Genomic DNA, 137,500 nt, shown 5'->3' on the forward strand with positions numbered 1-137,500 from the left:
CAAACAGCTACATTTTTGTTTCATCTGACCACAGATGAAACAACAACTTTCCTCCAGAAGGCCTTGTCTTTGTCCATCTGATCAGCCGCAAACTCCAGTCGAGCCTTAAGGTGCCACTTCTGGAGCAAGGGCTTCTTTCTTGAATAGCAGCCTCTTAGCCCATGGTGATGAAACACGCTTGACTATGGACACTGACGTCTGTGTTCCAGCAGCTTCTAATTCATTGCAGACCTGCTTTTTAATGGTTCACGGTTTACTCTTGACCATCCTGACCAATTTTCTCTCAGCAGTAGGTGATAGCTTGCACTTTCTTCCTGATCGTGGCAGTGACACAACTATGCCATGCAGTTTATACTTACATACTATTGCTGCACAGTTGCTTATTTGATTGACACGACTTTCTACACTAGTATTTGAACCTATCACAGCAAGTGTGTGTGTGTGTGTATGTGTATGTATGTGTGTGTGTGTATATATATAATGTATGTTTTATTACATTTTAAAATGCACACAACTTTGGAAGCAAACATAACAATGTAGTTCCCCCTTGTGGTTATAATCTGCTATTTCAGTCGATGAAATAGTTTGTCTCCTCTCTCCTCCTCTCTCCTCCACTTAAAAAGTAGTTTTATGATATTTAGGCTGACAATATCACTTCCTTCCTTCCTATCCTATGTCTATAATATGAAGAGACAAGTGCGGACTGTTTCAGTAATGTGGATAACCACCGCCACTACTACCACCTTAGAGACAAGTGGCAGGAATAATTCATGATAAGCAGCAACCAGTAACCAGTTTTCACTTGAAAAGTTTGGACGGACAGACAGACAGACCGACCAACAACTACAGACTGACAAGAGTAGCGTAGCTGCGTGGTCACAGGTACAATAATGAAACATGACAGTCTGTCTGTCTGTACCAAATACAATGAAGGGACAGGGAACTGATGATCATTGTATTCTACATACCAACATACCACTAGAGGGAGCAAAGTTCCATCTCAGAGAGTGAAAAGGTAAGCTCTGGCCCTAACGCTATGGAACACTATTCACATTCAGGGTGAAATTAATAAAAGGGTTAAAAGTTAAAGAATAAACACACACACACGCACACACACACACACACACACACACACACACACACACACACACACACACACACACACACACACACACACACACACACACACACACACACACACACACACACACACACACACACACACACACACACACACACACACACACACACACACACACACCTTTATTTCACCTATAGTCACACTTCTCCTATATGACCTGGTAAATCCAGTTCCACTGCTACTCAAATAACACACAGCTCACCACCTGCCTAAACAAACTGTCTACAACTCAACTGCAAAAAACCTGAAGTTCTCGATCATCTGTCCAGATTCCCTCACACGCTCCATACAACATTTTTCCTTCAACATACTGTAGATGACTCCATTGTTTCCCCGCGTCCACAACAAATTACAATTATGTGCAAAACTCAGTTGTCTTCTCACCAGTACCCGCTCCAGAGACCATATCAGCCCAATCCACTATAACCTACACTGGCTCCCAGCGAAACACAGAATAGATTTCAAAATCTACACACCGACAAGGTCCTCAACAGCCTAGCTCCCACTACCTCTAGCCTACATCATGTCTCATCACCTTCCCTCAAGTCCAGTTACGCCAAACTACTGGTTGTGTCCAGGACCAAGCGCCAAACCTGGGGTGAGCGGGTCTTCTCAGTGAAGTGATGCGACCCGGCCCGGAGGCAGCCCGGGGCCCTCCTCTGGAGCCAGGCCCGGAGGAAGGGCTCGTCAGCGAGCGCCTGGTGGCCGGGCTAACCACGGAGCCCGGCCGGGCACAGCCCGAAGAAGGAACGTGGGCAGATCTTCGCCGCCACGTGGGCCCACCACCCGCGATCGGAACCAGTGGGGTCGGGTGCACTGTCAGATGGGTGGCAGTGACAGCAGAGGTTCCAGACGGACCAATCAGGGGCAGCAGAGGCTGACTTTTGGGACGTGGAACGTAACTACGCTGGTGGGGAAGGAGCCTGAGCTGGTGCGGGAGGCAGAGCGCTACCGGTTAGACCTGGTGGGGCTTGCCTCCACACATAGCAAGGACTCTGGAACCAAACTCCTGGACAAGGGGTGGACCTGGTTTTATTCTGGAGTTGCTCAGGGTGTGAGGTCTCAGGCGGGTGTGGGGATACTCACAAGCCCCCGGTTGAGTGCCATCACGTTGGGGTTCACCCCGGTGGACAAGAGAGTCGCCTCCCTCCGCCTAAGGGTTGATGGGGGGAAAACTCTGACTGTTGTCTGTGCGTACGCGCCAAACAAGAGTTCAGAGTATTCGGCCTTTTTGGATACCCTGCATGGGGTCCTGCATGGGGCTCCGGTGGGGGATTCCATAGTCTTGCTGGGGGACTTCAACGCACACGTGGGCAATGACGGGGATACTTGGACTGGCGTGATTGGGAGGAACGGTCTCCCTGATCTGAACCTGAGTGGTGGCTTGTTATTGGATTTCTGTGCTAGTCATGGACTGACAATAACAAACACCATGTTCAAACATAAGGATGCTCATAAGTGTACTTGGTACCAGAGTACCCTAGGCCAAAGATCAATGATCGATTTTGTAATCGTATCAGCTGATCTGAGGCCGCATGTTCTGGACACTCGGGTGAAGAGAGGGGCGGAACTGTCAACTGATCACCATCTGGTGGTGAGTTGGTTCAGATGGCGGGGGAAGCCTCTGGACAGACCCGGCAAACCCAAGCGTGTAGTGCGGGTGAACTGGGAACGTTTGGAGGAGACCTCTGTTCGGAAGGAATTTAACTCCCACCTCCGGCGGGACTTCTCTGGCATCCCTGTGGAGGTTGGGGGCATTGAACAGGAATGGGCAATGTTCAAAGCCTCTATTGCTAAAGCTGCGGCTGTGAGCTGTGGTCAGAAGGTCTTAGGTGCCTCAAGGGGCGGTAACCCTCGAACACCCTGGTGGACAGCGGTGGTCAGGGAAGCCGTCCGACTGAAGAAGGAGGCCTATCGGGGTATGATATCCCAGGGGACTCCAGAGGCAGTTGCAAGGTACCGACAGGCCCGAAGGGCGGCAGCCACAGCTGTGACGGAGGCTAAGCAGCGGGTGTGGGAGGAGTTCGGGGAATCCATGGAGAAGGACTTTCGGGCGGCACCAAAGTTGTTCTGGACGACCATACGGCACCTCAGGAGGGGAAAGCGGGGAACCATCCAAGCTGAATACAGCAAGGATGGGGCTCTGCTGACTTCAAGTGAGGAAGTCGTAGGGAGGTGGAAGGAACACTTTGAGGAACTCCTAAACCCAATGACATCAGACCCACCCTCCCTGACAGGAGCAGAGCCTGAGGATGATGGGGGATCGGCGTCAATCTCCCGGAAGGAAGTCACTGAGGTAGTTAAACAACTCCACAGTGGCAAAGCTCCGGGGGTTGATGAGATTCGTCCAGAAATGCTGAAGGCTCTGGGTGTTGAGGGGCTGTCTTGGTTGATACGTCTTTGCAACATCGCGTGGAAGTCTGGGACAGTACCGAGGGAGTGGCAGACTGGGGTGGTGGTCCCACTTTTCAAAAAGGGGGACCAGAGGTTGTGTGCCAATTACAGAGGTATCACATTACTCAGCCTCCCTGGGAAAGTTTATGCCAAGGTACTGGAAAGGAGGGTCCGGCCGATAGTCGAACCTCAGATTCAAGAGGAGCAATGTGGTTTCCGTCCTGGTCGTGGAACAACTGACCAACTCTTTACTCTGGCCGGGATCCTGGAGAGGGCCTGGGAGTATGCATATCCGGTCTACATGTGTTTTGTGGATTTGGAGAAGGCATATGACCGGGTCCCCCGGGAGTTTCTGTACGAGGTGCTGCGGGAATATGGGGTGAGGGGGACCTTGTTGAGGGCCATCCAATCTCTGTACGCCCAAAGCGAGAGCTGGGTCCGTGTGCTCGGCAGTAAGTCGGATTATTTTCCAGTGGGGGTTGGTCTCAGACAGGGCTGCGCCTTGTCACCTATCCTGTTTGTGATTTTCATGGACAGGATCTCGAGGCGAAGTCGTGGCGGAGAGGGTATACGGTTCGGTGAGCTAAGGGTTGCGTCACTGCTTTTTGCGGATGATGTGGTCCTGATGGCACCATCGGTCCGGGACCTTCAGCTCTCACTGGATCGGTTCGCAGTCGAGTGTGCGTCGGCTGGGATGAAAATCAGCATCTCCAAATCTGAGGCCATGGTTCTCAGCAGGAAACCGGTGGATTGTGCAGTCCGGGTAGGGAATGAGGCTTTGCCCCAGGTGAAGGAGTTTAAGTATCTCGGGGTCTTGTTCACGAGTGAGGGGAGGACGGAGCAGGAGATCAGCCGGAGAATCGGAGCAGCAGGAGCGGTATTGCAGTCGCTGTACCGCACTGTGGTGACGAAAAGAGAGCTGAGCCAGAAGGCAAAGCTCTCGGTCTTCCGAGCAATCTTCGTTCCTACTCTCACCTATGGTCATGAAGTGTGGGTCATGACCGAAAGAATAAGGTCGCGGGTACAAGCGGCCGAAATGAGTTTTCTCAGACGGGTGGCTGGCATCTCCCTTAGAGATAGGGTGAGAAGTTCGGTCACCCGGGAGAGACTCGGAGTAGAGTCGCTGCTCCTTCGCTTGGAAAGGAGCCAGCTTAGGTGGTTCGGGCATCTAGTACGGATGCCTCCCGAGCGTCTCCCTAGGGAGGTCCTCGCTGCACGTCCCACTGGGAGGAGACCCCGGGGCAGACCAAGGACCAGATGGGCGGATTACATCTCCACACTGGCCTGGGAACGCCTCGGGATCCCCCAGGAGGAAGTTGCTAATGTTGCTCAGGAGAGGAAGGTCTGGAGCTCTCTGCTGGAACTGTTGCCCCCGCGACCCGACTCCGGATAAGCGGTTGAAGATGGATGGATTAATCCTCTACGGTGGCCCCTTTTTCCTTCTTTGAATTATTTGTATTTTCTATTTTAAAAACACTCTACAAGTTTGATTTATTATTATCACAGCAACCAATCAGCTGATTCTCTGGAATGCCACCCTCTAGAATCTAGTTTTGTCTCATTTACCTGTGAAATTAAATGAAAAGTGAAAACATATTTAATCAAATGCAATAGCACTGCTCAGGCTGGGTACATACAAACACAAACAGTACAGACTACTCAGTAGACACACATCCTTGCACACAAAGAACCACACATGTAAGTGTGGTTCTTGTGTAGGCCTATGCCTACACACCTTACAACAATACAACACAAGAGACATCACACATCACTGAATATCACTGAATATCACTGAATGGCACACACACACACACACACACACTTTCCTCTCCATTTCCTCTCCTCTTCGTACTGTCCTCCTGACCTCTGTGGTTGTCCTCATTTTGTCTCATCCTCTCTTTCATGAAGTCATGTGACCTCCTGTTAGACTGATAGTAAGAACTGGTTAAATGGCTGTGTGTGTGTGTGTGTGTGTGTGTGTGTGTGTGTGTGTGTGTGTGTGTGTGTGTGTGTGTGTGTGTGTGTGTGTGTGTGTGTGTGTGTGTGTGTGTGTGTGTTTGCGTGAGAGGAGACTATACAGCCAATGATTGTAGAGGCTCTATGTAACACCTTTTCAAGCTGAATTCTGTCCTGAGTGGTTGTGTTACTGTACCAGACGAGAATGGAAAAAGTGAGCACATTCTCGATCATAGGATCATATAGCTCTCTGGGTGAGTCGGCTGACCCCAAACCTTTTCAGCTGTTGAAGGAAGTAGAGTCACTGGTGGGCTTTACCCACTATGAGGCTGGCGTCAACGTCCCATGATCAAGATTTGTGGAACCAATCAGTGGTACCAAAGAGCCGGAAGAGAGACATCTCTAAATGGAAAATACATTTTCAGGTCAGGATAAAACCCTATAAAAGATAATTTATCAGCTTAAACTTTATAATGTTCCAATTCCAATTTTGTCTGTTCATTTTTTTTGTTTCATCACTTCCAATTTTACTTGCATATTCCCGTATTCTGTATGGGTTCAAATTGGTATCCTGGTGAGAGATGGAGAGACAGGGAGACTGTTACTGAACAAACACTAATATAGAGCTATTTATAACAACAAAATAGGTTTCTTGTTAGACAGAAGAGTTCAAGATCCATTGACAAAGACATGCATGAACACCCATTGCCTGTAGAGTTGTACAGCCTGCTTGGAACAATGGTGTTAAACGCAAAACTAAAATCAAATCAGAGAACTCCGGCATGCATGTACTTGTATTCAAGGTGCTGGAGAATAGAAAGGATACACAATGCATCCTCCAGACCTCTGTTAGCCCTGTAGGCCAATTGACGGAGGTTGAGTGTAATAGAGCATCGCAGTTCCCGCCCCTTCCGGGTTCCACCGCAAAATACTCAATGCCCATTGACTTTTCCAAAAATATTTATATCTATTAATTTAAGCCTCGAATCAAGCCATCATGACATGACATGAATCATGACCATAAAACGTTTGATTCTGTGATTATTTTTTTTGGAAAACGGCAAAACAAAAGGGTATTTATTAAATATAGTATATCATATAATTAAATATAAAATAAAATAAAATCACAGAAAAAAACGTTTTATGGTCATGATTCATGTCATGTCATGATGGCTTGATTCGAGGCTTAAATTAATAGATATAAATATTTTTGCAAATGTCAATGGGAAAAATGCATTGAGTTTTTCCTTCCGGCACCAGGAAAAACCAGGAAGTGGGCGGGAACTGCGATGCTCTATAGTGGATGGATGTTTACAAAGCAGTCGCTCAAATACTTTACTCATTATGACAGGCCGTTATCAGAGCAACACAGCTGTTGTCAATACACAGTATTGTTAAGCTGTGTTAAACTGCAACCACTTGGGGTCCACATAGCTTCACCACAGAACTATCCCATAGTTTATTTTGCAATCAGTCAAGGTCAACCAAGGATACAGACCCTGATTTGGATAAAGTGCAAGGGAAGGGTTGGGAAAATGTGATTATGTTTGGATGTTTTTAGCCCCACTGGGCTCTATGGATGGCAATGTCTTTGTATTAAAAAAAACTTAAATAGGTGTTTTCAGTTTGTTTTTCTCCTCTAATAATTAGAGAAGCAGATCAAACTGTTTTTAAACAATTTCATAAATATCTAAAGTGTTCCCCTTCACAATGTAATTGAAAAGGGTTCCTACTTGTCCAACTTTATTTATTTTGCTGCATTATGTACAGTAAATAACTTTGAGCTGCATCTCTGCATCTTTTTAGCAGTTATATTTGAAGTATAAAAATAGAGGCTGACGTGTATGACCACTACGTAGTGTCCTGCTCTTCACAATCAATACCGTGACAGACACACTACTGTATTGAAATGGACTTTTCCCCGATGTTCCCCAATGAATCCAAAATGGTTCAATGTCATGTAATGCTTTCGCTGTCAAGGAAGTTGGAATTTACAGTGAATTGAACATGACACTACTGGTAACTCTGAAGGAAGTGGACACATTTACTAAAACAATCATAACTATAGTGATTTAATATTTACTCAGTGTGCGTGCGTGCGTGCGTGCGTACGTGCGTGTGTGCGTGTGTGTGTGTGTGTGTGTGGCCTGAGCAACAGGGAAATGGGAACTTCTGTATAATTACACAGCATTTCTGAAGAACAGGATCTATGTACAGTAAAAAAAAAAATCTTTTCAGATAACACAGACAGTTTTGGTTGCACTATGGCGTTACAGTCTAAAGGGCAGCCAGATTTAGCTTTCGCTTGTGTTTTTAGTATCTAGGTTGGCAACCACAACCATATTAATAGCCGGTCCCTTATAAGTCAAATGTTATGACTGTAAATTGAGTTCTAGGTAACGGCAAACAAGCCACTAGCTAAAAAGAGCTTGGCGACATGGACAAAAAATAATATCACAATATAATTGGCCAAATACCTTGATATCATAATTTTAAAATGTGATTTTTGATGACTAATCATCAGCAATGCTTATATAATATAACTAAATGGGCAAATGCAAATAATGGAGGCTGCTGAATGGGGCTTTGACTGAGATCTGATCATAAATGCACGTCAGACCACATCTGGCCTCAATCTGATTACCCCCACACTGCATTAACATGCATTTTTGTCCATATTCAGATAAGATATCCAGATACTGTACAAATCATATTTTAATGGTGTAACTGTGTCCACCAGTTGTGTGAAGCATCAGACGATTATATATATGATCTCACAATTACTACAACTACTATCACAACTCCCAAAACTACTGGCCCCATCATGAGAAATGTTACATAAATAACATTTATTGACATTGTTACACAGCCCTATGGGGAGTCAGTAAAAAAAACAGAAGAGCTCCGAGAATAATGAAATAATGACTCATGGCGGTTATTAGTCGTTCATGGAATTGCAGTGCATTTCCAGGAAGCTGCTGAGTTTGCATATCCTGAATACATGCAGCGGTCTCAAAAGCTATTTCTAAGTACTGTGTACATACTGTACCAAGTACCCTATACAACACTCCAGAGCTCACACAATGCATGTGATAAGACGACCAAGAAAGGGAGGGGTGGATGGGTGGTGCCACACGAGGGTAGACAAGGTCAGGATTCAGTAGCAGATCACCAGATGCCAGATAGTCAAATGACTCAGTGGCAGTGGTGGAAAAAGTACTCAAATGTTGTACTTGCAAGTATCAATACTTCAAAGTTACAAGCAAAAAAAACGTTGACGTCACCAGGAGGAGCTGGGCATCAAACCAGGAAACTTCTGATTCCCAAACGGCCGCTCTACCTCCTGAGCCACTGCTGCCCCATATAGCACCCTGATCAATCCCTTCCTCCTCCTCTTCTGAGAAGTGCATTTGCAATAATAGATAATACTCTTATCCAGTCATCTTATTTCTTATCGTAAGAGATAAGCAGACTTTGAGGCGATGCCAAAATCAAATAGCAAACCTCAGGTCTGGCCGGTAGTTTAACATATCATTGCTGTTGGGTAGAAACCATATTTAAAAGAAAATATGTGGGGTTTTTTGTGTACATTAATGCCCTACTTTGTCATGCATAAGAGTGACATGCAAAAGTAGAAATACATTTCCGATCTACAAGCTCACAACGCATCGTGAGCTTGTAGATCTGCCATGAAAGTGAAAGTGAAAGTGGTTAATTCTGTGGGTTTTATAAATGTTCAACCAATGAATGAAAGGTGAATGAAAAGTACTAACAAGAGCTTGTGACTAAATTACTGCATTGGATTCAGTGGAATACATGTTCTGACAGTCGCAATGTGAAAAGGTTGGCAAAACATTCTGTGCAGGATCTTTCACAATGCAAGCCCGGGCAAAAATAAAGACTGGCCAAAACATGGTTTTGTAGTAGAATAGGAAACAGAGAGGAACACTTCAAAGCTAAACTTAAGAAAAACAACGAATCAGGAACTCAAGATACTGTAACAGGCTAAAATCTTCCAGGAAGGCCCTGGCAGCTCTCCACTGATATTGTCCCTGGCTAGCCTCAAAGCCAAACTGAACTCTCTGTTCACCTGTAGCATGCAACTTCCCCACAGTGTCAACAAATAAACATATTTAAAACCCTTTCAGCCCTTGCTGAAAGGGTTTTAAAAATGTCATATGTACACAGCGGAACTATGCAACACAACACTACTGAACAGTCACTTCCATCCAGCTGTTGATGTCAATTGACTGAGCTGTGTGGTGTGTGTGTGTGTGTGTGTGTGTGTGTGTGTGTGTGTGTGTGCATGCGTGTGTGTGTGTGCAAGGTGCTTGATTGTGCTTGATTGTGCATGTGCGTGCGTGCGTGCGTGCGTGCGTGCGTGCGTGTGTGTAGCCACTGCTGCCCCGTGACACACACGATATAACAGACGTACGAACGCCCACTCAATGACACATGAGGAAGAAAGCGAGAGCATTCTTCCTCATGCGTCATGTGTCTCTTTCGCTCTCACACACCTGTACATTAGGTCATAAAGTACTTCCCTATGTGGGGAAGTGAAACAGAGCTGTGCTGTTCCAGCTGTAATAGAACACTGCAACACAAATGGAGGAAATGGGACGGGTACGGAATTTATATTGCTTCAAGGTTACTTTATTTTGTCTCCCTTGGGAGGAATTTGTCTTAGAGACACAGGCCAGCAGCATACATACACGATATAATACCATACAATACAGTACAAAAAGGCACACGGTGACACGTACAACCGTATAGTCATTTAGGCCTATACATCACCCTCCAGCATAATATATCACCCCAACCGACACACCTAGTGCTACAACCTTAGCACCACCTCAAAACCTTCTACCTCCATTGAGGAGTGTGATTGACAGAGGGACAAAGGAGTACTTGAACCTATTATAGCTCCACGCAGGGACCCTGTACCTCCTATACCTGATGGCGGCAGCAACTCATACTCAGGGTATAATACATGGGAGGGGTCAGACACAATTTTCTTAGCCTGCCCAGTGGACTGCTCAAAAATTACCTGGGGGGCGATGGGGGGTGTGGACATGCCCATAATCTTCCCTGCCATTTTGACCAATCTAAGGATCACAGATGTATGCTTATTGCAATGGGAGCCCTCTGCATGGCCTATACCCTAGAACCTCTCACCAGGAAGTCAAGGAGGCTTTCCCCCAATTTCAACACCATGTGAATTACATGGTAATAAGCCACTAGTTACAATATTACCATTTACCAATCCACAGGATATGACTCACTTACTGTAGCCTATATTGCGTCCAAGAGGATGGACACCTAAACCTAGTTTTAGTTGGTTGACAATGGATCAATCACTGTGGTTACCAAGTGGGAACACTCCCATAAAAATGCTTGATTGAATCAGTCACACCTTTTCTGTATATTCATCATTGGTCATACATCATATTAGTCAATTATTGATGTAAGAGTCATGCATGAGGGTGATTCATCACTTATTTATTTAAATAAAGATGCCATGCCATGCATGCTATTCTTCTTGCCGTCACCATGAAAGTGTGGTGGTGCAATATCAAAAACATCACTCAGGGTGTCTGGGTGGCACAGGGGTAAACGTTTGTATTTGTGTGTAGGAAGCCGGGGGGGGGGGGGGGGGGGGGGATGGGGGGGGGGTGGATGATCTCTCCGCTAGCGACTCCTATATGTTGGTAAGGGCTCCTGTTCAGCAGGGTGCGGAACAACATGTGCATCCTCTGCATGCGTTTTGTCCTCCCAGTGAAGCTCCTCATTGTCAGGCAACGTCATGTGTAGCAGAGGCGACAAATGGTTGTCTACATCCTCCCACATGACTAACTGTAGGGGTTAGCAGTGACAGGGACTACATGTGAGGCCAAAAACTGGGAATTGGCATTACGGAACAAATTACGTTTGTGTTTATAGGCTGTTTTGCAGTACAACACTCTGCAGAGTAGCCTATACCGCGTGTCCTGCTTTAGTTGACTGTATTGTATCATACTGTGATGTTTGGTTTTGATTCCCAAGTGCTGGTTTGATGTGGTCGTTAAGTGATTATTAGGCCTCATTGCAACAAGTGTCACAGTCAGTCCACTCTTTGGACAAACGTGCAAACGCATGCCTCAAAAGTGAGTGTTGTAATATGTCCCATGGCTTGTTTATAATCTTATAAGTATACTTACTATATCTATAGGCTTACACAGCTTAAGAGTGAGTATGTGTTTCTGCAGGATACGGCATGCCCAAGTACTGTATAAATCAAACTATCATCTGTTTGCTAGATAATCATGTTTTCCTTTTTAGGGGCACACCTAAGGATTCTAAAGCACAACTGTGAGTTCCCCACAGATAGATCGCTCAATATGGAAAAGTTTAAACAACACTAAAGGCATTTATGCCTACTTTAATGATGGCTGCTTTTGTTGATATATGACATGGAGGCAGAAAACAATCAATGAAAATGTGAGAAAATGGATGGTACAACACAGTATTGGACTGGAATAAAATATCTGAATATAAAACAGCCTGCCACATACCGATCCTCCATAATTTATACTTTGTTAAAAGATGGTGTTGCATGCTATTTTCGGGACGTGATTGTCACACAACGAATGATGAAATGCAATATTTCTGCAACATAGCTAGATGTAGGCCTACAGTTGCCTTTAATTACAGTGCAATGATGTATATGAAACACACCTAAAATTAACATTATTGCCGTAAGCTATATTTACCTGTCAAAATGTCTACTGTGAAGGCCTCTGTCTACACTACAGTATAAGCTTGCTCTAATGCTACGTTAAACGTTTACACCAGCAACGACTAAAGCTACAAAATGACCAGGTGTGGCCAGCTACATTGCCGCAGAGTCACTGTTGAAGTGTTGCTCAAGCCACACTAAATGAAAAGGGTAGGATAGATATGGACCAGGAATTGTGGGGAAAGAGAAGCAGAGTAAGAATGGTGAAACAAAAACATATGGTTGATTGACGTTTCACTGCGTCATCAGAACGCTGAAAAAAGTTGAAGCCAGCTCAACTTTTTTTGTACCGTGTCACGCCCGTCACGCAGCGACGAGTGTCGGGTGTCAGTTTGAAGCTTCATGTCGCTGGCTTGAAACAGACTTTTGCCTCGTCATTGCTTGGGTGAATCCCCTTTTTTTCGTTTCCTATATAAAAAAAATAAATATATATATATATTTCAAAATATTTAAAAAAGGTTTAAAATGAATACACAACTTGTCATCAATTAAAAACAATTCCAAACATTTTTCAAAAGTATTAATAAAATAAAAACATCTAATACATTTCCATAAATAAAATGAAAACACATTTAAGAAGTATAGTGAAAATAGCAGATCTACAAGCTCACAAGGCGGCGCGAAGCAAACCGGGCAAATGTCTAATTTCTCTTTTGGGTCTTGAGCTAAAAAGTTTGGGAACCACTGGCATACAGTAAGTGTGTGTCTGCGTGGTGTGTGCGTGCGTGCGTGCATGTGTAGGAAATTGCATGGATTGCCAAAGGTACGTATATCTATGCCAGGGAAGGAAATGAGCCAGGTCATAGGTCCTACTAACACAACATGGAGGGACATTGGGCACCACATATTTTAGAGGGGAAACATTTTCACATTGACCAGTCCAGAACACAAATCCGTAGAGATAGTTCATATGGAACACACAGTAAATGCTAGCCACTGTCGCAAAATTGCTTGCTCAGGGTGGAACTGTCGGGTCTCTACATGTAAAGTGTCTTGAGACAACTTGTTGTGATTTGACACTTTAATAAAATTGAATTGAATTGAAAATTCTCATTGTTATATTAACAACACACACAAATACAAACATACAAATATAGCTACTGTATAGAAGAGTGGCAGCAGTAAAATGCAATATATAATATTAAAAAAAGTTTTATTTAAAAAAGAAAGTTCATACATCAAGTTTAGATTATAATTATCATTATTATTACTCTTTGACCTATATGTACTGTATGTACTGATTAGATATAATGATGGTTTACTGATCGTGCGTGATAATCTCTCTCTTTTTATTGACTTTACCATGCTTGCTGCTGTAATGAAATGAAATGTCACAATCTAATCCCATTACAGACAGACAGACAGACAGACAGACACACACAAGGTTGGGTCATGTGGTTTCATGCGGTTTCAAAAACCTTTGTATTTCCATTTTCATTATCCCTCAGCGTTGTTCCCCAGATAACCTTTTCAACATCAAAGTTTTAAGACTTTCACTACCTCACTTTTCACAGATAAAACACCCCAAAACTTTGTTAACTGTATGCCAAGGAATGCAGGCAGAGATGGGAAGCAAGAAGGATTCTTTGAAACACTTGGCAATGAGCCAACTGTTTAGAATGGACTGAATTTCACTTTCGCTTTACCCACCCGCCATCCTGGCTGCTTTGCATAACATAATTTTTCTTCATGTGGAATTGCATGTTTCAACTTGCACGCAGGCAGATGTAACCCAGACTGAATAACATGACAGACTATTACATGCAGACAGCTGGAATGTAAACAAACAAGCAGGCACATAAAAAACTAAAGAAAAACACAATGGAAACTGCATTCATACAGTATGCACGGTGACACACGTTTTAGTCTACACACGTAACTATTTGGGCATTCTGGTACCGCACGTGGATTGAACATTCTGGGGCACAAAACAAGGACAGCACTGTTTTTGTGTGCACGTGACTGCACAGCTGAAATCTGTTACGTACCGTATGCACATGGGGATGGGTGTAGAGACACAACATGCTAAACCAAGTGTAAGCAATAGTCAGCCCCTGCCTTCTGTTTAATACATTCAGCTGAATATCACATGATGTAAGGTAAGGTAGCAGCAGTAAAAGCAACAGCAGTAAAAACAAAAATGTATGGAACAACAATATACAATATAGACGTATGGTACATGATGTACTGAAGAGATCCAGTTCAGCACATTTCTATGGTGTGACACATGACCTCTGTTTAAAAGAAAACCATAAATAATAATAACAGACTATATAACTTGTCAAAAGCATTTACAGGCATCCACAACCACACGTCTGCAAGAACACACTGCACATGCACTCAAGCGTGCACACATATCTGCTATGCCAATCAGCAGTTCTGGAATCCAGATATTGCAAACACTGCTATAGCAGATGCTCAGGATTTGCACAATATTTGTGTGCGTGTATATCTGCGTGTGTAGCGGCATGAGTAGGAGTGCATGTGGTTATCTGGTATTTGTCTTCAGTTAGTCTTTTGTAAGTGAACACTTACAAAATGTTTTCATTGGACTGTTATCTTAAATGTGTCAGGAGGACAATATGTTTGTCCTGTTGAGTTAACACTAAGTATGCACGTAATGTTGAGTTCACTTCACTGTAATTAGGTTTGCACGTAAGACATTCCTCTTATCCTCCCCATTTCCTTAGAACGAGAACTACGCTCTCTTCCCAAAAAAATCATGACAAACTAGGAAATAAGCCCTGAGTTTAGAGCGCAAACTTCCCTACCTGTTAAACTAGGAATTAACACATGGTCACAGAGTCACCTATTATCAGATGAAAACAACAGTTTAATTGTTTATGGTTTGAGTTATTTTCTTTCACTTTCACTATTACAGCAAACTTCCATCCCATTCTAGACATTTGGAAGAGTGCCTCCAAGAGACTTCTTCAATCTATGTGTTTACATTGCAAAGATTGGTCTGAAATCAAAGCCCCTACAGCAGACACTTGAATACTAGTCGTTTACGTCATTTTAAAAACAAACATGGTTGGGTCATCATGTGGTTTCATGGAATCGAGTTGTCAAGAAGAAATACAGTATGTGAGAGAAAGAGAGGAAGAAGAACAAACAAAACTAAAACCATAAGTATGTTCATAATTCAACCGGTCGCATAGCAACCTGCTATTTTAGAATTTTGACACATTTAGAAAATTTGCCCAAAACAGGGAAGCCAGGGTTAATGTGGTTAACTTACTGTACAATTTTAATTGAATTGTTAACTTGTGATATTATCAATGTAAGGCAGTCTACATTTCCCAAAAAGATATGCATGTATTTAATTCAGTCTGACCAGAAGCTGGGATAAAACATGCCCAATGGCAATAAAAATGAATGACCAGAGGGGGGATATCAAAAGCAGATGCATGGCTTTGAGATTTCTCTCCCACCCCTAGCAAATGTAACAAAGGCAAGAGCCAAAGTTCCACCAACGGACATTGAGCAATGTGTGTATGAGCAAAGTTGTGCGTATACCCAGCAATCATAGGGGTCACCAAGAACCAGAGCTGAAAAACTGATAACCTTTTATATTACAGTGACTTAGTTACAAGATATTTAGCAGGAAAGTAGATGATAATCAAATATAGTTACTAGGAAAGCACCCATGAGAAAAGGAGAGTAAGAGAAGTACATAATTTCCTAGTAAGTGCAATGGAATCCTACCTAGAAACTAGATGACAGAAATACAGTTCTTAGATAAGAACTTAGATACTTAGATACTTATCTAAATAAATTGATGGTGTGAAGAATACTAAGTAAAAATGTTCACTGATTATGACATGCCCAGAATAGGGATGCTAGTGTTCATGTGGTTAACAGCGCCCACTCCTCCTCATATTTAACCTGTGCAGTGACAGAAAAAGACCCCTAAAATTGCCACTACCAAACATACAGACCTAGAGGTAGTGGTGGAAAAAGTCCTCACATTTTTCACTTGAGTAAAAGTATCAATACCACCATGTAGAAATACTCTGCTACAAGTAAAAGTTCGGTTTTCAAAATGTACTTGAGTAAAAGTACAAAAGTATTGGTATCAAAATGTACTTTAAAGTACCAAAAGTAGCTTGTAGATCGGCTATTTTCAAATGGCCGAAAATTATATTTAGGGCTGAAGTACGTGGTTAATGTTTGTTTTGTAATAATAATCAAAATCTACAAAGTAACTAGAAACTAAAGTTGTAAAATACCTTAATTGTAGTGGAGTAAAAGTACAATATTTGCCTCTGAGATGTAGTGGAGTAGAAGTATAAAGTATTGAAAAGTGGAAATACTCCAGTAAAGTAAAAATGCTCAGAATTGTACTTAAGTACAGTACTTGAGTAAATGTACTTTCCACCAATGCCAAGAGGGCATTATCAAGGCAGCTGAATGGCTGAGTGCCTGTATTGTGATTGTAAGAGGATTCTCTCTCTTATCTCATCCCTGATATTATGAGACAAGATTCTTTATTGGCCTTGACTAAATTAGTTTTGCGACAGTGTGCACAGTGCCTCAAAAAATATAATATACGTACTGTACCAACAGTACATATCCATCCATACCAAGGTTATTATTTGTATTACATTTTTATTCTTATTTCATTTCCAATTTCTGTTTTAAATTTAGCTTAGTTTCCAGTTAAATTTGTGAGTGGGTTTTCTAGTTTCAGTTTAGTTTAGTTATTACTTAAAAACGTTTAGTTTTAGTTTAGTTTTTATTAGTTTCATTATTAGTTTCTTGTTTTGTTTATTTTTCAAGGACAAGACTTCCGAATAGATATTACAACACAAACACAAAACTGAGGGCTATGACTCAGTCATATACACATCCCAGTCTCATACATACTGCACATACGTGAGCAAGAATCTTACCTGTTATTATTGCCTATGGCACGGTTCATAAAACATCAACTGATGCACAAACTTGGACACATCATCATCATCAGTGTTGTTACCTGGAGTCACCTGGGTGTTTCGGGTCTTGCAACAGACACCCTCCTCCAGTCGACCCGACCGAGACTGATCAGATCCCTGACTGTGTCCAAGTGGCATGCTACAAGCCCCCACTGTCTCTTGAGGGTAGTTAGAGACAGTGCTAATAAGGGGTTAGGGTTAACCTGGTGCTAGCCAGACCGACAACGCAGATCCACGCACACATGGCACTTTGTGAGTGAATCCACGCCATCAGTCCGGCCGATGCCAGGCCAGGTTAGTTGAGATGTTGGCGACACTAGGACAATTGATAGATTATAGATTATAATTCAAATAAAGAAATCTCTTAAATATATTCTATTCAGTAGAAATTGCGTCTTTAAGTATAACAAAACTTCACTCTATAAAGTTTTATACACTTATTGTAAGCATTACAAGTTCAGAGAAATACTGATCTTTCAAATGCACTTTCACATATGAAGTCATCATTTATTCCTTGATGTGAGTGTGAGTGTGAGTGTGAGTGTGTGTGTGAGTGTGTGTGTGTGTGTGTGTGTGTGTGTGTGTGTGTGTGTGTGTGTGTGAGAGAGATAGTCTTCCTCTTTCTGTATTATAAAGCAACAAATATTCCACGTTTACTATAACCAGTACCCAGACAGAGAAATCCAGGCCCACTTCCACTTTCATTTTCACTCGTACCATATGACAGCTGGATCTCATTCAGACAGCTAAACAAAAAAAGGGGCTTAAGGGTCACCGGTAAATGCATGGCTGTAAACCTCATCAATACACTGAGAAAGTGAAAACATAGAATGGTACTCAACTACATCATGCACTCATTACATTTAAGTGCAATGATAATAAATAGTAGTTTGGGAGTAACTCAGGACCAGGATCCATTTTTACACTGTCAGAGTGAAATTAACAATCAGGATTTTATTGCGTAGTTTTATTGTGTAATATCGCAATCTCCATCTGTTTTATTGTCCCTTCATGGAAAAGGCGTGAGCACTCTGCAAGTCTGCAAGGACACAGCAGCAGGGTTCACGTTTTTACAAGGCTAAAGAGAAAACGAAAGCAACACTTAAATAATAAAAGTGCTGTCCTATACTTAGCTGAACTATCCATAAATCATTCATCTGTCAATCTATTCGCATCTTTGCAACCAAAGACTAAGACAAACAAGAATGGTATTACTATATTTACACGTAGCATTATGACCCTGACATGCATTCCTGTTCAATACATGAAGCATAGTGTACTGTAGTCTAGGTAGCCTGCAGTCAAGTGAGCAGCTGGCAATCATTTCCTGTAAAGTGTGCAGTTGAATCTTGATAAATGAGGCCCAGTATGCACAAACAGACATATTCTTGTCCCAAAAGTGGGATCAGTTAGTTAATTGCTTAAATGCACACACATGTGTGTGTGCAAGTGTTTGTGTGTGTTATGAGCAAAATCATAAGGCCTACGTAATCCTGAAACTTCAATCGCTCATCCCCCCATCCATCAGGCTCACAGAGGCGCAATAAAAGCTAATGCAAGTTAAATAAGCTGCATACCAGCTCAATGAGTAGCGAAAGCGAAAATTATAAACATTAATTTCAGCTAAATATAAATATTGTAATCATAATTAATAATCATGATCACAATATTAAGCCAATAAACTGCCATCATAATTTTAGCCATGACCGTGCAGCACACACACACGCACACCGAAACCTGGCTAAAGTCTGCACTGGTGCACCATCATTCCCAGTTCCCAAGAAATGAAACTCAAGCATCCTCCTCGTGTATCCACACGCAAATGGAAGCTCACATGCCTTTGTGTTCACATGCAAACACTTGCACTGCCAAAATGCATGCATGCACAGTTGCACACCAAAGCCCATATACTGTACATGCACAAATAAACACTGTATAATGTCTTGCAATGCACATAAGTGCATTATTGCACTGATGCACACAGAGGCAGAATAAATATTTACTGATATTAGTCTGTTTGTGTGCATCTCTCTGTGTGTTTGTTTCTAGATTAAGCTCGCTCTCTTTGCTAAGTTTCATTTTCAGCCAAAATAAACCTCTTGCCCGAGTCATTCACAACTGCAGGACCGTAGGTTTCATTATGATCTGACCAGTTACCCCATTTGCAGGGCAACAATTTACATGTTGTGATATTAATAGTGATCTGATTATGTCAAACAGCTAATGTGATGAGATGTCAACTGATATGTGTGTGTGTGTGTGCCAATGCTTCAGCCAGTGGGCAGAGATATCAACATACTACATCCAGTAGACATGGAGGCTGAGCATGAAACTTTAACAAGACCCACCAAGTCTTTCCTTAGCTTTCGTATACTTAATTTATAATCCATCACATGACAGTGTATAAATTAGGCATTTGTGTGTGTGTCTGTCTGCCTGTCTGTCTATGGCTGTATCTGTTAAGGGCTGTCCACACCAAGTACTGTAACTATATATATAATATATATTGTTATAAATTGTTTTTATTAATCTATATCACAAATGCAATCAAACCATCATGCCACCATAATGTATTTCTGGTTCTCTTCTTTAACCACATAGACCCTCTATACTTAGTTGGCATTGTACTTGGTGCACTCTTTTTTCCCTCTACACCAAGTCTCTTATCTGAAAAGAGCCGATCTACAAGCCCACACAACAATTGCATTGTAATGTGTTGTGAGCTTGTAGATCTGTTATTTTCTGCGAATGTTCCCCCCGGATAGATAGGATGGGGCTCAAGTAATAAAAGAAACAGCATTTTCCTTGACTTTTAGTCTTCCTGCCTATCTGTTTGTTGTTTCTGTCTGTCCTCAGTCTATCTATAGTAGCCTATACAGTATGACAGCCTGTCTGCCTTTCAGCCTAAGGGCTGTATAAACTGATAGATGGTGACTTTACTGGCTAGATAGACCAGCAATATACCTAAAAAAGAACAAAAGATAACTTTGATAGTTAACTTTGGAAACATGATAGCAATGATTTAACTTCAACCCTTACGATCAGTCCAAATATGGACATGCAAGTGCAGTTGTTTTCTGTTGAATTAATACCGAAATGGAAGCTGGCCCATGATTAAGACTATGTGTTACACAGAACAAAATAACAGCGAATGAGTAATTGTAGTTCTACAGAAATGGCCATGAATCATAAAAGATATATAATAATTCAACCACTAGGAGGCAGCGTTGGTGAATTATTATTATTATTATTATTATTATTATTATTTCTATTGGAAAGTGTATTCAGCCCCTATGTCAATGTGACACATAATTCAATTTAGATATTTATTTTGTGGTTCATGGGCTCAAGCAACACAAAACTTCAGATAGCAACCTAATATTCTTCCATTGTAATGACTTGGTGTGTAAGGCAACTGCAAGTGAGTCAATCTTCTTAGAGGATTGTCAGCAGAATATGATTCACATGATCTGATCTCAATGACTGTAGGCTAGTTGCAAAAGTGGACGTTCATTTAATAAGCAAGATTCAAATCATCACGTTGGTAATTTAAGATTTATGATGACGTGTTGATAATATAATATAGGCTACAGAGATTATTTTATTCGCAATAGCCTGCAACGAAGCCTGCAAAATAATTATAATTAAAACTTTAAGTCTTTCTCGAAATGTTTCCCACTGCCTTGTGGTTTGCTTCCCTTCCTCTAATGTTTTTTTTACCAGCCTCAGCCTGTCTACTATAATATTCACTTCAATACACTGCATGGATTCTATAACGGAGTTTCACTTTCGGTTTGGCTGCTGCTGTTTAAAGTAAACGCTAGCGTTGCAATGAAACGAACTACGATCGAAGGCGGAGTCAAATGAGGATTTCTTGGAAATGCAATGCAGGCGACTGACTGACTGAGGCTATATAACATCACACGTTACATGGACTGGGTAGAATAAGACTGGAGACTGACAGCGGTCTACAACATATAAAAGGCCTGTATACATTAATTGAAGCTGTCAAATTCAAAGTCGTTGAATCGCACTGTGGATTATCATTGATCGCTGTTTGGAGTACAGGGACCCATCTAAAAAAAACAACTTTGGATTGGATTGCTGGCAAACGGATTGTTGGAAACACTGAGACGATGAGCTGGAACTCAGTGCTTTCAAAAAACGGTAAGAATTGTTTCCCAGCGCCAGAAGCAACACTGTATCAGTGTGACGTTGTGGGCTACAACATCACTTATTACATGCCTTTTACGTTGGTGCAAAAACGGCCTGGCTGTCAGGTTTAAATTGCGAGTTGGAAGTTTTGCATCGATGGTAAATAATGAGTGAAAGTGATCTTCCCCATGTCTTGAAACACTGTTGCAAACCCTTTAAAGAGTTTTGCAACATTGTTTCCAGCCATGGGGAAGAGTGAGGACACACACACTTCAGTTGTCAGTCAGTGTACGCTTACCTGAGCCTCTCTGTCGCTCCTCCTTTCCAATAATCACTGTGTGATCACAAGAAATGAGGCCCAACCAGGTGGCGTTTTGAAGTACAGCCTATACAACACGCACTGATTGAGGAGGGCAGCCCAGTGAGCCCACACCAAGCAAGCACTACAACTGTGTAGGCTAACTGAAAAATCATGTTGGTTAAAATTGTTGACAAAATGGTTAAATAGCCTACATTTAGCAATTTTGACCAACATTATATTTAAACTGATGTCCAATCACTTGCCTATCTATCCTATCCATCTATCTACAGTATCTCTCTATCTGCACAGTGTCACTTGTTGAAGTGTGACTGTTGAATATTATTCAATTGTCAAGGTTCTAGGGAAAACTCATTGTGATATAGTGTAGTTTAATATTGGTTTGTCATGAATATTGTTATTGTAGCTATGTAGGACTTAACGGTTTATTGAATCATATACAGGATGTTTCTCTGCCACAGTGGGTGGCCTGTGGTAATCATGTTTTTGGACTAAGAAGAGCACAGACATCATATTACTCTATTCATATTACTAATATTACATATTACTAATATCTGCTTTATGTCGACATAAAGAAGAATCAAATGTTCTATCCTCTAAAATCAGGAGTATAGATGATGACGTTTTAGTTCAAACTATAGAATACACAGTTGTATCTGTAAGCTTGTAAAGTTGATTTAGAATATATACTGTACCTTTTGTGGATATTAAAAGTGTATTGAACACACTAATAATGTTTGCTATCTGGCATGTGTTATCTATAGATCTAGTAGCTCTACCTGTGTTGTAGTCCAACCACAAAAGGTTTTCCAGTCATAACTGAATGCCGCTATTTGGAGTTTCTCTATACAGTCAGAGCTCAAACAGTGTGATAGACCCTACTAAATCTACACAGCAAAATCCCCATCTACGCTTAACAGCTTCCCTCTAATGTCCTTTTTTTATACTGACGAGTGTTGTGTTTTGTGTCTTTCCAGGATGTCAGTGAGGTGTGTGGCGATGGGAGAGGGTTTGGGACCACTCTCCCCTGTAGGATGGTAGCACACAGTAACGTGGAAGGACATAACAAGAATTGCACATCATTAACCTCCTCCTCATCCTCCTCACCCTCATCATCCTCATCCTCCTCATCCCCACCACCACCCAGACACCAGCTGAGCCACCTTCCTCTCCATCGACGCCCAGAGACAGAGCAGCTCCAGCGACGGGACGACCCGGACAGATGCCCGGTGGTTCTGCCTCGCCCCGACCCAGTCCCAGACCCGGCCCCGGTCCCCGCCCCCCTGGCCGCGGTTCCCACCCACTTCCCGCCGTTCCGCTGCCAGGAGGACTACAGGATCATAATGGACACAGCCTCCAAGCTAGAGCGCAGCGGCTTCTACTGGGGACCCCTGGGGGTGCAGGAGGCCCACCGCCTGCTGCAGGACGCCCCACTGGGCAGCTTCCTGATCCGCGACAGCCGGCAGAAGGACGTGTTCTTCACGCTGTCCTACCGGGCAGAGAGCGCCTCCATCAGCGTGCGCATCGTCTACAAGCGCCAGAGCTTCAGCCTGGCCGGCAGCGAGCGCTCCTTCCCCAGCCTCTTCGGCCTCCTGGAACACTACGTGGCATCGCCGAAGAAGAGTCTGACCGTTCCGTACCGCAGACGCGCTCCCACGCTGCAGGAGATGTGCAGGAGCCGCATCGTGGAGGCGTGCGGAGGGGAGCAGGGGCTGTCGGAGCTACCCCCCCTCAACCGCGTCGTCCAGGACTTTCTGTCGGAGTTCCCGTACAAGTTGTGAGCTTACATTGGGTTGCCGTATCGCCGAGGCGTGGCGCGGTCAGTCAATGGATGGAGACTGTATCGCTATGGTCATGTTCAGAAAGGATAGTCCTCGTTAGGTTGAGACACTGCACAAAGAGAAACATTTCCCCTGCAAGCCATTCTCGGGGACAATTAAAGGCTCACTCTCACATTTTGCACACTGCTGTGCTCTGCATTTTAACACAGATGATTTTCTTCAGACACTTGCCTTCCCTCTGCACATGGACAGGCTATAGCTTTTTCAAATACAAGCCTAAATATTTGAACGGCGCTGCATTAAGAGACTACTACCAAATTGGAGGAGTTGAGACAAGAGAACAACTGATGACCTCTACATTATCAACTTTAAGACCACCCATCCGTTTATGGTTGCCATTAGATGCCCATGATCATCAGCACATGTGTCTGCTGTGGAAATGGATAACTGTGACCTCTACATGTACATGGACTTCGGTCAGAGCACAACAGGCTAATGATACAGACCACATGTTCTGGACAGTTGACTGTTGTGTGCAGTGGAGCGTAAGGGTGAAAGTACCATGGCTTCTCCTCTGGTCATGCAGTTGTGAGCTAATGGATCTGACACAGTGGTACTATTGGGTTTTTAATGTTACGTATTGTATAAGTCCTATGTTCACTTTGTTTTGTAGCACACTTGAACACTCTAAAGTGAATGTTTACATCGCACATGAATGTTTGCCACCACCGACGGCTCATATGTCACCGCACGTCCATCCACACGTATTGAATCTGAATGTCTTGAAACCACACATATTTGTTGATTGCTTTTGCCTGCCTGGAACACCGGATGAGCAAGGTTTGCTCATTGACGACTGCCCTGTGAGTTCTGTGGTGCCAGGCAAAACCAATCCATCCCAGATCAATCGCTGTGGAGGATGTGAGCTGGTGTTCGATTCACTAGGTGGGGAATTTAGTACTGTATATCTCTGTCATGTGATTGCCCTCTGTCATGTGATTGCCCTCTCTGTCAAGCACGCACAAACCTCAATATTAATCAGAAGGGAAAATATTGTGAATATTGTGAATATTATTATTTCTTTCATTACTGTATTATCTGACATAATATATTTTTTTATAGAAAATAAATATTATTTGTGAACATTTCAAAATAGAATTTTCACTCTTGTGGTTATCATTTCACGTCCATCCCAGAGTACTCTGTGTGTGTGTGTGTGTGTGTGTGTGTGTGGGGGGGGGGATACACTACAGTGCAACATTCTTGTATTTGCCATTGCTTGCTTGTGTCAGTCAACTGACAACAGCCAGACAGTTTTGGGGCCAGTGAGGGAGCAACAGACAGACAGAAAGGATGACACGGTCTTTACCACAGTGAGTTTCACAGTGATTCATCTAAGTATGGTAAAGGTGGGTGGGATTACGTTGATAGTAAATTGCCCCCGTCACACACACACACACACACACACACACACACACACACACACACACACACACACACACACACACACACACACACACACACACACACACACACACACACACACACACACACACACACACACACACACACACACACACACACACTTACCAGAAGCGGAGGAAGAGGTGTCAGATAAAGGGACTGTGTGAGGGAGAACCCAAAGCAGAAGGGAGTATAGTATGTAAGGGTTAAGGTCATAATATGAATTAGCATTTAGATGCTGAATGATTTAATGTTACGAATGAATGCATGTGGCATGTCTGACTATTATGACTAGGAATGATGCTTACAGGTGTGTCCATGGCGCCAGCCTTATCTGCAAGAGAACGTTTGTATGACTAATTCTGTGTGTGTGTCTGTAAAACCTACATGAAAATTAGCAGGCTTGTCATTGTCTAGTTATTATATACTGTAAAAGCTTTTTATCTAACCCTCACCTCAGCTGTAATCCTTAATATTTTAACTCTCACTTCAAGTTTAACATTTACTGTAATCCAAAGAAATTTAACCCTAACCTTAAAGCCTAATTCACCTCATTGTATGACCGTTAATTGACATTCGACTGAACACATGTTCAACTTTCAGTGGAATAACCTTTCAGTTGAAAAATAATCACTACATTGCAAATTTTCCTTTTAAATTAGGCTTGGCACAACTGAACCTTACACCGTTTGTCTTCTGAATAATCAGACAAATTAAGGCTATACAGCCCTAAAGGTTGAATAAAGTTCATTTGCATCTGCAGTTAGTGTGGTTTGGTTTCTCCTTTTTGGCAAATTGTTTCCGCTGCCAGCCTCATGAGACGTAATCAGTGTGTTCCCTTGGTAGCAGTTTTCTTCTACCTTCAAATGAACACCTAACCCTACTCGAACCACCATGCACTATGTCTAACCCTAACTAGAACTAATACACACACACACACACACACACCCACGCACAGTGTGAGTCATGCTGTGTAGATTGTTGCATCCTTTACTGTCTGACATTCTTTATCCATTACATTCATGAGTGACGCATCACGTCGTCACACTTGTTACTTCTAGAGAGCAACACGCGATACGACTAAACACATTTAGGCTTAGATGATAATTTACCACAGAAGAGCATTATACATGAGGTAACAAAAAACTATTTGAAGTTCCCTTTAGTGCCAAATATAGTCAGTCTCTACTTCTACTTCTTGTTAGTTTTAGCTCAGAAGAACTCAAAATGAGATCATAGTTTATTCTCACACTGAGTGTGTGTCTGTGTGTGCACTGATGAGTCATATGTTAGTTTCATTCATAGTATTTCATTTCAGGATATTCCTCAGCATTTTGAGAAATGAAACAGGGGAACTGGTCCATGTGTGACTTTGTGCGTTTGTCAAATGATTTCTGTGCAATCATTTGTTTGGAATTTCTTATTCTCATACACACCATTCCAGTTTAACAAATTCAAAAAAGGCTAGTTTAACAATCCCTAGAGTCAAAAAGAAATCAGTAGGCAATAGAGCTTTTGCCTATCAATCCCCTCAGAAATTCTCTTCCTACTGTAATCAGGGAAGCTACATAGCTTTAAATCCAAGCTCAATACTCACTTATTCTCCTCTTAGCCAACCCTATCTCTGTTCCCCGGAGTGTTTTACTGTTTACTGACCCTTCGATATCCCTTGTTTTGTTTTAAATATTAATATACTACTTAAAGGTAGGGTAAGTGATATTTTTGGGTTAAAACTAAAAGTATTTTGTTAAAAGGTTAAAGCACTATATTCTGATAGTAATCATTGCCATAGAGTGTTTGTTCAGTAACAGGAGTCTCCCCGTCTCTCCAGCTCTTTAATAAACAGAAAATACATTTTCTGGTAGGTGTCAAAATCTCAGCCAATCAGGAGAAAGTACCCATTTTTAAGCTTCATTTTTATAGTGTTCCAGTTCCAATTTTGTCTGCTCATTTCTTAGTGTCATCACTTTGGATTGGATAAAATTGGAAATGAAACGAAAATGCATTTTCTGTTTTATAAAGAGCTGGAGAGACAAGGAAACTCCTTTTACTGAACAAACACTCTATAGCAATGAGTACTATCAGAATATAGAGCTATTTAACACTTATTTTAACCAAAGAAAATCACTTACCCTACCTTTAATTGTGGATAATTTATTACTTTAACAGGGCAAAAAAACATTACAGGTCATCATCTTACACAATTTGTACCACTTCAGTTGGCATGCTTTTTACACTAAGATTTGTTTATTTATTTTCTTTATTTTAGGGGGTCTTTTCCCATGACCCACCACCCCTATACCCGCATATCTGTCTAAATACCTCCAAAAGGTTAGTGACACCCACAGTCACAAAACTAGAGGGAGCGTTAACAACAATCTGGTACCACCCACCCATATAACAAACATGGGCAAATTCTCCTTCTACAGCACTGCCACCCAGGTTTGGAATAGTCTAACCCCATCCCTCAAAAAATGCAGTTCGCTGGGCATTTAAAACAGCCTTAAAAACTCACCTTACTGGAGGCCAAAAGAGGAGGTATTACCATTTTCCCGTTAGACAGACGACCCCACCCCCCTTTTTTGTACATATGTTATTTATTTTTTTCCTGCATTTTTGTTTTGTTTGCACATATAGTGTTATTTTTTCTGTATTTTTGTGTTGATATTTGAACCGTTTGGTTGCTACAATATATGTCTATGAATTGACTACCAAGGACCCCAATGGAAACAAGACCGCAAGGACGTTTTTGGACGGACCTTTTAGACAAAGTATTATAAATGTAATTGTGCTGTTTTACATTTTTTGCCTAATAAAATATTCAATCAATCAATCAATGCATTAGCCCCTCACATCTCTGGACCCTTTGCTTTTCATCACCTGCATCTTAGTTTTTCTATATGGAAAACAAAAAAAGGAGGGTAAGGCCGGCAGTTAAACCGGCACTGTACAGTGGAAAAGCAGCAAAGTGGCTGGTGGGGTGTTTGTTACCGTGCACCATTGCAAACCTGATCAGCACAGCTCCTTGTAGAAAAATACATCTTCAAATCTGTCCTACTGCGTATCTGTGCAGGCAGACAAGACATGGGTCCTCTAACATTGTTATAACTGTGGTTTGATCAAGAGGAAAGCCACATGAAAGGGTTTCGATGTCTTTGCATACCGGGAACACAGACTCACGCATACGCACTTCCCTGAAGAGAAGCAACACATTCAGGCCACAAGGTGACAGAAGCCTCACACACACACCACAGGAAGCGATGACAGTATGTCATGAGCACGGTAACACACATCAGATTAGATGGGCTTAGGGTTAAAACACCAACACTTTCATGCACACGCAGACACACAATTACAGGTATCCATGCAAAGTCAATGGAAGCATTATGCTGGCGATAAGAAAATAATTTGTTCAGCTTTAGTAAAATGAACATAACACGTTATAACAGCTCTCTTCTTAGAATCAAGAAAAAATAAAACATTTTCCTATCCATCTTCAGTGTTGTGGTGGGACAGAATCAAAGAGAAGGGGAAAGGAGAGGGGGAGAGTCAACGAGAGAAAGACAGTAGTGATTGAACAAAACTGATAAAACGGCTACCTGCAAAAACAAACACACCAAATCAACAGCCTCACCACTTTTAAGTAGAATAATTTATTGCATCTCTTTTAATTATTTATCTGTTTCTGTCCATTAATATAACAATAATTACAAGGTTTAAAAGCAGAAAGCATTTACAGAGCATACAAACATATTACATACAGAAACACTACAATCAGAGACTTACTCATAATCCTAATTATTAGTACTGTAGTTGTCAATTGGCCCATCTTGCTGCTGCTATGTACAGACACAAGGTGAAAGTACAGTGGAAGAAAAAGAGAAGCATGGCAGAGGAGGAGTATTGCTTTGAATTCACTCTTTTTTTAAACTTGCTCGATGACTGTACATAGTTAAAAAATAAAAGAGTGATAATCAAGCATAAGACTTAATGTACAGTTGTTTAATAGGAGAAGAGGTTTGGAGAGATGGCGATAAAAAACAGGGGGCTAGAGAGAGGCCCAAAAGAGGAATGAGAGAGTACCAGACAAGAGGAAAGTGATAAAGTGGGACAGGGAGTCTGCAGATGCACCAATTAACGTGTTAGCGCACGCGCTTCGTTAACGTTTCAATTTTCAACTGACGTGAGCCAAGAAAGAATTAAGCAGTTATGCATAAAATACATTGATCCTGTTCCCACTGATCAATCGACACTGCTGATCAGAGAGATAAGCTGTCAAACAGTTACATTCATCTCTCCCCTCATTCTTTAGCTCTTTAGATTATTGCAGTAGTAAAGCTTTATTCAACTGATTAGTAGGAGGAAGAGGAGGACGAGGAACGGGGAGGGCCTGTTAAGACACTGACCACAGCAGCTAAGTTTCTCCACTGAAACAGAAAACCTCAGGGGGTCCTCAGGTTGATCCAAGAGGGGTCCCGTCATGGGAAAACTGCTTGGCTGATAATTCTGCTGTCATAAGTTTGCCGTGATTAGTATTTTCAAGTTCAGACAACACTCTTAAAAACAGGGGATGGGACATTTCCAACAGGTCTCTCTGCCTAAAATAAACTCATTATTTCCTTCAGAGTCTACTGTACAGTGTCTTTATGAAAACCAAGTAGATGGAAAATTGTATACCAACGCATAATCATAATTTTTTCAAACTGACTTTAGGTCAACACCTAAGGGACAACTTGCAGATACATTCAATCCAGTGTTGTTGTGATGCATAGCAGACCATGATGGTTTCTGATTTCAGTGTGAAAGGGCTGTTATCAGGAGTTCAGCTTTCCACCACTTTGTCCAATGATGTTGTGTTGTTCCTTGGGCCCATTGTCGAACAGTGCCGACATGTGGTTGTATGTTCTATGCACAGGGCAGACGATTGGCCAAACCCTGAAACAAACTCTCAAAAGGCATCCTGTAGCTTGTGTGGTAAGCATCTTATACCCTAAGCAGTGCACTAATGCCTCATGTCCACCACTAAGTGCCAGGCCACCTCTGCAGCATTCTAAATATGCACATGGGAACCCAGCAGTATGACTTGGGAAGCATCCCAAAACATGGTCAATGTGAAACGGCCACAAACAAGAACTGTGACATCCATGTTCACACCTCAGTCGGCCAACATGGTGCTGTTTGAGAACTGCAGAAGGATTATAACTGATTTATACTTTGTTGTGCATTGTGGCGTGCCCCGAAAATAGCAGATCTACAAGCTCACAATGCGTTGCACTGTGGCACACTGCAAGCTTGTAGATCTACTATTTGTGATGCACGATAAATGACGCAAGTATAAATCAGGCCTTGGTGATCAACGCAGCAGTGAAGGAAACTTAGATTAGTAGATTCATTGATGGATCCCGGCTGGTAGCTTAGCGTGTAAGTGTGAAATGACTGCATTTTTATGGTGTAGGCCATACAACATAAGGGCTAAATTAATCACAATAAGACAAGACTGCTGTGGTGGCAGTTTAATGGCAGTAAAAACCACCAACACGTGTGTGTGCATGCACACACGCAAACACACACGCGTGCACACACACACGTGTATGTACAGACATGACAGCAGATTTTGGTTGGCAGTCACTGCAACTGGGTTTGATGGTAAATGTAGCTGACTCAGATGGTTGTGTGTCTATATGTGTGTGTGTGTGTGTGTGTGTGTGTGTGCACACGTATAATGTCATACGGTACTGACAATCACTATTAAACATCGATTTGAGTGCTGTTTGCAGATGAAGTCCTTAATGTAAATTGTTCTAAGAATGGCCTGCAGCAAGGTGCATATGTGTGTGTATGTATGTATGAGAGAGAGACATGAATTGAAAAACCATCTGTTGAAACAGGATGAATAAAAATGTCATTGCTGGTCGAGCGAACACATGTACACTTGCATATGCATACTCTTATGTTAACCTGCACACGCACACACAGTCACACACTTAAATGTAACACACTCACACAACAGAAACTCGACTGTGCTTTGAGCTTCTCATGAGCCTATGCATATGGGTGTGTCTTTTCAGTCACTCTTGTGAGCAAAAAGTCTTCCTTCACCTGCACAAACCTCAACGCAAATGAGACAGTTCTCACAAAAAACGACCTGCAGCTCAACACATGAAAATATACTGCAGTATGCCAACTAGCACGGTCCTCTGTATGTGCACACGCACGCACTTTGTGTAGGTTGCTTAATCCAATTCAGGTGACTCTGGTGAGTGTATCTCATTTGATCCCTCGCCATCATCAGCAGTGGGTGTGTCTGTATCTAGCACCTCCCCTGGGGGCGTGTCATCACCTTCAGACTCCTCTCCCTCCTGCCGCTCTGTGGAAACGACTGCGCCTCCCTCCGCCTCGTCTGTGGGTGTAGCCGAATCCGGTGCCGCGGTTCCCTCCCCGACGGTCGCTTCCGTCTCCTCCAACTGCAACTCCTCTTCCTCCCCTCGGACCGCTTCATCCTCGCCACCCTTTCTTCCCTCGCTGCCAACCTCCTCCTCGTCGTCGTCCTCCTCAGCGATGGAGGCGTGTGGTCCCTGGAGGGAGTGCGAGGCGGCGCTGAGGGCGTGGAGGTGCGGGGAGTCGGCAGGGGGCAGCAGGGTCAGGGACTCCACGCTCAGGGAGTCCGTGTCGTCGTGGGTGAGCAGGGAGATGTTGGGCTGGGATGCCGGGGTGAGGCTGGGGGCCAGGGTTTGGGCTGGGGCTGGGGGGGCAGAGGAGACCACCATTACACCACCATCATCACCTCCTCCTCCCTCCCCTTCTCCACCTGAGGAAGAGGGAGGGGTGTGCTCCAGAAACGTGGTATCATCTGTAGGAGAGGAGTGAGTAAGTAAGTGAAGGACACAGAGAGAAGCACAGAGAGGACAGATGTATGAGATGATTAGCAACAAATAAGAGTTGAGTTTCTCCATTTCCTCCTCAGTATTTTGGATATACTTAACCAGCATGGAATTATAGCAAATAAGCCACAACATGTTAGTTTCTATTTAGATACAGTATGTTGATATTTACATTTAAATAAAGTGTCAAACATGCTGTGCAACTGAATATAAATCAACCCTTACTACAGTAGGTTATGTTGAGTTAGTTGGGCTTACAAGAGGTTACTACATTAGCTTGGAGGCACACAGGCTGTAAAGCATATAGTTCAACCATCTGTTGCATTGCTGAACTTCAAAAGCAGGTTTAATTATTCACGAGTGGACTAATCCTTGGTTTAACCTATGGAACTTGCAAATGCCACTGGCAAAACTAGAGGTGCTGAGTGGACATAGACTGTGTGCATGCGTAGTAGTAGCAGCAGTAGTAGTAGTAGTTGTTGTAGTAGCAGCCTAGTTGTAGTAGTACTATTTGCAGTTTTTGCAGAATCAGTAGTAAGTGGTAGTAGCAGCAGCAATATTAATAAGTGTATGTTTATTCATAAGTGCATGTACACTAAAGACGGAACTACAGTAGGAGAAATAACAAAAAACAAGTCTACATGAAAATATTTTGTTACAGTATACTTACACAGTTAAGAGAGAGAGAGGTGGGCAGTTTGAAAAACACATGAAATACTTTTTACGATGGGATTGGAAACTTGGCAAGTAATTTGATATCAGACAGAAACAAGAACATTTATATTGTGGCTGTACTTTAATTTTTCAGGAGGCTCAGGGTTTGGTTTGAAAATCCGGTCGGAATTATTCCATTTTGTGGAAGATTTCGCAGGCAACAGTCATCAAGCAGTGATCGTGTTGTCTTCTCACTTGTTGAAAACAAAAATAAAAACAAAATATTGGGTCCATTCTGAAATCGCTATGAGCAAGGAGAGTTTCACCTGCGGATCAAGGAGCTGCGGGATTATCCTGATCTTTTCTATGTTTATTTAATTTACCCCAATGGCCCATTTTGATGCTTTGCTACACTGTACATTTTTTTAAATAAAAATATGGACCAATGTGCAAGGTCCTTAACATATTCACAATGACAAGTTTAACGGGAACTTTAAGCAGTTGCCAATGTAATTATCTTCATGTCAGAAAGGCTGTACATATAATTGACACAAAGAATGTGGGTCTATTGTGTTGACTGGTTCAAAAGTAGGGGTGTGGGAGAAAATCGATTCGAATACGAATCGCGATTCTTATGTTGGACGATTCAGAATCGATTCTCATTTTCAAAACATCTATAAAAAAAAAAAATATATATATATATATATATATATATATATATATTTTTTTTTTTTGTATTTTTGTATAATTACATTTTTGAGGGGTGGCAAGGTGGCAAGGTCGAAGAAGTGGCAAGGTCGATTTAGAATCGTAAAAAATCATGTTTTAACCGAGAATCACTTTGAATCGAAAAACAAATCGTTTTTTAAAAGTCGGAAAATATCGGAATCGTGACCCCAAGAATCGGAATCGAATAGTGAGATAGCAGACGATTCACAGCCCTATTCAACAGGTATGCAGCCCATACACTTGGTCTTAAGCAGTTTTTCCTTTTCTCTTTTTCTCTTCTTTGCAAATCTGCTCATTCTCCAACTATTAAATATTAAATGAAATTAAATGAAATTTTCATCGGACAATGGATATACAGGGAGGATAGATTGGCCTTTTTTTTTACGTTGGATTACTTTGTGGATGCGTAAGCGTGGTGAGTAGCCTATCCTACAGTATAGTAGGCTACTCGAACAGAACTGAAGGCTTCCATTTTTTCAAATCATTCTATTATATTCTAGTGATCATTAGTTGAAGCATGATATGGCCGTGTGCACATTGCGCTGCCGCTTGCAGGCACGCAGTGTTTATTGTTTTAATTAACATTAAATATGAAAGATATGATAGCGTACACCAAAATCATCAATACATCTAAATACAGATAACCTTGTGTCCATGCCCTAAGCACCCTTCACTGCAGTAGTTATCTTTATAATTTCTCAAATGATTTAAGCATGTACATGTTCACGTGTTTGTTCTTGAAAAATAAATCAAGCCATATGCTATTTTTAGCACCATAGTGGCCGTCTGTCGGTGTCGGCTCTCAGGTGCATTTAGCAATTTTTCACACCTTCCAACCAACTGATCTCCCAACTTCATTCGACTGCCAGTCTGTAGTATTCTGTAGTAGTCTGTTTTGGTGGAGAGCTAACTTTAAGACACACGTTGTGTAACCATGTTGAACCTCATACTCTGACCTCTCTGAAAGACGTACTGTACTGTATAACCTAGGAGATGGCGGTTATCTGCGGTTAACTGTAGCACAACACATCATGAACCATGGACACACCACCTGTATCATTGAGTTGTAGGTAGAACAACTGAGGTCAGCACTTGAACAACCCATCCGTCACAAGAGCCTACAAGGTGAACAGCTTCCAAGTAATGTTTAACAATCATTTACTGTATATTTCTAGAAATGTTTTCCACTACCTCGTAATTCCGTAGTTTCTTCTTTATCAGGTTTTGGAGCAAAGCATTTCATTTCTTTTAAAAGCCAAACCCTTCAAAACTTAAGTGAAACTTTATAGAAAGCAAAGCCATTCATCTGGTGCATATGCTGGATAAAATCAACAAGATAAGTTAACTTTAATGCAACTCTGGACCAAGTAGCACAGTTCAACATACCACTTTCAGGTCCGGCGTTAGTGGTCCACTACACTTTGGTAGACAGTGTGCATTTCACATCAGAACCAAGCAATTCTAGAACAAATTAATCCATCCAGTACGATATAATAATAATATAATAATCCAATCCAAACTGCATATGGATGCTTTGAAATTTAGAACGAGTGTGTAGCACAGAATTGTACATGGATCAGTTATATAATGTTTTATTATATTATTTATAGGAGTCCATTTTTAAATGGATAGTTATTAATTTTTGACTGATGCACTGACATCGTAGCATTGTACAGTAACACTGTGTGCCTATGTCTTACTCGTGGAGTCTCCTATTTTTGCAAAAGTAAGATCTACGATGTGACGCATTGTGAGCTGGTAGATCTGCAAATTCTGCTACTTTTGAAAATGCTGGAAAGTTAAAGTGGTTAAGTCTGTCTGTGGGTTAAATAATAATCCATTAGAAATCCCTTAGAAAACAATTCAATTCTTAAATTTCCTGAAAAGTGACAGTTTTGGACATACAGTACAAGGTGTTCGTTCGGACCATCCCCTGAGGGCAAATCCAAATTATTGTGTGTACTGCATGTACCCGTATGTGGATTATGTGTGTGTTGTTGTTGTTGTTGTTGTTGTGGTAGTGGTAGCTGTGCGTAGTTGTGGTACTAGGTGTGTGTGTTGTGGTTGTGTGTTTACCTGTGGGGCTCTGTGCAGATATCGTGCTGGTGGTGACAGAGTCACAGCGCCCCGTGCTTCCACTGCCACTGGAGGGGGGGGGAGGGGGAGGAGAGGGGGGACGGACTGTGCTGGGACACGCAGTGGGCCACGGCAAAGCCTGGTGGGGAGAGAACGCACGTGCAAGTGCACACACATACTGTACTGTATGGTCGCTGTCGGGCAGAAACCTTTTATCTCCATATTTAAACTTTTGTGCGTTATAAACTTGTAGATCGTCTATTTTCACAATTTTCGGATGTTTTTTTTATATACTGTTTAGGACATAAAAGGTTTCCACCGGAGAGAAACGTTAGTTTCCGGAATTCACAAGAATGTATAATTGTGTACATAAACATTATGTAAAACTAGACACTTTAAAAACAATGGATTCACTCTGGAAACATTTGTCACATGCATAACCTGCAATTTAAACTTTAGATGCCAAGCTTAGCCAATCAGGATGCAATATGAACAATCTGACAAATCCGTGTTGATCACAAGAGATAATGTGTACCAATTTGCTTGATGTTTGTAATATCCAAAAATGTGTTTTGCAAAAATCCACCTCCTGGTGGCGCTATAAAAAGGTCTATGTGAAGAATGAAGGGCAGAGGTTTTTCCTTGGCCTCTAGGGAGTGTAATACAGTTATAGGTAAAAATGCGAATCGGCCTGTTATAGCGCCACCATGAGGCTGAATTGAAAACATTTAGGGTGTCATTTCTTCCTTGGCCAACTCTGGGGCAACGGGCCACTCCTGCAAACTTTGGATCCAATCTTAGCCAATCAGGATGGAATATGAAAAATCGGACAGATCCGTCTTGATGACATGACTATAGAGATAACGTGTAGTCGTGTACCGATTTGCGTGATATTTGGACAAAATAAAAATGTGTTTAACAAAAATTGGCATCCTGGTGGCGCTATAACAGGCAGATGTGAAACATTTGGGGCAGAGGTCCTTCCTTGGCCTCCAGGCAGTGTGTGTGCACAGTTTCAACGGTGCCGAAGATTAGCTGTCTACAGACGGACGGACACACATACCGATGGACGGACAGACGGACGGACAGGGTGCAAAACATAGAGACAATAAAACCCTTGTGTATGAAGTTCAGTGTCTGTGTGACATGCTGCTACTAAATGCAATTATGCATGCACCTGGAAATTCAAGTTTCTCTGCATGCGTCACAAAAACCTCAATAGTAAATGTCAATGTAGCACTGAGTGAACATCTGTGTGTATGTGTGTGTGTGTGTGTGTGTGTGTGTGTGTGTGTGTGTGTGTGTGTGTGTGTGTGTGTGTGTGTGTGTGTGTCTGTCTGAGGGGGAGATAAAGATAAACAGTGTGAGTGAGACCAAATGACAAAGAGACATAATTATGGAAAAAGAGAGGGGGTGTGTATGTAAATTACTGTCTCTTTGGTTGTGTGTATAATATGTGCATCTGAAAAAGACTTTATGCGGCTATGTGCTACAGTACAGTATAGTGTATATTTTTACAGAGTGCGTATGTGTGTGTGACGTGTGTGTGTGTGTGTGTCTCAATTCGAAAAAGAATAAAAACTTCAATAAGGGAAAGGAGAAGCAAGTAAAAGGCACTTCCATTATGAGGAGAAATTCTTGGTAACTTTGTGTGCACTTGTGCGTGTGAGTACAAGAAAACACATGTTTATTGTACTTTGTGTGGGCCTGTGGGGAAATCCTATTTTAGTTTTGCGCATTTCAAGTCAAGTTTTTATTATAATATTGTATGTTGACATTTCTGCAGCATAAAATAACTGCATTGCAAAGTTATGAGTGTGTGTCTCCCTTCAAGCTCTTGCTTCCCGCACCTAACCAATACTGGTTTGAGTTATCCACTTTCCTATAGGCCTTATGTTTAGGCTTTGAAGACTGAGAGGTAAGACCATGGGCTCGCCTGAATGAGTACAGAAGGATTCATCCTCTGGGAAGCATGAACGTGTTCAGCAAATTCATGCTGGAAATTCAGCCATTAGATTTTCAGATATCTTGTTTGTGACCAAAGTGTTGAATGGGTTGACCAATCAACCAACTTACACAGCGAGCCTCAGTGACTCTCCATTAGCGCGGCTAAAATGGAGGACTTGAGATCACTTGTTATATTTCGGCTTAAAGTCAGAAGCTAAAGGTAGGCCATCTTACATGGACTATTTGTAAGCTATGCTAAGATGTATTGGTGAACAAATATGGACACTAACCACCTTGCAGATAATACAAAAAGTGGCAACAGCTACTGTTGTTGCCGTTATCAAATGCAGGGAGAGCAAACTTAAGCAGCATAACGGTGTAAAATAAACACTGTAAAAGCAAATACAATAAGATAAACATTTCATTTGTTTGAAATAAAATACAATAAAATAAAATACTTGAACAAGAACAAGGGAAAGGACAGTGATCTGTGTATATGGAGTTTCCTTGGGGCATGGGGGCCAACAACACTAAACATCAAATTCACAAGTCTTTTCCCTCAGATCAGATGCCATCACTATGTGACTTTGAGCTGATGATAAACCCATCATTTTGAGGAAATGCTGATGAGAAACTGATTTGAACAACTAATGGCAAAGTGACAGTAAACAAACCCAGCAGTGGAGAGAGTGCACAGAGCCGACTGCAGATGGAGTGTGTATAGACTGTTTTGCTGTCAGTTACCTGGTACTTTATCCACAGAGGCGAACACTGATCTACTTGCAGTGGGGTCGTTGGGCGCTCGTCGTGATTGCTCGTAGAAGCGGAAGGGCAGGCCACTGGCGCTAGTCGTCTGACCAAAACCTAACACCTCTGTCCCACTGGGCTGCACTGGCAAGTCCAACAGAGCTGAAGACACAGAAAAAGGTACAATGTGTATGTGTGTGACTGTATAAAAGGGCTATATCAGCTCAAATGATCGTCACAGACATGCTCAAGGCCAATTTATACTTGGAGTGACAAGTGTCGTCAAAAGGATAGAGATATGGGTACCGCAGTGCACACTTTATCATTGCACAATGTGACCATTTCCTTCTGGAGAAGGCAATACTTACCGTACTATAGAAACTTGGCTCTGTCATGCTACTGGCTAGGGTGGTAATTGCCCATACTTCCGTTGGGCTTGCGCCAACTTGGCATGAGTGTGTGTTTAATAGGGGTGAGTGCGTAATTCTACAGAACTGCCCTGTGCTGGTAAACAAATAAAGTAGTGTGTGTGTGTGTGTGTGTGTGTGTGTGTGTGTGTGTGTGTGTGTGTGTGTGTGTGTGTGTGTGTGTGTACACTGTGCAGTATGACTGTTATATAGTAAACTAGAACTAGTGTTCTTGCACAAACCCTTGGTGCGTCCACTCCACCTAGCCACTTATCTTAAGTGTGGTTGAGGAGATACTTTCCCACTCTAAAAACAGTCCAACTGAAGAGTGAATGCATGACATGTTTAACAAAGCTGAAAAATGTAATAATTTCTCCAATGAAAATAAACGTTATTTCAAATTAGGGATGTAAACGAGCAGCACAGTTGCCACGGATAAGTTCTCATAGAACAAAGCTCTCCTGCACACAGACGTCTTCACTTGCAGTTAAAAAAGGTTTATGGGGAACAACGTTTCAGGGCAAAACCTGATGAAGGTCTTTGGAGAGGAACTATGCAAGGCACCAACCAGCTCATCGAGCTCACGGTCACTTCGACACTAAGCCAGGAGGAGACAGGGATCAAACCGGGAACCTTCCTGTTCCCAGGACCACACCCGAGAGAAGGTCTTTGCATCGAAACGTTGTTCACAATAAACATTTCAAGTGAAGAAGCAGTGTGTGGGAGAGCCGTTTGTTCTAATAGGCGAGTCAATCTATGAAAAAAATTCACTTAACCCCCAAAAAATGTATACAAAAGGTTTTTCAATGGATTCTGGTAGTATTTGGCATGCTAAATTACATACTAAAAGTTTACCAAAATATACCATTTTCAAGATGGCGTCCCAGATGGCTGCGGGGAGCTTAAAATGGCTATATCTCAAATGAATTTTTTTTTACAAAGGATTTTTCAATTGATTCTGGTACCTCTATGCATGCTTAAGACCATACTACATATTTAGGAAAATATACCTTCCGGAAAGGCTTCATTTTCAAGATGGTGTCCAAAATGGCAGCCGGGAGCTGAAAATCTCAATTTATTGTGGTACCTCTACACATACAAAAAATCTAGGAAAAAATACCTTCTGATGATACTGATTTCACCATTTGAATCAGTTTCATTATGGATACCTACGTTTCACCTATCCAGACATGCCCAGACGCAGGTAGTCCATCCATTAAAGACAACACGCATCAAAGAAGAGGAAACAATATTCACCCCATTGTCAACTTCACTGCTGAGACAGAGTTCTCATGTAAGAAGGAAGAGTTCCTGTCAAGAGATCTGAATAAACAGAGACTGATCCAAATGATAAGTGATGAACTGAAAGAAAGGGATTGCACTGTGGTCAATGCACCTGGAGATGCTGATGTAGACATAGTAAAGGCTGCAGTGGATGCAGCTCTTCTTCACACCACTACGCTGATTGGAGAAGATACTGATCTCCTTGTCTTACTATTTACTATGCACAGGGAGATCGTAAGGGCCTTTTTCAGATCAGACAAGTCGAAAGCTGATGGCAGTTTTAAAGTGTATGAGATAAACAATTTAAAAGAAGTACTCGGACGTGATATGTGTTCTCAGTTGATGTTCATCCATGCTGTGACTGGCTGTTACACGACTTCTCGGATCTTTGGGGTTGGCAAAAAGACTGCTTTCCAGAAGCTTGCAAAAGGGGATCCTGTCCTTCGGTCTTGTGCCAATGGATTCTCTATCCCAAACCAGACCACAGAGGTGATCGATGACCTTGGGTGCCAGGTAATGGCTGTCCTCTTTGGTGTAAAGTGCACAGATTCGCTTGCAACAATGCAATATAACATTAACACTTTCACCAAGAAGGTTGTCTCAGCTTCATCAACTGTTACGCCTGAACATCTGCCACCAACTGAATATGCTACCAAATTTCACTGTCGTAGAGCATACTACCAGATCATGGTCTGGATGGGAACAGAAGATGGTATGAATGCCCTGAACTGGGGGTGGAACCTGCAGGACAATAGATTTGTCACACTCATGTCAACAATGAATGTTGCTCCAGACAGTTTCTTGAAGGTCATTCATTGTAACTGTTACACTGCCTGCAAGACACTCTGCTGCTCTTGCAGAAAATATGGACTACCATGTACTACTGTCTGTGGACCCTGTCAACTTCAGGAATGTAACAATCCACATAACAAGTTTCTTCCAGAGAAGTCTGAGGATGATGATGAATGAATGAAGACCACAATAAATGTGGCATTTATTGTGTTCAACACCAAAACCACCTTACTAGGTAGTAAGCAGGTAGTAACCAATTTTTCAGATATAAGGAAGGCATATTTTCCTGAATTTGTAGTATGGTCTTAAGCATGCATAGAGGTACCAGAATCAGTTGAAAAATCCGTTGTAACATTTTTTCCATTTGAAATATAGCCATTTTAAGCTCCCCGCAGCCATCTGGGACGCCATCTTGAAAATGGCGGCTTTCTGGGAGGTATATTTTGGTTAACTTTTAGTATGTTATTTAGCATGCCAAATACTACCAGAATCCATTGAAAAATCTTTTGTATCAATTTTTTGGGGGTTAAACCATGTATTGACTCACCTATAAACTAGGGATAAAATCATTTTGAATGAGCTTTTCATAAAGCACATAATTATAAAACACAAAGTTTTTTTTTTTTTTTTGCTGAGCAAATATTTTTATCAACACGGAAATGTCCATTGTCGCTTCAGATAACTTGGATGAATCAAGAGGGTCATGCTGGTACAAGCAGCGAAATGCGAGTGTGGCAAAGTATGTGCATTTATAAAAAGGTTTTGCCCTTCATTCCCTTATCTTGCCATTGTTTCTGGGACTAAATTAAGCAAACAGATCAGAGGGAATAATGTCCTCCTTTCCCACCTGCGATGCGCTGCATCTTCATGCGTCGGGCCTGGATGCGGCCCTTGGCCAGCCTCTGTTTGGCAATAATGCAGCGGATGTGGTCGGCAAAGATGAAGTTGGCCTGGAGGATGGGCAGCGGCCTGGCGTGGGGGTTGGAGCTGGGCTTGTGGATGACAATGTTCAAGGCTCTGCTGTCGTCCTCTACACCTGACACCTGCATGTCCTGTTTGGACAAAGAGGGACACACCGGAGATGGAGAGAGAGAGAGAGGGATTGATAGAGGGTGAGAGAGAGGTGTGAGGGAGTGAGAGAGAGAGAGATGGATGGAGGGAAGAAGGAGTGAGAGAGGGCGACAGACGGGCAAGGCAGTGGAGAGGAGGGGGAGGGAGGGAATGGTGGCACAATAGTGGAATGGTGAAAGGAAATAAGAGACAAGGGAGGCAGACAGAGAGGGGGGGGGGATAGAGGAGCGAGGAAGTGAGAGAGAAATGACAATGTGTGACTCATTGCTTCTGAGAAGGAAATGGGATTGATGTATTTCTATTGAAATGGGAAGGTTTTGTCACATGCACAGCACAGTAACCACACAACATACTAACTAGTATGTCCTTAACTAGAATATACTACAGTATATAAACACATACGGATATATATGCATCCATATACTACTGGATGTGTATATACGTGCATATAAGTCTAAAAGTCTAAAAATTGGCTTAAGGGAGGACCGGCCAGCGGGCCGGCCGGGCGTCTCTCTGATGTCACGCTCATGTCACCATGACTCAGCCATAACCATAAAAGGAGTTCCCAATGCAGCTACGCCCAAATATGGAGTGTGTTGTCACACACCTACTGTACACACACACACAGATACAGTATATATACACAAGTAAGACGCGCGAACGCTGGAAGCGAACGCAGCTCGAAAATATTGTGTATTTACGGACTTGTAATCCGTGTTATTTCACCGTGATGGGGAGAGAACATTGACATTGTGTGTGTGTGTGTGTGTGTGTGTGTGTGTGTGTGTGTGTGTGTGTGTGTGAGCATTGTCTAAATTCCTGCACTCTGGCGCACTCTGTTGGCTGCTTACAGGCAGTGCACGCATGTGAGTCACATGGGGGCGCAAGCCAATGAGAGCATGAACACAGACAGACACACAGACAGACACACAACCTGAGCAGGGTTACATAGTAAGCTCCACTTGGTCGGAGGCGCCTCCTTCCACGTTCGCAATTATACACACACTCTTCCTTAGCTCACCTGCAGCAAGCCGGCGAACTTGACCACGCCCCAGCCAAGCCGTTTGGTCTCTGGTTCCACCAGACTCATCTGGTACACGTCCACAGCCAGGAACCTCTGGGCCTGACCCCCCTCTTTACTGACCACCATGCACGCTATCAGATCACTGTTATCTGGAAGACACAACACAAGTACTGGAACCCAGGACTCATACAAGTGGAAAACCACATTCAGAGTGACTACGATTTTGGTTTGTTTACACAGGCTAATAATGCTGTGCAGTTTCTGAACGAAGCTGCAAAAATCAACATGCAGCGTTCAGTGGCAAAGCCGCAGTCTAGTTGGCCAATGGCCGGTATATATATATATATACCGGCTAACGCACTGGTTCTCATAGTGGGGTCCTTGATTGTGTTCTAGGGGGTCCCCAGCGTAATAATCGGTTTAACCACTTTTTGCTATTTGTAAATAGATGATCTACAAGCTCAAAACGCATAGCGGTGTGACGCATCGTGAGCTTGTAGATTTCCATTTTGTAGATTTTGAAAAAAGAAAAAAAAAAAAAATCCTGAATAGTAGAATATTTTTTAAACAAAGTGTTTAGCCAACGATAGCCAAGCGCTTAAAGGAGAATTTTGGACTAAAGTTTTCTTACCTTTTCTATGACGTTATGATATCTATATGATATTTTATTAAATTTTTTTTGTGAGATCTGACGTTCATAGTGACAGAACACTATGCAACCAAAAAAAAAAAAAAACAGAAGTCTCGCTAGACGAGATTGAAATCTCGAGATTTCAATCTGGTCTAGCGAGACTTCTGTTTTTTTTTTTTTTGGGACTGTTCTGTCACTATGAACGTCAGATCTCACAAAAAATATATTAAAAAAAAGCTATTAAAATATGTGATCTAACCTAAGGCCTATCCGCGCACCTTTTAAGCTGTGACGGCTCAGGGGTGGAGTTATGAAAATTTTCTACTGTACCATTCATCCTAAGATATCATAACGTCATAGAAAAGGTAAGAAAACTTTAGTCCAAAATTCTCCTTTAAGTCACATAACACATGGATGTAAAATGAACTGATCAGCAAGTCCCTGGTTCAATTCCCGGCCGGCCGGACCATTTGCTTCATGTCCTTTCCCTACTCTTTCTCCTCATTACCTGCAGCTATTGAATAGCTTTAAAATACCCCCGATAATTATTGTGTGTGTGTGTGTGTGTGTGTGAGAGAGAGAGACAGACAGACAGACAGAGGTGTGAGATAAGAGGAAGAGAGAGCAAAAGACAGCAACTACAGAGTGGATAAGATCAAGAGAAAACCGACGAGTGATAAATTCCCCAGAAAGCAGAGGGGAAGTTTGGAATGAAATTAATCAGAATTACAAACTGGACAGAGGCCCAGAACAATCAAGTAATGATTATGTGGAACTGTGGTGAAATCATCTCTAGCATTACATGCCCTAAGTGTGTGTGTGTGTGTGTGTGTGTGTGTGTGTGCGTGCGCGTGAGAGAAAGTCTGTGAGAAAGCTACACCGTCTCTCTACCCCCAAGGGCTCCACTTAGCATTGGTCCCCTTAAGAAGAAGTATTATCTTGAGAATCTGACCAGATACAGAGAATGAATGATTTATAAATGTCACACAGTGAATACCAGAAATCAGGTGACCAGTCCAGGACAGTACTGTAGCTTGATGCTCTCTTTCTGAGAAAAGTAGTTCAACATTATGTTCAACAAATGACAATGGGTGTGGCTGAAAGCATTACAAGAGTGAACCCCTTCCTTGTGGCTCCTCACCAAGCTATAAATTATTCAAATAACATATACTGTAGATCTTAATAGAAAATGCTTCAACGACACACCATAGCCCACCGTAGATGAACCTGACTAACCTTTTTAAGATTATTTTATACGCAGCTGTTTTATATGATCTTGGACAGGAAAAGGCAGTGAGACAGAAAGCTGAGGGTAGAGAGAACGGCAAAAAGCCAACAACTGAAGCTCTTTGCAGAGAAAGTGATGCAAGCCTGAACAGGATAACAGTGTGTGTGTGTGTGTGTGTGTGTGTGTGTGTGTGTCTGTGTGTGTGTGTTTGATAGTCTTACTGAGGTCTAGGACATCGTCCGTCTTAATGAGGTCTTCAGGTCTGGTCAGGGGTAGCTGGGTCTCTGGTTCTCCCTGGAGCTGGAGCGACAGAGACCGCATCATGAAGAACACACGGATCGCCTGCAGGGAGACAGAGAAGACTCATATACATTAGATTTGATTAAAATATGAGGAGGCACGGTGGCGCAGTCGGTAGCGCTGTCGCCTCACAGCTAGAAGGTCCTGGGTTCGATTCCCGCCGGGGGACGCTGTGGGTGCTGGGGGCGTGTCTTCTCCTCCGCGTCATCAGCGCCCATACCCTAGGTGGGGTTGGCGAAAGGGCCTACTCTGTGTGGAGTTTGCATGTTCTCCCCGTGTCTCCTAGGGTAGTTAATACCCTCACAAAAACATGTAGTAATCCTGGTCACTATACCGCCTCCCCCATGACAGCCGGGGCGCCTGATGGAGCCTGATGGAGGGGAAGGGAACTGGTTGGAATAACGTGTTCCTTCCACGCGCTACGTCCATCCAGGGAAACTCCCCCCTGTCAGGTGACAAGAAGGTCAGTTGGCTCTCATGCCTGAAGGAAGCATGAGCTCGGCCCTGGCCTCCCTACTGTGGGGGACAGGTGTAATACTGGTGTAGGGCTGGTGTAGCGCCCAGGATCACTTAGGAAATTGGCACCGGGTGAAAAAAATGGGTTACAAAATCGCGGGATAAAATTAAGAAAAAAAAAAGATTTGATTAAAATAAATACAACACAATATAACTTCAACCCAGGATGTACACAGAAAGCGTAATAAAACACTTATTTCCAATGTGGTCCGAGTTAGATGTATTGTGCTAAAATGAATCTCAGATTAATTTGATAACATGACTATGCCATCACAACAATCAATCTCTGCCACACACACACACACACACACACACACACACCTTATGGAAGCTGTGATGTCAAAACCCCTCCACCACAGGAGAAGGCAAGATATTGTTTGATGTTTCCTGGTTCTTCATGACGAAGTGTCCTAATTCCTATTAGGACACTTCCTTTGTTCCATTTGTTTTAAGGCGCTATATTCTTACCTCCCTGTGTATCTATGCTGTCCAATCGGATTACACCTGGAATGGGTCAAATATAATCCTGTGTGTGTGTGTGCGTGTGCGTGTGCGTGTGTGTGTGTGTGTGTGTGTGTGTGCGTGCGCGTGCCCACCCTGCGTGTCTTCTCCACGTCTCCACAGGGCAGTCTCTTGACAAAGTCGATGCCAGTCAGGGGCGTTCCGGTAGGAGGCAGGAGGATGGACGCATCCATCATCAGGTACTCCACGTTTAGAGGCTTACTCTGCAACACGCGCGCACACACACACACACACACACACACACACAGCTGCGCGTAAATTACACTAGTAAACATAGACATGGACATTAGTCTCGCGTAGCCAGACAACTATTCCACAATCTCCTAATGCTTTATAGAGTCTAGAACTACACATTCCGAAAGCCGAGAACGGAAGCGGTTTGTCATTTACATTCACAAAAATATATTAAATATAAAATATCTTTACATTCTATTTTAGAATTCGCGAGACTACGTGGACACAGTCTCACAAATACGATCCCATGCACAACTGCACATGAAAACAATCCCACACGCAAAGAACAAGCACAGGACTTATCAGGCACACACAAATACATACGTGTAAATTCAAGACAGTTACACATATTTAACGATGGACAAATACAGATGCATTCCATGTCCAGGTATTATTTTATACCACATAGGATGTTTAATATACTGTAGCACACTAAGCACACACAAAATCACAAAGCTAACCCACATGCAAAGAACAGCACATGCATTAAAAGATTGCAAAGGAACAGAACAGATGAATATGATCGCAAAGGAACAGAAGAGATGAATATGATTTCAAGCTGCTTTCACTGACTCACCGTCATGCTCCTGTATTCATCTTCAAACATGTCCAAAAATATCTCCTCCCCCTGTGATGACATAAGCATGTTAACAACCAATTACAGATCATATAGAGGACAACAAAATGGATTAAAGGTGGGTTGACCAAGCAGCCTATGAATAAATGATAGACATAATATATTATTTTCATATTACCCTTTTAAGACCACCTGGTTAAAGTAGTGTTTGTTTGTACAGTATCAAGCAATGACATGGGCATGCATCAATGTCTCAGCAATCAATTTTAGTAAACACTTTTGGTACAATATCACCACATTCAAACAAAAATGGCCATTATTTTCCAGAATTATAGACCTGCGAGCAGCATGGCTCTAAGGATGGAAATTATGGTGGGTCCATCGACTGCCCGTCAACAACTTTCTTCCCAAACAACATCTCTTGACAATTACCATCTGGATTGCCATGGAAATCGCAGTGCACCTTCATGTTCTGCAGAGGATGAACCCCATTGAATCCACAGCCTTTCCTTTAGTACCTCCTTCCGTGAGCACACAATATCCTACATCCCTTTTCTCAGGGTTTTAACCAGGGGTGTCCAATTTTCAAGTAGCTGGGCAAGTGCGAACTTAATGAGGGCTGGATTACTTATTGTCTGTACGTGCGTGCTCACACAGAAAATAATAAATAATAATAACCATCCCGGTCGCGTGAATTCACATTCTCATGTGTCTTCTGCAGACCGGTCTGGCCCCAAGCGCTGGGTGGGCGTTTTGCAGAAAACAGACAGTGGAAGAGCCAATCAGCGTCTGCGCTCAAGGCCCTGTGATTGACAGTCACTGTTTAGATAGGAAATGTTGATCATGCTGGTTAGATGGATATACTGCATTATACCACACACACACACACACACACACACACACACACACACACACACACACACACACACACACACACACACACACACACACACACACACACACACACACACACACACACACACACACACACACACACACACACACACACACACACAGTATCCATAGTTAACATGTTTTGCTAAAGTGCACAGTTAGTATTTCAGCCAATGAGTGCATCCACACAAACACACAACACAAGTATTCTGTTGTATGAGGTACGTATAATTCTGTGTTTGAGCTGTCTCATGATTTGCATTGCTTTATTTTCTTGCATGGCAATTCTAAACAATTCAAAAACATGGGTGGGGATATTTTAAGAAAACATTGTAATTCTGCATACGTGCGTGCATGCAGAATAACCCAGATCGGCCCTCGAACCAAGTCCAGTTTCTGCACAGCTCTTTCAACGGTATGACAAATAATCTGTGCCTCTAGGCCTCGACTCTCTCTTGGAGTGGAGCTATGAACTCCTTCTCCCTCAAAAGAGAGTAGAGTTTCCGAATGTGTGTGCATGCGTGTGTTGGAGGAGGCAACATATTTCAACACAATCATTATGGCAATCTGGAATCTCCCTATTTGGGCTCTATTAAAACCTGCACACACACACACACACACACACACACACACACACAACTGGGTGGGCAATGGTTTAGGTCTGATTACAGGGTTTGAATAGCTGGAAGAGCACATTTCAGCCTGTTCTGAAAATATGAGCTAATAATAACATTGTTCTGGGTATCAACTTGTCTGTTCGTTACAGCAAAAGAATCACTGTCTGTCTGCCTGTCTGTCTGCCTGCATGCCTGCCTGCTAAATTTCAATGTCTTCCTGCATGCTTAACAAGTTGGTGACATTTCTGATCCTAGAATTGTCTCGTACACTCAAGTCTGTCTACCTAGCGAGAGCAGGGGTACATTCTCTACTATCTGTCTACCTAGCTAGAGCTGTGGTACATTCTCTACTATCTGTCTACCTAGCTAGAGCTGTGATACATTATCTACTATCTGTCTACCCAGAGATGGGGACTCGAGTTAGGGACTCGGACTCGAGTCGCACTCGAGTGGCCAAAAACGAGACTCTCGACTCGACTCTGACTCGCCCCTCAAAGACTTGAGACTTGACTCGACTCGAGCCTCAAAGACTTGAGACTTGACTCGACTCGAGCCTCAAAGACTCGTGGACAATCTTTATTTTATGTTTATTTTTTGGACAAATAAATGAATGAAATGCCCAAAAAACTTCCACTCCCCTGTCCGCCCCCCCGCAAAGAAACCTCCGCTCCAGTGCGGGCTGCGCGGAGCCGGCTTCAGTCAAGCTGTTTCATGCTGCTCATTAACGTAAACATGGAGAGGCGAGCGCAACAGCTGCTATGTGTGTGGCCGCCGCGGCCTTTCATCATAAAGTTTAAATATAAAAACTTCGAAATTAAACAAATATGTTTAGCTCAGAATCAGCTATATAACCTCAGTTATCTTGGCATATGCTTACATTTTTTATAAGATGGTCGGATCATCTGTGACAGCACGTTTAGGAAATTTTCATTTCGTTAAACCCAGCTGGGTGAATATTCAACACTTCACCACGGTAAACGTTACGCTCATGTAATGTTCACTGCATAAAAGCTGTGGTACTCAAACCTTTTCAGGCCGTGACCCCCCAAAAGAATCATATTTGAACTGGGGATCCACATTTAGACAGTTTTTTGGTGCGCAACACAGCCCTCGTTTAAGTGAATTGCTTTCACCTGCTCTGCTGTTGGACTGCTGTGCGGAGTCGAGTGTGCGCAACAGGGCATATCTCCGCCAAGCCAGGGTGACCTACCCAGGCCCATGAAATTCATATGCAGGCATAGTAGCCAATTAGAATGAAATCTGCAAAAACTGACTCATATACTGATACAGAAACATATTGGCTATATATTATCGCTGTCGGGTGGAAATCTTGTATGTTCCTTTTTTATTATTATTTAAAAACAATTAAAAATCATGAAAATAGCCAATCTACAAGCTGTAATTATTAATAATTAAGAAATACTATATTTTAAAGAGTGAAAAATCAACTAACGTCATTATTAGTTCAATCACATTTCATTTGAATGAAAATAAATTGTGGGGAAAATACATAAAATCTCTAATCTGTGAATCTAATGTGATTTATTATGACCTGTCTATACTTTTACATCTATGCCCCCCCCCCCCCATTTTTTTATTTTTTAAAAAGACTTTAAAAAGACTCGAGACTTGACTCGGACTCGACCCTCAAAGACTTGACTCGGACTCGACTCGACTCAACCCTCAAAGACTTGAGACTCGACTCGACTCGAGCCTCAAAGACTTGAGACTCGACTCGACTCGAGCCTCAAAGACCCGAGACTTGACTCGGACTCGACTCGACTCAACCCTCAAAGACTTGAGACTTGACTCGACTCGAGCCTCAAAGACTTGAGACTTGACTCGGACTCGAGCTCAGAGACTCGTGGACATCTCTGTGTCTACCTAGCGAGAGCAGGGGTACATTCTCTACTGTCTGTCAACCTAACTAGAGCTGTGATTTTCCTCTCTCCATCTGTCCACCTAGCTAGGCTAGGGTACATTCTATTTTCTCTGTCTGTCCACCTAACTACAGCTGGCATACATTCTGTCCATCTATCTAACAGTTGTTTGGACTCTGATCCCTCTCTCTGTATGTTTAAAAATAAACAAAAAAAAACATTGAACAACTGATTCATCTGATAAATTAGGTGTTTAGGTGCGTGTGTTACTTGCCTTGTAAAATCTCCTGAGCAAATGTAGGCTTTCTTCCCTAGCGCCCTGAAATAAAGATAAAAGAAAGTTAACAGGGCAAACACACACTAAAATGTACTTTTCACATTGGCCAGGTAATGAAGGGTCAACATTTTGAGAAAAGGTAGAAGAGGAAAGGTTTGAAAAGTGAGACAGGGTATGAAATGGATTGCAGACAGAGACAGGCAAACCAAAAGGAACATAAGTCTATCTGTAGAAATCTCTGTAGAAACTTGCAGAATCTATTTCAATATAATAAACATCTGAAAATGCGCGTGCGTGCGTGCGTGCGTGCGTGCGTGCGTGCGTGCGTGCGAGACACACATCCTTTGCCAACAGCAGTAACACCATTTTAATTGTACCCTGTTTATGGGAATGTTACAAGGAGCCAAGGACTGATAAGTTATAGTATTCAGTAACTAGTTTATGTGCTTTCTTCTTTATGACACCATAGTGCTGTGAATCAACATGATTCAAAATGAAAGTGAGCAGGTGTTCCTGGAGTAGACTGGAGGGCGTCTTGGAGATAGCTAGATAGACCTCAAGTTACTGAGCCCGCAGGGGAAATTCAGCTGTCATGGCATTGTCTGGTGGACTTTGGTCTGACTCAAGTTGCATTCAGTCCAGTAAAATCCTCAGTGTTAATTTAACTCTGAGAGTCGGTTCGATTTGTACACTCTCTGAGTTGCATGGATAAATGAACACCGAGATTGTGACTGTGTGCTTACTCTTTTAACTGCCTACTTGTCCTAAATGTGCTTTGCACAAAGTGTTTCTTTTGCTTGTTTTATGTAAAGCACATTCAATTGCCTTGTTGTTGAAAGGTGCTATAAAAATGTACTTGCCTTACTTAACTCTAGACTCTTACAGGTTCATTTTTACACTTTCAGAGTTAAATGAAAACTCTGCATGTATTGAGGCCTTATTAAAATAACAAAACCGTAAACACAGATATGCAAAAACTAACGACAAGCTGTTATCTATACATTTGTCTCCGTCAGTATGTATTTAATGTGATGTAGTTATGTGGGTGTAAGGATTCATTCATAGTTTTTCTGCTATGTCATCTTATGCACACAACTCCTGCACACTGTCCCATACACAAAAAAAAAACACTTCAAAGCCTGATTCAGGCCATTGATCAGAAGAGACAAAGTCTTTTGGCAAAGGACAGACAATAGTTTCACACAATCTTGTTTTTTCCTGTTCTGACGCAAGAGTGTAAATTATTTCAAATCAGCATTAGATTACGTTAGACCAGTACCAGCGTCTTCCTACAATACCAGAGAGACTGGTCTTTTTATTCACAACTAGTCTGACGCTAGCAGTGGTAGAAAGTAGTTAAGTACATTTACTCAAGTACTGTACTTACAGTAAGTACAATTTTGAGGTACTTTTACTTTACTTGTGTATTTTCATTTTTTTAAGAATGTATACTTCTACTCTACTATTTGACATGTCAGTAGCAAATATTGTAATTTTTACTCCACTACAATTATTTGAAAACGTTAGTTACGGTACTAGTTTTATTTTATTTTATAATTTTCTTTTCAAATGGCCATTCATAATGAGTACTTTAACTTTAGTACTTTAGTATATTTTGATGCCAATACTTTTGTGCTTTTACTCAAGTATTTTTTTTAAATACAGGCCTTTTAGAGTATATTTCTATATTGTGGTATTGCTACTTTTACTTCAGTCAAGAACTTTCGTACTTCTTCCACAACTGCACCCTAGTTAGTTTGAAAGATGAGATTTTTCCAGTGAATTTCAGTGAGCAGTGTTTTCCAGTGAATGAAGACAAGGCGATGTGAGGTTGTGTTGAACGGTTTCCCAGCAGGATGACACATGAGCAGGAAGGAGGAGCAATTAAAACAAAGACAAACATACACACACACTCATACACACACACACACACACACACACACACACACACACAGACACTCACTCTCAAAGAGATTGTTTGGGTCAAGCAGTATCAATATAAGGTTCATGCCTTCAAGAAGAGGCTGAACAAACACCTCCTGAGTATGTGACTGTAATCCCATAAAGCTCAAGGACATTTAATCATCCAACATTCAGTTTATATATACTCCTGACTGAGTAGCTGCAGATCAAGGATAGGTTCTTTGAATGTTATTCATGAAGCCTGTATATGCCCAAGCTTAATAATAATAATAAAGAAGTAAAATATCAGTGTTCAGAGAATAGACTTAGTGGAAATCAATGGAAGCTTCGTAGCAAGTAGAACATACACACATTAAGGCTGTGACGGTAAGGAATTTTGCTTGCTGGGAAAAAAGGAACATCCTGTCAGTCAACTGATTCATTTCTCGTGCTGTTATTTAACGTCACGCCAGGACAAAGCAGAACGGAACAAAACATTTGACTTGGCAAATTGCACAAATATGTTGAGTGTCTCTCTGACAAGTACACGTACATGTAACAAGCACTGAGTAACAGTTGATCTTTCATTCTTGTTTTGTTATTGTAGGTTCTGCTATATTGGGTGCAAGGCTCCTTAAATCAACAGGACAAACGGTCAGAATGTAGCTCACAAAAAGGCAGTGCTTGTGCAACACACTGGATATTTGTCCTGTTGACTCTCACCCAGGACAAAAGTGCGCTACTACCCGCTATCCGTTAATAAAGCACAAGGCAGCTGGCGCTGGCCCTAAACGGTATCTTGCGGTGGTACTACTACCCACAATACATTATGCCGTCTCCCTTATTTGCTCCTGGCGGTGTGGCTGATGGGTATGTTGTTGCCCTATCCCTAAAATTTCTAGCGTGGGCACACGAGTATGGGAAAGCGCATAGCGGGTTCTCAGACCACCCGCTATGCCTTATCATCAATTTGGTTGTTTACAAGAGCATCCGCCTGTAATGGAAATGTCCGGGCACACATTGGGCATGCATGATCCCAAAGCCGATATGAAACACATTTCATTTATGTGACATTTCAAATAACATTATTCCTTCATTAAACCTATGAAATAAAATGTAAGTTTACCGCAGTGTCTTCTTGCCTAGAAATACGGTCATGGGGTGTTTCCCCCCCCCCCCCTCTCTCTCTCTATTCAATATGCAAGAGTCACACAACATTCAGAGGTCTTCTTCACTCCTAATTCTCAACGAATCTCTGTGATTCTAATTTTCCTATAATCAGCAGAAGTGAGTGTCAATTCCTTGTGTCAGTTGGAACGGTTACCCTGCAATCCGATTCCAGATAAGCGGTTGAAGATGGATGGATCACCCTTTCACTTTGAGTAGGCGTGGATCACCCTTTCACTTTGAGTAGGTCTAGATCACCCTTTCACTTTGAGTAGGCGTGGATCACCCTTTCACTTTGAGTAGGTCTAGATCACCCTTTCACTTTGAGTAGACGTTGATGTCACCCGAATCTGTCTGTACAAATAAATAATCTGTCAGAATTAAAATATTTTTTGTCGATATATATCCACTACCCGCGCACACCCTGTTCTGGACAACCGGATCTCTCAATATATGCCTATATATGGGCATATCGGTCGGATTGGCGGTTCTGGACTACCGCCTCTCTGATCGACTCGACGCCGGGCATGGCACTCCCTCTGAACGTTGGCGATGCATGCAGTGAGTTTGAACTCGGTTGGTCAGACGATTGTCGCGACACGTAAATTAGAGACGCACACACACACACGGACAAAGATTTTGCGCATCTATAGTAGGATATTAATTTGTATGACCTAAATCCGCCAGCCACATGGATATCTGCAGACACAACCACAATCTCCGCATCTCTAGTAGGTGTGGATGACTCTTTTGCTTTGAGTAGGTGTGCATCACGCTTTCACTTTGAGATTAGAATGCAATACAATGCCTTTATTGTCAATGCACAATGAACATAGGATGGAAGACCGTCAATGATAACTAAACAATGCACAATGAATGTGTGTGTCTGTACCTCCAGACAGGCCAAGTGAACATCTTTGATGATACAATGGCTCCCAGTCCCAGATAGAACCGACTGCTTCAGTAACAAACAGCTCAACTCCAGTGTGGCAAGACGCACCTTACCATCTACACACACACACACACAGAGAGTTTTACGCTGGAAGAACAAGTAGGTACTTTATATGGGGGGAAAAATGGGATCTCAAAATTACAAATGTTAACGCATGCGATTAATTGAAAATGTAAATGCCTTCATACAAAATCGGATCATGTGGACCCAAATGGCAACATTATGGCTCTCATTTGGTTCACAGCCTGTTAAGTCAGTCGTCTATGACATATCTATCTACATTTGGGCAAGGTTTCAGCCCCATCTGACCCTTTACGTCTTCCATTGTATGTGTGGTGTGTGTTACCTGGTAGTGCAGACTGACTCATGATTCTGATGAGTCTTTCTACAAGGACCAGACTGTACGATGTTCTCTCCTGCTCAGGAACAGGAAGCTGGAGACGCTCCAGCAGGTCACGGTTTATACCTACACGAACACACACACACACACACACACCATGCAGCAAAATGTAAATGTGTAGTTTATATAAAGTACAACATTAACCCTCACGAACCAGATGCATTGTTTAAGTGTTATAGCACAAGTGCTAATTTTCAACACCTGTCCACAAGGAGGCTTTTCTAAATAGAAACACTGATGTAAAATCCAATCAAATACAAAAAAATCTAAATTTAAATTTTACCTTTGCTGTGGGAGACAGCAAATAGTAAGCAGAGGACAAATAGGGCATGGTAGTCCTCATTGGTGCAGTCCAACGCACTGTACACCATGTCTAGGAAAGGTCTAGAGAGACAGATACAGGGAGAGAGAGAGAGACAGATGGACCGAGAGAGAGATAGAGGGAAAGATGATAAGGTATTAGTTAGTTAAATCCCTCTTACGATTGTGTGTGGTTATATTTCAGATTAGGCCAGTGTGTGTGTGTGTGTGTGTGTGTGTGTGTGTGTGTGTGTGTGTGTGTGTGTGTGTGTGTGTGTGCGTACCTGCTCCTGTGTGTGTGCGTGCGTGCAGCTGCGGCAGCGGTCTTCTCCTCATCTGTGATGTTCTGCTCTGTCAGCTCAGATACCTTACCTTTCTCCATTACCACCATCTCTATCTCTATGCACGCACGCACCCATAAACAAACAAACACACAAACACACACACACACACACAAACAGAGTAAAGAACTTCTTCTTTTCCTCCAACACATGACACTGTATTTTCATTCGTATTCCACACACACTCAAAAGAAATAGACACACGACACGTATGGAAAGATGCACTTTCATCACCAGTGATTATGAGCTGATGGGAAACAAGTCCTCGTTGTTGGGAGGAGAACTTCTATGTCCAAAACCTTTCCTTTTCAGGAAATTGAAAAAAGAACCTAGGTTCCAATGGATCCAATGTTATTTAGTCACAAGCTCTGTAAATACTTCTCATTGGATACATATTTATAAAAATCCACTGACAGACTATTTTGGGCATGTCATTGTAATTGAAAATGATCACACAGCAGATCTACAAGCTCACAACGCATTGCAATGCTTTGTGAGCTTGTAGATCTGCTATTGCTTCTTTGGCATGACACCGTCAGTATAAAATAGGGCTTTAATTATGAAAAACAAACATTTCAAATATGGAGATACAAGGTTTCAGCCCGACAACGACGAAGTGCAAGACTGTTTGTCTTCGCCAGGCCGAAGGCGTGGCCGAGACTATATTTTTGCCCCCGTCCGTCCGTGTGTGTCCAAACATCACGCAAGTTTCCGATTGCCGTGAAACTTTGCACGCACATTCCGACTAGGCCAAGGAAGAAATGCCACCCTACATTTTTTAAATTGGCCTCATGTTGGCGCTATAACTCTTGAACAGTAGGTCAAACAATCACCTTGGATTCCTTGGATTATTACGGAACTCCCAAAATAAGCCACAGCCATTAGCACTTTTTCTTTTTCTGCCATGTTGTGTTTTCTTTGTAAAACACTGTTTTTTCTACTACTCCTACAGATTTTGTCCAAAACTCCGGTCTTTCAGATCCCATTCCAATTGGCTATGACTGCTTTCTAAAGTTTGCGGGCCCTGGGTAGGCAAGCCGGCCTGGCGAAGACCTGTGCTCCGAGGAGCATACTTTTCTAGTTTGTTTTCTAAAACTTGACACATATATCACCGACACTTCCTTTTCACAACAATAATGTGCTGTAACTATTATAATTATGATTATTAGTAATAGTAGTATTTTTAAGTAGTTTCTGGTGACCTGCTAAAACATTTTTTTTACTATGTATAAACACACAATGTACTCACACTGTATGCAACTACAAACACCATATCCATACTGTGTGGACACACACACCCACCCACACACACACACACACACAGGAGTGAGAGACAGGTGGAAAGGTGAGGAGTACAGGATGGATGGTGTGTGACCATCACCGTGGAAACCGTGGCAGCGCACGGAGACTGTGGTGAGCGTGGTGATCCGTGGTAGCCATGGTAACCATGGTGAAATGGCAAGGAGAGCAGCAGGAAGAGTGAGCCTCGTCTCAAAACTACCCTGAGAGCTTCTCCCGTCAGCTAGTCTATAGGTTTTTAGTCACCTTTTGATTTAACCCATTAAAACCTGAGGCCGATTCAATAAATGTCTTCTAATAGTTTTCTGAAAATGTATGTTGCTTTATATCAGTGCTGCTTAAACTTTTTCATGTCAAGGACCCCCAAAATTATACGCATTTGGCCGCCGACCACCATCTCGAAATATTTTGTTCCAGGTACCCCCAGAAGCAATGATTTGAGTTAAAAATGTTCGCTTAACAATATATACATTAAAAGATTTGCACAAATTGTCAAGATTTTTCAAAAATAGTAAATCTACAAGCTCATAGCGCGGCACGAAGTGTCACACTATGAGCTTGTATATCTGCTATTTTTGAATAGCCAAAGTATAAAATAATGGTTAAAGTGGTTACATAGATGCTTTCCCGGTTTTAATGGGTTAATAGGGAACATCACCAGTGTTTAACGTGAATCCTATCGTATTGTATTGTATTGTGTAAGATAACAGCTCAACAGCCCATGTGAACTGTGAAACAGGATCAGATTTGACCTATAACAAAATTTGGGGCTCTTTTCTCGATATTTTGCCTGCATTAACTCCTCTTGGTTGAGGTATAAGTTATATAAGTGGTATAAGTTGCTATTACTGCAAAGGTTGTTGTAGTCAATGATGTTTATTGTGCCATTCTGGGGTGGGGGGTGGGTTTGGGGGGAGGGTTGTTTTCTGTCTTTTTGTTTTCTAATGTCTTTTTTCTTGTCTTGCTGTATAAAATGGTAAAATGGATGGATGTACATTGTACTCTGTCAATACATTTTTTCATCAGATTTGATGATTTGAATCGGTTGAGCCTGTTCTGTTCCAATCACACTGCTCCCATCGATCTCACCCAGAAAGAGAGATTAGCGAAGCGGACAAAGCAGACCAATGACAGTTCTGGCTGTGTCTGCCTAATCTGTGTAAACACCTTCGCAGACACCCTGAGGCACAAGCATGAACTCAGCCCAAAGGCAAGGCAATGTACAGTAAATGCTATGGAGAATGCACGCCATTTATAATGTGACTTTATAAGTCACTCTTAACTTTGTAAGTCGCTCTGTATAAGAGAGTCTGCTGAATTCCTATAGTGAAATTACCATGGCCAGTCATTAACAGTGAAGCCCTTTCTCTTGCCAGTTTGGAGAGGAGGCAGCCTACCCCCGTGGCTGCTGGATAGGCAGAGTGAATCATGGGAGACATGGGAGTCTTTGATCGATGCCGGTGGGCAAACAAAACATTAAACCAAACACACACTCATATATATATACACACGCTGTCCTGTACTCCTCACTCACCTTCCGCTGCATCCCCATTCGCTCTGCTCCCCTTAGAACTCACACCACCTCCTCCTCCTCCTGCCTCTGTACCTTTTCCCTTCTCCCTCTCTCCTCCTCCTCCACCTCCTCTGACGTCATCCTCCCATCCCTCTTCTCCTCCTCCCCCAGTCCTCTCCTCCTCTTCATCCTCGCCCAGGTTCTTGTAGTTGGGCCGTTTCTGGGTCCTCTTGCGCCCCCGATGGCTTGACAGCTCCAGGGAGCGTTCCAGGGACTCGGAGGGCTTGGTGAAACGTCGCACGGCTCCCCCACTGGCCTGGAGGACAGGAGAGGATGGAGGGAGGGAGGAGGAGAATGGGAGAGAGCCAGAACAAGGGAGAGAGAGAAGGGGGGAGGGGGGTTAATATAAAAAAATTAACTCATTGAGTGCCATTGACGTGTTTCACGTGTTTTACCGCAATGGCGCAACGTGCCAATGACTTGTTTCACGTGTTTTTGAAAAAAACAAAACCCAAGATATCATCATTTGAAGATTTGCTGCTCCATTCACTTCTTGTTTAACTTATTACTGAAAAAGGCTGTATCTCGATTCCTGAGCACTTTTTTTTTACTATGTATTTTTCAATGTTATTATGTTATTTTCAAAAGGCAGACAACTAATGTCAACAAGGTCCAATGACCTCATTGACATTTGTGAAACCACACAGTGCAACCCTCAGTGATTAGCACCCATCAGGGGATCGATTATACTGGAGATAAATATACTGTGACTACTTGAAAAAGGTATAAGAAAATTGAAAAATTGCTGGGACAGTTCGCATTTTTTTTATTTCATTGGCACTGAATGAGTTAACACGTTGCATAGTAATATTTTACTGTAATATTACTTTACCCAGTAACGAGTTGGTATCAATACCATTTTCAGGTCTGGACGGAAATAACTTTACGTCATCAGGCGGCCGGAACAATGATTCCCCTAGTTTAAATTTGTTTTAAATTGGTATAATGGTTTCTTTTGGTATGTCCAGCTTTTATTCTAACTCGTAGCATGACTAGCGAGACTAAACTACAGTAACTGATTCGCATTAGGTGGGGAACAAAAACAATGCGACGCCAACCGGAACGTGATAGTTATTTTCTTTTTTTCTAAACCGGGTCACACGGCTCAGTTTAGAATGAATACCAGGCTTTCCTCTGCGGTGGAAAAGCCTGGTGACGCGAGGTTAGTAAAGTAGTGTAACCAAAACTGTAATATTATTACACATTACTGATCCAAGTAACGCTGTGTCACTCGTTACAATGAACTCGTTCGTTTTTGTTTCTGACCGAGATAAAATCACTCTCTCTTCGCAGTATCGGTTGTATCGTCTATGAGCCGGCGCGCAGTGTGTCTGTGAATCCAGCAGAGAGCTGCAGATGCGTGGAGCAGCCCATTCAAACGGATCTGGCGCAGCCTCGCAGGTCCGTGTCCCTCCATGCGTGGCTCAAAAACGAAGCCATGCATACAGCCATACTTCCAACACTTGGAAGTATTGTCATTATTTTTAAGTTTGTGTCAGATAAAGATATAAACATAAACATTGCTGTCCATTGTAAACTTTGTGCGCGCAGCATAGGCTAATCCCTTTCAACCGTGGTCTGTCACCGAATTTATACTATTTGCAACGGAAAAAGCTGATCTACAAGCTCACAACACACCACGGACGTGACGTGTTGCAAGTTTGTAGATCGGCTATTGTTGACGTGGGACCCATTGTATGCCAAATCGAACTTTATTTGTTGAAGCATCTGCAACAGAAGGTTTTAGAGACTTCAATGTGTTTAGTTCTTCTGTTTGGTTGATTTTTGACTCCTCCTTTAAGGATATTTATTGTTCCAATGTGGAATATGCAGATAAACTGTAAAAAATAAATGTTAAGTAATAATAATATGAAATATTATATATTGCTCTTGATAATATAATATAATATAATATAATATAATATAATATAATATAATATAATATAATATAATATAATATAATATAATATAATATATAATTTACTTACTTACTTTTTTAAATGAGTAATAAATAATAGTAATGTATTACTCTTCCAGAGTAATATGCCCAACACTGCTTTCAATATCAATAAAACAGATAAGTCCTTCACTGCATTTAAGATGGGAAAGCAATGTGTGTGCGCTTACCTGCACACCTGTTGAAATACTGTTGGTTCCTCACTGTAACACATGCATGCTTGTACGGTAAGTGTGCTCACACACTCAGTCTTACTGTAAATACTGGCTCTACCACGTTGGTCAAAGCCCATTATATCACAAAGCCACTTCCTTTTTCCACATTAGAATATGACACTGACCACATAGTGCGCACACACACACACACACACACACACACACACACACACACACACACACACACACACACACACACACACACACACACACACACACACACACACACACACACACACACACACACACACACACACACACACACACACACACACACACACACACACACACACACACACACACACACACACACACACACGGAACCAGCTGGTACAAGATAAGACACCATTCTGAGAAGCTAAACACTTAGACTTACTGTAAAAAGTAAGCTTTGGTGCCTAGATATCAATTGTGGCTCATATCGCTATGGGAAATGTCTACTTAATCGTGTACACATCATGGTGATACGAAGTCCCTCCACATTGTGGTTCGAAGGATTGATTGAAATGCTGAACTGAAATAGACCTGGGCTGTTCAGCCGATTGTGTATCAGTAAAATTGCTAAAGCTCAACCCCTCAGCTGTACTACCTCGCTATGTTGACTTTATTTTTAGGGTCAGCCGGAATGAACTGAAGCACAATTATGAAACTTTCATCCGTTATTGTTTCACAAGAGAATCTTTCACCGGTTATTGTTTCCCAAGTTTTCTGTAGAAGCCAGTCTGTGAACAAAGAATGAGTGATTCAGATTATTCAGTGTAGCTCTACCCTAAGTGCAGTGACTGGAATGCTGGATTCAATGACAAACCACTTCGCACTTTGACAGCAAGTAGGTTATGTAATAAGGTACGGTAGTTAGGGTTCATATACTTTGTGACTAAAGATGACCATACCATAACCAAAATATCACGAGTTCAACTTCAGTAAGGGCCACTGTGTCCATCGACAGCCAAGTGCCTGTTCAGGTACTACCCAAGACCAACACATATGTGTTGATGTTTAGTCACTCGGGTGAAAAACACCATCTGGATGACCCTGTCAGTTAAATGTCAGATACAGTACATTCAGCGGCTTCGAATGCTATCAATGCATTGAATGGGAGATTATCACGTTTTATCAGACCTTTGAATGGGCGAGTAGGCGACGGAGTAGGCGCGATTTAGACCTACCCGCGATTTGTCAGACCATTCATGGGGCGTAATCAGGAGCTACTGACCTACTTGGAGGCGGAGCAGTCCCCACAACAATATTTACGATTCTGTGCCTATCGGTACATAACTCGAACGGCGCTGAGTAGGCACAGGCGAACGTCACACCGTTCAGGACGGCAACTCGGTCGCTTTAGCTCCCTCGGTGGTCCTTCACGGGGTGACAGTTCGCCTGTGACTGCGCGCCTCCGTCATAGTCCGAAACCAAAACCAAAACCAAAACTGAACTATTTAAGTCATCTCCGTTGGTAGGTCAGTATGTCTTGATAACACCCAATGAATGGTCTGATAAATCGCGGGTAGGTCAGTATGTCGCCTATTTCGCCCATTCAAAGGTCTAATAAGAGGTGATAATGTCCCATTCAATGCATTGATAGCATCCGAATCGGGTGGTACATTAGGCTGGAGTGGGAGGTTTGAGTAGTAGGTAGAGAGAGTGAGAGGCTGTATTAGTATATATCATCATCACAGCACTGGCTGATATCTGAGGAAATGTACTATAGTAACGTAACCGGGCAAGTTCCAACAAATTGCAAGTCAGAAGGGTTGAGATACAGGCTAAAAATATGGTGTTCTTCACATTTGTATCTCTTGATGTAGTCCATAATTTTCAAAACAGAGCGAATGGTTTTTACAAGGGTAAATACACTCACAATAGTCTAGTGCCGAGTCCAAAACCTGTATTAACAAAAAAAAGACTAATCTAAGAGTCTAAAAGCCCAGCTAGGAGCTCCTAGAGGCCACGATGCACACTCCCAACTGGACCAATGTGGTTTGAACAGACTGGCTATCCCACTCAGTAGTGGGCAAAAATATATTGTGGGGTTTATGTACTGCTATGCATATTTACTGAAAGATTAAACATATTTTAAACAATTGCTAAATCTATTAACTCATTCACTGCCAATGACAAATAATATATTCGTCATTCCAATCCAACTCTCAGAGCGCCATTGACGTATCGTTTGTCATTTGGTGTTATCAGTGGTTTACGACTCCCGAAGAAGAATACACCGGGAAATAACGTGATCTAAACGATCTAATGTTATCAAATTTATAAAAATACATTTATCTCTGATTTCTTTTCCCAGATTGCGTTTTTGGTGAAAACAAGCTATATTGGGATCGGAAATCTAATGCTTAATGTTGCACGCCACGGAACCATGTGGTATTGCAGGCGTTTGGGAGTTATTTAAAGCGGTCCGCTCATGTGAGAGACAGTTTCGCGTGTGTCACAGAAGGGGGCGTTGCCAAGTTACTACAATCGGGTATGAAAACGACACACACACGACACCGACAGACAGCTACTATGGTGCTAAAACTAGCCTATGGCTTGATGGGCCTATCTTGCACCCTGCGCTATGCCTAAGTTTCAACGAATCTCTGTGATTAAAATGTCCCTATAATCAGCAGAAGTGAGTGTGTCAATTCCTTGTGTCAATTGTGTTTGTATAAGATGTTAGTCTATTACATTTTTTCACCCAGTGCCAATTGCCTAAGCTTGTAATCCTGGGCACTGATGACGTGGAGGAGAGAACACATCTATGTATCAGTCTGACTGCGGGTCTGTGACCAATCAGAGCAGTGCTTCCTTGTACGAACCAATCAGAGCAGTGCTTCCTTGTACGTCATTGCTCCAAATAAGGTGATAAGCCCGCCCACATTTGGATACTGGGCCCTGATTGGTCCCTCACGACTTCGGAGGGAGAGAAATGAAATCTCTATTGAGGGGGGGGGGCCAGACCTAATCTACCGAGGGCTAAAGTGCGATGCAATTTTGCAAAGGCAGATTCGTCTGGAACCAGGCTACTATATTCCATGACACGGCAGTGTCACTTGCCTAAAAGGCCTGATCTTCCAACGCATCACATTGTTGTTCTACGGAGTATAAATTAGGCTTTAAGCTGCATGACACGCACACGCACACACACCCCCCCCCCCCACACACACACACACACACACAGACTACATAATCACTTGTCACAGATCACAAGAAGGGGAAGAGGATCAGATGTCATAAAATGAAACTGCCCTATTTCATTTTATGTCGTACCCTAACACAAACCACACACACACACACACACACACCTGGTGTACAGTGTCAGAAGCCGTAGGCCTGACCTCCTTATTCTAAGTGTTGTCAAGAAAAGCCTCTGCAATTCATCAGCACCCCCTCCTTCTGTAAGGAGCAGTGAATTATGGGAAAAAGCATGTCAAATGAACAAACTACAGTCTTTTGATTTGTTTGTGGTGTGAATGCTCGATCCATACTGAATCCTTACTGGGCATTGCCACATACTGTACACTTTGTTCACCCCCTTAATCTAAGTATTTTATACTTCGTTGTACGACGTGTCAAGTGGCAAAAATAGCCAATCTACACACACACAATCCATTGTGATGCCAACATGCTCACTTTAGGGATGCAAGGTTAAAAGTGGTTAGAATAAAATAAAATAACCCACACACCGTCTTCACTTGCACAATAAGGACAACTTTTGTTAACCCATTTAGGGCGGGAACCCCTATTTGTAACTATACCTTTCAAGACAGGAACCCCTTTTGGGGTTTGGTTATTGTTGCTATATACAGTATATAGCAACATACATTTTTTTAAATTTTTGAATAATTGAATACGTTTTTCAGAAAAGCAGGATTTAGAAGGCCTCAGGTCTAAAGGTCTGAATGGGTTACGGCAACGGTAACCCATGACCAAAACGTTTGCTTAATAAAAGTTGTCCTTATTGTGCAAGTGAAGACGTTGTGCGGGTTATTTCATTTTATAATTCTGATCCCTACCTACGCACCTGTCTTTGAGCTGATCAGGTGAAAAGTTAAGAGGTTAAAATCTGTGGCTCATCGTGGCTCCCTCCATCCCTCACTCTCTTCTCCTCTGTCTCACTGTCCCTCTCTCTCTCTCTACATGTCTTTTACGAGAAATGAGAACACTTACAGGTGAGGTCGAGTGGTAAAGCCAAAACCGGAACTGAAAAGTCACATGTTTGATGTTGGGTGCTGTTGAAATGGTCCCTGCCTGTGCTAATGCCATAACATTAGCTAAATACATACAATGTGAGTGTACATAATAGCAAAAGAAAAAGTGAATATGTCAACATATTAACTCATTTAGACCTGAGGCCGTTTTCAGTAAAAAAAAAAAAGCTATATATATAGCAACAGCTAATGTTACACAAATAGGTGTTTCAGGTCTAAATGGATTAAAGGGCAGTGGGGTTGAAGCAGTTTTTCCAATTTTGTGGAATTAGAAAAAAGTTTGAGAATTGGATGGCAAATTGTTCCCTCTACTTTCAGAATACCAGAACATAATAACGGACCATACATTTTCTGTTTGTGGATTGTGTTTAATCAGAACATTTTATTATGTTTTAGGGCTACTAGATTAGAATTCGTTTTTCCAAATCAATCATTTATAGAGATCCATTTCAAGCTTTTCAACATGCAACTTTATGAGTCTCAACCTACTTGAAAAATCCTGATACAGTATATAGAGAGAAAAGGTATGAAACCTTGGGTACACGTTTGCCACACACCGCTGCTGGGTATCAAACTTGTTTACCATATGGAATGAACCACAGACTAGTTTCTGTCAGTGTGTGTGTGTGTGTGTGTGTGTGTGTGTGTGTGTGTGTGTGTGTGTGTGTGTGTGTGTGTGTGTGTGTGTGTGTGTGTGTGTGTGTGTGTGTGTGTTGCACCTGTTCGCAGACTGTTCTGGTAAACCACTCATGCTCAGCCAGTGCTGAGAAATAAATGGAGGTCAGAGTGGAAGACACTTGATCAAATATAGATACTACTTGCGTGTCAATGTGGTGCATTTGCAGGCAAAATGATCGACTGATGTAAGCAGTACAGGAACCAGAGACAGCTGCATGTCAGACAAAATACAAAAACACAATCTAGTGCATGTGTATCTAAAAAGTGGTAAAAACTCTGCAAAGAAGCACCCAGTACAGGCAGACATCATCGCACGCACGCATGCGCACGCACGCACACACACACCCACCTTCCAGGAAAGGGATCTGGGTTAGAGCCACCTCTGACAGTGTTCCACCATGTGACCTCAGTTTCCTGCCACATCACAGCTAAACAGGAAAAGCCTTTCGGACGGCTGAGCCGACATCATTTCTTTGTTTCTACAGTCAAAATCTGAGAAAACTGCACAATCACAGCCAATAATAAATAAACAATATGTATGTTTTTATTCTTTCATTTTGCAGGGACACTTCCTCAACTGAACAATAAGTGCTAAGGTATGGTATGCCTTTGAGCAAGCCACTTCAAAGTAATCACTCTGGTGCTCACTATGGCTGACAGGAGCAAATGATGTTTGTGCGTAACTAATGAGGGTGAAGGGTGCTGCTGCAAAAGGCATGCATGCCCCGCAGCCCCAGGCAGTTTTCCCTGGATGGATAAATGTAATGTAATGTAATGTAATGTAATGTAATGTAATGTAATGTAATATAAAATTAAATACAATTAAATGTGAGGAAATGTTTCAGCAAGTTTAGGGCACCTTAGCATGCATAAAAAAAAAGATCCTGCAGGTGTACCACTTGCATACGTGTCTAATTTGTGTTTTAAGCGTGTGATGAGCCTGTCTGCCCGTAGGCATGATCAGCAGAGGACTGCAACTATAATAGCAGTGTTACAAACAGACCACTACTCTACGCACGCAGAGAGAGAAAAAAATGCTTCACAGTTCACACTACAAACCACATTCACTGAAGGAGCCAGGCTGATTCTGTCAACAGTCACACGTCAGCCACAAACACACACACGGAATGGAGAAAACCCACAAGGGTTCTCAGAAACGATTAACTACCTCAGTACGTTACACCCACCTGGGTAGAAAAAAACAGATGGTCAGAGAGGGAGAGAGAGAGCGAGAGACAGAGAGAGAGAGATGGGTGGGGGGGTCGGGGGATAGAAACATGGGTAATACAGACCACAAAAGTCAAAGAAGAGAAACAGAAGTACAATACCGCAGTCCATAGAGCAGACAGCAGACTGTCAGAAGGGAGGGAGGGAGAGTGATAGATGGAGAGCAGAGAGAACAGCACGTGTCATTTACATATTGCTACATTAATGTGGTCGCACAAGTACAAAAACACGACCCTGTGCCTTCACTGTGTAATAGTGTGAGCCTCCGAGTATTAATTAATAGGGCTGGGACTCGATTAAAAAAAAATATCTAATTAATTAGAGGCTTTGTAATTAATTAATCGAAATTAATCGCATTTTAGTCGCACATCAATATTTGACCTGAGAACAGTGTGAGAAATTGTTTTCAAATGGATTTTGGTAAACGTCTTTAAGTACATGTTCTCAAGTACTGTACTTAAGTACAATGTTGAGGTATTTTTTTACTCTACTCAAGTATTTCCAATTTCTAATACATTTACTTCTACTCCACTACATCTCAGAGTCAAATATTGTACTTATACTCCGCTACAATTATTTGAAAACTTTAGTTACTAGTTACTTTGTAGATTTTTATTATTATAACAAAACATACAGTAACCACTTCAGCCCTATATCGGCCATTAGAAAATAGCCGATCTACAAGCGCGACGCATTGTGAGCTTGTAGATCTACTATTTTCAAAAGATTTGTATACATTTGAAAACTTGAAACATTTTGTATAATGAGTACTTTAACTTTTGGTACTTTAAGTACATTTTGATACTTTTATACTTTTACTCAAGTACATTTTGAATTCCGGACTTTTAATTGTAATTTGTAACAGAGTATTTCTACATTTAGTCCATGAGCCAGAGCCCCAAAATTGAGCAATGATTATCGAAAGAGTGGGCAAAACCAAACCTATATTAAATTGTTCATAGGGTCAATACGAGTAAATAAATATATGATAACCTTTCCACAGGAGCAGCTTTTTCATAGTTATCACACATTTTGTTATTTTCCCCATACATACATGACAGGTGAAAAAATGACAAAATTAAAAAAAGAGTTATCATAATGAAACTTCCTGAGTTGATTACTTGCATGAAGACAATGATTTATCGTATTACAAGTTTTCTGAAATTGTGTATTTAAATATGCAAATTAGGCATTTAGTCCATGAGCCACAGCCCCAAAATTGAGCCAGATATTGAATATTCCCTCGTTAAAAACCTTTGACTCCAACATCTTAACAAAATGAAATAAGAATGTTGACTCTGGCTTTGTCCAATGTTCCAATGTTGATTCTGGAAAGTTATACAAATTCGGGCATATTTTCGTAATGCCTAATTTGTATATTTAAATATACAATTTCAGAAAACTTGTAATACGATAAATCATTGTCTTCATGTAAGTAATCAACTCAGGAAGTTTCATTATGATAACTCTTTTTAAAATGTTGTAATTTTTTCACCTGTCATGTTCGTATGGGGAAAATAACAAAATGTGTGATAACCATGAAAAAGCTGCTCCTGTGGAGAGGTTATCATATATTTATTTACTCGTATTGACCCTATGAACAATTTAATATAGGTATGGTTTTGCCCACTCTTTCGATAATGAAATCTTGTCTGGCTCATGGACTAATTGCAGGAAGAGTGTGTTGTCACTGTTGTTTTATCGTCGTTTAATTAATAAAAAGAATCTGCGCGCATGTGACCCGCACCACCATCGCCTATTTTCACAATATTTATCTGTGGAACCGTGTCAAACTAAATGTAATGCCTCTACTCAAATGATTATTTTGGGTGGTCCCCACTTCAAATATGATTATTTTGGGGGGTCGCGGCCTGTAAAGGTTGAGAACCACTGGCATAGAAAACCATGTGAGGCACCAACCTGCTTGAGTGTATCTCACCGTGTTCTTGTACCCTGTGTGTGTTTGAGTGTATCTCACCGTGTTCTTGTACCCTGTGTGTGTTTGAGTGTATCTCACCGTGTTCTTGTACCCTGTGTGTGTTTGAGTGTATCTCACCGTGTTCTTGTGTGTCTGTGTGTCCGTCTGTGCTGTGAAGACAGACAGGTCTCCGTTGAGGATGACATCAGCTAAAGCGTTGACCAGTGGGTGGTAGTGAATGATCAGAAAGACCTGAAAACACACACACACACACACACTTCAGTTAACCCATTAAGACCTGAGGCCGATTCTACAAATGTTTTCTAAATCCTAACAGTTTTCTGTAAAACCCTATGTTGCTACTGCATATGAGTGGTTCTTAAACCTTTTCATGTCAAGGACCCCCAAAATGGTATGTATTTGGCCACGGACCCCCATTTCAAAATATTTTGTTCCAACCCCAGAAGCAAAGATTTGAGTTACAAATGTTCGCTTTAAAAAAATATACATTCAAAGATTTGCACAAATGTTCAAGATTTTTCAAAAAGATAGCAGCTCTGCAAGCTCATAGCTATATCTGCTATTTTTGAATAGCCAGCCAAAGTATAAAATAATGGTTATGGCTAAAATCTGAAATGACACAGATGCGTTCCTGGATTGAATGGGTTAACTGTGAGTGAGTGTGCAGGTGTAGGTGTAGGTGTGTGTGTGTGTGTGTGTGTGTGTGTGTGTGTGTGTGTGTGTGTGTGTGTGTGTGTGTGTGTGTGTGTGTGTTTGTGTGGGTGTAGGTGCGTGCGTGTACGTGCGTGCGTGCGTGTGTGTGTGTAGTGTTGCAGGTAGGTTGCAGGTCTACTTTCCTTTAATTCTGGTACTATGGATATGAAGGGTTAGCCACATAACCAGAGTGACTCAATATCTGCCTAGCAGTTATTTACCAGAAGGAGATTGTTACTATAGGCCTGGTAAAATGAGCACAAAAGTAATTAGTAATTGTGTGAATATGCCTCTCAAGGCACGAATCAAGCTTTTCTGGTTTAAACACCACAGCGGGGTGGTGGTACATTGACAGTCCACAATCATTCAACAGTTTACCAGCCAAACTTGAGTTTGAGCATAAGAATCTACTAAATGACGATTCCTTAAATCAGGGGTTTTCAACTGGTGGTCCACAGAAGGTATTGCATGTGGTCCCTGACCATACAGTATATGCCATTTAGTAACGTGAGAAAGTGAAGAATTCCCCCCATTATTAATTTCATTTTATTTTGGAGAAACTTAGACCAAATCTGTTGGAATTTGTGGGATATGAGCATAGTGGAATTAAAGACACTATCGTTATCCTTGTCAGTGACCATTTGGGGAGGCTTGTGCTTCAATTCCGAAAGTGCTTCAACCTTACAGTAACTACTACAGAAGAGGATCAGCTCATTATGATACACAGACTCTGTGAGGAGGCACAGGTATGACACACAGCCCCTTGTAAAGTTCTGGATGACATACAGCCAAAGCATACAGCCAAAGCAATGACAGGGTTTTCACCTATCTCTGTCCATGTACCCCACTATGTGGAGCTGTGTCCAACTCAAGAAAAAGCCTAATCTATTCTTTACTCAGATCTCCAACCGACACCCCAGGTTGATTCTCAGTCAGGATGGTAGTCCCACAATCAGTTGGAAACCCCTGCCTTAAATCATGACAAAGCGTAAACTAGTGAACTAGGCTTTGCACTTAGTACCGTTGTTTGGCTGGTGGCTAGTGGTATCTTCCCAGTTTGTGTGTTTGTTTGTTTGCATGCATGTGAGCGTGGGTGTGAGCGTGCGTGTGGGTGCCGTACTTGAGCTAGAAGGAAGAGGGACACTTGTGGGTTGATCTTTCGGTCGTCAGACTGTAAAAAAGAAAAACATGTAAAAATCGACATATGAGCATGCATGTGCAGACTGTGTGTACACACACACACACACACACACACACACACACACACACACACACACACACACACACACACACACACACACACACGTTTCTAAACGGTTAATTCTGCAAAGGAAGATAAGAAGAGCCAGGATTGACATGTCCTTTGTTCCTTCAGCAGTTAAACGAGAAGGACCTGTATAAACGTAGGATGTGATGGTATTGTGATTAGGGCCATAATATATAATATATTCTTTTTTACATTTGCATGGAATCCAGTGTGCACCACAGTAAGGTGGTCACAGTGGTCTGTGTATGTGATTGTTTTGTTTTGCATACCCATGATTCCTTGACCATCTGAATTTCCATAACGGGATAACAATATTTACGTTGACGTTTCTCACACGCACGCACGCACGGACACCATGTAGCATACCAACCTCGGAGTTGACCAGTGAGTAGACGTAGAGGGGCAGGAAGAGTCGGTTGAGGAGGTGGTCGGTCAGAACTTCATTGAGGAACTCACAGTTGATGGTGAGGATATCGTTGAGATAGTGGAGGCTGTCCAGGTGTTCCGCAACCATGTCACTCAACTTCCCTCTGTTCCTGTGTCTATGAGAGAGTGAGTGAGTGAGTGAGTGAGAGAGAATAGGGATTAAGAAAACAGGGGAGAGAGTAAACAGTGATGCAAGTGATGCTGAGTTCGAGATGGAACTTTGATCTCAATCGACCTCTTTACTGCTGCTGTTAGATCAGCAGGATACATGCATCAGATCAGTGCATCAAATGTCATGTAACAAATCATGTGACAGCTCAATAGAATCAATGACACCCAGGCTGGCGTTTCACTACCGTTTATTTTTACTGGGACAAAGCACAATTTAAAATTGCACCCCAGATAACTTCCAAGTAATTTACACATGTAGTCCCTGGGCATTTAGCAATGATAGGGCGTGAAACATAACACAAGCCTGACACCTAGTGGTCACAGTGAGAATAAGCCAGTGGATCTTTGGTACACCTGAATATTAGTGGAGGACCCAATCACAATGTACAGCATTTTACTGGCAAGAAAAACATCTAAATGAGACAGACATTTATGTCACGATGTGGCCGGTGTTAGATACCCATAAGGTTTTGTCAGTAAATACATGGCACTACATGCTACACACACAATACTGGTCAAAATTAAAGGGATATTCCACCACACATCAACCCAAAATCAGGCTGATCCAGTGCGTCTCTAGAGTGGACATATATAACTGAATAAAGAAGGCGCTGGAGCAACTCGGATGATTGGAGCCTTTTTATTTTAATAGCAGGGTGCAGCGCACGTAAAAACGTTTCGATGTCCGATTACATATTCACCAAGTCCACAGTTATGTCTTTACACTGTGTTGTAGGGCTGCAACTTAGCGCTTATTCAATCAATCTATCAATTACTTTTTTGATTGCGCGCACATACCGAAACACGCCTGCATTTGGTTTTCTTTCTTTCATTTCCTACTTTTCTTTTCCCCCCAAGTGTAGCCTTGGACGCACCAAGACCTCCACCACCGTACTGGGCTTGGCTCTTTCTTTTCTACTCTTTTGATTATTCAAACAACAGAGAAGCACTTTTAAACAATTAACAATTAAGAGTTAAAAAGAAAAACTGCATTGCGGAACCAATCCAAAGTCTTTAGGGCTTTGGATTGGTTCTGGCACTGGGGCAGACATTCGTTTCCAAATCACCTGCATTTTAAGTCCCAAGAGACGATCGGTAGGCAGATCTCTCCAATTGTCTGGCAACGCAAGACTAATGTTCGGTTAAAACTGTGGAGTGATGGATAAATGAACTGGTACAAATGAGAAACTGGACTCACTCTTCATCAGTCTGAACACATTTGTCCAGCTCGATGACATGACTGCCGATGAACCAGACCAGGTTGCTGAAGTACGGCACGGCTGTCTTGTCTCTGATGTAGTGCAGCATGTGCTGGTTGTCCACTGAAGGGGTCAGGGATAGATGTCATTACACAGGTTACGTACATACACGCAGACACACATGCAAACCATGTGACCCATAACCAGAAATGTGATAAAGTAAAGCAAAAACCCAATCAAATTGACAAAATGAATTAAATGAATGAACCGTTTGGACTTCAAATTAAGTTAATGAATCATTCAGTCCCTTTGTTAATGCCAAGGTAACTCCAAGTTAGAGTAACTCCAAGTTAGATTGTATGTAACACTATAGAGCCAAGTATTAAGATGCTTAACAATTGGGATTTTCACACTGCACTTAGCCCAGGACTAACTGCATTCAACAGCTTCGTAATCCTAGGTATAAGTGTAATCTTAGCCCCAGACTTCTGGTGCTTTATAAAGTGGGAAAAACCCTATGCTTCAACCCAAGCTAGCTGGCACTGGACAACCAAGGAAGAATGTGCAGTGTTAAAAGCATTAATCTCAGGTTTGACGAGAAACACACACACACACACACACACACACACACACAGTGATAGTTATTGAACTAAACTGAAGACACATGGGTCAAACTAATGCAGAAGAGATTAATAGACTGATGCTGGGAAGGACAAGACAAAAACAGGAGAAATGTCGACGTTGTCAATGACTCCTTGTCATCTCAATATACAGTAAATCTGTTGGGATGGGATGTTGGTCAAAGGAGGGCAATGAGGAGCGAAATCTTGGAAGCCATGATCCATGCTTATTATGAACATTTCTTCTTTGCAGCCAGAACTGCATCATATCAGTACATCAGCTGATGTTTAAAAAAAGTGAATGCACTCGAGCCAATCACACGTCAAAGCTTTGAGTCATACTGCAACTCCAAAACACCCAACATCAGGTTTAAGTTTGTGGTGTAATTAAACAAAACAAAACAAAACTTAAAAAGCATGCACATTTCTGCATGAATGTGGGTGGATGATAAAGAATGATTTACAAGAATTAGAAGGATATTTATAGCCATACCTTTACAGTCATAAGACACAAACCAACAGGAAGAGGGAGGGCTGGGTTTCGAAAACACACCACCAATAAAGTTCTCTACCAACTATATCAATCCAAATCAATCAAAACATATTGAAATTCTTCAAAATGTCGGTTCTATTGGGGGGGGGGGCTTTCCATTTTCTACAAGAAATAATATGAATACAATATTGTTATTACATTAGAAAAGGACATGACCTAGTCCCATAGTGAAATGTGCTTTAATTAAAACAAAGAAGTAATGGCTGCCTTCTTCCAGGATATTCATGCCAGTAGATCTGGGAGCAACGATACCCAGCCCTATGAGGAGCAAGACGAGTGGATGGGGACCAACTTACATGAGACTGGAGTTAGGCAGATGGGGCGCGCAGAGGGAGGGAGGGAGGGAGGGAGAGGGAGAAAGAGAGAGAGGGGGAGGAATGGTTGAAGAGGAGGAACAGGAGGTGGGAAAGGGAGAAGGGGAAACAGACAGGGTTAATGTGAGTACGGTGTGTGTGTGTGAGAGTGTGTGTGTGGTACATGTTGGGATTGACACATGCTCACAACCCAGGGAATCCACACAAGGAGTCATCAAGGTCAAGCAACACAATTATTGCAATTTCCACTAATAAAGACTGTACAATATACTGTAGACATGGTGAAAACTTTCATTATTTTTGTTGCTTATATAAATACATTTCAACAAGATTGAGAACTTGCATATGAATTACATTGCCAATTGATTTTAAAGCATTCTGACTAAATAAGCACATTCTGTTTCATTTACTATGTATGTAATGAGAATGCCCATGCTGGCACTGTTCTCTAGTGGTCTGTGCATCATGACAAGCATCTGTTTGATAAATATTAGAGGCCTTTTTTCCTGGATCAATTTGATGCTTCCTTCTTCAGCAGAATCCTGACCATAACATAGACCATAGTCAGCCATTCCCCACCCAATCAGGTTACTGAACAGTAATTCTAAGTACAACACCACAGTTAGCTAAAGTTAATTATGAATAACATATCTTAACTAGTCTATCCCTCTTCAGACAGCAAACGTGTGCAAAGCCAGAGAACATGGAGCTGCATGATGCTAGTACAGTCGTTCAGTAGTCATGCAGGAGCCCACAAATAGACAGCGAGACAGAGAATCCACAGCTGATGCTGGAACATTATTATGTGAAGTCAGTCAATAGACATACCCCGAAAAGCCCACATCAGAAAAGCCACACCAGCTCTCAGCTCTCTGTGCCCGGCTCAGAGTCACAAAGATTGCAGTAGCAGTCCCAGCAGGGAGAAGGGAAGGTGACGTAATCACAGCACATTGCAGAGAGCAACAGAAGTCTCCACAAAAATGACGTATTTTTCAACTGAATAAGCGCTCACCTGAAAGATTCTTCGGATTTTTGGAAATATGTCATTTTTGTTGTGACACTCATCGAAAGGGTTACTTAAAAAAGTCTGGTTGTGCTTAAGCAGGACAAAATTGCTGTCTACGACTATTGTACCACGTTACTGTTGCGATACAGGTGGTTGAATACTGGTGCTTCCATGGAATTAGTGTTTTATAGGGTTAATGTGTATGGGAATAGTTCAGTAGGCTTTGCGTACCGGCTACTGTGTGATGTAAATGACTGCAGAGCAAAACTCTGTGTGTGTGTGTGTGTGTGTGAGAGAGAGAAAGCGTTACCTGTTAAGTCATGCTCATGCAGCAGAAGCAGTAGCGAGAAGAGACGGAGGACAAACGAAGAGAAGAAGCAGGCGAACGCAGCATCCTACGTGTGTGCGCCTGAGTGTCTGTGTGTGCACACAAGTGTGTGTTCCCACCACTCACCTTTGTAGACGTTGAGTGTGATGGTGCGTACGGCGATGCGGACCATGCTTTCAGGGTGGTTGAAAAACTTAATGGCCTCGGTGTACAGGGCAAAGTCATTAGTGTGCTGTGTGTGGGAGACAGAGAGGGGGGTGCCGGTGAGCACGGCATTGGCATGGCACAGCATGGCACGGCCACAAACGACCACAGAGAGAGAGAGATGCTACCGCAGATAGACCCACTACATGAGTATTCTATTTTCATATAATAATATCAAAAAATGATTATGCTAATAACAATAATTATAATCAGATATTATTAGGACTTAATGACCTAATAGCCCATCTAGTAAAAGCAGTATCATGCTCATGGGTATTATTCCACATATTCCATTTCTTTGCTGTTTAGAATAATTAGGGATAGTAACAGGAGAATAAATTTTATCATGTGTAGTATTTTATCTACGGTATGTAAGAAAATAGAGTAGTATTAATATGGAACAATATGACAGATAATTAATATATTATTGTACTGTATATCTAGTCTGCAAAACATAGATGGTCTACAGCAGCTCATGTTATTAGTCTATAATGTGTAGTCTGACTACAGGGGCAAAGCAGAATTTCCTTTCAACTTACTGTATATAATGGAAAATAGTTTGTACACTGGAATGAGGAATAGAAGAGATTACCTGAAAGCAGTTAGTTTAACATTTAAATTTAATTTAGCATCAAATAAACCAGCCTACACTGTATGTGTGTGGAGTATTACATTCCCTATTTGATTTCATCCGTTTCAGATTAGTATTTGTGACAGTGAGCTAAAAGTCCAATTGGTTACAGCTGAAACATTCCCCAAAAATATGTCACATAGTTTTTTTTGTGGATGACTATCTGGCAAAAGAACAACCTTGACTTTATGGATTATTCATACTCTTGTCAGCAAAATCAGCAAGTATCGCTCACTCTGCTTTTGACCGTACAAGTACAACACAGGTGCCATTAATGATATACTGTACTGTACTTGTTCACACCTGGAAAGTAGACCTAAATATACAGGGGGACTAATTCAACGACTAACCTGTGAAGAAATCCTCTGAGAGTGTACAAACGGAACCAAATGGAACCGTTAAATAAACACTTAAGATTTGACTGTGTAGTGAACAGGTAGCAACATGGCAGTGTGTTGCGGTTGGTGAATTGGAATTATCTCTCTCTGTGAGTCCCTGTGCCCCTACTCGACTGTTCCTCATTCACCGAGACTTCCAGACAATCACAGCTGAGGGTCAGAGTTTGAAAGTTCATCCAGAGGTCACGGCGAATGAAAATAATCTGACCCTGATAACCCAAACCAAGTCCAGAATTGACCTTCCTGAACATAAGATATGAGCTGTGTAGATCTGACAGGACCAGGATAAGCCGAAGTCATTTGCTGACTAAACAAAGTAGTTAAAAATGTAATTGGCCTCCTGCTCAGCCCCCAGGAGCTGGGAGGAGGCCACGGGGCAGACAGAGGGCCAGGTGGATGGATTATATCTCCATGCTGGCCTGGGAATGCCTCGGGATCCCCCAGTCAAAGCTGACTAAGGGCTAGTACACACACACTGTAGGATATTTGCTCCGATTATGCTGTCGGGGACCTTTTTTGGTGCTCTGAGAGAGCGAGAGAGAGAGAGAGAGAGCGAGCGAGCGAGAGAAAACGTAGACATAATATTCATATCTTGAAGCACGGCGCAGGATTTTGCGGGGCCTTTTCCCGATCGCAAATGGCCTATTTAAATAAGGCCTGCGCCGCAAGATTTGCATTGGAACCTGCGGGTACCGCGGGATCCTGCTGCCGATGCAGGGCTCTACTCTCGGCGTTGAGTCCTGTGAAATATCCTGCAGTGTGTGATCCCTTGTCGGCGATCAATGATATAGTGTGAAAACCACGTTATAACCACGATATACGACAGCCGATTTCAATAGAGACTTGTGTAGCGTGGAATGCTTAACGATCAGAAGACCCCCGACCACTTTAAAAGTCCTACAATGTGTACCTGCCCTAATGTGGCCAAGAAAGGGAAGTCTGGGGTACCCTGCTGAAAGTGCTACTTCAGCGACCTGCCTTCTGGTGGTTCAAATTAAAATGAAAAGAAAAGATGGATGGTGTCCTCCTCAGATTGACAAGACAGAATATCACTGTACAACATTCCATCCAGGTGAAAAGATATATATCCTTAGTTTTACTAGTGGTAACTCAAAGCAACTCGAAACCTTAACATGATCATTGCTTTGGGATCAACCAAAACAAACAATTGTGTTGTTCACACTTATCCAGGCCTCTCAGATCTACACACCGCACGGTATGGTTTTGGCTTCAGGGACAAGCAATTCTACCATCTACAGTACACCAATAACTTTCCCCCAAACACACAGGCCACTGCTGAAACAATACAGGTTAACAAAAATTACATTTTTGTTTATTGTTATACACTTTGGATCTATTAACAACATTGGCCCCAGTTCCTTGAATGTAAGATTGTTAGTGTTACCTCCTCTGCCTACATATTACAAATGTTTGAGCAACATCTGTGTTAACACGTCCTCTATGCAATCAGAATGTCTATATCATAGATATCACAGAAAGAGTTTAACTTTGTTAATGTAAATGTATACAGTAAGGTAGAGAATGTCTTTGTCCACATGAAGGCTACTAGACGTGGGTGACTGTTAGTGTTGAGGGAGAGGGTTTGTAATTAGACATTCTATAGAGGAAGTAGCTGTTTGACACAGGAAGTCTGTAGCAAAGATGAAAATATTAAAAGAACAGAGCAACCTTCTGTATTTCAAAAGACAAAAAATAATTATTAGAAAGCTCATTTTGATGTCATCAAACAGTAGTTCTCAGCTCTGGCCACTGGGAACCCTGCCAACAGAACTTCTCTGTTCTTCCAAGGAGTGGAATTTCTATTTGCATAAAGTAAAAGGTCTCCATTAGTTAACTGTACAATTACAATGCAAACCAGTAGTGCTATGGGTGCCCAGGACCAAAATTGACAACTACAAGTGAAGTGATATGTCATCAATCCTCAAATAAGATGTTCAACTTCAATATTCTTAACATGGTCAGCTGAGGGAAACAGTTGTTGCTGTTGTGCTCAGCAACCTCAACTCAATTATTTACACTCCGTAGAGAGCACTGATCTCCCTACAGTGTAAATAATTAAGTTTTATAACCCTCTAACATTCTTTGCCTCTCTTCATCTATCCTTCTCTTACTCATTCCCCTGAATTCCACTTTCCATTTCTGCTTCCAATGCTACACACCAGACAGTTGCTGGTCAATACCAACTGTGGTCAATAAGTAAGTCTTCACTAAAAGCCACACTTTGGCAGGTAAACGGCCACCATTCCAGTGTCATGCTCTAAAGAGTTATTTAGGACTGTACAATAATGCCAGTGGCTGGTGAACTGCTTGCATTATGGCAGTATTTGACAGTAGCTGTGCTCTCTCTGCTTTTCCTTCCCATCCCTTCTTCCTAACTCAATCATTCCCTTTTCCAAGGAAGCTTCATTCCTGTCTTCCCCCAACTTCCTTTAACACAGGGAGGCTGTTAGAACCCTCCCTAGAACATCCGGGACAACGCTCCACACGTCCCAGACCCTTCTCCCTTCTGGCTCCCAAACTGTGGAACGAACTTCCCATTGCAGATAGAACTGCAGACTCACTCCCAATCTTCCGCCGTAATCTGAAGACTCACCTCTTCAGACTCCACCTCAGCCCCTAGCACTTGCCCTAGCCTTGACGACCTTGCAGGCTTATGCAAAGGCTAAAATGTAATTTAGATAGCATGTTATGTAGACAGATGTCAGGTTCATTTGTACACCTGGCATCCTATAGTGTGCACAGATTATAGATTTTTTTTATATTATACTGTTTAGACTGTTTGGTCCTACCTATGATCCTGGATTACTATTTCTATGCATTTGATGTATTACCTCGTGTACCTTGCTCACTGTAATTCGCTCTAGATTAAGAGCGTCTGATAAATGCCTAAAGAGAAAATTGCAGGTGTTAAGGTCCTTACACACCGGCGAATATGCGAATATACGCAAAATTCGGAGTCGTTCAGAATAATTAAAAGACGCTTTTTCGCTTCGCGAAACTGATGTGGACGCATGCATTGAGTTTATAAGGTTTAAAAAAAAACATATTTATTCGCATGAAGAATTCGCCCCGGTGTGTAAGGACCTTTAAGGTTGTAGAACAGCTATTTTATTTATGTTGTACGACAAATTATATAGGGCTAAAGTGGTTAATAGAAGTTTTGAGTGACATCACAAGTTCCTGTGATAGGCAGTCCGTTTTAGACTTTTTTCCCTCCCCAATCCCTCCATCCCTTCCTGGCCTCACCTCGTTGTAGAAGAAGTGCACTGTGTGGTTGTTGAGTTTCAGAGACAGGGTCTTGAGGAAGGAGATGTAGTAGGCCATGATCTCCTCGTCTGAGAAGTCAAACTTATGGACAATAATGGAGTTAACGTGGTTGTTGGACAGGAGGTAATCTGAAGAGAAGAGAAGAGAACTTTCTTGTTTTGTCCATCATCAGAAAGATTTTGGTTTCCAAACACACACATACTGTACGTACTAGGGATGGGTCAGAAATGTTTCTTTTGGGACAATAACCTTTTAATTTATTTGCAAGTCTGATATCCTGCACCAAACAGAGCATGGTGCTTCCTGCAAAATTCTTCTGAATTAATAAGTATAAGAAATGACAATGCACTTGAATAATTAATGATTTTCAATTAACACTTGTTTTTATGCATTTGGTCGGATTTCCACCAGCAATACGTGGACACTCGCTAGTGTATGGTCTGATAAAGACAACACACTGTACAGTGTAGCTACAGTACAGTACTAGAGAAGGAAGCACTGTACATAGTCATGTGCTGAATAATCTCTTATATTTACTGTTAGGTAAGACCCTATTGTCTGATTCCTTTTGCCTTAACATCCTGATTGAGCCAGAATTCCTCGACACATGCTGGGTGCCAGCCAGAGTACACTGGGGGCAAGTGTTTAACTTTTGTTTCATGTGTTTTATACAAAAACAATGGGCTGAAGGATGAGTCGCTTCTTCAGGATCGCTCTTCATCTGCAGATGTTGTTAATAAATAGGATACTCTTTACTATTCATAAAGAATAGGGATATTTCAAGAGTAAGTTGAAATGAGATTTATTCATAAGTAGCACTTCGAGAGAGTCTCAAGTTTTCCATAAAAATAAAAAATATATTTTTCAATGGACTTCACTCACTGACTAATGATCATTGCAGTGACCAGGCGACATATATACACTGTCATAAATGTATTTCAACTACTTAACTGTTGATGAAGTCAGCCTTAAAGAAATCACATGGAAACTCAAGCTGGTTGTGGTAAATTTGATAAGAAATGTTGACCAACTCAAACTAATGAGCGAGGGAGGCAGTGAGGTGGCGTGAGGGAGATAAGGAAGGGGAGGAGGGCGAAATAAACACAATCACCTTTTCAGAGCATGACAATTAAAGGCCATTCATGTACATACAGTTTCTTATTTGGCAACTCCAAATGTCTACACGAATCAACCAGAGTGGTGTACACTGAAGCCAATAGGACAATCTACCACATTGGGCACTTAACGTGTTCATCTCGGACTCTGTCAACACATAACCTGAAGTATCGACTGTTCGTTCCTACAACCCACTGATTATTCCACCATGAAAAATGTGAGTTGTGCACATGCCTAACACAGACACAGTGACTTACATAGGGAGGTCTCATGGCTGATATTCTCAAACAGAATGTTGAGGGTCTGGAGGAGCTGAACACAGACATAGCGACCAGACTTCTGACGCAGGATGTTCAGAAAGAAAGCAAACATGTTCTTCTCTAGGAAGAAGCTAAAACACACACACACACACACACACACACACACACACACACACACACACACACACACACACACACACACACACACACACACACACACACACACACACACACACACACACACACACACACACACACACACACACACACACACACACACACACACACACACACACACACGATGGAGAAGAAGAGAAAGAGACGACATTAGAGAATAAAATTGTCTAGGAATGTAATAATATTTGCATAATCTCTTTAACAGTGTTAGCATCTAAATAACTTCCACTGTTCACTGGAAGATGACTGAAGGTGGGTTGATAGGTGACAAAATATATGGGATTTCTATCTCTTTGTATTCTCTTTATGTATTCAGAGGAGGAGGAAGATCTCCAGGCTGGACTTGAACACGTGAACTAAGTTGCAATTAACAAACAAATAAAACAACAGCATGATGTCATCGCAAAGCTGTGACTGTAAGCGGCATTTGAATTCCCAGACAGACTGGTGAAATTGGTCGGAGGAAACCGCTTTTCAATTGCCCCCGGTGCACATGAGCCTGAGCCGCTCAAGTGAATGTGCTTAGCCTCTTTCAACCTGGCGTCATATGTCACATGTTGCAATGCCATGCGTTGTGAGCTTGTAGCTCTGCTATTTTCGCTGTCATACTGTACGACAAAGTAATAAGTATGTAGGGCTTAAGTCCAGCGTGTAGTGTACAGGTGCAATTGTATGAATTACGGCGACCAGATGTTTGTTCAGGATTGGCCCAGCTTCACGCTGGGTGTCCCGAGTTCCAACAAATATTTGTAAAACACCAACACAGCTTTCAACATTCACTACCAAATTGTCCTGGTTATCACAATAATTAAAATAACTCTAGTAATAACAACATTATACTTGTTTTCAGAACTTGCATAGCCGTTTATCACGTTTTGTCTCCACTCATTAACTAACCACTATCCATGCCTGAAAGGTGCAGACACTAGGTGTATGAAACACTGAAATAATTGATGTAACGTGTATACTATACATGTGTGCATGCGCAATGCGCATACATGTGCACTTGCATTAAAGAGCAGTTAATTTAGGGTCCTGTTTTGTGGGGTTGAAAAAATGTTTACCCTAGTCTAAATATGTGCATATAAACTGTACGTGTGCAAAGCAGGGCACAATCAACCTATTTTTTTACATTTTCTTTTAAATCTTGAAAGCGTGAGAACTACTGATTTAGAAGGCGTTTGTAGAATCGGCCCCAGGTCTTAATGGGGTTTAACCAGTAGTAGATCTTACTCAAACACAGAGCTGTCATTCTGGTCCCCCCAGATGAGGATCTCTGTGATGGAACGAATGGTCTCCACCAGCAGGTTCCTGTTGTGCTCCGTCACCGTCGTGTTCTTAGTCAGGACGTGGTACATATACCTGGTTCCAAGACAAATTAGTGGGACAACAAAAGGAGGTCAATAACTGTGGAGACACATACAGACTAGGTCAATAACTGTGGAGACACATACAGACTAAAATCCTCAGTGTTCATTTATCCATGTGTACAGTAGGAATTGATGATTTTACTGTGTAGATTACAAGGAGGAACCCCATCCAACTAACCCTATGCATGACACAACAATGTTACATAAGGTGCTGTCAAATTAGTTAATGTGTCATGAAGTCATCTTCTTCACACTGTGCCTATGGTGACATAAATCTCACACACAACATGTCTCAAACAGCTCTGCTAGTAGACCTTAGAATGGCTGATATTCCATACGTTTGCATGTATGGGATATGGCAATGTGTATGTAGGTGTATATCATTCTAGGGATAGTTAGTGTTACTACTAACTAAACAGGTCACCCAGTGTTTATTACATGTCCCTGTGCTTTAACACCTGCTGCAACAAGACAACCCAAATAGCCATATTTAACTACGAGGACAACCTAACAGTCCACCTAAAACGAAAAGAAAGATGAATATTAATTGATACACAACGCAAGATAGGTCAACTCCATGTTAACTAACGTTTGGGTGGAACAACCTGTTCCATCCAAACGTTACATGGTGTTAGCTAACATCATCTAACATCATCAACATCATGGCTAACGGTAGCTTAGCTAAACCGTGATGGCTGTGTGTGTTGTGTGCGTGAGTGCGCGCGCGCGTGTGTGTGTGTGCTCCCTACTTCAAATGATCCAAGGAATGGATGTTCTTGCTCCTGCCCTGTCCTCCGACCCAGCTCCGTGAGCGGCCGAACATGGCTGCTGTTGGTTGGACAGCTTCTTCTGTGTCGGGTTGTTGCTTGTTTTTGTTATTTTGCTGCCGTTAGTCTTGTGTTGTTGTTATTAGCTCCATTAGCTCCCACTGCTGCTGCTGCTGCCCGACCTCCTCTACAGAACCCCAGCTAGTCAGCTAATAGCTAACAGAAGCTAATGACAAAGATAGTGGAGACATGCGAGACGTTGTTTTACCAGCAGATAGCAACCGAGAGCATGAACTTACAGAACTGTCAGAGCAATGTGTGTGTGACTCGGTGTCAGTGAAGCAAGGTGGGTGGTGGCCTATCTTTTCATGCATCCACCATCTTTGGTGTTCATTGGGCCATGGTGAGATGTATGGGACTTGTAGTTTGTTCGCTACGACATGGCCGGCCGAATAAAATGAAAAACTACAACTCTACCCTCGTCGTCCGACGTAACGGTGACGACAAAGATTTGTGACGTGTTCTTCTTAGGGGAGGGGCCCAAAGTCATTGACGTCCAGACGGACCAATCATAACACAGGATGCAGGTGACCAACCAACCAGTCGGCGAGGCTTCGACTAGACGTTTGGTTCCGTTGTCGGACTGTATTGATGCCGTTTGCGAAAACATTAGCGGCACAATAACATAAAGAGACCACAAATAACACCAACGGCTTCCTCTTTCTGAGTATATCTCGTAACACAACTACGTCAACTGCGGACGTCTGTGTATGAACAGTGAAACAGGCCAGGTTGTTGAAGTCATCGTAGTGGGTTTCTTTTAGCCGTTTGCTTTGCTGCTACTGTTTTTAGCCCCATATGTTGCAGATTGATGATCCGCAACCTCAAGGAACAATGTCAAGAATACATGGAGCCAGCAGCAGCAGCACGACATTCTGATACCCCGTTATATTTATAGCAATGAGTGTACCGGATCTGCTGTCGTGGTCGTCATCACACAGATGAGCTGAGGTTTCAAAGCTGGAAAGAAAGTTAGAAGTTGTGGAACTGCGGCTCAATCACTGCTGCAGTCAGCCAACACGGGCCGACAATGGACACCCCCTCAGCCCCGTGAACCCAGTGACACCCCGACACAACACAGGTTGTCTTTTTCTATGACACACTCCGTTTATGCTCGGCTAGATTCGGTGGAATCGCTATTCGACGAACTCCCATATATGTTTTATCTGGGCTTGTTTTTTGTGAACGTCCTCATCCTCTACTACGCCTTTCTGATGGAGTACATCGTCCTGAACGTGGGGATAGTGTTTCTGCCTGAGGACATGGACCAGGCGCTGGTGGATCTGGGGGTGCTGTCCGACCCGGCCTCTGTGCCCTACGACACGGACACGGAACTGGATGCCTTTGAGGGCTACATGGAGTGATGGGACAGGGTGGTTGTGATGATAATGCAGAGGCCTGAAGTGACCTCCTCCAGTGTAATGATGATGAGTCTAAAGACTGTCTTAAATCAGATGCTGTTGCTGCCTTTTGACCCTGTGTGAAAAAGTAAGCCATCAACTCGGGACACAACAAACAAACACCTAATTGTGTCGCCCATTAAGGGTTAAACCAATTAATAGGGAAACTTTGCCATAGTTAAGACGAGCTGAATCCAACAACTAAGCTGTATGTGAAAATCCCACCTTTTCTCAAAGCATGGCCAAAGAACAATAGCACTTACTGTAATTCCTTATTAAGCCCCAACCAGCTCTTGGTTTGCCCTTCACTGACAGTGGCTTTAGTTGTCTGATAGGAGATAATGTGCCGACGTAATCTGCCACAAATACCACTATTCATGAAGTCAAGTAAAACTGCAAGAAATGTTTTTCTTTGTCCGTGAAGATCCACCCTAATGACTTTTGCCATGTTTTCACACAGGTTGTCTCGCCTCAAAAGCAGGTCGCCCAAAGAAAGTAAAGCACAGATGGCCATAAGGACAGCCTATTCTCTGGTGTGAAGGTTGTTTACCCTGCATAAGCTGTCAGTCAATTTGTTGCCAATCTAATAGCAATAGAGATGGGTTTAGCGTTAACATTGTATGGTGGCTACAGAGAGAGAGAACACTGCATCTCACCAGAGATGTGGGGTGTTCCACGTTAGCCACTTTGCAGGCAGTTGTGGTCAGTGGCTGCCCGTTACTTTGTCAACCAAACCTACAGAGTTCTGATTGTTAAATACCATTACTCATTCTTTATGTAAAATACCACTGTGATGGATGGCAGTTGGCAGCAAATGTGAGCGATTTGACACGTGAACTTCATGGTCATACATACAGTATATATACAGTATATGTCTGCATCAGGGATAGAGATAGCCTCAGGAGCGTTGCTGGGCACTCTGAGTCTGGACCCAATGAGAAGAACAGACTGGACACATGATGAAATTAAGACAATGCCTGATTGAAATGTTTTTTTTAATGCTCTGCTCTACCATGGCGCTCCCATGAGCAATGTAAGCCCCTGCAATGATTGCTGTGGGGTAGAATTCACTTCAGAAACTAATGAAGAAAGTCAATAGTCATTTCTTAAATGCTTTCTGGCCACCCAACACTTTATTCTCTCAATCATGTGTACACATCTTTTCTACTGTTAAGCAATGAGTTATAACTGCATCAGTCAGACCAGGTCTTTGAAAGTGGAAAGATACTGTGATGTTAAAACAGGCACTTCTTATGTAGCCCCAAATATTTGCCATATTCAGTGTGGTTTTTGTTGTTGTTGCATAAACATACTTTCTGATGAACACTTACAGATGTGTGTGTAAGCCACAGACTCATGATTTTGGTTGGGTGCTTTTATATATTCTTTACATGTGAGGATCTTTCTTTTTTTGGTGGAATGTTGTGTGAATTACTTTCACTTCGAATTTTCAATTTTTTTCTGAATCTCAATTTATATAAGAAGATATATTGTTGGCAACAACAGGGGACGTAAGTGGTTATACAGGTTGTATGCAGAATCAGGTATAGAATTATTTTGCCTACTTGGTTTAAGGTGGCCAGCTCCAGGCATGCAATGAGTGGTCCAGTACTGCCAGGTATTTATTATTAGCTTGATTATTGTTACATCTGGCATTATAATTGGACAGTTGAGTAAACAGGCCTCTCAACTGGTATTATGTTTCTGTGGTCTGAAGCCCCAGAATACTCTCAAGTACTGTAATGTAGTACATTTGGAGTGAACTTTCCTTTGATTTGCCAGACTCCCACCTTACACTTGGAAAGGAAATGTATCTACATAATGAACAAATAATGCTACAAAGAAAAACATTTTGTTTATAGTGGGATCGCTTTAGCGATCACACTAATGTTATCTTCACTATTTATTATTGTGGGATCGCTTTAGCAATTTAGCGATCACACTAATGTTATCTTCACTATTTATTATTATTATTATTCCTCCCGTTTTTTGGGTCATTTCAATGGAGAAATGCCATTTAGTGACGTCATAATGCATAGTGCCATTCTAGTGAATGGTAATGCCATTCTAGTTATTATTCCCCCCGTTTTTTGGGTCATTTCAATGGAGAAGTGCCATTTAGTGACGTCATAATGCATAATGCCATTCTAGTGAATGGTAATGTCCTTTTGCGCACCTACTTTCTCTGGACAGGTGCATATAGGAGAGAAACAGATATCATAAATAGAGAGTAGTCCTGCACACTTCAAATACAATTTTATTAATGCAACCAAACTTCATCAGACATTTGGTGCTGATCAGATGCCTGATGAAGATGGGTTGACCGAAATGTTGCGTTAACCAGGAGATTTTGGAGATGTCACTACTGGTGAAACCCTGTAATGACATGCCCAAAATAACCCTATAATGTATTGTATTTATTTTTTTAAATAATTAAAATAAATGTTGACATATTCATCATGAAACAAAGTATAAGTGGTTAATACATTTGTAAGTGAAGACTGGGTGCAGGATGATTCTCTTTAAACGGTCGGCCCTTAGTGCCCTGGCCTATCGGTAAATAGTTGTCACCTTATTGTAGTTTTGTTTTATAAAAGTCATACTTGACTGGTTGATAATGCAAATTGGCTGATGAAATTGGTCCTATTTTATATGTCAAACTGCGACCTGGCTGGGGATGAAATTGTCAATCTTCCACCCTGATCACTGTCGTGGACATAAAGCCTGGTCCCAGCTGGAGCACCTCCACTGCAACTTTCCTTGCCTCGTGGAAATGCACACGTTATAATAAGCTAAGAAAGTTGTATTTTCTGAAGTGTACTGTATTAAACGAGTGAATGCAAGCATGCAGGACTAGTTTGTCTTTATTTTCATTACCAGTTAGTAGTCATCTCTAAATATTCTATATTTGGAAATGTATGTAGACATCATCAGCTTGGATAACTTCAGTGGTGGAAAAAAGTACCCAAATTCTTTACTTAAGTAAAAGTACCAATACTGCAATATAGAAATCCTCTGTTACAAGTAAAAGTCCAGAATTAAAAAATTACTTGATTAAAAGTACAAAAGAATTGGCATCAAAATATACTTAAAGTACCAAAAGTAAAAGTGCAAAAATATTTGAAAATTGCAGATCTACAAGCTCACAACGCGACGCGTTGAGTTTGTAGATCGGCTATTTTCAAATAGCCAGGTATAAAATAGGACTAAAGTGGTTCATGTATGTTTCATAATATAATATTTTTTAACTGAAAAGTAACTAGTAACTAAAGTTTTCAAATAATTGTAATGGAGTAAAAGTACAATATTTGCCTCTGAGATGTAGTGGAGTAGAAGTAAAAGTATTGGAAATTGGAAATACTCAAGTAAAGTACAAATACCTCAAAATTGTACTTACTGTAAGTACAGTACTTGAGTAAATGTACTAAGTTACTTTCCACTACTGGATAACTTAAAACCTGGTTTGTTATGTAATTCACTATTTTCTCCACAAGAGAGAGCCAGTAGCCTACTACAACCAGTACAGGAACTGGTTTACCTCTTACAAAACTGCTGTTAAACTCCCAATAATCTGTAATAGCAGATAGGTGGAGTTATCAGTAACAAGACAATTACCAGAAAGCTTTAAAAAAAAATCACGGCCTGTCACTTTTAAGGTTAGCATGTTTTCTTTTTACTGGGCACTATCAAAATAAAAAAACTCCCCACTCATTTGTATTCCAAGTAAAATGCATACAAAAGTGATTTAAAAGACAAAAACATTTTAAGCCAGGATAGAACAAAACAAAGGTTCATCAAAAGAGGAAGTTGGAAGTAGGTCATCCACAGGGGAAGTGAATAAGGGTGAAAGTAAGGAAGAGTCAAAGAGCAGAGGGTGTGTACAAAAACGACTCTAATTTGTAGCTTACATTTAAAAAAATACTTTTTCAACCTCATGCTAAGAGTTGTCAACCTTTTAAAAGCCTAATGTACTCTTGATATATAGTCAATAACAACAATCCTATAACCTGCACACAAATGCAGTCCACTGTTATATGCTTTAAAGAAATGCAGCTTTTACAGAACTGAAACCAGTGGGGAAGGAAATAAAGTTTTATCTTTACCCAAACAAACCTCCCACATAAAATAAAGACATACCATAGGAGAGATCAAAAACAAATCATAGCTGCTGAACCTTTGTTTTTAACTGGCTAATGGCGGGCTTTTCAAGCAAAGAAGTGAGACAAGGACAGTATATTAAGCAGACTTTGAAAATATCAGTTTTGTCAAAGGGTGAAAGACCCATTGTTTTATTAAGTCTTCAAGTACAAAAGGATTTTGAAATGCAAAGTGACCTACAACTTGCAGGTGCAAAAGAAAAACACAAAAGCCGTTTTGTTCTGATTTATGTAAGTACATGTATAGCGGCGCAACAGGTCATTTAACAAATGTATTTAATACAAAATTAATTGATTTTAATAAAATAATGATCTATTTTCAAAAGTACAGAAAATGGCAACAACCAAGCATAAAATAGGACTTAAGTGGTTAATCAGACTGATCAATTAAATCAATAAAAAAATCTATTAGAATGTTTCTGCATTGATTCATTGCTATATAAATAAAGTATTTTAAAAAAAGTGCTTCATTAGTTATTGATAAAATAATCAGCAACAACAATTTGGTAGTTGCAGCCCTATACATGTATAAAGTATCAAATAAAGTTACTAATTTCAGAACAAATCAAGCTAGAAGTGGAGCAGGTGTATAGTCACCCCAAAAATAGTGCACATCGATACATTAAAGCCCATTTCATACTTCACTGTACAACGCCTCACGTACCGAAAATAGCCTATCCACGAGCTTGTAGATCAGATATTTTTGGTGTGCAACGCATCATGTGACAGAATATAAATTAAGCATATGAGTGTAAGCAAGGCATAGTGCAAATATTTGATCCTTTTACTGAGGTACACCACACTTACTGTAAACACATAGCACTGAGTTCTGTGGAAAACACCATTATCATAATGACTACATACAGTGGAACAGATATTATTAGCAATTGATTGATCTCTCTCTCTCTCTTTCCCCCCCCATCTGTGTCAGTGCAGATACAGGTAACTCAAATACAGAAATATATACAGTAAATTACCTCCTCTCCATCTCTGTGCATGAGGAAATAACTGATGCAAATAGATTAATCGGTTCTCATGTTATGCCTACAGTGATTAGTGTACATAAACTAAACGTGAGTCAGGGTCTACTCTAGACCTATAGCAGCACAGTGGAACATGGAAGAAGGTTCTAGGATGTTCTACTAGTCAATTTGCCAAATAATTCTGTGGTCCTGCTGTTGAAGGTGCTCAAATACTCCATAAGGAATACACTGGTTCCACATCCTGAGAGGAGGAGAGGAGAGGAATTAGGAGGCATGGATTTTACTCTAAAGAGTAAATGTATACATTTGCCCTCAAGTACGCGTGCACACACACACACACACACACACACACACACACACACACACACACACACACACACACACACACACACACACACACACACACACACACACACACACACACACACACACACACACACACACACACACACACACACACACACACACAGGGTGTTCTCACCTCAGGCTCTTCATCCATGGACAGTGTTTCAGGCTGCTTCCCAGGCTCTGTGCTCCTACATCTGTAAACTTGTTATATTTCACACTGTGGAATACAGGTAAACCAGGTCAGTCAGTTTCATTGTATTGCAATAAACCGTGTTCTTATGGATTCCAGAGTGGCAGAATGACCAAGTGCAGTGTGCAGTATATTAAATGGCATGCCATTCAGATTTCCAAAACACCAAACCATGATCCCTATTTTGGGAATGTCATAATAGGTGAACATTTGGCAAAAATAGGCAAACAAACGCCATACTGACAAAAGCAACTAAAATGACTCATAGTGACTGAAATGCAAGTTGTTGCAAGTTGAAAACAGCAACAATTAATCAAATAAAAAACTTGAAAAAAAGGTAAACGTTTAGCAGCTGCATTTTGAACCAACTGCAGATGACTTAGTGCTTTTCTACTAATGCAGAAAATAAAGAGTTACCGAAAAGTTACAGACAGAAATGACTTGATTTTAGAGATGTTTATATGCTAGCCTTACTCCACGTCAGAGAGGGAGGTCAGCTGAGGAAGGACGGCCGCCAGACTCTCTGCACCTCCATCGCTGATCACATTACTGTAAAGACTGAAACACACACACACACACACACACACACACACACACCAACACAAGTACGTACACATGCATACAAACACGCACAAGAGAATGAAGCCGAATGTACATTGAAATCACTGAACTGAAAAACATGTTGAAAAAAACGTGCACTGAAGTCTGTGTGTGACATGACCCATGCACACGCACGCACGCACGCACGCACGCACGCACGCACACACACACACACACACACACACACACACACACACACACACACACACACACACACACACACACACACACACACACACACACACACACACACACACACACACACACACACACACACACACACACACACACACTTGCATCAGGCCTGTTTGTGTGTACACTGTACAGTATATACCTGAGAGAGTGCAGAGAGGGCAGGGTCTTCAGAGCATGTGCCAGTTTCTCCATCCCTTCATCTCCTATACTGTTCCGAGACAGACTGGAGATAGATGTGGGAAAGGAGAGAATGATACCTCTGATTATTTGATTTCAGAGATTTAAAAATGGAAAGCAAACCACAGAATACTGAGTTGAGAGACTTTAACAGTTGAGAGACTTTAACCGTTAATATAAAGATAATGTGAGGCTAACGCAAGTGTGATTTACTTTTGTCCAAAGCAGGTGGTGACAGCAGGCTGTTAAGCATGTAAAGCTGTAATACGGTTGCACGTAATTAGTTGAGTTGTTTATATTGTGTATCCTGAGTCCTCAATATGAGACTGAGCACAGGAAGTGGTGGGATCATTGAAGATGTTTGCATTTGAAATTTCTCACTTAATAATACAGGAGGATCGGGGCTACTAAAAACAGTTTTTGAACTACTGTCATTCCTCCTCACCCAAAACCACTGTACAGTACATAGTCACTGTCCTAGTAAAACAGGGTTGTTGTTTGTTGACTTGCCTTGCTTCCAATTCCACATTGCAACAGATACAATCTTTATTTCCCATAAACCTGAGCAAACCAAACTAAAGGTAAACAGAATGTTTTATTCATAAAAAATATGAAGCATTGTGAGCTTGTAGATCATTGTGCAACACCATCATATGACAAAGTATAAATCAGGCTTAAAGCTGTTAAAAAGACTTTCACTTCCCCATATGACTGCAGTGCACCTGTGTCCATTGTATTGTTCATCAAATATACACACATGTATTTCCTTTTTACTGCATTGCCACTGCCCTGCATGAATATATTCACTCCATATTCATTGTTCTCAAAACCTAGGAGCATTACTTTTGACTCTGCAAACAACAGTGAAAAACTAACCATAGTAATGAAGAAAATGAACTGATCTGATGCAGAGAAAGAAAGACCATTAGACTCCACATTTAATGCCACAGCTGCAGATTGTGGTGAGTGCGCTTCACAGAGAGACAGTGATCAGTGAGCTGCAGGCATCTGAGGCTCTGTCTGCCTTTCAACTATGGGGACCTATCTTCTTGTTAATTACTTTTAATTACAGGCCATTTATAATGTCTAGCAAACAGCATAAATAACCATGGTAAAGACACAGAGCCAGAGAAGTTAGCTTGTGGGACTCACTTGAGAATCTCCAGAGCAGATAGGGACGCCAAAGTGACAGCCAATCGCTCCACTCCCCTGTCTCCTAGTTTATTATTCTCCAGACTGCAGGGGGATGGAGAGAGGGTTAGATATGCGCACACACACACACACACACACACACACACACACACACACACACACACACACACACACACACACGCATGCATGCACACACACATGTATGTACATACACACACACACACACACACATCAACAACAACAACATCTGGTGTATTAGCTATCTGAAAAGGCATAATCTTCATTATTGCACAGTTGGAATATGGCAGTTGAAACACAAGAGTGTTTAAACATATTGACAGATGATGAAACATATGAACTTATGACCTTAACTAGTAGGTCAACATTTCTGTCGTGCCTAGCAATGTACACTCCCTTATTTACATAGCAGCCGATCATCAGAATATGTGACCTGGTTTCAGTAACTGGATTGTGGTCATGGCGCAGACAATGAGGAGGAATCGTATTAGAGTACCACAGAGAGAGATTGAGGTTGGAAGGACCGGTAATCTGGCTTTGACTGTAAAGGTGACAATATCCTCATCAACTGCATAATTTGTTTTATATTGTATGAGAGACGGTGTGATCTGCAGCAGGAAGGCAAGCTACTGTAGCTTTCCTTGTAGTTTTAAACCAGTCCAGTGTTGTTGTTGTTTTTAATGTTGTAACATTAAAGGTACCTCCGTGCACTGACTGGTGATAAATTATAATTATAACAGTAGCCCATACTGAGATCAAACGGTTGGTAATAATGTCCTCACACACGCACGCACACGCACACACACACGCACACACGCACACGCACGCGCACGCACACGCACACGCACACGCACACGCACACACACATACACACACACACACACACACACACACACACACACACACACACACACACACACACACACACACACACACACACACAGACAGAAGCTGTATACTGACTCTAGGTGCTGCAGGCTGTGCAGGCCTGGGAGTAGTTGACAAAGCGTAGGCAGAGCTAGGGGACCATTCTCTGGACCAAGCCTGTAAAGACACAACACATCTTCATCAGAAACAGCATTAATCATCATTAACATCAACACACATTATGATTAAAAACTCCAGTATTGTCATTATCTTATTTGAAAAAGATCTATAAATATACTACTAGATAACACAAATACTATACTCTGATACTAAACTTCTGAGCTGTGTGTTTACTCAGTTTCTAAGTATAGTTCCTTGACCTTTTGACCTGTACACATTCCTGTAAATACATTATTAGTATCTTGGACCTTGGATGTTACTACAGTATTTTGCATTTAATTATTTCATTCTATTTTTGTATGTGACCACATCTTTTGAAATCCCTCACTGAAAACGTACTTGGAAAGATTATGATTTTGCCCTTCAAAGTCAAAACCTCAATGTCATAGTCATCATCATAGTTATCCTTATCAGCGGCAGCAATAAAACCATCATTATCACCCCCCATCATCACCATCATCATCATCATCATCATCATTATCATCATCATCATCATCATCATCATCATCATCAGTGCTGCTACATTACTCACTCCAGCTCCAGCTTGTGCAGCTCTCTGACCGCTGGCACGCCCTCTGCCAGAATGATGTCTGATTGACTGGAACTAGGAGAGAACACAATGCTCACTACACAGTCAACGCATGGGGAGTTTTGTATGATGCGAGTATGTAGTAGTAGAGAGTAGAGACAGACATAGAGAAAGAGAGAGAAAGACCGAAAGAGAGAGAAAGAGAAAAACTGTTTTATACTCGCTTTGGCTCTGCTCTGAGTTCTGAATGTTAGACATGCCACTGTTTGTTTACATCACCCTCCAACACCCACAGAGACAAATTATTTGTCTCTGAGATTTTGCTATTTCTGGTGACTGACACATTGGTCAATGTGTGTGCTATCTCTCTTCCCTGGGGCCGATTCTACAAACGCCTTCTAAATCAGTAGTTCTCACACTTTCAAGATTTTTCTAAAATAGCAGATCTACAAGCTTGTATAATGTGCTATTTCTGTATAGCCAACACAACAATCTAAAACGACACAGATGCTTTCCCGGTTTTAATCAATTTAATTTAATTTAATCAATTGCCATCTGGGTGAGTTTGTAGTCCCTCAGAAAGGAATTATAGAGGTGTGTTCCTCCTCCTAACCTCCTCAACTTAAAAAAAATAAATATATATATATTTTTCCCCCCAATGTAGTCGTTGTGCCAATTAGTTCTTCCCCACACAGCACACACATGTGTGTGTTTGTGTCACTGCTGTTGTATCCTACTGACTGAGTGAGGAACCCCCACCGGGAGGACGTAGGGCATTCATCCTACTCCTCTCGCCCAACAGGTGCTGACAGGTGCCACCCCGGCTTACCCTTCCCTGGCCCGAACACAGGCCAATTGTGTTCGTATAGATGCTCGACAACCTCCGCAGTGGTGGATAGGTATACTTTACCATCGCGCCACCCCGAGCGCCCTTCCTCAGACAACCTTCATTCAAAATTGTCCATGGTATGTTGCAGGCAGATTGTGGATATAGAACAATATAAATCATGACTACATTGTGTGTCGGACCAATCACACGATGTTCGCATTGGTGTCTCCTCTGCAATGATGTTTGGCTAGTTAGAAACTATTGTTTCAACTTGGTTTGGAGCATGCTTTATAATAACTACTTGTATATGTGCACACACTTGCCAGTATGTTTATATCACCATACCTGTCCATCATTCTCCTGTATGTGTGTATGTCGACCAGCTTTGCCAGGTTTTCTAAGTGATACAGCTGTGTGGCTTTCATGGGGTGAAGCTTGAATTTGGACACTGCCCCTTTAAGAAGTAGCTCCTCCCCAGTTTGATCAAGCTCCTCCCATAGGGCTATGACACCAGCAATGCACACCCTGAAAAGAAACCCAAAGTTTGTCACATTAATGGAATGAAAAGCTTAATATGTAACCTAAAATATTGAATCACTTCAGAGATTACAACATGTTGAGAATAGTTGGATTGATATTTGTACCTAGCCCAGGTCTAAATCCCTCATTAGCCCAGAGCTACAGTAAGTGAGATTTTAGCCTGGCAAAGAGAATGTTCACACCATAGACATATAAAGGTAGACGCCTCATTCGGCTCTGAAGCGTTTGTATCTCGGGCGCGCTTCCTGCTTCCGCAGGGCTGCCGTGTGCGTCACAGACGCGGAAGTTCGGTAGGCCAATCAGAGGCAGGTGGGGGCGGGTCATTTTGTAACCCAGCTTTTAACCCTTTAAGAGGCAGCAGCTGTGCGCAGCATCTAGTTAGTTGGAACTTGGCAAACTCCACACTCTATTTGTGAAATTCAAATAAGAGACATGGTCCTTTTTCATATCAAGGTCCATTATTTATTCAGCATTTGAGTCACGGAACACCGTTTGATAAGCTTTAGCCTCTCACACCCAAAACGTAGAATATGTTATCGTTCGATAAGATGTTGTCAAAATAACAATTGTTTACGTTCTCTAATTGTGTACTTGTTTAGTAATAAGTAATGCAGATGTTTAACAATTTGACTCTTGACAGTGTGAAATGTTATACTCAAGATTTAAAGATCTATAAGGGTCCATTTGGTTATCAACTCTCCATCATTTAGCTGGGTACCACCTGGAACCCCCTCAAGGACCACTGGCGGTTCCCGGACCACTGGTTGAGAACCATTGCACTGACAAGTCCCGGAAAAGACGCACTGTGATTGGCCAGTAGTCAACGCTCTGTGAGCGCTGTGATTGGCCAGTAGTCACTTTGAGTGACAGGTTCCCTGCGGAAGACGGAAGAGCCGCCGTGTATTGCGATACCAGTCGCCCCAATGAACTGCAGAGGCCAATGAGGTATCTAGGTTTCTAATATCTATGGTTCACACTACCTATTTTTGTGGTTCGGGTTTGGGCTCATGTCACTCCCTGACTCTCTCTATCCTTGTTTCCTGTCTCTCTCCACTATGCTATCAATAAAGGCACAGAGGCCAGAAGAAATAACTTTAAAAAAGGAAAGAAAAAAAGGGAATAATAATAATGGGGGAGTGGGTGGCATTGGTTTGGGTGACTATCCTATAACAGAAAGGTCCCAGCTTGAATCCCCTGCAACTGCAGACGTGTCCTTAAAACACGCTGTTTAAGAGTCAGGTATAATGTCAAATTGATAACGGTGGAAAACATGAACTGTACCTGTATGTATGAATGCAGCTGTGGTCCAGCAGAGCTTTGAGTCCAGACATGCGTATCCCAGTCTCCTCTGCACCCAGACACAATCTCCTGCCCGCAGCTCCGGCTTGCTCCAGAACCTTCCCCAGCACCCACACGTCAGGCGGACAGAGTGGAACCCCACAGAACATCAGAGTCACAGGAAGGTTCCTCGCCAGGTGGTCGAGCAGTCGCACGCCACACCTGTTTCTGCCGCCGTCACCACGAGGGACGCTCGCCTCGTGAACATAGTGACACGCCTCCAAGAGTTGGGGGGGCCTTAGGTCACCGTAGCTGACGCCCTCCATGTGTTCTCTTACTAAGGTCCGTTTGGCGACCATTGTGTCCATGGAAGGCGTGTCTGTATACAGGTGAGATTCCTGCAGCTCCGCCCTATGGAGGAATAACAGGCCGACGGCCAATCGCTGAGTGAGGTCAAGCTCCTCCCTCCGAGTTCGGCGACGCATCCTGGGGCCTGACTGGAGGGGAATGGTCAGGAGGAGGAATGCACGGTCTGATACAGTCCTAGAAAGAGAGAGGGAACAAGGGTACAAAAGGTATGTAAAAACAAGGATAGGTAGGAAACAGGATGTGAAAAGAGTCACAATACCAACTTTGATGAAAAGTAACATTTTGGAGCTGGTTTCTGCCGAACAGCAGAGATACGTATATTATACATGTACCATAGGTACAGAGCATATCGTTGCTGACAGGCAGAAACCTTGTATCTCTATATTTCAACTTTACTTTTCATAAATGAATGCCCTACTTTGACGTAAAAGAGGGTTGAGAAAAAGTAGCAAAAATAGCTGATCCTCAAGCTCACAACGTTGCGATGCGACGCGCTGAGTTTGTAAATGTGCAATTCTTTTTAAGTGAAAGTGGTTAAGTCTGTCATAAATATTGAACCAATGGAAAGTATTAACAAGCGCTTGCTTGTGACTAAACAATAACTACATTGGATCCATCAGAACTCAGATAATTTTTTCCAGTAACAGGTTTGGACATTTGGTTCCACTCGACAGCGACTACATTATACTATTATGTTCTTTACTATTTGATCTTTTTATACCTTCAGATTATTTCAAGTCAAATAAGAGCTGGCCTAATTGTCTTTTGAAAAGTATGGACACCTTCAGAGCTTATCTTGGACTCCCCCTGAAATCCCTCAATGTACACATTTCTTTTTAAATATAATTGACACAAATATTAAACCTAAACCACAAAATGAAAATAGATGAACAAACAAGTCACACAGGTAACTGCTTGCACCACACACATGAACACGTGGCAGGTTTTCTTTAACATTTCCTAACCTATACACCTTTTTTAGTTTTGAACTAAACATTGTGTTTTACCTGGACATAGACAGATGCACAGCCGCCAGGAAACTCTGAAAGAAGGGGTTGGCCCAAGACAAGATGTAGTCATCCACTACAGCATTGAATTCATCGTCTCGCATTTCATTGCTCCTTTTACTTGGTCTCCCTCTTCTTCTCTTCTCCTTCACCTCTCCTCCACTTCCTCGTCTTGCTGCCTCACCCTGCCCCCTCCTCGGGTGGTGACAGTGGAACAGTCCCATCCTGAGGCCCAGGGTCCTCAGCGTGCCGTAGCTGCTTCGTCCCACAGGGACAAGGGAAGAGTTGTCTCTGACGCCATCCCAGGCCAAAGAACTTAGCTGGGAGAGAAACTCTCCCTCCTCCTCCGTAACCTCTTCTCCACCTCCATCTCCCTCCTCCTTTCCTTTCTCCTCTATCCTCTCCACCTGGGCGCGAGTGCGAGCACGTGTTCTAACGCTGTTCTGAGTGCGGGTGCGACGGCGTTGTGAGCGAGTGGTGCCTGGCTTGTGTTTTAGGGTCTCTTCTCTGGAGTGTGTCACCGTCCTCGTTTGGGTGTCTGCGTGTTCGTTCCGACGCCCCCGCCCCACTGTCACCCTGAGCGCTTGATGGCAGAGGCCAGTCAGTGTACTGGGTAGACCCTCGGAACATTGGGAGTGTTCTAAAACCGAGCACACCAGTCGGCACAGCCCGGGGTTCCAGCAGAGGCTGTGCATGTACCTGCTGCTCTCCAGCCTGTCCACAGCAGAGGCCCTGAGGGCAGGATCGCAGAAGTACTGGGACAGATAACCTTGTACTTCTGCTGAGCCAAAGCCACAGAGCTCCAGAAGGCTGTCGGCCCGCCTCAGCAGCAAGGTGGCTAAGCCTCTCGGTCGGGAGGATAACAGAAGAGTGGAGCCTGGCAGGAGAACCCTCTGGAGGATGGCAGAGTACAGCTGTCTAACCGTATAGCTCTCTTTCTGAGTGTCTCTCTGTAGTGACGTAGCCACCTCTTTATCCAGACTCTGCTGGAGCAAAGCCTCATAGTGCCGCAAGTCTTCGAAGCCATCAAAGATGATTAGAAGGCGTTTGGGGGCTTTGAGGACCTGAGTGAGGATGCAGCCAGGGTCTGGCCAAGCAGCAGTGGTGGGGGAGAGGCGGAGCAGGAGGGTGTGAAGGCTGTAGGTTGGTTCGGTTAGAGTGAGAGCTTTTCCATCCAACAAGAAGACATAGTCAAATTGAGGGAGGGAGTCGCTGGACCAATCGAGACAGAGCTTTCTGATCAGGGATGTCTTTCCCATGCCAGCGTTGCCTATTAACAGTACACAACGTTTGGGATAGGTTCCAGCTGAGTTCACAAAGATCTGAGAAGAAAAAAGTTGAGAAAAGTGTGAGTTACAATGAGTTTTATTGTGTTTTTATGTGACAAATAAATGACCAAAAAAAACAGAGGGTTTATAATAATATCTCACCTTAAAATACACCTTAAAAAAACACCATTTAAATACTGAGTTGTACTACATTGTGTTTTATGATACCTGTTCAAGATTACTCACTGATCCTACAAATATGTGTAAGTATAACTATAGCTAAAATCCCCTGTGGTCACTCTACACATGACAGAAGATTAAAACTACTTATCCTATCCTATATGAAAATTGGCTTAAGGGAGGACCGGCCGGCAGGCGGGCGGACCTCTGACATGAAAGCCTATGTCACCATGACTCAGCCATACCCATATAAGGAGTTCCAAATACAGCCACGCCCAAATATGGAGTGCGTTGTCTAACCTCAACGTGTCGTCATGGCATCAGGCGCAAACAACAAGGACTGACAGATAAAGAGATCTCCGTATTAGGCATAAAAGGGACAAGGACTGACAGATACAGAGATCCTCATATATGGGCATATCAGTCGGACGGTGTGATGTAGGTGTGAGGGCTGCGTAGCAACCCGAACTCCTAGTTTTAAAAGTAATCAAAACTCCTCCTGGAGCTCATCCGATGAGACATGACCCTCACCTGGTTCCGCCTGACAGAGTTCTGTTGCCGCTCTGAGTCTCCCATGGGGACCAGTTCCTTGTCCAGGTACCTATGGGTGCTCTTCCCTGGAAGGATCGTTCTCTCGACCAACTGTACATCCACGTAATGAGAGGTCAGGCTAGTACCCGCATCCATTTCTTGGAAGGTTTGTTTCACGTGAGCTTTGGCTTGTTGAATGCAGTCCCTCACATAGTCTGGAGAAATGATGAAACATGAATAAATGCACCATTAAATATAGATGTACTTTTATACAAAGCATTAACTAAATCAGAACTGTAAAGGCCAGTCCACACCAATGCAACTCCTTACAACTCCTTGCAACATGCAACTATTTCCAACTTCTTGCAACCATTATCCCCAATGGCAGTTGCAAGGAGTTGCATAGGTGTGGAGAGGCCTTAAAACAGTTTTGTTGCAAGGAGTTGCGACTAGTTGCATTGGTGCGGTCTGGCCTTAATGAGCTACTGTAACAGTCTGCCTTATATGCTTTTATGTGATATATCTGGCTGCATTCATGCTTTTGTAAACGATACACACAGTAGTACCAAATTAGTATCCTGTAATAGAAAAATAAACCAAACTAATAAGCAGACCATTCATTGCAATGGACAATTTCTACACTGTATGCTTACTCCGCCGTACAACAATGTACAACAAATAGCCAATTGGCTATTTTCAGCACGTGACACCATTGTATGACAGAGTATGAATCAGGTTTTAGAGTTAACACATTTGGCTGTGTAAGCAATGAGACTTCTATAACAGCTACACCTCTAATAACTTACCATCTTGCACAGTGGGGGTCAGAGGAGACGGGGGGAGAGGCGACTCTCTACTGGGAGACAACTCTGAAATACAACAGGGAAAGTCCTGTCATCATAATGTGGAGCTACACAGGACTGGACACCTTATTCTGTGAGTAAAATCTAAGCCCATAGAGGTCAGGCTTCGAGTTTATCAACTGCATTACCCGGGAGAACGGAATTTGTCACATTGTCACATCTCACATTTGTTTATGAGACACTACAACCAAAACGTTCTGTAATGATTCTGTTTTGGGTTTTCTATCATCTGCTCCCCTCTTACACATGCAAGAAATCCCACTCTGGTTCTACTCACCACTCGCTTCTCAATCAAGCGTGAGAGAATGGGCACTATTTTAATCAACATCATTTACTGTTTCTCCCTATTAAAGCTATTACAATCTTTTCATGTTATGTCTGTTGTCTCCCTCCCGACAGACAGGCAATAACCACCAACACTGAACTACAATAAAGATGGCGGTGCATCTACTGTTCACTCTTGTGCATTGTCAACGAATCTGTGTCCTATCCAACACCAAGGTCGATATATCTCAGTGGAAGAGTAGGGAGACCACCTCCAACCACTGCACATGTACTAGTTATATTGTATTAACATTCTCAGCATAGAGATTGATTAAAACAACATTGTATTCATTAAAATAGGTCCTGGATTGTAGTATTGAGAATAGAAACCAGTAGGAGGAGCTCTATGCTCACCACGACTTCCCGCCTGAACTCGTATTGTAAACATTTGAGAGAGATATTTCAGAAACTCTCTCTGGCTTGTCAAAATGTTTTAATTCATAAAATACAATTCAATTGTATTTATTGTGCCAAATCACAAGTTGCCTCAATACACTTCACATTAGAGTAGAACAGTTTTATTGTTTTATTGTCACATTAGAGTAGAACAGTTTTATTGTTTTATTTATGTTTTATTGTTGTATTGTTTTATTGGATCTTGTTTAGTCGATACACTTATTTGTTTTAGCTCGTGCTCATTTGATTTAGCTATTTTGTCTCATCTGTTTGATAAAGTAGGTAGCTGATATATTGCACTTTTACCTTAGCGCTAGGTATACTCTTGGTTGCTTGTTTTTGCAGGAAATGCACTTAAGACTTCTGGTGATTAGTAGTTTCGTTCCCTACCTATGTTGAATGCACTTATTGTAAGTCACTTTGGATAAAAGCGTCTGCTAAATGACTGTAATGTAATGTAATGTCATGTATTACAGTCAAGACTATACTAAACCCAACATTCCCCCATGAGTAAATGTTTGACGGTGGTATCAAGGAAAAGCCCCTTTTAACTAAGTAAAAGTGAAAGTTAAACTTCTGTAAACAAATACTATTTTCAGAGAAAAGCACTTCGTTACACCAACATTGTTCTTGTGAGACACTTCATTGGTGCTGTATTTATAAAGACTCCTATTTCCCTTTGGCCAAAGGAGCTGTATCACCACACTGGGATATGCACACAAGCAACCAGTCTGCATGATGTGGCTTTGCCACAGAACACTGCATGATGATTTGTGTGTCTTCGGTCATAAAGACAGTAAGTAGACCAGGGACGTGCAGAAGGATTTGGAGAGGCAGGGGCTGGAATTTCAAAAGGGCACCTATTGGACTTTTTTTTACAAACAGGTACCATACTTTTTGGCCCGAAAACCATAAAAAAAATAAAATAAAAGAAGATCATAACATGCTTAATGTCCTCAAAGTCACGCACCCAACAAGCTTGGAACTGAGCAGATTGGACCTTCCGTTCCAGAGATAATGGCCCAAACATCTTGAAAACGGCCACTTTTGCCAATTTTCGATCGCCGATTTTCGATTGAGTTTGGCCATTGTCGTCCGTTTTTCTTTAATAACACGGGCTAGGAAGGTCGGACAGCGACGAACTAGATACCTGAGGAAAGTTCACTTTGAGCTGCATCCAACACATCCACTGCCATCTCTGTCAACCTTACCGTTATGCCGCTAGGGGCAGTTGAATGTCTTTTTTGGTTTAAAAGAAGAAGAAAAAAAATCAGTCTGGAGAGGGCACTTTTTTACCAATGGGTAAAAGGGCAGGGGCTCAAGCCCCCTTTCATGTCTATGTGTGCACGTGCATGAAGTAGACAGTAGATTATCTGTTCGCGGGATGGAGTGGCATAGGAGCGATATTGTCTCTGGCTTTCTAAAAAGACGCTTCTTGCTATACAGTAAAAAGATACTGAAGAAGCAGGCAATAAATGAAGACGTTGGGATGTGTTACTTAACTATACTGGGGAAAAGGAATGAGTCAGGTAGAAGTATACTCACCACTACTGGGAGAGACAGGGAGGGTTGAGTTGGGAGACAGGGCTTTGCTGGTGGTGTCTGACAGAGAGCCTTGTGGAGAGGAGACCAACAGGGCTGGAGCTACAGCACCGTCCACTACAAACACAAGATACAGATACATTATTATTAATTATTATCTTCAGATCGACTTTACACTTGATAGTACACTTCCTTGGGTGCTTAGCAATGCACCATAAACAGATAAACAGTTCTCAAGATATGTGAAGGACAGACAGACACATTTGCGGCACCCCCTAGGCAGAAGTGAAAGCGCAGTTTCGATGTCAATTCATATTTGTAAGTAAAATACTTTTAGCTCTGTGTTGTTCAGATGCCTTCAATGTGTGATTACAATTTGGGGTAGATCAGAAGCTGCATTCATGATTTTAAGCAATAGATAGATAATAACAATAGAATATAAGTGTACAAAGATAATGCAATAAAGTATGGCCAATAAAATAATCACAAAACAGATTAGATGATCAGAAGTTAGTTGCTAACAGTTGTCCTCAGACAGAGGGGGCAAAGCGTTCTCCACTGAGGAAGCAGCAACAGTGAAACTCTATCACCAAGGGTGCAAAGGTTAGATGGAATGGTGAGAAAAGCATCAGTGAGAGGAACAGAGAGTGGTAGTGGGGCAATTATGCTATGAGGCTAAAGAAATGTGTGTTGCCAAACCAAAAACATAGAATGTGCCCCAGACATAGGAGAGAAAAGCCAGAGGGAATGGAAGAAATAACAGCTGGGGGGATTGCCCATAGTCCATAGAACACTTTCAGTCAGGAACAGGATCTCACCCAAGGGGCCAGCTTGAGATTTTTACATTGACTCCAATATGTAAGAGTTTTACCCCTGCTGGTGTCAGAAATAATTTATTATAACGCAAGCGGATGGGTTTTTGACAAACTTTAGACTAGATTTTCTTACCTTAATAAGAATTGTCAAAATACTATACGCTTCCAGTCGCTAGATTAAAGTCTCCTTTCAATCATCATGATATGCGTTTTGGTAAACTATGGTCTCATTTATTCAAAAAATGACGATAAAGTAGGTTATGCTCTAGGAGGGGCGGGATGATTTGATTGACAAGCTACACAATCAATAGCATTCATTCCCCGCCCCCGCTTTTGATTGACAAGCTACCCAACCAATAATGGTCTGGTGTCATTCTGCAGGATATGACGCGATATGACGCGATATTGAAAGATGGCGGATTTGAAATTGCTCAACAATCGGCTTCATTTGCGGTCTGTAGAGTCTAGGGGCGTAAGGCTGTCCATTCTTTTTATACAGTCTATGATCTCACCTCATAAATAGATTTAACCATTTATTTCAACAAATGGAATATAGTTATACTTGCCGTTTATGGCTCCGTACTTAAGATGTTCCCTAATTTTAACCAAGCAACATGCTAAGCAAAATCAGGGCATGCTATGCAAAATACCCCAAGAGTGAGATTAAGCAATACATTGATTTCAGTTTAATTTATCATGCAGACATAACAGTTCAGTATATCCTTTGAGCCATGCAAGACTCTGCACAAGAAAGGTAGAGGCTTGGGTGGTGGAGGCAATATTGTAGCAGTAGTTGCAGCAGCAGCAGCAGCAGCAGCAGCGTGTAGCACAGTAGCAGCAATGAGAAGCAGCGATTGGAAACACTTATTCAATCAGCAGAATTCTGATTGCAGCTGGTATAGACTCCCATGTTTTGCATGAGCTATAACGCAATGCTTAATTATAGGAACACTTCAATTTTGTACAACTTTATCTCCACACCATTTCTGTTTTCTCGCTCTATGTCAGAGACAGGCAGTGGAGAGTTAGAAAATGTACCTGTCGATGACATCATCTGTGGGTATTTCAAGCTAATGGAAACCACAGCAGTGTCTCTTCCTGGAATGTTTTGGCACTATATTAGGGGCGTTCATAGCTGAATGGGTAGAGAGGCCGCCTGGGATAGGGACAGATATTTAAATGACGACCGTTTTCAGCCCCCCCGATTAGCAGGATTTGACACGTAAATCACACTTGAGCACTGTTGTGAGATGATTCATGTGTATGGATCTGCACTGGTTTGTATATTAGATTTATAAATCATGGCCAGAGTGAGCAGACAGACTGAGGACTGATATTTGGAGATACGGTTGAAAAAAGTTGAAGTGTTGTTTCTCCAAGTCTCTTTCTCACCTGGGGACAATGGAGGAACCTGGGCTCCACAGGATGGTGAGGGAGCAGGCACTGTAAGAGAAACATATACTTAGCGTATGTAGATGTTATACACACACACACACACACACACACACACACACACACACACACACACACACACACACACACGCACGCACACGCACACGCACACGCACACGCACACACACACACACACACACACACACACACACACACACTAACTCACCCAGTATGTATCTTGATGTGGAGGATAGTGGCAGGCTAAAGACTGGATGAGGAGATAGTACAAACTGATACTCCTCTGGGAGGGTGATAACCTGGATGTGGTGATGGATAGAAGACTGGAGAGAAGGATGGAGTTGTACAATACTTGGCGGAGGTGTATTAGGGACCTGGACCTCAACAGGACTCAGTTCTGATCCTTTATCACTGCCTGCAAACAACCAGATCAAAAAACGAAACTCTTCACTCTTTGTCAATTTAAAGATCAAACCATTTTGTTTGATGACCAAGGACTTTACACAAGTGTATAACAGCTGTTACTGGAAACATACTGTACAGTACCACATAACCTCCAAAACGCCTTTTAACAAATTATGTATTTGGAGTTCAAGGCTTTAGTGTTGTTTTGGGACACAACAAACATAGTATACACTAAATTAAAAAAAAAAAAAGTCAATTTGCCATCTTCCCTTGTAAAGGGAAGCAGAGGAGAGAGTTAATGTTATGGTTTGATGTAAAGAGACTTGAAAAGCCAACTTCCTGTTTCTGTGACCGCAGCAAAAGGGAACCGATCAGGACAGACAAGAGAACCCATTTGACCTGAGCTATGTGATACGTTTTTCACATCTCTTTGGAGAAATCACAGACATTTAAATCCCACACACATTGCCTGAGTAATCTTGGCCTTCATTAACCTAAATCATGATATGAAACTTTATTTGTGTAGTGCCTTCCTACATAATCCTTATATTTACACAAACCTTATTTGGGTTTAACATGACACATTGAAGCCTGAAATGATAGAGTAAGCTCACCTGTTCCTCTGTGGCGTTTTGCTCTGCAAAGAGTTCTCTGGGCAGCACACTGTTCTGATCTGACCCCTGGATGGATAGACACATATTAATGTAATCTTAGCCTTCATTAACATAAATCTTAATAATAAACTTTATTTGCACGGTGTATCACCTTTCTACATAAACCTTACATTTATATGAACATGGTTCACTGAAACGGAAATGACAGAGTAAGTTCACCTGTTCCTCTGCTGCGTTTGGCTCTGCAAACTCTCTGGAAAACATAGTGTTCTGATTTGCCACCTGGACATACAGACAAACAAAAATGAAACAACAGTAATTAATCACAGTGTTCATTTAACTCTGAAAGTCAAAAGGTGGGTCTATTTTTCATACTCGAGGCAGTGGACATAGTTAAAATATGCACTGGTTGGACAATGATTCAGCTCACAGCCAAAGACACACCTTGTTGGGTATCCTATCCTGAAACTTGACACTGCATAATCTAACCCATGAATGCTGCACTCATTAGTTCAGAGTCTAGATATGGGATTGTGAAATGGGAATATAAAAACTGGTTCTTCTAGAGAAATTACATGACTACAGTAACAATAACGTCGATGAAAATCCTGGCTGCTCAGGGGCACATGCAACCATAAAGTACAGATATACTTACTATATGGAATACTGGTTACAATTACTGGATATGATGGTGGTTGCAATGAATACTTCGATAAATTAAAATGATACAAAAAATATAGCAAAAAATATAGCAAAAAATATAGCAAAAAATATAGCGAATACATGAAAAATCAACCTCCATAGCAATAAAGGTCTTTTCACACCGGGAGCATTACGAATAAATGATTTGAAAATGGGTCGTAGATGATTCATTTGGTGATGCCTCATTCATACAGGTTGACGATTTTATTTGCTGATACCTGATAATTACGCCACTTTATCGCCTTATTATATTCCCGTTCTGTGTGGATGCACTCATTTCACAAACAGCAATTTAAATTCATGTGAATTAAAGTAAGTAATTTTCTTTTGTTAAATTGAAGTGTTAAATATCTCTATATTCTGATAACAATCATTGCTAGAGTGTTTGTTCAGCAACAGGGGTCTCTATTTCTCTGCTGCATTTTCAGGTCAGATTACCAATATTATCCAATCACAGAGAGAACTCATACAAGAAGATAAACACTGGAAGTGATGACACAAAGAAATGAGCAGACAAATCTCAAACTTGAACTTATAAAATTGAAGCTGATAAATGGACACTCTCTTCTGATTGGCTGAAATTGGAAAACCACCTGAGAATGTATTTTCTGTTTATGAAAGAGATGAAGGGACAGGGAGAGCCCTGTTACTGAACAAACACTCTATATCAAGGATTACTATCAGAAGAGCTTCAACGTTTTCAAAAAGTTTTAATGATATCACTTACACTACCTTTAATCGCGCAAAATAAACGCTCATGGTGTGTAAGGACCTTAAGAGTGAAACACAGGAACAGATGAAAGTGAAAAAAAGAGAAAATGTATATTACAACATAAATGTGTCATTTATAATTATTATTTTATAATTTATAAATAAGCTGTTAGATGTCTAGCCTGCTAGCCTGTTCTGACAAAGGCTAGCATTTTGACACTACTGTGTCTCCATCAGAGTCAAATTACACTGATAAAGCTGAACAAGCGTCCAGAGCTTTGCTGATGTCTGTTATTAAAATATTGACTGAATTGCAAGTGTGTCTCTACAGTTAAGGACTTCTGGCTTGACATGTTGCTACTGAAACTACTATTATGATGTGTTTTCATGAGAAACTTGATGTCAGATCAAAACATACTTTACAATTGCATCACATGGATCTATTAAATGTAATACTCCACTGTCTTTACTGGTAGGTAATAAGTGTTATAAGAGTAATAATCAATACATGTAATCAATGTATCACCAAAGCAGAAGCAGAAAATCAACCGGTGATGTAGTCGTGGACATAAAAAAAAACGACAGTGATTCTCCCCTCTGCCATTAGGGTTCACTGCCTCAATAACTCCTCAAGAGCCAAGCCTTCGCACAGTGAATTCTGGGTATTTATGAATCAAACAGCAAAGTGTCATGTACAGAAGTCAGGGCCGGACTGGGACCAAAATTCAGCCCTGGCATTTTGGTCCGAACCGGCCCACCACCCCCCGGGCCGTTTTGTCAACGGGGGGGGGGTTTCACTGCTTCAGCCCAGCCCTGCACATGAACTCTGCAGCCGCACTGAGGCCCCTGCTGGAAAGCATCCCAGCCCACACATTAACGTAACTAATAATTGGGCCGCGCGACCCGAAAATGACCGTTATAATCCTAATTTTTTTATTATTTTTTTGCCCAGTGGTCCACTGGCCCAGCGGCCCACCGGGCATTTGCGTGCGTGCGTGTGTGTGTGCGTGCGTGCGTGCGTGCGTGCGTGCGTGCGTGCGTGCGTGCGTGCGTGCGTGCGTGCGTGCGTGCGTGCGTGCGTGCGTGCGTGCGTGCGTGTGTATATACATTTATACATAAATACATATATACATATATACTGTATATATATGGGTATCGAAAGGTTCCCATTCAATTCCCGGCTCCCTCTGGGATAGTGCCAAAGTGTCCTTGAGCAAGACAATGACTGAACCCCTAATTACTCCCAATGAGCTGTGTGAATGTGCGTGTGAGTGTACATTATTGCGCTTTTGAGAAAAGTGTTATATAAATGCAAACTGTTGTGCTTCTTAACACATCACCTCCTTCACATGGCAAACCTTACTCTACATGTGTGTCTATTGGAGAGGATCCAATCAACACAACTAGAGTCAACACCAAAGTTGTTTACAGAGTTCATCCACAAACAGGGGGGGTTGAATGGTGTTGAAAGTTGATGAGAAATCTACAAACAGCTTTGCATGATTTTGAATAAAAGATCACGCAAGGTGACAGTAGCGTCCTGTACACCCTGCCACTCCTTTATGCAAACAGAACATGAACAAATAAGGATCCTTTGAAACAATAAATTCAGGGGGCTTATTTATCAAGTGTCAGAGTAGGACTGCTGATCTACAACCTTATCATTACTCTTTATGAGAAAACAGATCACAGGTCAGCGCAACACTATGCAGACAATGGTCCAGGTCTGGGCTTTTATCCCTAGACTGACCTTTTATCTCATTCATTCATTTTGATCATCTGTTCTGCTGGTTAAAGACAGTGTAGTGTAAATCTGACATGAACCGTGCCATATACTTAGGAAGTCCATATACTAGAAAGGTCATGGAATTGCATATAATATATATATATATATATATATATATATATATATATATATATATATATATATATATATATATATATATATATATATATATATATATATATATATATATATATATATAGTGTGTGTGTGTGTGTGTGTGTGTGTGTGTGTGTGTGTGTGTGTGTGTGTGTGTGTGTGTGTGTGTGTGTGTGAATATATATATACATATATATATATATATATAAAAGAGCTAATCAAGCTCACATTGCGTCGCATGCGATGCATTTTGTGCCAGATGTGAGCTTTGTAGATCGGCTATTTTTGATAAATGTTCTCCCTAGAACAGGGACGATATGTCTCATGTGGTTAGGATGTTTACACTGTACTGTAAATATCATTATATGGGCCTCTTTAGCCACTGTGACTGACAACCCTGGGGAAGTGTGTCATTTTCTCAGTTGCCTCAATTGTAATCATTCATCAAGTTTCTGCATCTATCGACATACTGTAGTGGAGCATTAATTTAATTGAAAGGTTGGTTTTAAATATACAGTACACTTGTGTGTGTCCAGGCTGTAACCATGTCATTTCAATGTAAACAAAACAAGACTGAAAGGGATTATGAGTTTATCCATAAGCTGCGATCCTTGTTTTAATGAAAACAAACGTTACCAATCTGTGATATGGTAAGTAAGCCTTGCCGAGTCACGTGGCCCATAGTACAGGAGCCTATCTCCTGTAGCGTGAGGTAGCTTGATGTACAAGTACACCCCCTGGACATGTACTCGCAGGGACTCACCCCCAAACCAACCCTTGATGCTGAGTGCCAAGCAGGGAGGCATTGAGTCCCATTTATATAAACTTTGGTATGACTTGGGCCGGGGATCGAATCCCGACCTCCCAGTCTCAGGTTGGACACTCTAACCACAAGGCCACTGAGCTGGTATCTGTATAGTAGAATATGTTAATACAACTAGTACATGAAATGGGGTCCAAGAGGGAAGCGCGCACATCTCCAAAAATTGCTGGACAAAAATACGTACAATGGAGAAGAAGGGAAGTCCGCACACTGATCTGTAACTCCAAGAAAAGTTTTTATTAAGGCGACAACGTTTCGAAACGTTGTCGCCTTAATAAATACAACTGGTACATCTGCAGTGGCTGGAGGTGGCCTCCCTATACTCTGAGAAATTCAGACCCTGGTGTCGGATAGGATATCTATCTGGTTCGACAAGTAGTACTACGGTCAATATCTCCCCTGGTCAAGCATGGCTTCTGTCTGGGAAGAACAGCGGTAGAAGTTTGGTCTCCCTGCAGGGGTTACAATCTCGGGTAGGACATGAAACGTATGCATTGCAGCTTTAAAGTGAGCCGGTTAGTTAACTTGTGTTTATCTACCTCTTGGCCTCTTTATCCTTTCAGACCTTCTGAGTGTCTGCTTTTCCATGGCTATTGGTATGGCAGCTTTATCTGCGGGCACGAAAGAGGAAGTGAGAGTCAGTGAGGAGTGTGAGGCGGGGTAGACCAACCTGTCTACGCTTACCATTCTCAACCTATTTGGACAGAAACAAAAGACACATTATGCCACTCCTATAAGCCAAGGATAGGCTTAAATCACATTGAAGTATTTTTAATCCTTTGGCTCACTTGGTTGTTTATTACTGGATCGTCATTGGAATTGAAAAGCAAAGAAAGGTGAAGGAAAACAAATCCTGTGTTTCATCTCTGTTATACAGTGTAATTTGGCAATCTATCCAGTGGTAACTCCAAATGGTTCCATTTGAACACTTCAATGATCATTTTACAGTGTGGGGTTACACTATACTGAAATTCCTTGTAGCTCTTTGCTGTAACTGTGATTATCAATATCTAGATACCATACCAGTAAATGCTAAGATTTCCTTGAATCTAGTCTTTAGGGAACCCCCGTTTCTCTGTCACAATGTTTCAGTTGTGGTCTGATGAGGGTCCCTGCAACTAACCGTTGAAATATATAAAAGAAAAAAGTTCTCTATTGTTTATCTATTTCCTGTTGTTACTTTCTCTCTATATATGTGTCACTGCTACAGCTAATACATAATAAACATAATCAACCAATAATAAACATAGAAGCCAGTCCTTACTGATGCTGTCTTCCTCACAGCCCAGCTTGTCCCACTCCCAACAGGTATCTGGATCTGAAAGACAGATGTGGGGGATCAATCCAAGGGTGACACTGTGTGTGTGTGTGTGTGTGTGTGTGTGTGTGTGTGTGTGTGTGTGTGTGTGTGTGTGTGTGTGTGTGTGTGTGTGTGTGTGCGTGTGCGTGTGCGTGTGCGTGTGTGTGTGTGTGTGTGTGTGTGTGCGCGCGTGTGCGTGTGCGTGTGTGTGTGTGTGTGTGTGTGTGTGTGTGTGTGTGTGCGTGCGTGCACAAGTGCGTGCGTGCGTGCGTGTTGTTGGGGGATACCTTTGAGTAGACCTTCAATGATTGAATCATCTTCTTCTCCCATACCCGGTAGAACCAATGTGCCTAGAGACAAAAAGACAATTAATAAATATTCTATCTAAAAGCCTATATGCTGTTAGACATGGTCAAATTCCTGGTTGCTATAACTGGTTGTTGTTGTTGTTGTTGTTGTTTACCAACCATTGTTGTTTGTTTTTTGGTATTATGTTAATACCAATTTGGGGCCTATAGGTTTACCGAGAGACTGCTTTGTAAGTTTTCTAGAGAAAAGAAAATATGTGATCTGATAGACCAGTCCGAAAATCGTACGTTTTGGTAACCCTCTCTATTTTATTTGCGAAAGGCAGGTCTATTCTAGTTTTGGATTGAGCAGTGATTCTGGGGTGGCAGTGGCTCAGGGGTAGAGTGGCCGGTAGAGCAGCCAGATGGCAACCGTATGGCAACCGTGAGGTTGAGCAAGACGCTAAACCCCTAATTGCTCCCGATGAGCAGATGCCTTGCATGGTTTCCTCCGCCATGAATGTATGGGTGAATGTAATGCACAATCTATGTAAAGCACTTTGGATAAAAGCGCTAAATAAAATGTTCTTGTTGAAATCACAGAAATTAAACATTGCTTTTAGCTGATCATAAAAGTCAACCTTTGCCTTTGGATGGGGATACAGGCAGATCAAAATAAAAGACATTTCAGTTGATAGTGTGACTTCCACATGAATTAATGTATTTGCAAATTCAGAGCAGAAATAACTGATCGTTGAGATACAGTAGGTTGCTCATTTGAACTATAAATGGAACAAGCCTCCTTAGACAAGCTGAGTAAGTATCAGGCCGTGGTTATGTCTGTAGACTTTAAGTTTGGCATTTGTACATGTTCATATATTTGTTATTTGCAGCTTGTCCTTTCAAAGAAAAAGGCTGAACATCATCTGCAATATTCTGCTGAATCTCTGCTGTAACAGCTAGGCAGCCATGGGTGTGTGGAGGAGAAGATGCTCTTTGTATCCTGTAAGTCCTTAATGTATAATATTTGAATCTTATAATGAATAATACATTTGGTGGCTTCAAATAAAGCATTCAAATGTGTACCTTTGAGGAGGGCATCAAAATTCTCATAATCATCTGCATCTTCCACATCCGGACGAAGCAAATCTAAAAAAATAAATAATAATAAAATAAATAATAAGCAAGATTAGATAGATGATGAAGATAAAGACTTTCGGGAGATGAAGATGATGAAGTAATGGGAAAAATAAACATAATTTGGTTGTTCACAGAGAGATAAGAACTCAACCTTATACATAGTGAGGGACTATCACTGTTGTTGCATTCACAAAAGGACTTAATTAGGCCTAATTCATGGTTTGGAAAGCTGGTGCCCCCCCAAAGCATCTGAGCAGCCATCAGCTGGGTGAAGTGAAACTGAATTTCCCCGCGTGATGAATAAGGTCTACCAAGAGGAAAATATTATGTAGATTTGGCTATTTCATTCATGTTAGCTGTCAAATCAAATTAATAAATTGCACTAAAGTCATTCCATGAAGCATGGCAGAGTGTGAAAGGGGATTCCGCCAAATGATCCTGATCACCCTGACCTGCTCAATCTTATTTATTAATGCTCAACTTTATTGACTGATCGAGTATCGGCCTTGGTGTTCATGAAGCAGTAGGATCCAACAGCTATGGTCCCTTCCACTGTCAGCATAGGGATTTTGAAACACAACTATGAAAAAGCTACATTTTGAGTGAGTCAAAATGGACAGCAATACAAATAATGTATATATAATATATAAAAAATACTTTACTCAGCCAATAGCCGCCACACTCCAACTCCGAGCCCTGTATCCTGGTACCTAATGATGTACACACACACACACACACACACACACACACACACACACACACACACACACACACACACACACACACACACACACACACACACACACACACACACACACACACACACACACACACAAATTAGCATATAAAGGTGTAAACACTGATCATTAACCACTTTAAACATGGTGTCCCTATTTTGGACATGTCATAATGGACGACATTAAGCTATATGTTAACAAGAAAAATTAGAAGGGCATTTTGCCTGCTTTTAATGTTTTTTAATGCTTGTTAATACCCATCCGTTTCTGTTGTTAAACTCTCTTTGATAAACCTGTTTTTCACATTGAAGAAGGGCACACTTTTCTCATTTCCTCATTGCATTGTTAACAGCCACAATGTTGCTAGTAGTCAAAACAGCATTATGTGTTGGGTGTGTTATTTGATTGTTGTTTAATTGAGCTAAATTTTAAATCTAAAATAAATACGGAAACAAACCTACAAATTAAGTACAAGAACTTCTTTGCTCTTGCTGTGGTGAAGGGCATAACTTCACCAAATGCATGATTTCTACAAAAATGTATATATAATATCACAGTAATAATCTCAGTTTTAATTCATGGGTCCGTCCTATATTAAAATTGGCTAATGGGGGGGCTGGCCGGCGGACCACGGCCACGTCACTCTGACTCAGACATAACCATAAACAAACCGAATAGCCCATATATAGGCAGGACCACGGCCACCTGCTATGACTCAGACATAACCATAAACAAACCTAATAGCCCATATATAGTCTGACTAGTCTGACTATATATATATATATATATATATATATATATATATATATATATATATATATATATATATATATATATATATATATATATATATATATATATATATATATATGTATATATATGTATATATATATATATATATATATATATATATATATATATATATATATATATATATATATATATATATATATACACACACACACACACACACACACACACACACACACACCCCCACACACACACACACACACACACACACACACACACACACACACACACACACACACATCCAGTAAAGTCAAATTACCTCAAAATTGTACTTAAGTACAGTACTTGAGTAAATGTACTTAGTTACTTTACACCACTGGCTGCAAGTATACAGCATATAAGGATATCATTTACATTTTCAACACTTTTAAATTGCCAAATTCTCTCTATTTTTCTATGCGTCCATCAGTGCGTCCATTGTTGTCGTGCGAAGAAGTAGGGTACATGTAATGTTTGTATAATGTAGTAGCCTTACTAGCCTACATTATACAAAAAAGGCTATACATTAGGCTATAATCAAGCGCCCATGACAATGGGTGAAGTTTTAGAAAAGAAGCAGCCTATTAAAAACTATTGAAAGAAAAAAATGTGTTGTCCGTAAAACAACTGTTTTAAAGCCTTTAAAGACATTCGGCAGAGAGCCAATCTGTTGATCTCTCCCTGGCTGGAAGTCCCCCAGAAATCCTCAAACATAACTTGAGAACTTTCCCCTCAGTTTAAATAACGTTAAATAACGTTCTTCGTTAGCAAATCAATGAAATTCAATCAACCTAGTACAAAAAAACGTATAACCTTATTCGCTAAAACACGCAAAAGGAGACAATTATATTTAATTGTGAATCTGCAGGTGCGCATAGGCGCGGCCATTGGCATGAAATAGGCCAGCCCTGAAACATGGATGAACTTCAACTTAGTGTTTGCACCCTTTCTATTACGGCACGTACATCTAGGTCTACTTCATATTTCAAACATAAAGTGCTTATGCCATGGCCACAGATGTTAAAATTCTGTACGGTTCCTCAGAAGTACCCGTATATTCTGTATTGTTCAATAAAAAGCATTGTAATCCAATTGGTGGCCATTTTCTCCGTATTTCCTCACGATTTCAACTACGCAATCCTATCGGTTGGGAGGTGTACTGCACTTTGATACATTATAACTCTATGAAAAAATAACCACCTATCGGATTACAATGCTTTTTATTGAACAATACAAGAAATATATGGGTACTTCTTCAGGTCCGAACAGAATCGTAACATCTGTGGCCATAGGGTAAGCACTTTATATTTGAAATGTGAACCTTAATGTAGATGTACGGGCCGTAATTGGAGAAATGCAAACACCAGGTTGAAGTTCATCCATGACGCTCGACAGATGACCGTCGTGGTCCATGGCTAGAAAAAGGCTAGCCTATTAAACTCTGGCAGAGACGTAGCCTACAGACTCAGTGCGGTGAAGTTACCTGTCGGAGTTTCATCCTGCAACGTCTCCATAATCATCCTATGGATGCTGTCTGGTCCTATCAGATGCTGCAGCCATATAGTTCCTGTGCGTCAAGGAGCGCAGTGCTGCGCAGAGGCACAATATACTGGCGCTCCATGCTGTGCGCTTTAGCTTGTATAGGCTCTGGAACGACGCTTTTACTTTCGTTCTTGAATAAGCTCATATTCAATAATAGACGCCACATCGGGTTAGATTGATGTGATATTGTGATACCACCACTTCACCTCAATGTGTGGGAAATATCCCAAGGTGAATGAAGGGACTACTGAAGATCAAAGATGCCCCTGTTATCTAGGCCAGTGGTTTTCAACCTTTTTCATGCCATGGACGCCTAAATTGATATACATTTGGCCGCGGACCCCCATCTGAAAATGTTGGGCCAGGGACCCCCAGATGCAAAGATTTGAGTTAAAAATATTCGCTTTAAAAAATACATATATTCAAAGATATGCACCAATTTTGAAGATTTAAAAATTTTTTTGCAGATCTACAAGCTCATAGTGCAGCACTTATGAGCTTGTAGATCTGCTATTTTTGAATAGCCAAAGAAATCTAAGCTAAGTGGTTAAAATGATTGTGATGGCTATGTTAACTAATTTTGCTGGGGACCCCCTGGTACCCCCCAAGGACCACTGGTGGTCCCCGGACCACTGGTTGACAACCACTGATCTAGGCTACTCCAACAGAATGATTTACCAAATACAACAGTGTTGTTGTTATTTAACACCTACACTGTAAAATCATTAGTAGTGAGAGAGTGCACAATTAATGTAACCAAATGGACCCTTTTGGGTCCAGGTTACATCTGTAGACATTGATAAATTAACACTGGGTAATTTTACTGTGCACCAGGAAGCAACCATATCAGAGTTTATTATGATAAACTACAGTAGCTGGTATTTTCAGTCCAAGGTTATTTCAACACGGAACTTCTCAAATATCAACAAGGTGCACAAACACCAAGTGTGACAGGATAAAAATCTGCAGTGAAATAAGAATAGAAAGAAATGAAGCTTTCATTGTGTAAAAGTCTCTCTCTCTCTCTCTCTCTCTCTCTCTCTCTCTCTCTCTCTCTCTCTCTCTCTCTCTCTCTCTCTCTCTCGCTCTCTCTCTCTCTCTCTCTCTCTGCTTCACATACCTGTCAGCACCAGTCATCATAAAAGACCATACCACACCAACAACCACAGGCACACAGACACATTCCTATCATGGCACGATAGCAGTGGCACTTTGCTCACATGGGACAAGCTATGGCAAGCTTTTCTCTCTGTCACACACACACACACACACACACACACACACACACACACACACACACACACACACACACACACACACACACACACACACACACATACACACACACACACACACACACACACACACCCTTTTTATCTGTGTACTGTTGGTGAGGATGAAAGTGAGTAAGAGCGGGAGACAGACGGGGGAGGAAGGAAAGCTGCAGTAAGTTTAAAACGAAAATAGAAGAGAAAATGATTTGATTCCTCAGGGAGGAAGAGAGAACAACCTACTTCTGATTAAACAGGAGACAGAGGAGGCATTTTGCAGTTCCCCTCCGGAAATGAAAGTGATATTTTATTCTGCATTCTAATACAAAACATAATATGTTTTGTATTAGAATACAGAATAAAACCTTACAATATTATTAGTGCAATAACTAACATATAGGCCTATCTATCATAGACAAGAACAATCTCTGGTAAAGTTACTCAGCAAACTATTGGCCTTGTGGAAATGGTACAATGTGGCAAGAGACTCTTGATTGATTGAATACTTTAATTAGAAGTTTGCAGAAAGAAAGCACATAGAAGTACAGTTTACAATACATGGTCAACTAAAATGGATTTCCCAGGAAAGCCGCAATGGCTTGTTTCAAATGGGATCCTCACGTACTCAATTCACGGAGACATTAAAAGACAGACAGATATACACTACTATGCAGAACATCATATGAACATTTTAAAGGTATACGGAGAAAAAAAAAAGGTACGAAAGAAAAAGAGAAAAGACCAGATGCGGTACTGTATATAGTTAGACATACACATACGGAAACAAACCACTAATTAAGTACAAGCACTTCTTTGCTCTCGCTGTGGTGCAGCACAATATACTCAAATATATAATATAATACATATATAATACAATCCCACACAGTAATAATCTCAATTTCATGGGTCCATTTGGATACATTTGTACACTCTCAGAGTTAAAAAAGCAGTAAGGATTTTACTGTGTACATTCTACCAAAGTGTTTTGGAGGCTAATTCAGACTTGGTTCAGGGAGTAGGACGCCCTTGCCATGCATAGTCCCGAGTCCAGCTGCAGGGAGACGTCTGCCCCGCCATCCTGAGATGTTCTGGGACGAAAGGGGAGAAACATCAAGAAAGGATGGCTTGACCCTGCAGCTTGGTACTCATAAATGCTCAGACCATCCTGCCACCAAGAATTACCACCAAGAGGAGGAACTTGCAACACCTTAATAAAGCATCTTTGAAGCTAATTTTAAAGGCAAATTGAAGCATTTTCCCTCAAGATAGGACTTGCTGTATATAATTTAAAGCTGCACTATGTAACTTTCCTCTGCTACCCTGGATTTTAACCCGTTTCTTTTTGCTCAAGACAAGTGCTGAAATGTTTACCATTGAGCTAATAGAGCCTGCCTGCTTGCTCAGGGGATACATTGAATCTTGACCACCAGGTAATTTTTTTGTTGTCAGATCCTGTGTCTAGGTGAGACATGACCTTTGACACGATCTAAATGTCTCAACAGAGGAGCAGGGAGACAAAATACAACCACACCGATTGTATAAGTTATATTGTATTAACATACTCTAGCATACAAATTGTATTCATAAAAAAAGAGTTAGTGAAAAAAAAGTTAGTTAGTGCCACTTTATAGGCATATACACTGTATAATCTCTAATGAAAGCATGTGTCATATGCACTCCCCTATTTAGATTCCAACAACATGTTGTGCAGTGAGTAGGCAAACTGCTCTCCCATATCCCTCCATTGTCTCAAAATGAAACAGAAAGATAAAGATGCCGTCACAGTTGGAGTGCCACCACACCCACCATACGGTAGCCATAGAAACACGGTTGCATGTTTCTACATGTTCTAGACAAAATAATAAGCAACCTGGACACAATGGAAGGCAGATGATAAAGAGCAATACAGAGAATTCTCAGATTTACTTTCCCATCCTGCAACTCTTCATCAGCGTTGCAGTGAGGGGCCGTAGGAAGAAAGGGGTCTGGGGTCTCTGCTGCAATGTGGATATATAGCCGCACACAGACAGAAACTCTTCCTTGTGTTTAGGCAACACAGTGATATAATGGTAAATTTTATATAGCGCTTGTTTATCCAAATCGCTTTAGATAGATTGTGCATTACATTCACCCATTCACACACACATTCATATGCCAAAGGAAAACATGCAAGGCACCAACCTGCTCATCGGGAGCAATTAGGAGTTCAGCGTCTTGCTCAAGGACGCTATGACACTAATTCTGGGAGAGCCCGGGATCGAACTGGGAACCTCACGGTTGCCATCCATGCCATCCTTCTGAACTCCTGGATTGTCATTTCCTGGATTTGGTATCAAACTCCCAAAATTCACCAGAACACAGGAAATTACATCTACTATGTTAAAAAAAGATGTGTGGTCAGTGTATGCAATCATACAGAGATATTCACGTAATGACGTGAGGCTACAGTTAATTGAATATCAAATTATGATAACATTGTACCTCTATATAAACTTTAGGGCAGGCTAGGGGTCGGCAAGTAAGGCCTCTTATACACAATAATAATAATTGTATTGTTAAAAAAGTTACTAAGCATGTGGAATCAAATGTTACAGGTGCACACAGAAATGCTTATGTAATCCTTTTTGTGCAGGCTTCAATGTGCATCCTTGAATGTTTCAAGGATATTTAGTGAACATTTGATCTAGAGACAGAGAGTACTCCTTTTCGAACAAGAGCTCTTTCATGGTTCAAGGTCTCTTAGAATGGAGAGGCATGTGAAACACAGCTTTGGTGTGTTTTTTAAACGTGAGAGGGGTTTTTCATCCAAAAGTCCCAAGAGGAAAGTTGACAGTGAAAACATAACATTCAAAGAATGGAAATAGCACTATTTGTTGTTCATACCTGATTTCATCAATTCAAAGCTATTGCTGTCCATATCCTACCTGGACTGTCAGTCAGCTATTGTAAATTATTTACAAAATAATTTGTCGGGCCAGATATTATCGCTGGCGGGCAACTGTGCCACTGCCGCCCATAGGAGATGTGGGACATGACCCTTACCTTATCGGTACCGTCATTTACAGACGGGACATCTTCTACTGTGCCAATTTTGTCCCTGTATTACTTAACTCGCACACACACAGCACAGGGCTGGCTAATGTGTTTGTAACCAAGCATCTGCATTCACCACACGTTTTGTCATGTCAATAATTGCTCTGTTGCATCTGTCAATACCCTCAATACCCTCATACTGTACCTGACTAACTAACTACTTCTCCAAAGTGAGTGCACCACAGCCACAATACTAGAGGGCGCGACAACGATCTGGTACTACCCAAATATATAGAACTAACATGGGAAAATTCTCTTTCTACTCTGCCACCAAAATGTGGAATGCCCTGACACCAACCATTAAAAGATGTATGTCACTGGTTTCTTACAAAACTGGCCTGAAAAATGATCTATCAGGAAACCACATGGGGAGATTAATGCAATTTCCCATAGAAAGGAGGTGTCATTCACGTCTTTTCTTTTTCTCCTTTGTACACATAGCGTTTTGTATTTGTTGATGACATGTATTATTGTGTCATTTTTATGCTATGTTGATGAATTAAATACATAGGACCACAATGGAAACAAGTCCCCTGGACTTTTTTGTGTTATCCTTTTAGTCTTACCATGTACTATTTACATTTTTGACCAATAAAGTATTCAATCAATCAATCAATCAATCAATCAATCAATCAATGTCATCCCTGTGCTATGTTGCTGCTCTGTACAGATACAGATAGCATGTAGTCCCTCTGTCTATACTGCTTGCTCTACCGCCTATTGCAGTTCGGGTGGCCACAACTTCTGCTCTGTACTCTTCCAGCAGGGAGGTTGATCCACCGGCCTCCTTGTGTGTCAGATGGTCTGTTTTCACAGAGCCACATCATGTCTGGCTCTGAAATCTTCTACACAGACAGGGAGTGTGTTTTACACAGTCTGTGTCCATGACGAGATCCAATGCTTCACCAGCACTGGGAATCTCTGTGTCCTCCATACTGTGTTCCATACTAATGCCATGGTAGAGTGTTCCCTTGTTTGTTGTCTTGGTATCTCCAGGGCTGTGAGTTGACGTACAGAGACAGACCAGAGGCAGAAATAGCCTCTGTTCTTTGTCCTACTGCTGCAACATACAGTAGGGCGAGAGCAAACTTCCCATGGCCAGTTCCTCAACCTCCTGTACCTCAACCTTTAACAAAGTTGTCCTCGGATGTTGGTCTTTTTGACTTCCTCCACTGTTCACGGTGGCTGGTTGGTAATGTGTTATTTACGTTATTTAATTGGTGCTCATGAACAGCTGGATTGAACATCACTTTGTGGTTGCTGTGTTTTTCCATTACTGACTCAAGACATCCGACAAATCACACACAAAACAATATATAGACAATGACAGTAAAATTATAATCACTGAACAACTGATCTTCTCATCTATTGTGTAGTTTAATTCGTGGTCAAGGACTGTTAGTATCTTGGTAGAGATGTAGAGATTCTGTGCTCGCTGTGGCATCGCATACTGTGGCTGAGACCACGTTCACACGCGGTTTCAGGTGCCAGTCTGGCATGGAGTTGACGTGCAGAAAAGCTGCTGCAGTCTTCATACTGTAGATCACCTCTTCCCAAGGCCGTGCACAGACTTTTGGGGCGGGCAGGTGCTCCAATACAGTGGTTCTCAGTATGGGGTCCATGGGGGGGTTCCCAGCTAAATGACCCAAATGGACCCTTTACAACTCTAAAGGTCCTTACACACCGGGGCGATTTTTTTCATGTGAATTATACGTTTTTTTTTAAAACCTTATAAAGTCAATGCAAGCTTCCACACCAGTTTCGCTGAGCGAAAAAAAGCGTTTTTTAATTATTCGGAACGAGTCCGAATTTTGCGTATATTCGCATATTCGCCGGTGTGTAACCGCCTTAAGTCTGAGATTGTACTGTACAAATGGAACCAAATGGACCAGTAAGGGTCAGAGTTACATTAACACTGTTGACCTTACAGTTTAGATTGGGGTCCACGTCCTTGTCAAAAAGCAGTCAGACAGGAAAAGACCATCACGTAAACGTCTGACACAGGGGAGTTAGGTTGCATCAAACGGGTGATGCATGGTCAGATTTGGCTTGTCACTTGTTTGAGGATGAACCAAAGCCAGAAAATAAATCCAATGAACGATACCAAAAACACAGGATTCATATTCCTCCCGTCACAAATCAATTTGGGACTTAACTACACTAGTTCTTAGGATCCCTGGACACCCTCGTATTGTTGTTTTATTTATTAGTCCTGATTTTGTTTGTACTGTTGCTATGTCTTTGTTTTGGGTGTTACCTGTTTTGGAGTGGACCACAATGGAAACAACCTTTGTATTTTTTTGTGATTTGATCCACGTTGGTGTTTTTATTATTGTTGTATTTTCATAAAATGTTTCTATTCTATTCTAATTCATGATTCAGATTTCAACTTCAGCCCATGCACGCACACACGCACGCACATAGGCAGGCAGGCAGGCAGGCAGGCAGCTGAATATGCAGTATGTATATAAATTAAAGCATTTTGCTAAACTGATTCTTTAGGAAAAATGTGACAGGCAGACACCTATGTTGATCAAGAGTTAAAATCCACCGTAGTACTGTATCAGGTTCTACAAGCCTGTTTCACTGACTCGTCTTCTCTTGATAGTTTTTCTTCTTATTTATGTGGTACTGTATGTGCTGTGAGTGCACCCCGAAACAAAGCAGTTTCATTCAATGACTCACAACATTGTCAGTTATCAAAAAAAGTTGATCTAGAGCAGAACCAATGCCATGCCTCAGTTCCTATTCATCATGCTTTCTTGATATTACTGCAATATATTATAGGAGAGGGAGAAGTTGCAGGTTAAATGCGTTTGCTGATTTCTACCCAACAGCAATATAGTGCTTATTATTATTGGCTTTGGACAGTTCTGGAGAAACCTTTTAGGGGAGTTATTATGGTAAAGTAATGTTAACTCCAGCACATAACATCTGATGATCATCACCTGCTAGTAGAGCTAATAATTATAGCTGCAATTAAATACAACTAGGACATGGTACTTGTAATTGTAGGTTTATCTGAAACCAGTTTTTTTGTTTTTACTTTGAATGTCGTCTGTGTCACATCATGGCAACAGTAGGCACATATGGTAAATGAAAGGAGGATGCAGATGGTTTCACAAGTTTCACTTGTGTTTTCCAATTACCCTAGAGAAACCACAGCTCACACACACACACACACACAAATTGCTTTATTTATTTTTTATTATTAATTAGCAAATATATTATAGCTAAACCAATGTGAAGTGAAGCAGGTACTGTATGTAGGTATCTTGACGTCAGAATTGTCCTTTGCTGTGTTAAATCCAACCTTTACACTTCCAGATGTATCGGAGTAGTCTGCTTAACTCATTCACTGCCATAGGACGACTTTGACGATTCTTTTCCAAAGGCCCAGACTGCCAAGGTCGCGATGACATTTTCTTTTTTTTGCTGAAGCACAGGGAAACTCTCCGTGATTAGCAACCATCAGGGGATCGATCATACTAGAGATAAATATTCTGTGACTACTTGAAAAGGTAAGAAAAATCGCTGGCAGTGGATGATTGATTGATTGATTTATTCTGGCAGCGAATTAGTTAAAGACCAGACGCCTATAATATGTCCATTGGCCAAGGGGTGGATTCCCCTTTGACTGAGTTGTTTCCCATGCGGTAGACACGTTACACAGATAGAAATCTCACTGGCATTCCCCTCCCCTCTGCAAAAATAAATTTAAGACAAAATTTGCAGCAATTAACATTAACATAACAATATTATTTATCATTCATCAGTAGTACAAAGGGCACTATAGACCTCATGTTTCAATTGTCTGTCTTCAATTGCCCCTTCAGGATTAAAATGATAATGACAGATGAACTTGATAAGGCATTTCACAGCTCTCACCTGCATACACTGGTCAGAAAAGATACCCAACCTTCTGTATGTTAACACACACTAAAAGAACAGCGTTTCTCAACTGCTGTATTGTGACGACTCCATGCTAGGGTGACAAGACTGAAAACAACACACATGGACTACATTGTTTCAGAAACTGCACTGGAGAAGACCAATTTGGGTCCAGAGAACAAACACTGCATTGGAATGATGCCACCAAGGGGCTCTACAGTGGCTGGATGGACAGTGTGTTGACACTGCAACATAATTGCATCGTCCCAGGTTCAAATCCAGCTGGAGACCTGTGTTGCATGTTTCCGCCTCTTGCCCTCGGCTTCCTGTCTCTCTACTGTTTGTCTAAATTAAGCAAGTAAGCAAACCAAAGGCCAAAATAAAGTATTTTAAAGAAAGTTTGGACTACTAGGGATATGTTGCTGCTATTCATGTTCCTGTGATTTTGCGATGCTGTGATGTTATAGTGTACGATGATTATCTGTCAGCCTCTTCATCATGCGGTCGGTCCCCACGTCCCCATCCAACATGGCCACCATCACAACAGCTTCAACCGGGATTCTGCTCCTTTGCCACGAAGTTGGAGCAATAGTTCTGGATACCTAGAGTAAGGGAGAGGGAAAGAGGAGAAGGTTATAATGATGGAATAGCTTTTTACTTTGACTCAAATTATACTTGACATTATTGCCAACCACTTTCCAAAGCACACTGTGGTTTGTTTGATTTCCGAGGAATCCACTGGAAACTTGCTCGAGATTGGTAATCAAGCACTCCAAATATAATTGCATGGTTAGTTCTTGTCAACGTTAATGTTGCATTTTCATGCTTTTTAACGCACAGATTGATTTGAATAGTCTAGCGGGAAATAGTCTAGTGAAAAGATTGATTTACAAGAAAATTGTAAACGTTCATGACTTATTAACCAAACAATCAATCAGGTACAGGTGTTCAGTATTGTTATGACAGGACAAAATGGAAAATAGTCTACTGTACTGGACCTTTATGTATGATATATGGCTGAAGCAGTGAATAGGCAATGATATCTACTGACGCCGGTATGGTCGTTTAAAGTCTGTGCATGTGTGTGTGAGAGATAAATGTGTGCATGTATTGTTAATTTTGGCTGTCTCTATCAGTGTGTGAAAGACATTTTCATCCTAAATGACAGAATGTAGCTCCAAAAACAAGTCCTCATAGGCTTATTACAATAGGTAGATAAAGGGATAGTTAGATTTTTTTAGTTTAGCAAAATGTTAATGAACATTCCCACTTTAAACAAAGTTATTTCTGGATTATCTATGAATGCTTTTAGATGGATGAACCATAAGGATAATTGTATCTTTATGTTTATCTGCTACTGTATGTACAACTACATTGTTTTTGTTCTATGTTTTTATTCTACTACTACTTTGTTACTTTTTACAAACCATTCTATAGGCTAACTTTATTTACAGCAAGTAAATATCCTTGCATGTTTACTCTTCAAACATGTCATACACTCACTTTTGTTTCGTTATTAGTTTGAGTACATATCACACAAGCTGTATTGATACTTAAATACAAAATGTACAGTTTGTGCCCATCTCTCAAAACTGAAAGTAATATTTTTCAAAACAGTTTAAAAAACAATAACTTTGTTTTGGGATGTGAAATTGCTGATGCTCCAAGTCAGCTCATCATGACTAACATTTCCTAGACATGATTTCTTTAATAAGAAATCATGTTTCCTCTACTACGTACTGTAGGCACACTTCCCTTTTATTAACATTCACTTCTTTAATTCACTTCGATCAGGAATCAGAGACATCTAAAACTCCCAAGTCATCAAAAACTCACCATGGGAAGCAACAAAGGCACTGTCTGTCGTCTACTATGTGGTTTGGTAATGGCCGGCGGAATGGAAAAACATATCTGAACAGCGTGCCCCAGTTACAGCACTAACTAATAACAATGTTCACCTGCTGCGACGTAGCTAACGTTAGTAGTTAGGTGACGTAAAACTACGCAATCAGAGTTTTAACATTACTAGTATTGCGTAGCCATCACAATCAACAATCACTTCCTTATGTCGTCGGAAGCACACACAAGTACAGTATACACACACACACACACACAGTATATGCATATACAGTATACATATACAGTACGTCCGTCAGACAGAGTATGTTATGCATTTCTCTCCTCCTTTATCCAGACTCACTCTGTACAATGCTGAGGTATGCCTTGGCAGCAGGTGAGTCGGGTGCTTCACTAAACAATGACTTCCCCTCATCACAGCTGCGTCCTATCCGGGGGTCAAGCGGCACTTTGCCCAACAATGGGAGGTTCAAATCCTTGCACATCCGCTCAGCGCCACCACTGGTGGGAGGGAAGATCTGTGACGTGTTCTACAGAGGGAGAGGGAATGAGATTTTAACCTGTCAAATATAATTATCATTGACAATTGTCTAGTGTTATTGCATACGTTATTACTTAAGCACACACACACACACACACACACACACACACACACACACACACACACACACACAGTATGATCACTTAATTTTTTGTTTTGTCTTGTGTGTGTGCATATGTTGTTTGTATATGGGTGGTGGTAGTCATTTGGGGCATATATGTGTGTGTGTGTGTGTGTGTGTGTGTGTGTGTGTGTGTGTGTGTGTGTGTGTGTGTGTGTATTGTTATACAAGACTAATTGAACTGCCACAATCACCACACCCGTGAAAACAGATGAAGTGGATGCAGCAGTCGGTGAGCGTTTCTGTACCTTGCATTTGGGACAGACAAAGCCACTCATGTTCTCCACCACTCCGATGATGGGCAGCTTGACCTTCTTACAAAAGCTGATCTCCTTTCGTACGTCCTGCAACGATACCTCCTAGAGAGAGACGAGAGAGAGAGAGAAGACAAGACAGAGTGTGAGCAAAGGGCAGATGGGGTGGGGAGTTTGGAAGAAACAAGAAACAAGAGTCGTAACTCGTAATTAGAAAGATGGTGAGAAGAGACTCAGACAGACAGAGAGGGAACAAGGGGGGAAAAGTCTCAGACAGACATAGAGAGCAGGAATGGGAGAGAAAGTCAGAGTAAGAGAGACAGAGGGAGAGAGCTGACTGTCACATTACTATGAAAGCTCTCTTTCTCCCCTTTAGTCTCATTCTGTTGTTTTTCCGAATATTAGTTACAGAATCATTTCTATGTATTGTTTATAGCTGGAGACTTTCATTTCCTTATCTGTGAATGATTTTGTACACACATTGAAGAAATTAAATTGTCCTTCCTCTTCATTAAGAGTGTGTGTGTGTGTTTCCGACAATATAAGGAAGTGATTCCTGATTCCTAAGGAAGTGACTATCAATAGTCATTGATAGTGAGTCTAATGATGACCCACTGTAACCAGAGCCAATATTAATGTATTCACAAAATAAATTAAAAGTGATGTTGCCGTTTATTTACTGTGCATTTGAATGAACTAAACACCTCTAATAGTGAAGTGAACCATCATCTCATGTAATATTAACATGTTCAACTGATGCTCTAATCTACAGTGAATTCTAGCATGTGAGCAGGGTTAAAACTGTAGTGAGGAACCAACCTGATGATGTCTCCATTATGGAACATCCAAGATAGTTGATTGTAATGGTCTTTTGGTCCAGATATTTTTTGGGGGCTTTTTCTGCCTTTATTGATAGGAAAGTAGGCTGACAGGAAATAGGAGAGAGATGGGGGGGTGACACACAGCAAAGGTCGTCGGGATCGGGAGTCGAACCCGCGACACGCTGTCAAGCTGGATTACCAGCGTATGTGGTATGCGCCTGGACAGCTGGGCCAGTTACCTGAGGTGTGGTGATAATCACAGCTCCATCGATCGTGGCAGCGCTGAGATACTGGACGATTGACAGGTGCTCGTCAGATGTGCCAGGGGGCGTGTCTATGATGAGGTAATCCAGCTCCCCCCAATCAACATCCCTCAGGAATTGCTTGATCATCCCTGATTGGGGACACAGGTGACAGCATGGATAAGTGGTCAAACTGCTATGAAGTGTCCATGCCATATGCATGGCTGAACATAATGCTGAGCACAATCCCATATAGCCATTTCTCACAAATAAACACACATATGCTCACACGTGATGCACATATATGCAACAGCCCTCTCATTTTCTCTCCGTCTCTCTCACACACACCATTCTTTTTGGGTCCTCTCCAGATAACAGCGTCATCAGGACTGCTGAGTAGGAAACCAATAGACATGACTGCCAGGTTGTCCTCCACATACTGGAAAAAAACACACACACACACACACACACACACACACACACACACACACACACACACACACACACACACACACACACGCACACGCACACACACACACACACACACACACACACACACACACACACACACACACACACACACACACACACAGTAATCATCATCTTGATATTACCACTGGGAAACAAATCATTAACGCCTAAATGCAGTTTTGTGCTTTACTTAAGAGTGAAATGTGTGACTCACCACAGGAGACCACCCTGAGCCGCTCTGATGGACCTGAGGACAAACACAGTACAGTCTATAAAATTCACCCAATGCTCATTTAGTCACTCTGCCAATTTCTCTTGAACACTGAACTACACTTCACGGTCCCTGTCACAGCTAAGTTAATCCCTACTGTTCCACTACATGCTGAACAGCAGCCCCGACCAACCTTTAAGAGTTGCTAGTGCAGCAACAAAGAACACAATATACTGTCTGCTTTCCACCCATGAACACTGTTCGTGTTCATGGGTGGAAAGCAGGGGATTGTGTCCGTTTGGCCAAGCTGGAGACTTGCTCCTACTACCCTGCAAAAAAACACAGGACTGACCATGTTGGAGGGGCAGGAATGAATTATGGATGTTCTGTAAGAAAACCAACAAGGACTACAGAAAGCCTGCAGTATGCCAGGTATGTCATGTCACTCTGAAAGCTCACAAGTTTTTGGGGATATACTCCCATTCACACAGAGAGGGGATGTGTTTATGTTTATGGTTTGACTGAAGACCACCTGACCTACCTGTTCTCCCTCCAGACCCATGATTCTAGGAATAGATGGACCACATATATCCACATCCAAAAGCGCCACCTGGGGGAAGCAGAATGACAAAGTCACAACCATAGTGAGACACTCATGCCTTTTTCTTTCACTTTCATTGAAGCCCATTAAGAATGCTAGGGGAAAACCATTAACCGTCACAGCAATAAATGACTTGTATGTGGTTGTGACTGTGTGTGTGTGTGTGTGTGTGTGTGTGTGTGTGTGTGTGTGTGTGTGTGTGTGTGTGTGTGTGTGTGTGTGTGTGTGTGTGTGTGTGGACCTAGGTCAGTGAGTTCCCATTCCCTCAGCAGTAAACTACTGTGAAGGAAATGGCCCACTTTCTCCTCAGTGACCACATTCACACTCCCCCCAAGGGTAAACACAGCTTCATGGGTGGATTCTGTCTTGTTTTTAAAGATTACACTCTGCTCGTTTACTGTAGGTATTTCAGAGTAGGGAGGAAGACGGGAGAGAATGAAGAGAGAAAATAGGGGGAGGGTGATCTCTTTTTTAAGCCCTGCAGCCAATAATACCCCAGACAGGAAATTTATTTAGGATGGCAGAGGCATCTTTATTAACCACTTGAACCCTAGCATCCCTTTTCTGGGCATGTCTAAATAGGCAAACGATTGTCAAAAATGGATGAGCATTTTACAAAATGGATGAACATTCCTTGAACATTTTGTGAAGATAGCACATCTACAACGCATTGCGTTGCAACGTGTTGTAAGCGTGTAGTTCGGCTATTTTCGCTATTGAAGTACAAGCATGTACGGTTTAAGTGGTTAACCACAGCCAGTTACATAGTTAGGGAATTTTAGCAAGATGTTTGGACCATCTGTGAAAAAAATTACTACCAATAGCTTTCTTCACCAATGTGTTCTTATAGGTGTCTAGAATCACCAATTCAATTAATTCAAACCCAAATCCTTGTGGAAAATCCTGGAGAGCCAATCAAAGTTAAGGAGCCCAGAGGGCTTGGGTGAAAAATATGAAGAAAAAAAGAAAGTCTAAAATGGACTTGTTAGGTGTCTAACTAGAGGTTTTCAGGGGTTCTGAATCCATTCCAACCATTATTTTTGAGTAAAAATGTCTCCCTGGCCATCTAATATTGGTAATATTGGTTATTGTTAAGCTGTAATGTAATGCACAGTGTATAATCAACGGTAGGGGATTGGGGTGTTGTTGAATTGATTCTATTCTGAAAAATAAAATAATAAAAAACAATAAGCCACCTCCCGACCTACTGACATCATAATTTAATAAAAACTTTAAACATAATCTATTCTTTAGAGCAAGATGAGCAAGACCAACGGCCAGACAGGAAGAAAAGACGCAGGGCATTGTCTGGGTCAAGTAGTTCAACTGCTAGCAGCTCCACATCCAAAACCCCGGCACACTTGATCTACCATAATACTTGCATTCTTTGCAATGAAGGTATCAATGTTGGCACATTGAAAAGAAACCCTGGTAAGTCTTCTGAATTTTGATAATTGTTTTTCTTGCATTGTAGGCCTCCACTCAAAGTCACACGATACAACTGCCGAGCTCTGTCTGGATAAAAGGTAGGCACATACAGTATGTGCATGATTAAATTATTTGACTTTGAGTGGAGGCCTACAATGAGGAGCAAGAAAAACAATTATCAAAATTCATTTGAATCTTACATACAAAAGACTTACCAGGGTTTCTTTTCAATGTGTCAACATTGATACCTACATACCAACATTACTTGACCCAGACAATGCCCTGCGTCTTCTTCCTGTCTGGCCGTTGGTCTTGCTCATCTTGCTCTAAAGAATAGATTATGTTTAAAGTTTTTATTAAATTATGATGTCACTCACAACATAGAATAGGATTGAAATCTGCAAGCGGCAACTTTCATCACAATGAAAAAAACGTACGATTTCCAGTGGATATACTTCTTGCACGACTGTATAGCTCGGTTTTGCAGTCCAAATGGTATCTTAGTTTGGGGTCATCTCCGTTTTTCCAGTCCTCATGTAGACTTCTGATTAATGCTGCATCATCCACACTCTCAGAATAAGACAAAATCTGTGCATAGCCTTTTTGGGTGACTTTTGAGAGCTTTTGAATCTCAGTCTCAGGACCACCACAGATGAAGCACCTTAAGCCACAAGCTACAGAATCCTCTTCCATGTTGTTGCCTACTAAAAGACAAGTGTCATGATTGTTTAACTAATGGTTGTTCAATGTAAGCAATAGGCTAGAAAAAAATGATATTCTAAATTCACAGTAATCAAAAGTTTTGCCAGCAGAGGAAAATAAATGCCAAAATGTAGATAAACTACCATACCTTAAAATCGTCCAGAAATATTTGTCAGGATGCAACACTCCCGCTCCTTTCCCACATGTTGACAGTGTATCCCACTGAGCATGTGCACATAGGTGTACAGTACACTCTTATCAAGTGTTTAGCAATATTTTGTTATTTTATTTTTCAGAATAGAATCAACTCAACTGTGCATTACATTACAGCTTAACAATGACCAATAATACCAATATTAGATGGCCAGGGAGACATTTTCACTAAAAAATAATGTTTGGAATGGATTCAGCACCCCTGAAAACCTCTAGTTAGACACCTAACAAGTTAATTTTAGACTTTTTTTTTTTTTCATATTTTTCACCCAAGCCCTCTGGGCTCCTTAATTTTGATTGGCTCTCCAGGATTTTCCACAAGGATTTGGGTTTGAATTAATTGAGAGGTGATTCTAGACACCTATAAGAACACATTGGTGAAGAAAGCTATTGGTAGTAAATAATTTCACAGATGGTCCAAACATCTTGCTAAAATTCCCTAACTAACAGTTTGTGTTTGTGTTTGTGTTTGTGTGTGTGTGTGTGTGTGTGTGTGTGTGTGTGTGTGTGTGTGTGTGTGTGTGTGTGTGTGTGTGTGTGTGTGTGTGTGTGTGTGTGCACTGGTGGGGTCAGAACATGGACACAACCAGTTCTTTCTATGGGAGGGAGATCTGCATTTAACACGTACATTTACATCAAAACCCAGAGGTTTGCATTCAAAAGACAGAACCTGCTCAACTGTTTCAAATGTTATTGCTTCTTGTATTATAATGAGCCTTATATGACTGCTTCATCCACTGTTTATTTTGTGTCGGGAGCGCCGTGCATCGCATCCATCAACATTCACACTCCTTCAGGGACAAGTTGTCAATGAAAGGGGAGGTTAAATTCACTGGTAATGAATAGCTTACTGCTGCGTGATGGTTGACACCGGAGGTGTACAGTCCCAGCGTGCGTACAAGTGTGCGTGTGTGTGTGTGCGTGCCGTGCGTTCTTGCCTGCCCGCACGTGTGTGTGTGTGTGTGTGTATGTATGTACTTCCCTTGTTTCATTCGGGTTGGTATGTGGTTCAAATTATTAATAACTGTGGTGCAGCTGAATATTAAAATATGAATGGTGCCCCCTACTGGAAGCCTGTATAATTACCTCCTTAGTGCTGTCGCTGGACAGTGCATGAGCCAACTGAGCGCTGAAGGTACTCTTGCCCACGCCACCTTTCCCTGATAACACCAGGATCTTATGCTTGACTGTCAGCATCTTCTCTGCTATCTCTGCTATGGCTGGGGACGTAAACAGAGAGGTGTGGAGAGGGATTAATATCAGGATGAGATTAAATACTTTTTTAAAATACTTTATTAGTCAGAAATGTAAACAGCACAAGGTACAGTCAGACATTTAGGCTAAAATGATAACACAAAGAGAGAGAGAGAGAGAGAGAGAGAGAGAGAGAGACAGAGAGACAGAGAGACAGACAGACAGACAGACAGACAGACAGACAGACAGACAGACAGACAGACAGACAGACAGACAGACAGACAGACAGACAGACAGACAGACAGACAGACAGACAGACAGACAGACAGACAGACAGACAGACAGAGAGACAGGCCTGATTCACTAAGCTGTTCGTAAATAGTGCCTAAATAAAGTGACTAAAGGGGCCGTACGATTCACCAACCGGTGTGTAAAATCTCATATTTCATATGTGTGTATCGCCGGTCTTCCTCATTTTTGTCTGACAGTCAGAGGCGTGTTCCCGTGGACAATCATTTGCATTGCTCCACGCCCTATTTAAGACCATAAAAGGCAACCGGGAAACTGGCGAAATACGTCACCACTCTTCAAAATGGACAGATCTACAAGCTGACAACGCGGTGCGACGCACTGCGCAAGCGAGTCCCTCACACGATTAAACGTTTATAAAGTAAATAGCCGACTCTCACGTGTAATGAAGAGAATAATAAGTTTGTTTACAGTTTAACCTCAAAGGCTAATAAAACTTGGAATGGATATTGTATAAGCCCTTTCCTACTGAACAATTGCACACTCTCACCTCTGCCCAGGTAAAAAGATGATGCTGGAAATCTGGAATCCGCAATCATTTTTAATCAGAGCTTTATTGATTACAGAGGGGAAACTGTCCTTTGGACAAACATATCCTCCAATGTCCTACATTGGAATTGGAAATGGAGTAATGGACACAGTAGATTTCATCCATACTGTATCCTTATCAAGATGGTAAGACTGCCTTCATGTGATGTGGTAAATATTATAAATTAATAGCGTAACTTTGGAGTTGGCATGAAAGCCCAATACACAGAACTGTGGCCAAACTTGTAAAAACGGCAAACATGCCGAACCTGGGACCTAATAATTCGGCTCTAAATGCATATACTGAAAAGAAAAAACAACCTGTTGAATTTGCTTCAAGTCTATAATATGCATACAAGCAATAGAATGTTGACACATTTTTTCTTTCTTTTTTTACATGTGTTGACAAATGTTGGGCACATACAGTAAATATTTTATTTGAGGTTTGGTACTATTGCAATTGATTTTGGATGAAGAATAAGGCATTCTAATGACATATGCAAGCTTTGGTCCCACGTAAGTGAGCCTCCGAGCAGAAGTGAGAAAGAGCGGCCAATAAAAGAATGATGAATCAGACCGCTAACGTGGGAAGTTGCGTAAATTCCTTCACGTTCAAAATATGGGCGTAAACAGCTTAGTAAATCGGGCCCAGAGAGATTAAAGGCAGACCGAGCCTGAGGTGAGCAAGAGAACAGACTGGTGGAGTGGGGAGTTCGGAAGAAAGAAGAGTCTTAATAATAAAGACAAGGAGAAGAGACTCAGACAGACAAAGACAGAGAGGGAACAAGGGAAAAGAGACATACCGCATACAAAAACTAAAATAGAAATAAACCAACAACACTCAACAAGACTACAGCTATACATCATTTATCGCCTGATTTGCAATACAAAACTATAAAGGACCCCAAAGGCAGCACCTCCACCATGCTGCGTCTCATCAGTCTTACCAGGGTCAGGTGCCTTGGCTTCTCCAGAGGCACATATCTTTTGGTTTGGACAGCCCTCACATGATGAGCTCTTCCCTGCCTGCTCACTCTGGGTCCCAGGACAGTCTGCAGGTGACAATAAAGCCTAATTTATGCTCCATCATGAGACACCCGTCAACCATAGTATGAATCAGGCTGAACATATGTTCAGGAACTGGGTTCACAAAGTGAACCTCCAGTCTAGGGTTGCATCATTATGTACCAATTAATTTCATATAATTCATAATATTGAAATACTATAGAAACACTGATACATTTACTTTCATAACACCAGTTGTAGTTGAATATAGTCAAGACAATGTCAAGTAAAAAGTGGAACAAAATAAAGGAAGCTATAATTAGACATGGTATATATAGTAAAATGAAAAACACCTGATTAAAAACTGTGACCTCACGGGAGGATGTCTTTCCCAGGTGTTTCGCCCAGGGCGTTTTGAGGTTAGGTTTAGGCATTATTTCTGTGAGGTTAGGTTTAGGGTTAGGGTTAGGCATAGTGTTTGTAAGGTTAGGGTTAACCGCAAGCAACTCTTCGGTCCTATTTTTAATATCTGGAATCTAGAGTTGCAATACCAACCCTTGACAGCCCATACATCCAAACAGAAAAGTCCTCTCTGATTGTATCAAGCGATGTTAGCGAAATTGCACATAATTAAATGCAGGACAAAGCAGGACGTTGCGTCATTGAAAACGAGTGCTTTCAAACTCCAACACAAATAATCACCTGCACGGTATTTATTGACAGGAAGTAGCTCGTCATAACACATCTATAGTGGATTTTTATGAAACAAAAACTTTGCAGATAGAAGAGGATACTTCAAGCTTTCCGTACAGCTGCAATGTTGGTGAGTTTAACGTTGTTTAATACAATCAGATCTGACTTTTCTGTTTGGATATACGAGCTGCCAACTCTAGATTCCAGATATTAAAAATACAATAGGATCTAAGAGTTGCTTGCGGCTAGGTTAAGGTTAGGGTTAGGTTTAGGCATAGTTTTAGAGAAGTTAAATGTTAGGGTTTAAGCGCAATCAAGGCGAAACACCAAGGAAAGGACGAGTCTCGTGACCTCACATAGTAGTAGTAGTAGTAATATTCACAAGACATATTTTTTACCCATTTCCTGCTTGATTGAGTCTCAATGATTTCAATTAAAACATTGAACACCTAGCAGTTCCTCAACATATTCTGTTTCATTATGATGCTTCTCCCCAATAATGACTTATTAAAGTTCATTATTGCAAAATCAACATGTCTTCAAGCATAGATTGAAAGGTTGTGTATGGTTGGAGGGTTGAACTTGGAACTTTACATTACAATATTGATTATTTAATCGTAATCCATGTATAGCTACTGTATTACACTGGCTCCAGGTGAGACATTTATAACATAACCCTTCACATAAGGAATGTATTAACTGACTTCCCCCAAAATATCTTGACAACCAAGAAAATAATGTCAAACAAGATGTCACAGTTATAAAAATCAGACTGCCTAAGCCTTGTGTAACGTTACCCGTTATGTACAGAGTCAGGCTTTATTATTATTCTGCGAGACTGCGACATTCTCTCATTTGAGGCTTTCATTCGAGGTGCTTTGGTCTATTCGGTACTTCTGTACTCTTTATTGTCTAAAAAAAACATTCTGACGCTTTAATAGTAGGTTATTATGACTCTTTAGACATACCGGGGGTCAGGTGGACCTGGATCAGATAGTGGTCAGCAGTGGACAACATGGACTGACCCGATAAGCTCAACCACTTACATACAAACTTAACATTCAGAAACGTCAACTGCAACACTTATTAAAGAATCATATCATGACGGATTATTTGCCTCAGAAATGCCATTTAGAATGAAATAAGCTTTAAAACTCACGCTCTGGAGCGTCAGTCGGAAACTCCTCCATGTTTTGCTGTGTTTGTATATGGTGCGCCTGTCAAATGCTTCCCCCTCTGAAGGTTCCGCATACGCACAAGGATGAGGCAATATTGCCATACCTTAGATACGTCTATTAAAAGATACATACATGCTATTAAGTTCACATACTGTATGCTTGATGCCAGTGGTGTAAAGTAACTAAGTAAATTTACTTAAGCACTGTACTTAAGTACAATTTTGAGGTATTTTTTACTGGAGTGTTCCCAATTTTCAGTACTTTATACATCTCAGAGGCAAATATTGTAGGCTACTTTTACTCCACTACAATTATTTGAAAACTTTAGTAACTAGTTACTTTGTAGATTTTGATTATTATTACAAAAACATACATTAACCACTTCAGCCCTACATTTCGGCCATTTGAAATGAGCCGATCTACAGCTCACATTCACAATGCATTGTGCGCTTGTAGATCTGCTATTTTTAAATGATTTTATACATTTTGATGATTTTATACATTTGAAAACTTGTGAAATGGGACATTCTGCATAATGAGTACTTTTACTTTTGTACTTTAAGTATGTTTTGATACCAATACTTTT

General features: G+C 41.6%; 5 protein-coding genes across 7 annotated transcripts; 2 read left to right on the forward strand and 3 right to left on the reverse strand.

Moving 5' to 3' along the window:
- The first annotated feature begins 21,143 nt into the window (after nt 1-21,143).
- Nucleotides 21,144-24,645, forward strand: socs1a (suppressor of cytokine signaling 1a). The gene is made up of 2 exons (XM_080447781.1): nt 21,144-21,370; nt 22,655-24,645. Exon 2 carries the CDS (start codon nt 22,712-22,714, stop codon nt 23,456-23,458), a length of 747 nt encoding a protein of 248 aa, XP_080303907.1. The 5' UTR covers nt 21,144-21,370; nt 22,655-22,711; the 3' UTR covers nt 23,459-24,645.
- A 3,911-nt stretch (nt 24,646-28,556) lies between these two features.
- clec16a (C-type lectin domain containing 16A) lies at nt 28,557-83,503 on the reverse strand. The gene is given in 24 exon segments (XM_080446341.1): nt 28,557-31,772; nt 35,263-35,336; nt 35,338-35,401; nt 37,954-38,118; nt 41,287-41,491; nt 42,532-42,683; nt 44,615-44,735; nt 45,806-45,934; nt 46,543-46,593; nt 50,208-50,252; nt 54,172-54,287; nt 54,578-54,697; nt 54,915-55,015; nt 55,216-55,330; nt 58,106-58,400; nt 68,480-68,593; nt 70,176-70,226; nt 70,693-70,864; nt 72,118-72,241; nt 75,066-75,171; nt 79,440-79,588; nt 80,834-80,967; nt 82,247-82,375; nt 83,133-83,503. Coding segments are annotated over 24 exon segments (3,423 nt in total). The 5' UTR covers nt 83,207-83,503; the 3' UTR covers nt 28,557-31,155.
- A 286-nt stretch (nt 83,504-83,789) lies between these two features.
- On the forward strand, nt 83,790-87,435 carry dexi (Dexi homolog (mouse)). The gene is made up of 2 exons (XM_080446303.1): nt 83,790-84,698; nt 85,071-87,435. Exon 1 carries the CDS (start codon nt 84,305-84,307, stop codon nt 84,572-84,574), a length of 270 nt encoding a protein of 89 aa, XP_080302429.1. The 5' UTR covers nt 83,790-84,304; the 3' UTR covers nt 84,575-84,698; nt 85,071-87,435.
- Nucleotides 87,436-88,477: 1,042 nt separating this feature from the next.
- Nucleotides 88,478-117,476, reverse strand: ciita (class II, major histocompatibility complex, transactivator). 2 transcript variants are annotated; one of them, XM_080446904.1, is made up of 23 exons: nt 117,411-117,476; nt 113,885-113,932; nt 113,169-113,231; nt 112,083-112,145; nt 111,760-111,813; nt 111,035-111,106; nt 106,597-106,659; nt 106,378-106,443; nt 105,567-105,773; nt 105,341-105,391; nt 103,137-103,250; nt 100,815-100,877; nt 100,009-100,223; nt 98,030-99,351; nt 96,657-97,196; nt 95,181-95,360; nt 94,010-94,081; nt 93,394-93,474; nt 92,413-92,496; nt 91,223-91,306; nt 90,763-90,846; nt 90,232-90,315; nt 88,478-89,991 (listed from the first exon to the last, which is right to left on the reverse strand). In XM_080446904.1, exons 4-23 carry the CDS (start codon nt 112,123-112,125, stop codon nt 89,910-89,912), a joined length of 3,561 nt encoding a protein of 1,186 aa, XP_080303030.1. In that variant the 5' UTR covers nt 112,126-112,145; nt 113,169-113,231; nt 113,885-113,932; nt 117,411-117,476; the 3' UTR covers nt 88,478-89,909. The 2 variants fall into 2 exon arrangements, with proteins under 2 accessions (XP_080303030.1, XP_080303029.1); XM_080446903.1 differs by lacking the exon at nt 117,411-117,476 and adding an exon at nt 116,232-116,641.
- Nucleotides 117,477-123,861: 6,385 nt separating this feature from the next.
- Nucleotides 123,862-136,956, reverse strand: nubp1 (nucleotide binding protein 1 (MinD homolog, E. coli)). 2 transcript variants are annotated; one of them, XR_013934305.1, is made up of 11 exons: nt 136,896-136,956; nt 134,986-135,090; nt 133,094-133,227; nt 129,605-129,673; nt 129,067-129,099; nt 128,730-128,820; nt 128,379-128,533; nt 127,313-127,423; nt 126,746-126,932; nt 124,665-125,147; nt 123,862-124,468 (listed from the first exon to the last, which is right to left on the reverse strand). XR_013934305.1 is itself a non-coding variant. In XM_080447087.1 (10 exons), the coding sequence occupies exons 1-10, from the start codon at nt 136,924-136,926 to the stop codon at nt 125,095-125,097; spliced, it is 969 nt and encodes a 322-aa protein (XP_080303213.1). In that variant the 5' UTR covers nt 136,927-136,956; the 3' UTR covers nt 123,862-125,094. The 2 variants fall into 2 exon arrangements, 1 of the variants encoding a protein (XP_080303213.1); XM_080447087.1 differs by having other exon boundaries at nt 123,862-125,147.
- Nucleotides 136,957-137,500: the final 544 nt, after the last annotated feature.

This window comes from Gymnoscopelus braueri (genome assembly GCF_963280865.1).
Source record: "Gymnoscopelus braueri genome assembly, chromosome: 13".
NCBI lineage: Eukaryota > Metazoa > Chordata > Actinopteri > Myctophiformes > Myctophidae > Gymnoscopelus > Gymnoscopelus braueri.

Coding starts and splice junctions, on each gene's coding strand:
- dexi (XM_080446303.1), top strand. CDS start 84,305: ATGACACACTCCGTTTATGCTCGGCTAGATTCGGTGGAATCGCTATTC.
- nubp1 (XM_080447087.1), bottom strand. CDS start 136,926: ATGGAGGAGTTTCCGACTGACGCTCCAGAGC. Junction 128,534..128,729: donor GAGAGGACCCAAAAAGAATG/GTGTGTGTGAGA, acceptor GTCCCCAATCAG/GGATGATCAAGCAATTCCTG. Junction 126,933..127,312: donor TTGTCTGTCCCAAATGCAAG/GTACAGAAACGC, acceptor CTCCCTCTGTAG/AACACGTCACAGATCTTCCC.
- ciita (XM_080446903.1), bottom strand. CDS start 116,268: ATGATTATGGAGACGTTGCAGGATGAAACTCCGACAG. Junction 100,878..103,136: donor CCCTGTCTCTCCCAGTAGTG/GTGAGTATACTT, acceptor GTTGTATTTCAG/AGTTGTCTCCCAGTAGAGAG. Junction 94,082..95,180: donor TACAGGAGAATGATGGACAG/GTATGGTGATAT, acceptor GTTCTCTCCTAG/TTCCAGTCAATCAGACATCA.
- socs1a (XM_080447781.1), top strand. CDS start 22,712: ATGGTAGCACACAGTAACGTGGAAGGACATAACAAGAATTGCACATCA.